Here is a 121,896-nt window from a genome sequence, read left to right as displayed (position 1 = left end):
ATCCCCGCATCCCAAACTACCCAAACAAAATTCTAACAAGCAAAAAACCCGAACAGATAGGTATTAACATTAAAAAGACAAAAAAAAACCCCAACCAACAAACAACCCCCTGCACCCCAACTACTTGTTTGAAAGTCAAGCTCTCTGTGAGTCATTACCTTAGTTCTTTTGGAGACTTTTAGGGTTCCAGAGGGGAAAAAAGATCTTTTCTTACATCCTTGCCATCTGACCAGTCATCACCTACCCACACCATAATCCTTTATGGCTACTTTGTTTGAAGCCTGTCAATAGAAGCGCTACATGGGAAAATATTATGCTATAAAATGTTTTCATATTTGTGGACTGGAAATTTATCAAATTCTTTTCAGTACTGATACCTATTCTAGAAGCTAAGTTTGCTTTTTCTATTGAATATATATTAGCCCCTATACCTTTATTAATAATCTTCCCATAAAATTCCTGTTTTTCAGGATTACAGTATTTTGTGAAACTTATGAAATTATATTATTCTTTAATTCACATAGCTAATTCTGCAAACTACGATAATCTGAACACACCCCCCAAGGCCCTGAGCTAAATTTAGTCTCATGATGAGCAAGTAAAATTCACACGTTCTTTATTTGTCCATATAATACACCATTTTTTTGTTGTTTTGTTTTAAAATTAGATAAAAGCATATTAAATGGCAGGTGTATGAAGTTCTTCAGAAACAATGCCAGAACAAAAAATTGAATTACAAAATGTTAAAAAATATGTAGGTACATTTGAACTTAACATTCCACTAACAGTGTTACAGAAATTGTCTAATGAAAAATAATTGTTCCACTTACCTATTTTTGCTGTTTCTAGGAACTTTTTATTCTGTACATAGGACGATTCTGTACAAAATATGAAGTCTACATTTTTATTACTTATTACCATAAAACAAGGTACAATGTATGTACAATATTAAAATGAAGCCATACTAAAGCCACACTAAAAAGACACTTGTAATATTACTTTTGACATTCCTGATGTACAGGTGTAATTTTGGAGAACAGGAAAAGGTGTCAAACACAGAACTTTATGAAGAACAACAGTCACCAAAATTCTACTTTTTATTTTGCACGTATTAGTTTTAGAATTGTTTAGTAAAGGGTTATAAGTATATAAATATTGATAATAAACACCCTAAACCATTAGTGGTTTTGGAATATGCCTAAACAAATGTCCAGTGGCCCAAACTTCAAATACAAATTTATGGTGAAATTTAAGTCTCTAAACATTTCCCTTTTTGGTGAGTGTTTATCTTCAATAAAGAACAGAAATTAAATCTAGACAGTGAAAGATGTTCTTATAGGTTGAGCATCACACAATCAATCAAACATTGATATACATTTTCTTTTTCCCTTGGGTAACATAAGAATAATTCCTTTCAGCAACCTCTTGCACAAACATACTGAACACCCAAAATCAAAGGTAACTGATAATCTACCAGCTAAAGATGGAAGTTCAAACAATGGTATATCAAAATACATAGACATTGCTTTACACAATTAAAAAAGCACCCTTTTTCCCTCAAAAGGAGAAGGCATCTTTAAACTTCTTTTAATATAGTTTATCCTAATGGTAAAGCATATTCTTTTTCAAGTTTTACAGGAAATGTTTTCAGATGCAGTGGACGTTCCACTTAAAGGTTGGGTTGGTCTTTAAATTTAGTTGTTGTAAGCCAATGTTTACCACCAACAATTTTCTTCCAATAGACAATGTAACAAATATTGGAAATTGTATGTTAAATGCAACCAACAAACAGCAGGCACTACATCTGCACAAGGTTACTATGAATGTCTGCTTTGCGCAATATTTTCATGGATGCAGGAGACGTTATACTTCCTTAAAAAATAAAACAAAACTATTTTTAAAGAAGCCACGTTTTTATCTCTTTATGCATCAAGACATTAAACATAGTTATATCATGTTACTGCCAGAGACAAAAGAAACTAACCACCCACTTAGAATAGCAGAACACATTTCAAACAGCTTGTAAGCAGGATAAGTAAGTCAAAATACTGGCCACCCTGAGAGAAATCAAATATTGAAGACAAAGCACTATATTTTAAAAGATTTTCCTCCCGTGCTTTTCCATCTACAACAAAAAGCTCATTACATGCAAGTAATCTTGTGGAATATATAGCAGCATTTGAAGATCATCAGCAATTCAGATGCATTTTCAGTTCACTTGTGAGGTGTATTTGCAGCAAATATGCTCTTTACAACTACAACAAAAAAATATTTTCACGGTAAAATTATGGTCACTATCCCCTCAGCTCTTAGACTCTTAAAAAAGAAGCAGAATGGAATTCAAGGGTCTGTTCTTTTCCTCATTTTACTTAATTACACAAGCTTGTAATGTTTTGTTTCCTGAAAGGCTATGTTCATCTTTCAGATAAAAACTGATGCAGCTGAAATGACACACAATATCTGCCATGGAATACTGAACTCCTAGAGCCCAAGAAAAATGCTGAGTATTAAAAGCTCAGATAAGGGAGAAAACAGTGAAAAAGTATTTTATTGACTTGAAAAAAATTAAAATGAAATTTTATATTCAGTTTATTCCCAGTCATCATAAACAAAATTTTCATTTTAGGAAAAATTATTCTACCAGTTCACATCTCAAATACTGGTGCCGTATTATATACTAGAGACTGGAAAATATGGCTTTAAATATACATAAAGTATTAGGACATGGAATATATAGATCTATATCTTTGTCCTAAGTAAAGGAGAAAAAAATTTACATAATTCTTATAAAGGAATCATGATTGAGGATTGTCATGAAAGTTACCAGTTTGTAAGCCATGTTTTAAAGTATGAAAGAATAATTGTGTATTTTCAAAACTGCTGGTATATTACAAGACAGCAATAACGTGGAAACAACTATAAAGTTGAGAAATCCTACAAAAAGTTTAATTATTAAATTTGAAATAATTTTGCTTTTGAAAATACACATTTATCATTAGTACCAACTATTGGTCATTCATTTCTTTAGGTGGAAATAGTTTATAGAATGCTCTTCTCAAATATGAAGATAAAAAACTACGTTATCAGCTAGCTGGTACTATGATAACACCTCCAGGAAATTGTGTCCACTTGATTATAGTCAACCCGACATTCTGCATTTGGAATTGGGTAATTTACCATTGTTTGAACTACTAATCTTGAGCTGCATACTCTATTAAGTTATTGCCTACAGAACTGGGTTGAAGAAAGCTTTGACTTTGTGTGTAACTGATTGGTATGGCACAAAAAAGTAAGTTCTACTGTAGAACTGAGTCCAGAAAAAAAAAAACAAAAAACAAAACAACTTTTCCTTCAAAATAATATTTCACTGTGAATAGTTTAATGCCCATCATGTGATATTAATTCATCAGCTCTGCAATGTGATTCCAAGGCTTTCATGGTATAGATATCCTGAGGCAGTTCTGACTTGCGTCGCACAAGAGGACGATCTTTTTTCTGATCTTTCTGTGCCTGAAATCAAAATGGAACAAAGTTAACCAAAAATATTAATTACTGAACAATTACTTTAAAATATTTCTTCCATATCAGTATGTTCAGTTTCCTTTCAGGGACTGAAATAAAATAAGGAAAAAAGTTTTTACTGTCTCCTGTTTATTCCACCAGCTATCCAGTCTCAAGTCTTGAAACAATTTCTTCTTACTAAGAAGAAAATAACATTAAAAAAAAAAAAGGAGAGCTGCTAGCATTTATGATGCTACTACCATGATTGTCCCTTGATTATAACCTTCCTTAAAATAAAAAAACCTCTCCTTTTAACATTTTTCATTTTGTGTTTCTTTACATCCTAGATAAATGATCTTAGTTTCTTTCATGCTTGCACCATTCACATATCTGAAAAATTAAGGTTCTCCTGTGTTAGAGTACTGATGCTCTGTCAAAACCAGACAATATTCCTTTCAAAGTATCATTAAATAATGATGCCTTCATACAGTCCTCACGTCCTTCTCATCTACCCTAATTCAGCTGTTAGATCACTGATGTTAATTGATGTTCTTTAACAAATTATCCTCAAAGTCTTCTGAGTTGTCTGCATGAACACAAACCTAGTAAGATGACTGAGAAGGGTGACTGATTTTCTGCAGATATTCTCATCCCCCTGCATGCCCTCCCTTTCCTATCTGTTACGCTGCCCCATACATACGAGCTCAGTTAGGTCTGCACTTTCTCACCCTGTACAATTTCATTTAACCCACACAACTGCAATCTGTAAGTGGTGTCACCTCACATTTCTCACCCTCCTTCTCAGGTACAGTGAACGTTACATGATAAATCTGGCATGCTGCTGTTTGGTTCTTCTCACACAGAAAAGCAACCATTTATTCTCACTCTTTTTTTCTTCCATTGTTCCCCAACAGCCCTATAATAGGACTCAAATATAAAAAAAAAGGCCCATATAAAAACTGAGCAGCTTTTACTTTGCCTTTGTTTCACTAGCATGTTCACAAAGTTAGTAATACATGGTGGCCAAATTCAGCTTTGCCAGAGTCCAGTATAGAAGAAAAGCTGTAGTCCAGTACAGAAGAAAAGCTGTTCTACTGTCCTCAGCCATTCTAGCAGCACCTCTTCAATACTGACACTCTGCTACATTCCGAACCTCCCACAAAGCCTTACTTTCACTGAAACTGTATAGAACTTGACATAGTTCTCACTTCTCAAGTCTGGTTTTAAGAACACTAGGTTTTGCTTTTGACTTAATTTTTTTTTTAAACTGGTAACTGTTGTAGATTGTTTTAACATCAATTTCTGATAGTACTTAGCAAGGGATACGTAGTTCTCTCTACAGTGTCCACTCAGAAATTTAAGAATCCTACCTGCATTTAGCCTGCTATCTACAGTACCCTAAACCTTAATCAATGTTTTTCCTCTCTAGCAAGCTACTTACCAATCCTCTTGCTTTATACTTCTCAGAGATATCTCTAAGTTTCTGTTAATAGTAACTCCTGCTTCAAAACATCCCATTAGCTCTGCTAAGACAGGATCTTTATCTTTGAAAAATCTCATTTACCTCTTGCACACTTTCTGAACAGAGAAAAGCAGGAAGCATGCACCTGGAGTGACGGTTAAAGAACGCTTCAACAGTTCTAAACTAAGTTTTGGAATTTTATTTATTTTTACAATTTGTTTCTTTTCCATTAGCTTCACTGCAGTCCACTCCAGAAGTGACTGTTTAAAAGCCAGCCATCACAGAGCATAACTTTGGGGCATACATACATATAAATTTTTTAACTTCAACCTACTGGATGCGAAATGACATATTTCTTATAATACATAAAATACAATAATGCAGAAATATAATTTTAATTATTTAATGAATTCTACAAAATTAATGTGGAATGTTATGCTCACCATATGTTTATTTTCATTAAATTCCTTGTCTGATTCTTTTGTTTAACTTAACAGAACTTATCTCCTATCTCAACCCCTCATTGAGATCACTTCTCTGGTCTCAAAAATTGCTGGATATAGACGTATTCATATTACTGACATTCTACCAGACATCTTAGTGATATTGCAGTGCTCCCTGTTACCATCTTCCATTAGCTCCTAGTTCAAATAGTTCTCCAAATGTCTAGTTTTAATGTCAGGACTCTTGTTCCATTTAACTGAATATAAAAAAATCCTGAAGATCACTAAGCATTAGCCAAAGACAAAATGGTTGGAATGGCCTTGAGACTCTGCCTTTTACTAGGTAATGGAACATGACAGATGGTGGATTGAGGAAAACAGCCTACATGTAAGCAAGACAAGTTTAATGGCGGACACTTCATAAATTTTGTCAGGATATAGTAGCTTTAGCCAAAAAGAAGGCTCTGAATAACAGACAAAAGAAATGTCATCATTAGAATCTGACTATTTTAAATGTTTTTTAATAAACAAAACTGGTATGTAGAGAATAGAACACTGGATTTTAGCCATATTTTTAATTATCCTTAAAGCATAGCCTTTGTTTCTGTCATGACTCAGACAGCTATTTCTAAGTTGAAAGGAAACAAAACCTTTGCAGAACTATCTAAAGAGACCCATACAGCAGACCCACAAGCATAACTGTATATAATAATATATTCTTTGCTGCTACAGTATCACTTTAAAGTTGCAGCTCTAATGAAGTTTATTACTTTAGGAGACAACAGTAAGAGATGAAAATGTAACTCAAATTCATTTATAGGATTAACAAAGTAAATAAAATTAAGAGCAACTCTGCCAGATTTATAATTTACTAATTCAATTTGTAATGAGTGCTTTATTATTTTCACATAGTTTTACCTGACAAGCCTCTTCTTTCACTGTCTTTTTCAGCATCTGCAAATCTTCAATTAAAGGCCCATCTGTTTCCATTGCAACAGGACTGTTCATCAAACTCGTGTCACTATATGTTGGGTACTAATAAAATGCAAAGTGTTAAAATTATCATTCTTAGTAGTAATACCTACACACTAAGAGTGATTTAGAGCACCTGAATGTTATAATTGAGATTAGCTTATCTTATGTTTCTAGGTACCAAGTAATAAATTTCCTCCCAAGTGCACATGAAAGATGGAGAAAAATGGAACTCTAATACTTTCATTTTGGCAGAAATGTCCTGTTGAAAAATACAGTCAGAATACAAAAATTATGCTTCATCTGAGACTGAATTTTAAAATATATTCAGATTTTGCCAGTATTGATTTTCTATTCTGGCAACCGAAACCCTATTAATACGTTGTCTATTGTCTATTAATACATTGTCACTGATTTATGATCAGTGTAGCAACCTAAACACAATGATTTAACTTGCTGGTGCAATTTTGTATTTGTAAAGAAAATATACTGTTAAAAAACCAATTTGGTTAATACAGATGTAAAATAATTTCAAAATGAAATACTTGCTTAAGACAGAGAAGTTTAATAAAGCAGCCATTCAAGTATTTTGTGAATTAAAAAAGCTATGAAAACAATTGTATAGTATCTAAAGTTTGCTGTAAACTAAATCAAAATATTGCAATCTTAATGATTTATCAATAGTTTAAATTCTATTTTAACTCAGATGAGATGTGGTCTTTAAACCAAAACTCATTTATGAACACACACAGGCACTTTCTCAACCATTTTTCTTCAAAAATATTTTAGTATCTAAGTGTACCCATAATATAATGCATGTTAGATGACACTGACAGCAAGGATTTAACAAGTTATCAAGATCTAAAAATCTTAAAATGCATTCTTATGCCATGTAGAGTAAGGAATAGCTCTGAACAAGAATTGTCAGTAAATAGACAAAAGTAAACATTAATAGAAATTCAGGGTGGGAAGTGGAACTGCTAAAATCCATTATAGAGTATGCTAGAAGCACCTATACACCTATGTCAGTTCTTTATTCAGTGGAGCATTCTGTGTTCAAATTAATCATATTTTAAATTGCTTGCAATTACCAGCTTTCTTCAAGACTACTGTACAGAATATACTGTATACAGGTTGTGCTTACCAGTTTCAGAAAATGTTATAACAGTTATAAGAGTTATAAAGTTAATTGGGAAGACAAGCAATTTTACTCTGTAGTACTGCATATTTTACTACCACAAGTCTACCCACTTCTTTAGTCAGACATGCATAGTTCACCATTTATTTTAGGAAGTGACCGTGTATATCAAACACTCTTCAACCAGGGCTTTTGTATGGACTATCTGATTAGAGAACGTTCTGTCACTGAAAAATCATTGCTACTTTCATTACACATAGTTCTTTTTAAATTCATTTAACTGATCTATTGTCAATAGTGGTACCAATTGATTTGAACATTTTTTTATTTGAGCACACTAGTAGTTGTTCCCCGAGAAATGCCACAAGAGGAAATAAACATTTATGAAATTCCTTCTCCCTTGAAAAAAAAGATGACCCCATAATTTCTTTTAAAATAGCACTGAGATCATAAAGTGTCCTGCTTCCATTTATAGAGTACCATTACTCAATCTTCCACCACTTAAACTCAGAGTTGCAAAGACACAGTACAGTAAGTTTCTTGCTGCAAAGTAATTGAAACTTTTCTTTTCCCTCATAGCAGCAAGTCAGCATGATTGAGATAAAGAAAAATGACCTTTAATTAAAAAATAAAAATAGCATTTCCCAAGCAATGGGAGGGTGGGTAAGTGGGGGGGAAATCCAGGTTGAACCATCCCATGATCTCAAAATAAGTAGTCTAAAGGAACCTTTCTTTATCAAAGTTTCAATAATATCGAGTTACTTCAACAAGTGCCTGACAGGATGTTTTCCTTTTTAGCAAGAACCTGACATGCAGGTCCATCAGAAGACCAGCCCATTGCAAATATGAAAACAAATGCAGCAGACAAGAATGTACAATATTACTTTAATCCATTTGACACAGAGGAAAACTGACCAGTCATAACTCACAGTTTGCAGAAAGATCTCTTTTGTAATATATTGTTTGCAAAACAGCTTTTCAAGAGAAACCACTTATGGCATCTCTATATTTTCCATAATTTTGCACAATAACTTTTCAAACCGCAATACAGTATATCTCCTATTATAAGAAAAGGAAAAAGTACTTCACATCATATTTTTCAGAAACCTTTTTTGTTCTTTTTAAATAATTACTTGCACAAGAGAAAGGTTACAAATTTTAAAAGTACTTTTATTGTATATCTTTCATAATACAATTAGTGAAATTGCTTTATTTCCATGATCAGTCAGACCTGTTTCCCCCACTGATATTTAACAAAACTAAAGTATTTAAACATGAACATGTTACGTTAATCTTTTCTAAATACCTGGGGATTTGATTTGGCTAGATTTTCTATTTTAACCCATGCTTCTTCCCGTTCCTTCAATTTTAGCTTCTCTCTGAAAAAAAAAGTTTAAAAGCAAAAATAGCAAAAGAAGCTTGGTGAATCTTGTATCACAACTTGTGTACATTTTCTTAAGTATGAAAAATTTCACCAGAACAAATTATTTGTCTATGCTTGTTCCAGCTTACCACCCAAAACACCACCTACTGTTGACAGGACAATTTGCATTGTATCAATACCCCATGATCTAAAAACAACATTAAAAGGAAACAAAAACAAGAACACCAATGCACTTATGAAAGCAACAAACCGACTGATACCAGTTAGTCTTTTGTGACTGTGTTTAAATGGTTACAACTCAAAAGTTTCGATTTTTTTTTTTAAAAAACTTTTTAATATATAAAGGGCAGGGATTCTTATTGTCAGCCCAACTTCTTCAGGTAATAATTTGAAATAAAACACCCAGAGATATTTTGTATTGAACACTAAAAAGAAGCGAAAAGGTTTGATTCTTTATTCAGGAGTTGGACTCGATGATCCATAGGGGTCCCTTCCAACTCGGGATATTCTATGATTCTGTGATTTATGCCTGATGTAACTTAAATTTTAAAAATTGTTTTTCCCCATTCTAATAGATAATCAACTTCATGCACAGACTAGAACAAACACGTTTGCAAGGTGGCAGAGTTTAAAAGGGCTTCTAGCTCAAGAGTGCTTGAAAAAGGCTTTCAGACTTCAAAACACTGAGCAGATGATCCATACTTAAAAACAAGTCTACACACAATTTGTCTCCAACTTTTCATTAAGCTAGGTTTGGAGTGGGGTAGAAGGACACCCACCCCATCTAAGCTGTGGTGCGGTGAGGGATTTTATTTTGCTTTGATGTAACCCTTAGTACTCTGCCTGCCTTAGTTCACATTCAAATGAAACACCACAAAAAGCCCAACACAACCAAACAACCACCAACCAACAACAACAAAAAAACTCCCCAAAACAACCAAAAAAGCCAATAGGCATAAAACAAACAAAGAGAACAAAGGAGAATAGACTGCTTTCTAATTTAAAATGGGTTCTACTTATTCGCTATAAGGGAAGAGAGAGATGTATAGTCTTTGTTCTTTTAAAAACAAAAAAAAAAATTTCACATTATGATATGTATCTTAAAAATTTATGCTATACTACAAGCTTATTTCTACTGAAATTGTTATAACTGCCTTCAAAATTTGGGCAAATTCATCCACATTAGAAATTCATATTGCTTCCAGTATATTGTTTTAATATAGGTGTATAATTTGAAACATTACTTAAGGGAATCCTTGGTCACTTTGAAATTAAAAATGGAATTCAAATTGATGTATTTTCAATACTGCCTTTCTAACTATGCTCCCCAGTTTCTAAAATAAGCACCATATGATTAATACATTTGATTTCTGGGTCTCAAAATTATGTCTAACGGGAAAAAGAGGAACAGAAGATAAGTGACATTATTATCATAAGATTTAGCCACATTTTTGGGCATAAACCAGAAGTGTTCTAGCTTCCAATTCCCTGCTGTTTCACTGGCCTATGCAGGAATGTACTAAACTCATCAGGATTCTTCTGGCAAATAATGTATTACAAAAAAGCGACAACTTTGTCTTGGAGAATTTCAAGGAAAACATGCACATGTGCGCACACAATGCAATGCTGAAAACACACAAAAAGTGTTTTGGGAAGAACCAAGTGGCAACATGAGAGAAAACAACACTGGGTAAATAAAGCATGCTAAAATAAACACAGGATGTAAACTAAGCTGTTCAAGAGATCTTTTACGCTGGGCTCCGCGATTAGCAGCATCTTTCTCCAAAAATTACTTTTCATCAGGAAGATGGTGATCTGCAGCAAAGACTACATGAAGCACCCTATTCTGAAGATTTTAAAGAGTTCATATATGAGAAATTTCACCAAGTGAATTTTGAGACTTGTACTGTAATCAAATGGGCACAACTTCCCAGTAGAGAGACAGTAGTTTTTCAGAGCTAAAGCACTCTGAACAAATTATTCAAGAACAGACAGACACACTAACATAAAAACTTACTTCAGTTTTTCTGCTTTAAATTGCTGTGTGCAGTCATCGAACAGTTTTTGGTTCATCTCCATGAAGAGTTTCAGAGCATTGTATATCAAGCCATGTATTGTCCTATAAGTAAAACTTCTGGTTGAAACTCAGAGTACTTTAAACTTTGAAATCTATTTTTTCCTGGTCAACAGAGGCCAATAGCCTACATAACTGGAAAATTACATCATTTCAGAAAAAAATGGAAACAACACTAGTTAATGGAAGTTTCAGTCCACCCTCAGAAGGGCTAACATGAGTGCTAAAATTACCAGTTTACTTACTCTATGGTACTAGTCACATATACTTTTGAAGCTTTAACTTAATTTTTAATACTATGTGTATCAGAGGACTAGGTTTGAAATTTAGTAGCTGACACTAACCAAGCTAGAGTTATTAGAGAAAATGCAAGATGGTGTTAAAGTTATTGATACAAGTAACTTACTGGGAACTGACAAATCAAAGGAACTACAAGGGGCCTAGAAAAGACACCATTCATTTTGAAAACTGCCACACAGCAACAGCACTTACTTCAACACAATTTTGCCAGGACTCTTTGGAAAAGTGTTAGAAAAGTGATGTGGAAAACAACAGAAAAAAAAAATCAAAAAACCCCATGTGACTTATGAAGCACTTACTTCTACAGCGTAATTTGCAATTCTAGTCTAATCTCTTACTGATTATTACAACCAAAGAAAGAAGCAATCAGTTAAGTGATTACTTTGTATCATGCATGTGAGTCGCAAGTGAGAGTGCAGCTGTACGGGGTAGCATGACTTTGCTCAGAACAAAATGACTGCATGGCCTTGAAAGCCAGAAAAATAACTGACAATCCATATTGACTATGTAGAATTGCATCACTGAATCACAGTTTATTAATAAGTACATTATTTGTTACTGCTTAAAACCAGCGACAGTAATCAATCACTTAAACATCACTTTATCTTCCATTTCTTTTCCTATGTTTAGTGGCAGATTTATTAGGTATTTTTGGCCGAACCCTCATCAGTCCTCAGTTCACGGCCAGCACCAGGCTGTGATACTTTTACCATCCCAGCAGTTGCACAACTGCTCAAACAAAGAGGCCCTTCACAATGGAACAGCTGCAGAAAGGAGCTGACCAGAACTGTTTTCATGTGTAAGTACTATGTTATTGTGGGGAAAAAAAGTTAAAATAGTCAATGGAGAAAGAAAACAGTAAACAAAAAGGGGAAAAAAACACACAAGAAAAGTAAAGGAAAATAAAACTCCTGATCTACAACACATTCCACTAGAATTTAGAAGAAATGCAAATGAGCAAAGGGGTTAGATATCAGAAATCATAGCTTGTCTTTAGAAATATCTAAACTATGGATTAGTGCCAAATTTATATTAATAAAAGTGTCATGGATTAGATGTACTAAAACAGTTTAATTAAGAAAGAAAAAAATGCTATCCTCTTCTTCATTTCTTAATATTTAATATTTTGACTACAGTAATCTCCTCCTTACCCAGTAACTTTAATGTCATAGAATAAACAGCTTAGCACATTTAAAACTATCAACTCAAAGATAAGATCTGAACCACTTTTCAAGCCTAAACTAGACATAAAAGAAGGCACAATTTTATTCGTACAAATGTTTCTTACTTGTTCCAATGTGTCTTTGAATTCCGGTACAAGGATGGAAACATGATGGGTAAAATCTTTGCTGCATTATCACTAATTAAACTCATAATATACTCATTATTCCAGTAGTATAATGCTCGCTCTGCCACCTAAGACAACATGGAAAAAAGGAACACTTCTTCAGACAATCCCTTAAAGAGCATATAATGGAAACATTTGGTAAAAATAATTGAAAGGTTAAAAAAAATTGCAACTGAGATTTGGATTTTTGTATCATGAACTGAAAGCTACTCATGGAAGGACAGAAAAACTACTTTTTCTTCAACAGAAAATTCAAGCAGAGACTTTTTTCTCGCCCAGAGAAAGAGTATCTGTAGAACTCTTATCATAACGAGTGAAATGCAAACAGTACGTACTGAAAAGGTTCAGGTGCTTCTGAAAGATGCTTTTAAAAGTGGTATGCCTAACAGAAGAGCTTAAGTGAATTAGCCAATATGAACTCATGTATTATGCTCTTGGAAAGAAATAATGCTAAAATTTGGATACCCCATTTTTGCCAGAATTGAAGACTTTTTGCAAGAAATAAAATTAAGTATGGTGAACAGCAGCAAATAATACCAAGTTCACTCTATAAAAATTCTCATCGGATTGTACATTCAGGAAGTACAGACCTGAAAGTGCGGACTGGACACACATTTGGCTAGCTGTCTGAAGAGAGGCTCCATAACTTTTACAAATTCAGATGGTTCAATAACATCTAAAATTTCTTCTAGTTCATTTAAAAACATGACTTCTTTTGGACTGTGAGTCTTTGGCCAGTATTTCAGCAGTGCCATTACAACCTGTAGAAGCAAAGTGAACATAGTTTTCATAAGAACTTGGCTTTGCCTTGTACTGATTCTCATGTCATTAAGAAGTGCAATGTTTTAAACAGAACAAAACCCTCAAATTTCTTGTCCCACATGACAGTAGCAATCAGATGTGGCTCAGTCACAGAAATAACAGCTGATAAGGCTAAAAACATTTTCTTAGAAGACAGTTATACCGTTAAAAAACTTCTTCAATCAGAAGACTAGAGGAAGTAACCTGACATCTATCTTAACGTGACCATCAACTCAAAGTGCAAATTTGCTGCTATATGATGGGAAAAATATCTGCCACTTAAGTGACAGCAGTTTTCAAGCTCTTATTTCTTGGAGGAACACTTCAAGGCTCAAGAAATTAAGCTCTATCACTATATTTTCAGGAAAGACGATAAATACCCAGACTGACAGGTGACTGACTACTCCAGGCAGATTACTGTTACACATTAAGTTTTATTTAATTGACTACATTACTATAGTCACAGTCTTAAGGGGATCCATAAAATGTGATACAGAAAAGGAAGCAGTCTCTCAGAGGGCTCACAAGTATTCAGAAAGAATCTACGCATCCATGGGTAAGGCCTCTGAATTGAAAACCAAAGTTTCATCTATTGAATATGTACGTTGAAGAACTTAAGCCTGAAGAGTGATATCAGCTTAGAAGTTAATATATTTAGACATTGTACTTATTAATGGAGTTATCAATTACATCATCATTTATTAAGTAACTTCAAAAATATGCAAAATTATACTGAAGGCATAATGAATACTGTGCTATTAGTAATATTCAAATAAGACTTTTCAAATAATATTTCAAAATGATTGACATATCGCTCCACTTTAGATTTTTTATAAGAAATTAGTATGTTCTTGAAAGCACAAGTTTGTAAATGCTTTTGTTTTGTGGTTAAAGACTAAAAAAACAGGGCTTAGGACTCTAAGTCACTGGAGGGTCAGGACATTTGCATTCCTATGTCAGACAGTAATTTTAACTAGTGTTGTTTTGATAAACTAAACCAATGCAAACCAATTCTTTCCCTCGTTCTGCATTCTGAGTTACTTTCTATGAGTATGCAGGAAACTTTGTATTTCAGTATCTTTTTCTCTGAAATTTAACTTTCATCTGGCAACTGCACTATTAAAATCTTGTATTGTACCTCTTTTTAAATCAATACAATTTAACTATTTCAACAGACTTTTTGAAAACTGTATAGCTTATGATTGTTCTTAGCTTGTCTGATTAATACTAAGTAAAGCATCCCATATTTTAAAAATAATACTCTGGGAATAAGAAACGCAATGGAAGTACTTTTATCTTCATGATGCAATATACTCTTGTGGAGACAAAACCACATCACAGACTGTTTGAAATTAAATTCTTACTCACTGCTCACTGTACATAAAGCAACCTAAAAAGTCACATAAAGAACAAAAATATGACAGTGTTTGTCTAGTTCTAGATGTAGAACTGAAGAAAAAAGGCACAGAATTCTTGGAAAAAAACACACAAGCAAAACCCCCAACAACTCTCTCCTAAAAAGCTTCTATACAGCTTTGATGTAGTTTAAGTTACGACAATCCATTAGCCTTTGTCTTAAGACACCAAACTCTCTCTTATTTAGAAAAAAAGAGCATTCTTTATTTTCTGAAATGGATGATACTTTTACAAAAGTCCAGATTTTTTTAAGCTTAAAAACTACAAGTAAAATTTAACACAATCAATGAAATAATACCTCAATAAGAAATCAGCGTATGTTTACTGTATGTATCCATTTAATTGTTGGAGTAGATACTATGTCATTAATGAAGCCTTGGGAAATTTATGCAGATTTTATTAAATAAGATGTAAAAATGTCTTATCTGACAATTACGAGGGGAAACAAAGGCTTTTATTTTGTAATGACCGGAATTTTGGAAAGGGAACTTAGCACATGCATTACTCACTGTGATTAAAAAATGTTGTAAGCGTTATGTACTAACTTGGGATAAAAAAGGAAAAAGAACTTGGATTTGTATTAATTCAAATTCGTACTAGGAAATATCACAGTATCACAGTATCACAGATTTCTAGGTTGGAAGAGACCTCAAGATCATCGAGTCCAACCTCCGAACTAACACGAAGTACTCCACTAAACCATATCGCTAAGCGCTACATCTAAATGTCTTTTAAAGACCTCCAGGGATGGTGACTCCACCACCTCCCTGGGCAGCCCGTTCCAATTATGTAATATGTAACATCCCGGTTGATATTTGGAAGAAAGGTAAGATTTCATGATCTCATATGGCACAAATGTCAGAATGTACAAGATGTGGTATTTTAAAGACTAGAAGCTCCAAGAAGAAGAGAATTCTTGCTCAGTTGCACACTGCTTTAAGATTCAGTTTCACTTTACAATGGAAACAGTTATAATCTAATTCTAAATCACTTTTGTTATTAGCAATCGTTTACAGATTGCAACTTAGTGATTAAATGTGTTGGCTTAGTGATGCAAAACACTATATACTACGTAGGACAGTGAGTATTCATCTGTTCAGCTATGTGCAGCCAGACCAAAATCTGTTTTTGTTTATGTCCAAGTTGGTATTTGATTCAAAAGTCAGGATCTGACTCAAAAGCCTTGCATCAGTACGTAGCTGTGTGCCAGAAATCTGTGCTCTAGCATATCATCAGCTTCTCAACACAGCACAGTTCAGGCAAGCAAGCATCTGACTAAACTGCTTCTGCATCAACTGTCTCAGATCCAGTCAGCCAGAACAAAATAAGCACAATAAAATCTCTTCTGTTTGTTAAAAGATACAATTTTCAAGTTGCATTAATTCATTTTGAGCATTCCAAACGGTTTCTGAGAAAAAAAATCAACTTGATAAATCAAAATGATTAAATATTTGACTCTTCTGATTAAAAACAATCACCTATCAATACTTTGTTCCTAAAACCTCTTTAAGCAGTCTACAGATGAAAGAGATATTAATATTCTAAAAACATATAATAGCAAGATAAACTTACTGGTTCTGTAAGTGTGCTGTCCTTTTCCAAAAACTGAACTACACAGTACGCCAGCTAAAATAAAAGAGAATATTTTATTAACACTTGTGAAACTGAACACACTTTGAAATCAGTAGAATAACTGGAGAACACTACTGAATCCAGATAAAAACAACAGTTTTTCTGTAATTTTACAAGGTTATTTGGCAGACAATTTAAAAAACAACAAAAGAGTACATATGCTTTAACAATTTTTCCCCAGCTATCTCAAGTCTGTACTCATCTTCTGGGTTGTAACAGAAACAAACTTTCAACTGTTGAAAGACCTGTATACTGTCTCTTGAGAAAGCCAGAATTCACAAGAGGGGGAGAAAGGCTTGAACAGAAATTAACCATATTTACTCTTCTCTCATTATACAGTGGATCAGTGATCAGAATTGATAAATTGTTACCAGAAAACAAGGAGATACAAAAAGATAGGGTTAGTAAGACCGATTCTTTCTAATATGAATTAGGATACTGAAGTGATTTTTAATATACAAAGAGAAGATAGCAAAAGCGGAGAAGAGACTACAAACAAGCAGTTACAAATCTGGGGAAGAAGCCCTCACTGCTAAATGATTCTATCCTCTGATAAAGATACACTATTAAACAGTATGAAATCAACATGAAAACAGATGTTTGGACAAAGGATCACACTGTTTACTCACACCTACTACATCTTTGCTCAAATGCCCTGCTTGTTTTTACATAGTTTTTGCTTTGCTGGTTTTAATTAAAGAAACTTAATTCTAAAGCAAATGAGAAATCCATGTCCTAGAAGTTCTCCTTCATATAAACGTAATTGCTCACTTTAATACAATGAACTCCAGAACTTCCCTGAGGCAAATAGTCAGAAGCCAGCACTGCAAAGGCTGAATCAGCTCCTGTTGGAGAGGCAATAGCCTGCGTATCTGCTGGTGCCTCCTTTGGTTTACAAGAAGGAAGGTTAAAAACCTCTCCTCTTGTTACCAGTAGGGAAACAGTCACTTTCCAAATCATCTCCAAATGAGATTCTTGCATGGGAATGGGAATTTGCACCTATTTTTGGTGATGAAATCAATCCGCAAATTACTGTTCTATTTGAGATTTCATCTTTCTGTTATGAAGAAAAAGTTTACAGATCTCTTGGAAATGAACACGAAGGAATAGACTACGAAACTGAGAAAGCAAATCTATCTTCATAAGGTCCACACACATGTGGAATAGCCTAAGTTAGTCAAAAACTAACTCACCTAAGTTAGTCAAAAAAGCACAAAACAGTTGTAAATCTTAAGATTTGCTATGAGAAAGTGAACTAGTAATAACTATGTGTATTAATTTCAAGCAGATGCAAGATTAGATTGAATTAGCGTTTACCAACTTCACTTCTAAGCATGATACTTTGTGCCTAGACAGTCAACTATTACATCCCTTGCACTTGCCAACAATCCCAAATTAAAATTTTTAAATGGGAGTATCACTGCACATCTCAAACAGCTTAAATGTTTTTTCTAATGTTTTTTCATTTATGGAAGTTAAGCTGGTTAGCCCAATTCCTTTCTTGTTTTTGATGACTACTACCAAGGAATCCGCCCAGGTAATCTGAGGAATGTACAAAGATTACTATAGCTAGTGTTCTCCATTATTCTAAAGTAAATTTAAATTGATTATAGAAATTAGCTTTCATCACATATATCTGGATTTGTCAGTGCAATCTTTCTGAATATCTGCTGCTGTTTCAATGTGAATTTGTGACTTTACTTTGGTGTTTCACACAACTCATTTGAAGTGTCTTATTTCATTCAGTAAGATATGTCATAGAAGACAGGCAACCCTATGTCTACTACTTGCTGATATGAATGCAAGTCAGTAGAAGGTGTAGAAGAATTAGTTTATGAAGTAAGGGGAACAGAAAGACCAATCCATCTCAGGTAGGTTAGAACAGAAGGTGCCAATCATAGCAGACCTTTGCACTTTTTATGTTATTAAGAATAGCACCAGACAAAACTTACCTGTGGATGGTAAACACTGAGTGATTTCACTTTGTGCAGTGGTAACAAAACCTTCAATAAGAATATTTTGTGCTCTTCTTTTAATGGTAAGGCAAATCCATTAATTATGCTGTCAGGGAAGGAAATTAAAAAATAAAAGTCAGCAATTACTCAAAAACTGCACTACTGTACAGCATGTACCAAACCCTTGTTTTCATAGCACATTTGAGAACTCCTGGAAAACACAGTGTAGCAGAAAAATGTACAGATTCCACATGCACCAGAGACCATTTCACTTTTGATCCAGCTCTTTAAAGAACACAAATAAATAGAACAGTCAAATCAACATCTGCCCACAGCTCACCCAAATCTTTCACAGGTCCTAAATTCTTCTTCCAAGCAACACATACGACTATGTTTGCACTTCAGATTCCAATTTTTGTTATGAACTACTCACTACAAACAAAGCTTTGAATACATATTCCTATCAGCATCATCACCGAATTAAAGAATGAACCTGAGACTGAATATCGGAGAGAGCGACCCAGGACAGCAAACAAGGGAAAAAAAAGACATGGACTGCTAAAATACTTGTAGAACCCATCCCCATCAATATCAGCCCATCAGTATAGCATGTTTACAGCACAGAAGCCTTATTTAGACGATACAAATTTTGATTTGGAAACCTGAGGGGAATTTTTTTTTTTTTTTTTCCAAAGTTAACACTTAAAGCCAACCTAAAAAACCTAAAGTGAAAAAGTCAGTGACAGTAAATTTTGCAGATTTAGCTCCATATTTCAGTTTTAGACAGTCTTCAGTATATCTTGATCAGTATTACTTCATTACTTTTATAGCATGTAGATGTAACGATAGATTTGTAACTTCAGTTAATCATTGAATATTTAGTTGAAAATGAAATAATTATTCCAGGCAGGCATGTAGACATAGGGAATTTACAAAACATCTTTTCAATTTAAACAGCATCCTGGGCTGCACTATGAACAGAGCTGTTGGCAGGTTGAGGAAAGTGATCCATCCCCTCTGCTCAGCACTAGTGAGACACATCTGGAGTGGTGGGTTCAGTTCTAGGCTCCCCAGGACTGGAAAGATATGGACATAAAACGGAGAGAGTCCAGCAAAATGCCATGAAGATGACTAAGGGACTGGAGCATCTGACATACCCATAAAGGCTGAGAGAGCTGGGACTGTTTAGCCTTGGGAAGAGAAGAAGCTCTTATCAATGTGTAACAGTATCAGATGAGACTGTGTAAACAGAGTTGCTCTTCTTAATGATGCACAATGAAAAAGCAATAGGCAAGGGGCACAAATTGAAACAGGAAGTTTCACTCAGAAGAAAAATCCCTTTTTAATCTCAGGGTTGTCCAACGCGGAAGAGGGTGCCCAGAGATCTTGTGGTCTCCACCCCTGGTGATATTCAAAGCTTGACTGTCCATGGCCCTGAACAACCCACTCTCACCGACTACATCCTGAGCAGAGGGGTAGGACTAGATGATATCCACAGGTCCCTGCCAACTTGATTCATTATCTGAGCCTGTGAAATTTACATATTTCTAAAATTAAGTGACATTACACTTATTTTTACATGCAAAGATACAAAAAGAATGTAAAGTAAAATTAACTATACTTTTAAAGTGTATTATGTATATAAAAACTTGCACATAGATGAGAGAAATCAGTTGATAAAAACCACACCAGTTTTGACTGGGCTATCAGCTTTATGTTGTACAATTCTAGTTTCAAGGGCTTTCAGATGCATCACTGAAGTTTACTGTAAGGAGATTAACAGAAGGCTTCTGAGAACTTACAACCTATCTGTCCTGCCTGTGTTTACCTGCTACACATTTAGTAAAGTTGGAAGATTTTTTAAACAAATTGCAATTAGTTACACATTAATCACAGCTGCATTACAACTAATCTTAATCACAAGGTTCCTAAGCTAGAAAATAAGACTTAAAAATATGATATAAAAAAATTGTCACACCCCAAAAATGTTGCTGTAACATTGAAGTTTTGACTCCATTTCTGCACTCTTATACAAAATTTATCCTCAGCTACAGCTTTGCCACATGCTAGGAAGCTATTTTCATCTTGTCTCATAACAATTTGCAATCCCCAACTCAATCTTTAAAGCCTCCTCTGAGGATGAAGCAAGTCTAATTAGACAAAACCTACAACTCACCTTCCCAGTATTTCCAGTAATTCTGCTATGCCATTGTGATGTTCTGTTTCATAAATAAACCTAAATAAATGAAAAGTTTTACTCAGTTACTGCCAAACAGAGATGCAAGTCTACCACCAAGATTGCCATCTAACATTAAAGGTAGCCTTCACCTCCCCAGTTTTAGTCACTCAGTAGAAAGAAAACAAGCATACAGTGGAAAAGAAACTTTGCAGAGTTCACCAGAACAATTTAACAGCCTTACAAACTCTTCTGAAGACAGTGACACTTTGTGTTCTTGGAGCCCCTGTTCTGTAGAAAACATGAACACTCCATACAGAAATAAATTGAGAGCACATCAAGCTGCTTTCAACTTTCACGCTTGCTCTTTTCCCCCACATTTAACAATAGTACACTCATTTGAGCCTTTTCCAATCATACTCCATGCCATTTCAATAATGCAGAACTGAACAGAGCAAACAATGCTTTAAATATTAAAATAACACAGAGCAACTGGCATAATCAAACGCCGTGACTCAACCTTCTATAGCACATTCAAGCACAAGGTGTTCAAAGAGTTACTGCTTATGGATCTGAAGAGCTATTTGGCATTACAGATTCCTATGCACACAAAAGGCTCTGTAATAAACCGAGGAAGTCAAATTTTCCTGAATTTTCTTTTGACAGAACACTGTAATTTACCATGCAATCACCTTTCCTGCATTTTTCCCAATTGCCTGAGTGTAAGTTTATTGAAAAACTTCTATGCACAACTTCAGGTATTTTACAAATAATTATCAAAATTTTTACCTAATAGAAGATAGTATCAATTTCATTTATTAGAAAATTGTTTCCTATTTGAAAACTTGTCATAGACCAACATACTAAAAACTACTTTTAATCCAGACTATTTGATATGACTTTTTTCTCCTTAAAATGCTCTCTATATAATTCAGGACAATTTTAAGCAAAACTAAAGACAATGATATGAAAACCTTAAGACTAAATAAGCAGGAACATATTGGCTTAATAATTTTTAAAAAATATATATTTCATAGTAGAAAAAATAAGATTAGCATACCATGGGGACAGAATTTATGTAATTTTGATTAGTGGCTAAAAGACAAAGACCACACACTTCTGTTTCTTACTAGGCTTATGTAAGAAGACTTGCAGGAAAAAGTATAAGAAAATGAAATATTTTGAAAAATTCTACACATGCTTTAAGAGTTTGTCATGTACGATCCCTTAATTCAAGATAGAAGTTGACACAGCTTTCCTCCCTGGTGTTCATATTCATGAGTTTACAATCAAATGCAAAAAGTTTCAACTTACAGCTCAAATATATTACATAAATGAGACTTTTTCTGTTTGATTTTCTCCCCTACAACTTGGTAGAGAAAGGTTATTTCTACAGTGCAAATGACATCATCTCTCATATAAATTTCAGAGTGAAAAAATATGGAAAACTATAATAGTTTGCATTCTCTGTAATGAAGTCAATTTAATGGCTAGAACATTTCTCAGTCTTCTAAAAGCCACACACCAGAACCATCTGTGTTTGAAGACTTTGCTTCTGCTACCCCTGAAAGTAAAGCATCAGAAGTAGCAAGTAAAAAGAAAAGTTCAGAAATGAATTATATACATATATTTTTACCTGAGGACATACTGGCTCTAGACATGGCCAGTCAAGAGCTCTTGTCTGCAGAAGAGTGAAGGCTTCCCAATTATTTTGAAGTAGCTCCTCTCTATCTCTTCTAAAGGCTCACTTGTTACCACATACAGAGAAGATAAGCAGCTGGTACTGCTGGTCCCATTCATGGAATGGTACCCAGTATATGGCAGCTTTTTTGCTAGTTTCTTAAATGGGTAGTGTCATACATTCATTGTGGGTAGAAAACAGAGGCATGATAGAAGGAGTGTAAAACAATCACAGTATAATGACTTGTGGAAAAGCGTACCAAAGCTAGAAGCACCCCCCCCCCCCAAAAGCTATGAAATGCATTACCTATAAAATATATTATTAATTTGTTTCCGAATGTAAGCTCTCAGGCCTAAGAATTTCCCGTATATTCTGTGAAGAGTTGTTTTGAGAAAATCTCTTTCACGAGGATCTTCACTGTCAAAAAGCTCTAAAAGCTGCAAAGAGGAAAAAAGAAAAGATGCACTTTACCTGAACCTAATGCATTGTAAAATAATATGGTTTTGGAGCTTGAAGTTAATTTTTTTTTGTTTAAACCTTACCTGTAATACAAATTTCTGATCAATATATTTCTTAGCTATATTAGGTTGGAAATCTGGAGATTCTAAAAACCTTAAGAAAAATTCATAAACAAGCTGAAAAAAAAGTCCGACAAAAAACAGTATTAGTTTTTTAAACAAGAAACCATTTTATAAGCAGTACATTACCAAAATTACTAATTAGTTGCTCAGAACAGGACTGTTTTTATTTATATTTGTATAGCACACTTTTTTAAAATATATGTTGCACACAATGAAAGCTTTGCTCCTGCCCTCCCAATGCAGTATGTTTTTATCTAGAGCAAGAACTTTAGGTTCTTTAAATTGCATTCAAATTCTGCTGAGCTCCATTGCTAGATTTTCCTCATGGGACCCAGAATAATCTAATATTCATCATGCTCAGAAGTACGTGTTTTTAAAATTCTCTGTTCTCCTCTGTTTGTCATAGTACCTCTCAAAGCCAGAACTGTGCCAGAGTCAGATCAAAGGAATTAGTGACAACCTGAAGCCCATTTAAGTCACAGCAATTGCATCTGTACTGCAAGAAACAGCAAGCCTTTAACCTCCAATACACTAATGTTTTTTTTGGAAAAGATTATGCATAAATTCAAGAAGTATTTTAGGTATAGCAGAGAAATGCAATTGACTTACAGATATAAACACCTAACCTAAGTCATTTTGAGTCAATAAACAATGATTTTAATGCTAAAATTCTGTTAAATTACGAATTCCTAGTCTTCATTAAGTACCTGTAGATGAGGCCACGCAGCTTCTAAAGTTGGTTCATCTTCCTCTGGATCAAATTCTGCTCCCGTTGGATTGGAAGATGGTGGTAATGTTCGAAACATATTAACTGCAAACTGAAATCACACGAGCCTTTAAGAGCTTTGAAACAAATGAATGACTATAAAAGATTTCAAAGACAGTTTTCACTGAGAATTCTTAACATGACCTATTTAGTTAACATTTGCAAAAATGCAAGATATGTAAGCTGGCAATTTAAACAAAAACAAGGTAAATTTATTTTTCTTTAAAGATTTTAAACTTGGAGAACAGTCTTCCATGCAATATTCTTGAAAGCACAAACTTACGGACAGGATGTTTTATGTCATCTCTTTAGACACATATAAACACGCATATTTTAAAAGCCCAAGCAAATATATATATATAAATGTTTAGACAAATATTGTTATATATACACTGTAAAGGGCCTCACAACAACCGTCAATAGTAGAAGTCAGAACCAGAGTTGCAAAACAAATATTACCTGCAACTATTCTGTAAACGATTATCGCTTTCAAATCATACTCTGGGTGTACAAATATGGAAACACTTTAAAAACAAATTGCTCTGTTCCCCTCCTAGTGGTACTTCTCTTAAACCATGCCCATTTATATCATGGGGGCACTGAGAGGGGAGAAATGCACAATCTTGAATCTTTCACTTCATCTGAGCTCTCAAAGCCCTGAAAACAGTTTGGCATCCTCATGGAAGAGGAGCAGACTACAAAGATGAATTGCTTTTCAAGGTTCATATACGCAACCACACATGCACACAAGTACAAAGGTATAAATATATTTTGTGCTGTCAAGTGTTTGTCTAGATGCAGATTTGTAATGTGAGTGAATCAAAGTAGTACTTGCCACAAAGCCCTTTAAAAATTATTAGGGATTTGAAACTCTCTTCAAGACGAAAAAAAGTTTTTTAAAATCTTAAAAGGTAAAAAGCATCAAAGTAAAGGTAAAATTTAAGGAACCTCTGCATATCTCAAGGTCAGAAATATTCTAGGGAAGATGGGTCCTGACTGTGCTCCTGCACATTGTGCATTGATCACCACAGGTACTGTCAGACTGATGATTTTGCAACAAATTTTGACACAGAACACTTTTCTGAGAGGTCCTCTTCTAGGTAAAACCACTTCATCACTGAATGCATGTTGCTTGTATTATTTTTTGAATGTAAATAAAAATACACATAATCAGATATAATCACAATTGCATCAATATATGCAATACGTATAATCATAAATGAAAGTACAACACATCTGTTAGCTGAAAAAAATTTTACACGATTTTTGGGATAAATTTAGCACACATTCTCAAGAGTAATCTTACCTACAATGGCTTAGTACAGATTTAAAAAGTCTGCGGTACCCTCACTTCTCCACCTGAAATGACAGCTGGCTTCTTCATGGACAAGAAAGGACCAACTAGCTAATGACTCAAACGGTTACTGCTCAGGGGTGACAGAACAATGATTAAACCTTTTACTGAGCACGTTGCAGGGAACAGGTTTCCGTGCATGCCAGTAAGAAAACCTGAAAAATCCTTTATCTGTAAACGTAAAGACAGCTACAGCTGTTAATACCAAGAGAGACTAATTCCTCAATTCCACTTGTAATCCAGAGTATTAGGCAGGGCAGATGTTGGTAGGAGACAACATTGATGAGCAAATAGAAAAATGCAATCTATTTAGCCATGTAAGTGCATCCAATAGAGACTTTTTGTTCTGTTTTGTTGCTTGCTTGTTCGTTATCAAACCAGTACCAAGCAGCCTAAACTTATTTTTGAACAACGAAAAATACAGATCAATTTAAGTTATGGTCCTAAACTGCATCCTCTACTTCAAAATGATTCTTTGATATAAATGCTTCAGATTGAACACACTGCAGAAATGAAAAGATTGCCAAAATAAAAGTGGTTTACTATTCTAACCTTCCATAACGATCAAGTATATTAGGCTACATACAGAAACTCTTTAAGGCTTTTCCTACTTATTCGAGCATTGTAACAGATCGAGGAGTCTTTTTGCAAGGATTCAGGGGAAACCTGAAAAATACATTTCCTACGTCTGGCCAAGTAAGATACAACAGATTTCCCAGGAAAAAGAAAATTCTTTGCAAAAGGCTACATCACCAGGAGCAGCAGAACTATTTATTGAGCCTTTTCATGAAAGCCAATCCTTGGCTCAGCAAACATGCCAGTACAGGGCATTTGCACAACTAGCTAGAAAAAAAAAAGATTACTCCACTGGAATTTGCACCAAACTGAATGTTTTATTTGAGGATGCTAAAGAATATTTTATTTAATTCATCAGCTGAGATGCTCCTAAGCTCTCAACAATTAAAGGAAAAATCCTAAACCCTACACGATAGAGTTTACTTATAATGTAGCTGTAGGGCTACTTTAATCACACTTAAAAATCTATTCTTTATGCCATAGTATTAGTCTTTCTAATTTTCAATTGTTTTATGATACACATGCCATACACACATTTTTGTTCTTTTCTCACAGTTTTATTTATTTATATATATATAAATATATTTTTTTAAATAGCATCAGAGCTTAGCTGCTTATAATTTGAAGATAACCCAGAAGCTCTGAAAGAGTGAGCTGTCTAAAGATGTTGTTTTGCAGAGGAATCCACTCCACCCGTCTTCAGTGGGATTCTGGGAAGAGCAACAGAAGGCCATGTTTCCCTGTTCGCATTCTGACTGCTTATCATTAACACCTCCATTCACAGTTTAAAATAATGCTGTACATTACTTATTAACTAGCAGGCTATGGAGCATATGTATGTGCTGTCCTGCCATCTCACGTCTGACAGATGGCAGAGCAGACAGTGGGAGGCAGTATCAAACTGCATCAGCTAAATCTGCAAGAATTACATCATATTCCCATGAAGGAAAAGTCATCCTGACGCTCTGTTTTGCTTCATAATATTCCTTTATTTCAACAACTGAGCCGTAGGGCTGATATCGATTAGGAACGCTGTATCAGAGTAATTACAGTGTCACAGAATTAAAGGTAAAGCTAAAAAGGGGCATATAAATATAAAGATATTTTAACAGCATGGACATCAAGAAACTAATAACCTTGGAGCTTTCTTTTAAAAAGGAGAAAAATTGCAATAAATCAATGGTCTTCCAAGAAAAACTTAGGAAGACTAGACTTGATTCCCACTTGCTAAGATGTTAAGCAAAACGAAGAATAATCAGCCTTTTCTCAATGAGAAAGTCTCAGGCTCTTACTATGAAGAAGAAAGAAAAGCTGGGTTGTATAAGGTGTTAGTAATGGTTCCCCTTTTTTTTTTTTTTTTGAGAATATCAAGTGGAAAAAGTATAAAACCCAAAACAGAATAACTTGTTCCATGAGCAGTGGAGCCAACGAAGCCTGATTTGATCTGTTGTGTGTTTTTTTTTTTTTTTTTTTTTTTTATCTCTGACCAACAGAATGGAGAACTGCTCAAATCAAGATGCAGCATTTCTTAATGAAGACAGATCTGAAATTTGTCTATTAAACCACTGAAGTTTATGAAAATTTACAATGAGTTAGTATTATTGAGACCTTTGCCTTCTTGTCAAATGGCATATCTTTTCCCTAACTACTGTCTTTTTACCAGACAAGATGCAAGCTGCAAAGCCCGATTTCCTTTAAGGTCAAATTCCCACAGAAGTACTAAGTAAACATAGCATAAAGGATTAATTTACACTCCCCCCAAAATCCAACAAAACCCACAAGCACCCCCCCCTACACCCCCCTAATTTTATCATACTTGAGTCTTAACTGGGCTCGTGTGCCAGGATTCTCTCTGCACCTTTAGCACGGGCCTGCTTGACTCCAAAGGATGTAACTCAGAAGGATGGGAGAACAACAAAAGAAAAGGCCAACAAGCTGCATTTTACAGGTATGTTTGCTTGTCTTGGTTGTTATGTACCCTGCTTTTCCGGTGGCCCATTTCGTGTAACACTAGAGAAAATTTTCAAGCAAGTAGGTATCACAGAGGTAACGTTACACACATTTTCTCCTCCCTTCTGCTGAGCAGCCCAAGTGAAGCTTGACAAGAACAGCTCTGAATGATGAGCTTTATAATCTGACAGTCTGCACCCTCCGTATTTTAATAGATAAAGCCATCCTAATAGCTGAATAGAGCCACAAATAGTACACTTCTACTCACAATATCAACTCTTATTCCATATCAAAGGTCAGAGTAAAAAAAAACCTACCCACATAACACCAAAATAACACTTAAAATAATATATATATTCCCATGTGCATAAGTATGTCATTTCATTTTCATAATACATGAACAGTAGCACTGCTTTAGCTGCTGAAATGATCTAGTTATAAAATAAGATCTTAATTCCTTTACATTACCAACTTAAGAAGTAATATTGGTCTTTGTGCTTCACAAAAGCATTGATTTTTTATCCACAAGTACTACATCATCATCAAGGAAATTAATCTGGGGGCTACAGAAGTAAGTCTTATTTGTACAAGCTTTGGATCTACTTGTTTTTCAGAACACTACAACCCCGGTTCTCAAAATTCAGCATTTCCTTAGCTTCCTCTCAGTTCTCCTCAATATCCTCTGACTGGTTAGCTGGGGAAGTGAATATTCATACCGATGTTCACTTTCATAGTCCCTCTTAAAATAGATACAATACAAATATTGCCCATCCCTTCCTGAGATGGAAAGCAGTACTCCTATGGGTCTGTATCCTACATAGCTGACAATCCTCACAAGAATTCTACAAAACTAATATCCTCAAATGTTTATGTTTCTGACAATTCAGTGCACAACAGAACAATCTCATAAAGCCTTGTTTTCTTCAAAACCAAAGCTAAACCAAAGCATATATCCCTTCACTAAACAAGAATCTGCAACAGATGCTTTTCATCCAAACTATTAAGTTATCATTTACACATGTATTTAGACGTTTGTCCACATGTCTTTCAGTTTTGAGACGATGTGAGTTCCTGCTTTGGGGATAGTCAATCCAACCTTACTATAATATACATGAGAAACGGAACTTGTAAAACAAGTCTTTATTAAAAACGTTTCCCTTCCCATCACATTTTTGCTTACAAAGGTAAAGCGAATCTGAAGGACGTCGGAGGGGTCTTTGAGGAAGAAGGGGAAGAAACTCTTGCATTCCCCTCTGGAGAATAACATTACATCCATTTGAGAAACTCATTTCTCTCGTATTGTTTGAAAAGAAGACTCATGGTTAAAGTTAAATAATTATTAAGCAACCAAATCAAAACATAGCTTAAAGACAAGATCTAACTATACATTTGCCAAAGATACTTGAAACACGAATGGGGGTTGGGATGGGGGGCATGAACATGATGTGATCGCTAGAATTATAAAGAATGCTCTTATCAGAGTAAAAGAACAAATAAAGATACTGAAAAGGAAAAATGATTTATTATTATTAAATAGGTCATTTGTGAAATTTATTGCCCTAAGTTTTTGGCCTAAACACTACCGTAGCTATAGCAAACAAAAATCTCTCTCGCTCTCTCACACACACTTATGTATGTATGTAGTCATATATAGATGAGTAACCTCCAAGTTGTGAAGATAAACAGATTGGCACAGTAAAGTCCTAACTCCTATACCAACTACCAACTCAGATAAAGAAAAATCGGATTTAATCTTTTCCAGCAACCTCTGCACTCATCACTGATAAGACTAGGGTGCTGAACTAGATGGATTATTATCCCCAAGTTTGGTGTAATGAGTCCTAATGTAGACAGGTCCCTTAAAGTACATAGAAGACAACCATTCTGCCTTAAAATCCACATAAATCTACTACTAGAATTTAGCAAAAACTACACATCTGTATGTGCACGCCTGAAAGAGGCATATAATAATACTGCAAGAGGAATATGGTTGTTTCATTACAGACAACTGAAAGAAAACTTTTCCATAATAGCAGCCTTAAAAAAATTGCTATCTGAATTTAACCTAAAAATCCTAGTCCAGGTCTGACAATGGTTACTGACAGTGTCTGCCACAATGCTGCACAAGTCTTATACAAGGAAATCCCATATCCTTTAGATTCTTACAAGTAAAAAGCATTTTAAATTCACTGAAAGAATTGTCTAACAGATGCTGTGAGCCCATAACAGAACATTGGTGATTAAGAGTCAAATTCTGCACCAAGATTTATTAGACTGACAGAATTGCAAACTATATTACCGTTAGTTGCATCTGAAAACAAAGGAAGTATATATTTTCCTTGGTTAAATGTATCCTTGCCATTGGTTTTTGATGGAGGAAGATAATGTGGGCTCATAATGCAGAAGTTAAGAATTTATGGACAGTTAAGACTCCTTGCAAAGAGCAAACACCAACGTTTTACACAGATATTCAAGCCATCATCATGAATTCATTTTTTTCTCTAAATGAAATCTCAGAAAGTTTATTCTTTTATAATTCTCTTTCCATGAGTATCAAATATTCTCAAATAAACTATCGATTAGCAGAAAACATATATACAAATAGGCTATCAAAACACAGGAAAAGACACGGTCTACATCTCATTAACCATCCTCAATGTTTTGTGTACATTTGACTTAAAGTTGCACAGAATCCTCATATACTCAGAAGTTCTCATGAAAATAAGTTCTGTATCAGTGAACACTTACAGTGTAAGCATTCTTCAGAGTAACACCTTTAATACTATAAATCTTTGAATCTACTCCAAAGATGCTTCACAGTCTCTGATTTGGAGCAGGACCTCAATATCTGACTGAGTTCACATTAATGTTAAAGAGGTACCATTTTCTTATTCCCCCTGAAAGCTCAACCCAACTGAGTATTTGGGGTGGGGGGGGGGGGGGCGGGGCAGACCACCATGTCACATGTGGTCAACAATTTTTTGTAAGCTTAGTAGTTAGCTACTTGAAAAGATGGTTTTTCTGTTCTCAGCCCAGTTGTTACTCCATGCAACTGGTGTCCAGTCACCGCAATGAGAGCAGAAAGACTCTCCTGTAGTTTCACGGCCTCCTCTGGACTGAACTTACACAGGACAGAAAACAAAGTCGGTCGAATTGGTTTGGATTTAGATAGCAAAAGGGAAGAAAAAACACAGGTCTAAATAGTTCATATAACTTGTTCCAGCAGAATCTTCATCAGTGTAATAAAATAAGGTCTGAGCCTCATTCTCAGCTCCAAATGCAGAAAAAAACAAAATTTCAACCATGGGCACTGAATGTGATTATGTGAGATTAAGTATCAAGACTGCAGAAGTGATCTTAATTCTAACAAACGCTCAAACTTTCAGTTTTGCAATCTACTCGTTCTTTTAAAAACTAGATTTACATCCTTCACCCCCATCACATTTTTATAAATGCCTATTATAAAAAAAGTTGGGGGGGAGGGGATGGATCATCTTTTTTAAATAAAGATTTCATTTTTATCAACTTCATTTCTGCTACAAATATGCATCCAATTTCTCTTACTTGAAGAGTCAACACTTGCAAGAGGACTTAAAAACACTATTATATTACCATTTTGCCAATGTGCAAACATAGTTGATCTTTCTGAAGATTTCAGTAAGATTTCTTAAAACAGATTGACACAGCTGAAGAAGTAATTATGAATTAAAAGAGTTCAGAATGGTTCCATTACTTACCATATGAACTACTTCAGGGTAAATAGGTTCTGTAATCACATTGCGATTGTGTGTGATATATTCTACCATTTCACTTAAAGCTGCTCGTTTTACTTCCTTCCACTTTAGGTCACTTAGTGGATCAGAAACAAAGTCAAAAAGTACACAACATTGTCGTAACTTCTGGATAAAAAGCTTTTCTTGATCAGCAGGAGGAACATCTGAAAAGTGAAAATAATTGGTTGTAAGTTATATTGTAGCAGACTTTACTCTTTCCTCATTTTTATTTCCCCAAGACACAGGTACTGTAGTGTTTAAGACTAAAAGCAAACTTCCCAAATCTTCAAAGAACTTCAGGAATACAGTGGTCCAAAGCAAGAACCCCAGTAAAATACATTGTACGTGACAGGATGAATTAACAAAATTCCAAAAGTGATGCGTGACTGCCTTCACTACAAATAGGTGCCGCACAGAAAAAAAAACACATACTTGAAAAAATGCCTCAAGAATTCCCTAAAGAGCTCAGTTTGTGTACAAAATACTATACCTGCAGAAATATTCCTTTTTGAGTACTGAGAGATAAATCGGTGGATTTTCAGTTTCATCACTATATTTAAGCCAGAGTCACTTTTTAAACTTGTGATGTACCACCTCACAAATTCCATTATTTCCAGCAAGCATGGAAATAGACTGCAGTAACCACATGTAGGCACAGAACAACTATTTATTTTTAAAACTTCATTAACACAAAAAATATTTAAAGAAATTTGAATAGATGCACATAGGATCTTCAACTATTGTTCAATTTATAGCATCACTTTGAATGTTTTACACGTGCAAGAGACAGTCCTGCATCATGTATCTTTTGAAGCATTTTTAGCTCAGTTAATTGTGGCCAGCACTGCAAAATTGAACACTGGCGTTCTGAAAAAGATCAGAATTACCAAATGTAAGCCATGAGTTGATATATACATGTATACATATATATGTATTTATATATATTCAAATAACATGCAATAAAATAACATTGTCAGCTCTCATCAAGGTGAGTAAGACATGGAAAAAAAAAAGACAAGTAAATTTTAAATCAAAATGAGTAAATAGTTGGTTTGATATTTACTGATTGTTTAATCATCACTGAAGTGCAGCTGGTAAGAAAACACAGTAATAGGAACACTAACATTTCTGCCCATCTTCCTTTCAAGTCTCCCAGTGCCCCTTCTGTCCAATTTTTTTCTCCCCTTTCCTCTTTTCTAGAGGACCTTTGATTGACCCGTGAAGCTACTCTATCTATTCATAGTGTTTCTGAACAAGTTTGCTGGTGCTTTGTTTTACTGTTCCTCACATTTAAAGTGACTCTTCTCAAGTGTGTACAAATCCACTTAATTTCTCTCTGTGATACCTTTTCAAAATACTTCTTTTGGTAACTCTCTCTAATTCTGTCCGTAACACTGTTATATCAATTTACACATGCCTATCCTTTATACAGTGCTTTGTGCAGTGCTATTTTTGCTGTTTGACAAGGACACCTAGGTTCTCTGAAAACTTTGAAGGCTTTAATTCCTGTGCTTTTTACACCTTAATCCACCCTGATGATCCTCAAAAATTAATTTAATGCTTGTATGTGAAGTAAAATTAGACTGTCGTCCAGTTCAAACATACAGAGAACCAATAAGCAAGGAAGCCAGCATTACTTTTGCCATCAGTACTTTCCAAAATAACGAACCTTCAAAAATGTAAAAATACACTCGTATCAACACAAACCCACTAGTTATAATCTGAAGCAAGCCTAAATCACTGTGTCCAAATTTAGATGTAGAAGTTTAAATTTAGGTTACTGTTAAGAAAGAACTAACACTAGACTGCTATTTATAAATATTCATATGGTGACAACTTAAAATATCTCTTACAGCTAACGTTTCAACAGTTATGAAACAAAAAGTTATGCCTCTAAAATTCTACAAGGTTTAGCTGTGATGCTGCAAAATTCCCCATGTGCTTTGCTTTTTGCCTAAGTCACCCCATGAGTAATTAAGATGATCAATGTATGTGACATTATAGTTTATTATATACAGCAAAAGCTTTCAGGATTAGGACCTTAACTTCCAGTAAATTGGGAATATTTAAGTAACTGGCCAGATGTAAAGAAAACAGTACCATATTTTGACAGCAGCAAAAAAAAAAATCTATGCCAATTAAAATGGCCACGTAACTACAGCATTAAGTTCCAGACAAGAAATGAGAATATACCACAGAGCGTAAGTTAGCACCATAATGCATTTAATATTTTTGCATGACATTTTTTTTATTGTTGAATATGAACAACTAAGCCATTAATAGCATGATAAAAGACAAAGTAAGTCTAGATTGCCTTTGTAAAAATGCTTGCAGTTTGCTTCGACTTCAGCTGACAGATTGTCTTTTTCTTCAGCGCACCATAAAATGCAAAAACTTTCTTAAACACAAGCAGTAAGAGCCATCACCAGACAAAGGATTTCAAGTGGTACTACTGAATATAAACACACACAGCCTAACAGATGAACGTGTAACCTAGTAAACTGCCTGACATATCAGCCCAGCTGATTAGTTAATATAATGAGTAGCTCTCCTTTAAATGCTTGACAAATATATTGTCAAGATAGCAAACTGGAGTGGCTCCTTCCTCCCCAAAAGAACTTGCTCTCGAAAGTACTTTTGCTGTAATAAACCTGTATGACATATTTGGTCTAAAATACTTTTTTTTTTTTTTAAAGCTACAGACACTAAATTGCTCCACTAATCAACTGCAGAAGAAAAAAACATAGCGGAATACCTCCAAAGAAGATACAGAACGACAAAAAACTGTACACAAAAGAAACCATTATTGGTTACAGACTTCAGTGTCATTAAGGCACCTTGGATAATGAAGAGTTCAAGAATTAGAAAGAAGGTGCTAAATGGCAGATGTGAACAACTAACTTTCCAGCAAATTAAACAAAAATCCTGTCCAGTGTTGTGAATAATTTCAAATACTTCAAGCCACACAAATTGTATCTGAATACATATGCTTTTGTCTATTTAGATTAAAAACTATAGCTAATGAATAATTTCTCCTGGAAAGAGTATTTAATGGAGTCATTTGCATGCTGAAAGTCAGGTAAATTTACGACCTGAATGTAAAAATGTTTGTACAAAGTGGTTACCTTTTCCCAATTAACCGTAAAATGGAAAGTGGTTCAGCCTGAAGCGTAACAACATCATTTCACTTAGGGATACCGTGCTGGAGATATATACTACACAAAATCCAGAGACATTAATCATAGAAGTAATGGACATACAATTACAATGATTTCCAGTACACCAACCTGGAAGGAGAGGAGGCATTACAGCTATAATGAGTACTAATCTCTGAAATTAAAGACTGACAACTAAGAGGGTCCAGGAACACCCTCACAAGGCAAGCCACCTGCATCACCACATTTTGAATTGGTTTAAATATTTTAAGTTTAATATTTATCGCTCAGTGAAGTGAGAGATGGTCTTTCTAGGGACAGAGAAACTCACATATTTGTAAGGAATTGTTTGTCATGTCACCTCCCAGCCTTGTAAGTGTTCATCAACAACTTTCAAGTGTCCGGACCTCAATTCTCTCGTGGTGCTTGCCTGGGGTACTTGCCATCAAGTCAAGATCATCCCTACTCGTAAGGTTTGAAGGAATGATTTCAGGATGACAGAGATTAGTGAAGGTGGCCAAGAAGCAGACTGGATAGACCAGAATTTTTGTACAGAGAATGTACGCACACCTGTTTAATTATGAGATGCCCCAACAAGTCATTTATCCCTAGCCACATGCCAGGGACTATCTGGCTGCGTGCTTTCCATTCACTGCGTGAGAACTTCTACATCATCTTCCACTACAATTAATTGTAACCTCTGACTTCTAATTGCTTAAGTTAACTGACATACTTGAAGACCGTGTTATTAGGTATGAATTTTTTTGTAATTGAGCAGCTCTGGTGCTCCATTCCTCAATGACTGAGGAGGCTGTGGTTATTCAAAAGCTACTCCTTACAATTATCCCCAAATTGACTTTTGGTGCTATTCACTGAGTAATGCTTAAAAACTCTCCCTTTGCTATTTATATCACATATTCAATACTTACAGAATTTGCCTAAGTGTCTTAGCAGAACACAGATGATTTCCTTGCTTTCACAATAGAACAAAGTTTTGCCTCACTTAAGAGAAATAGAAATAGAAAAAGAAACGAAAGCAGAAAACATGAACAAAAGTTCAGTTTCTAAGCGCCCAGACATACCTGCAATACTACATCACACATTTGCATTGCAGGACTGCAGAGAACTTACTGTTCTCTGGGTAACTTTTTCAGTCAAATACAAAAGTTACATTTCAGGTTTTATATTTTGTGTCATCACTGGGTGTCCATGACTGACTCACTCTCTGCCTTTTCCAGAGAAGACCGTTTTTCTATGACAACAGCGTTTACCAGCTGCCGAGGGGAGGACAAAGGCAGGCAGGGTAAGCAGGCGACTCAGCAAGGTCATACAAAACAGCTGTTTTCACGTACAGACTGCAACTGCAATAAAGCTAGAAGTTGAAAACGTTCAGGTTGTGGCCTGACAGGAAGAACAATACAATTGCTACCACAAAATATAATTTGTGGTCAGTAAGACTCACTACGTCATTTTAAAAGCAAAAAACAAATCATGACTGAGAATTTGCAGAAAATACATGTAGGAGATACAATTCCTTGTAGCTGTGTGAGCACTTGCTTGCCTGTTTGTGAAGGCTCAGCAGAGGTATCAGTTTTGCTCAGTTGACCGTTTTCCGCTTTATCAGAAGGAAAAATACTTTTTTCTTTCAAGCTGGCTGATATTAAGAGCTACCAATCAGATTATGGACATGCGTATCAACAAAAAAGAGTTCCTATCATTTTAAATGCACAACTAGGTTCTTCATGCAGAAGCATACCCAGGTTTAAGTAACAGGATACACAGGACCAGCACACTGAGGAAGACTAGCATGTGTAAAAAAATAGGTCATCGTAAAAAAAAAAAAAGGCTAGATAAAAAGCACAGGCTAGAAATAACCGCTTCCTTAAGATACAGGTGTAGAGCAAGAGTCCTAGCACGATGCTTGCTTGCAAGCAGATGATAAATCTTATGAAATGTGTCTCCAAACCTACTGAAGGTTACAGTTTTTAAATAATATGGAAAAACAACATTTAACTGTAAACTAGGGGGCTATCAAGGACATACCATCAAGTATACTGACTGATAACATGGTCCCTTCTGACAACAAAAAGCAAGTATTAGTGTCTTTTAAATTGGCTGTCCATTAGAAAAGCAAGCAAAATTGAAGCATTACTGGAGCTTTGTAATTTGCACTACAGAGTTGTGCTTCAGCATGAGGAGTTCAGTATGTTACAGGCAATCTTTGTTTTTTTCCCAGACACTGAAGTTAATAGTACCATGACGGCGTTTTTTCAAAGAATAGGAGTGTTCAGTATCTAGAGTAAAGGAAATGGAAATTGCCAGCCATGTAGGTAGGGGGACTGCAGAACATGGGAAAATAAGCATAATCCATTGAAACGTAGACTTAACAGAAATATCACTTTTTCCAGAACTAGTGATCAAGTTTTTAAAGAGAAAGAGAAGAAGAATCACAAAAATGGAAAGATTACAAAAAAAAAAAGCTTGTCTAACATTTAATAAAGTTCTATTTAAAATATGTACTTTATTTTGAAATGGTTGAATTCCTATGCTAGTCCTCAGCAAGGAGCACTTCCTTGGGTTACAGAACTTAATTTTTCTTGCATTTCTATTATTTGACCAACTCATCACAGTTGCTGATTTTCTTCAGCAGATTTTATTGCAATTATTTTATTGAAATTATAACAAAAGAAATTAACAGTACTTAGAGACAAAACTCTCCCAGATAACAGTATTCTACCCCAATAGATGATACTGGAAGTAAGGGGGTGGGGAAAAAATCTTCCAGTTCACACATGGAAAGTTTAATTAATGCTATTACGTCTAGCAGTACTTTAAAATACACTTAAGGAATACAAGGAATTACTATAATTACATACAATATGCAATACACTTGATACAATAACTAGCAACCCTGGGAGTGGGAGTTTGGCTGCAGATTACTTGAAACAAGGTATTGTTATGGATACATTGGATGGAAAAAATACATGAAATATTGCTGTTTATATTGTTTTATCTGGAACACTATTGATCCTGTAGAAGCTTTTTTTTTTTCCCCCTCCAAAAGAAATGCTTAAAACAAGAAAAATGCCCATAGTGATCAAAGCCACAGGAACACCCATGGGAAGACACACAGTGCTTGTATTAGACTCTGTTTTTTTATATATCATGCTGTCTTAAGTGGCACAGAAAAGCAAATTCTACTGTCTCACTACTGAAGATAATGGGATTCACAAGTAAGTGAAGTAGTGTCATAAAAGAATGCAGGCTTTTTCCAAAAGAACTGCAGCTGAGTTTCTATCACAGCTCCTTCAAGTTTGAGGTCCTTCTCCATTTACCATTTATTATACTATTATTACTCAAATACATTCCAACTAAGTTCTCAACCTTTTTTTTTTTCTCCTTTCTCTTGAAACAATGCATTTCCTGTCAGAAACAGGATGCTGCAGGTTAGATGAACTTTCAGCCTGGCCTAGAACAAAGCCCACGATTCTCCAAAAATTCCAGGTCAATAGTTAAAAATGCTCTAAAGATACTTACAGCTTCTGCAGGACAGACAATGAAATGTTTTAACAGCCCAAATAGCTAATATCATAGCAAAATTGTGTTGTTCAAGGCCAATTCGATGGTGAGCTGAGACTGGTAGATGGATGCACCCAGCCTCTATTAGTACTTGTACAGCAAACTGCAACTTTAAAGCATGACCCTCTCTTGGATCTGCTTTTATGCAGCACCACTGTTCTCAGCAGCAATCCCATAGAGAAAGGAGAATCAGCTGTAAATACTGGCTATGCCCACTCCTTTGCCTTCAAGGAACTGAGCTGCTGCCAGACATACCTTTTGGCTGTGCTCCAGGTAACAGGCATTTGTAATTGGAAATAAGAGCTTTTGGTTTGGTTTCTCAGTCTTTAGAGAAACCGCACTGCTGCTAACTACTGCTGTTTCACATTCCGTAATGCACCTGAATGAGACCGGCACCCAAAACACGGTAAATATTTCCCTACATATTGATATTAAATAAAGTTTAAAAATGATGCTTGAAATCCTATCCATGTGGCACATTTTCTATCTAAAATTCAAAAGCAAGCTGCATTTGATTTCACTTTCAAGCTGTTCAAATTTCTGCACATTCAAGTACTCCATTTGTGGTTTTACTTAAGTTTTGTTTTCAGAAACCAAAGGTCCCAGCTAGTAGTGAAAATTCAGCTTTATTTTTTTCAGCAAAACAATAGAGCTGACTTTGCTTCTCTGCTGATGTGCAGTCTAGGTCTAACTGAAACTCTGTTTAAGAGAAAAGTTTATTCCACCTCTGACGGGTTGTGTATGAAACTAGTCTTAATCTCACGATACAGAAAGGGGGAGGGGGAAGGCTGGAGGAACAAGATGCTGGAAATCATTACATAGACAGGTACATAGCATATAACATTTTTTTTCTAAATAAAGAAATCATTCAAAAGAAAGACTTCTCATTGGATTTAGATTTTTTTAAAGCAATACAGTCTTGCATTTATTAGAAAAAAATAAACTAAGGGCTGCTGGAATTAAATCAACTACTGTAAGACTAATTAAACAGCAACAGCAAAAAAACCCCACAGCTTACAAGAGGCAGAAAGTCCTGAGAAGCACACGTTTTGTCAGTCCCGGAGTGAAGCTCAAGAGAGGTGCTTCACAACAGTAATCCACTAGGAAAGCTGCAGTCCTGCAGTCTTGGGGGAATCCCACGTGGAAGGCTATTGGTGGTGGCAGCTATCCCCTAGCTACAAGATTAAATTGTGCGATTGATGATAGAGAAGCTTTATGTAATGACATTTTAACTGTCAAAAATAAAAATGGGAGATTAAGGACTTCAACTGGCAAGGAAGTAGAAAAAAGTTTGCTGTCATTCTGCACTGTTTGGCAGTAATTTTTTTTTTTTTTTTTTTTTAACATATTTAAACAAGCTGAGGCACTGTAATGACTTCCACTAACATCTTTTCCAGGTGTACATTGTAACTACTGATGGGAAAAGTGGATCAGAGATGCACGATGACTTACTACATTATGTAATGATTCTTCAAAAGTGGACCAAAACCACCCTGCATCTAAGCTCCTGCATTAAAAAGAATGTTATCAGAAATCAGCTACTTTCTTAGAACCACCCCCCAAAACAGTAAAAAACACCCTGAGATCAGATATATATTTAAATCTAACTGAACTAAGCATTTTTAGACTAGATTAAAACATTGAAAAAAATAAGAGAGTAGAAGTCATAAATGCTTGGAAGGCAATGTGCCATACAGAGGAAAACAGGAATGCTCATACAGGAAATGACAAGTGAAACAAGCAGAAATGGACTTGACCTAATGAAGTAAAAATTCCACCTGAAAATTAGGGAGAAAAATGACAGCGAGTAAAATCAAATAGACAATGGAAGAAAAAACTGTCTTAACAAGGGAAGCAGGAACCAAACAGATACAGATCTCTGAGCTTTTTGGCACGCACACGGTTAACATGACAGGAAAAGCCATTTTTGAACACAAAGCACTTACTAGTAACCATAAGTGAAAAATCCTCTATTTCCTTTTTACTATGTACTTCAAAAGATACAAGTAACCTTGCATCCATTTTCAATGGTACAATAATCTGGAGTTTTACGTAAACAAAAATATGCAACATCAATTGCATTCGAGTTTAAAAGTATTTTTAATATATATAACTGTCTCTCAGAAAATGAAGAACTGCCGTCAAGGTTACTGGTGAGACCAGACTTAAATTACATTACAGAATGTAAGTGCAGTGTGTGGTGTAATTTATATGCTTTATATTAAGAAAATTGAAGAAAACAATGAACAGCTGAATAAAACTCTGCCACTTTTGATGCTTGCTTGAAATAAATCTAAGCTAATCATGCCGAGCCATCTACTACAAGCAGAAATGCAGCTTCCTGAAGCACACCACAACTCCATATACCAACCTGTAACTCTAGCCAGATACCACTCAAGAGTGAGTAACTTGCCAACAGTATTAGCTGTCATACATCTGTGTGAAACGTGATTCAACGCAAAACCAATCACCAAAATATGTATAAAGTATCTTGGTTACTTCCTACAGAGCCTATCAGCATGGTTGTTCCTCTCCTTGCTGTTACATGTGACAAACCCTGTGGGTTACTGCTTGTTTTCTGTTAGACACTTTGGAATTGTAAAATACATAAACTTAATGGTGAGATCTAGAAAAATTATTAACAGATATCATAAGATTTCATTGAAGAACACTGGGTCAAGTGTTGACTTGGAAAGAGATGACGTAATAGATTAGAAAGCATGAAGAAAAGAGAACCACGGTTTTCTATAGTTAAACCATAGAAAGAAACCCTGAGCGTTTCACATCCTAACGCAACCTAAACCAAACGCACAACCCCCAGGCAAGAGTTCTTTAAGTTGTACCACAGGCACAGCTGTATGCACTCACTGAAGCTAACATTTATTTTTAAATTAATCAAACACTTCTAAAATTTTTCCTTGATGATAACACTGAATCAGCTGAATTCTCCATTATTTTCAAAATTAGAAATAAGATCTGGAATAAGTGTTTTCAAAAAGTCTATTCAGAGGGAAGGCTCTACCAGTGAAGGTAACTGAGCCTGGATGCAAACTGAGGTTCTGACTGAACTTTCAACAGACAACAATTACCACCCCACGTGTATTCCTGAAAAAATCCTACTTTCCAGTTCAGTACGTTGCCTTCCCCACTGTTGGCATAAGCAACACTTCAACAGTTACATATGCCTATGAAATTTGGGAACCTTGTGTGATGCAACTTGGGTAAAAGAAGTGGTCGGCATAACAGCAATAATGCCTGGGAGAGGAGAAGTAACCTTAGAGCTAGGTCAGTAACTTGCTTAGCAGCCAATGCTCGCCACGTCAAGTGCTAAGAACCATTACTTCAAATACTAACAACAATTACTAGCAGTTCCCCGCTGGGAAATAAAATTCATGTTTTAGCAAGGGAAGTTTTGACTCATATAACAAGACCATAGTATTGACTTGTATTGAAATACATGCTTTCAACGTTATTTTGCATTAAGATTAAAGATTAAAGACATAGATAGAGATTACAGATAAAATATATACAGGTATGTTATGGCAGGAATGAAGTGCTTCAGAATTTTCCATTTAACTCAATTCACAAATCATCACTGCATATTCCAATGCTATTTTCCCTCGTGTACATGTTTTCAGACAACTACGGTATTTACTTCACACAGATGTCTTTAGGCTCTGGTCGGGCTAGTCTTCAGTCTCACAAAGGGATTCTGGACAGAATGGAGCTTGTACCTACTAGCAACAGCATCCCGAAAGGAGTACATTGCTTCGCTGCCAGAAAGGCTGATGTTCTGCTGGTAACGTGCACTAAATTTCTACCACTCTCCCACAGCAGAACAAGTGGACCATTTCTTTATGTAACACACTCAAATCTGAGCTTCCAACAAAAGGCACAAATAGCTTGGCTTGGCTTTCTTAGCTATGGCTGACCCACTACTGCGTGTCCAAAAATTCTGGTCATGTTTATAAACACCTCACTCCCAGCAATTTCCCTAAGTATGTATTAAGGCTATTTTTAGTTACTATCTTCTTTTTAAACAGAAGATTTAATTGAACAATAAAAGCAGTTGATTATAATTTCTTCTATTTAAAATAAACTTTAGCATTCATTATCCCTTAAGCTACGTTAATGAATACTCACTTTCCAATCAGAGGGAGTGAGAAGAATTAGGCAGTAAAGTCCATGCTCAAAATTTTACTTTGGAGAGCATGTGTTTACTCTGATTCAAAGGTCAGTAAGATATTAATTTCCTACCGGGACAAGAACAAAACCAAACTTTTCATACCATGCAAATAACTTCAATAGGCAGTCCTCAAAAACCAACCAAACAAAAAACCACCCACCTCTGCATCAGATTTGGGATTTCGAGATAGTTTATGTAGAAGGTTATATGCTAACAGATGCAAAGGATAAAATAGAGTGCTGGGAAGAGGTTGGAAGAAACATTCTAGTCTAATTAAAGTTCACTTGGAGTATATCTTTGAAGAAAAACTTATTATACCTCAAAGAACTGGTAACAGTTTTTCCTTAACCTGCTTATGAGATTTCAAGCTTTGATCATTTTGGTCAAGTTTTCTTTCCGATATGTGAACGAAAACAGAACACCTCTGAAACAGCACTGACATTGTTATGCTTTGACTTCAAATACAAAAGCAGCATGAAAATTTGGTTCTAGAGGTTTTGTTAAAAAAACAAAAAAACAGTTGGCAAATCCAAAAATGCAAATTAAAGAACTTCTGTAAAACTGATCCAAAGAGAAAAGTTTTCAAGTAGCAGACTGCTACAAATAACTGGAGAAGTCCAAAATGAATGTTTTTTTTTTTAAACTTACTTTTTACATCTTTTGGTTTCGTATTTCGTCTTTTCTTTAAAGAACTTATAAGGAAAATGTTTACTTCATAAAATTCAGACAAGTATCAGTCACAAGAGCAATTAAGAAAATTGAAGCCTGACATAAAACTGTCACTTCCACCGTTACTGGTAACAGTTCTGAAGCAGTCCCCCATCCCTAATTTAATTGCCTTTGAAAAAGGAAACTTAACTGGCAAATTATAGCAGAAATGGTGTTGCACAACCTGTATGCACATTAAGTGGAATTCGATAAAACACGTGCAGATTTGGCTTTAAAAATATCATGCATTCATTTGCATTCAGAACATCATTTAACTCAGCTGTGTCATTTTTAAACACAAGCAGGTGGACAGAAGCCAAGCACAGGCTCTGTTTCCTGAGAAGATTGCACTTTCACTCATATAGGTGGTTTAGGTCAGGCAGAAAGGTTAGAACATAAAAGCCATTACCAGCAGAGGAACATCTTGTTTGCATAGATGTAAATACTCCTGTACCTATAAATGAAAAATATTACTGGTACCCACTACTACATGCTTTACAATGGTTTCAGTAACTAGCAGTATTTGATGGAGAATCAGCTGACTCTATAGAAGTTACAAGTTAACAATGATGTTGGATTTTAATCTTAAAACGTATGTCATAGCAAAAACTCACCAAACAGAAGAATTTAGATGTATAAGTAAGAATTGAGGACGATATGCATTTATGTTGATACAATTTTGCTTCCTTTGAAGGGAATACCATTACAGTATGACTCAATAAATACAACTTAAAAATTACAGATGACTACCTTCCTCTAATTTAAAGGAACTTTTAGCTCAACAAAAAGTCCCCTCCCAAGACTTTTTACAGTCAAACCCTTTGAGATTTTAAAGGCAGTGTGAACACTTAACATCCTCATTGTTTCCAGGAGCTGAATTTATACATGCACGCTTCATTTGGCTGAAAGATTTAGACAAAGATTAAAAAATACAGAAGGAATGACAGAAGTACAGAATACAGACAGTAAAAGCAGTAACACATTAAACTCAGCAGGTGTGATAAATATGCAGCCTCCTTTAAATGTGCTCTTGGTCAAGTATTAAGAATGTTCCCCATGAGTTGCTTCAGGAAACACCAGTTTAAAGACAAAACCCACAAACATCAGTCTGTGTCTGGCTACGTACTATGGCTACATCTAGATGTCCTTCTAAAAATCCAGCAAAACCATCACAAGAGGCAATAATACTGCAACAGTCATTTGTATGAAATAACAGTGCTGTGATAGTTTAGATAATTATCTAATACTAATTGATGACATTCTTACATACACATCTCACAATCCTACAGATATGAGACCTGGGTTCGTTAAGAACAGAAGTGCTGCTTGTTCCTGGGGAAGATGGTCTTGTTTCTCCCTTTCAAAGCACCAGTTTCAGGAAGAACAGTAGAGGGTTTCAAAGCTAACAATTCCATGTACAAGTGGTTAAGCAAGGCTATAGAGCAGCACTGGCCAAGTATTTGCTACGAGGATACAGGAAAGTTTCAGCAATTTTGGCAAGAGGAGTCAGGCTGAACATCAACAGAGTCTGGGTGGCTCAGTAAGAAGGCACAGGTAAAAACCTTCGAACAAGCAGCCAGTGCTCCCACCTCCAGATTATCAAATTTCAATTTGCTCTGATGGGGAAGAACAAGCATTTTTCATCTCCTTTAAACCCCAGCTAAGATTCATCCATGCAAAACCAAGAACTGCAACCCACAAACAGAACAGAAAATGCGTGCTGATCATGGGAAGTCCCATTAACTGGATTAAAAGTGGGGAAGGAAGTTTTGAAGGCACAGGAATATTTCCACGAACTAAAAGCATGCCTGCAATTTCAGAAGAAGCTGTCAATTTATATTTTAAATAAACTGAAAATGAATTAGCATGGCTCATTAATGTGATGGAAACATCTCTGAAGAAAGCAATTATGGGGTTTACTCTCTGCAACTTCCTTCTCAGGAAGATCCTACTCACCACTGACAAAGACTCACTGTACCTTAAAAGTTTACTACATTTAAATGTGTCGAAAGATTAAAGAAAATTAATAGTCAAGCAAACATGCATGCTCAAACCGGTTAAGTTCATTTATCATCCTTAAAAATACCTACTTGTATGGAAAATGCAAGACGTGTATGGAGGTAAAAATTACCATTGCGCAGGAAGTACAGTGGGAATAAAACACTTTCATTTCCCACAGCAGGATACACTAACACCAGAAAAAATAGCATGAAAGGTGACATTGAGATTTCTATGTATGCTTTCAAAATCAATACAGCTCAGTTTCAGACTAATAAAGCATTAATAAAAAAAGTGATCACACGTAAAGGAAATTACGCTTGAAATTTACCAAGTTCTTGGAAAGGATTATAAAGTAGGTAGGTGACAGTTATCTCAGGAATTAAAAAAAAAAAAACTTTTAACAGTGTTTTTATAATGCAGGAAGATTACCAAAAACATGTTGTGAGGATCTGTGGTAGAAGTTACCCTGTTCAACATTTTCATAAACAATACAGAAGATTAATAGTGAGGTCACACAGTTTGTTAATGGAATATTCATTGTCACTTTAAAGCCTGTTAAAAAGAGCTACAGAAAGATTTCACAGTACTGAGCAAATGAATTCCATTTATTACATATTTTCAAATGCGGATAAATGTGAAGAAATGTGGGTGAACCAGCTGACTGCATATATTTACGAGTTCTAGCTTACTCAAAAGATATTTTAGTTATGGATGCTCCCTAAAAACACATACCTGCCAAACAATTTTTGACTACTGCTGAGCTGCTAAAAGAGCATTAAGAAAGTAACAAAACATTGTTTTTGTGTGCCAATATTTTTAATACTGCATACAGCTCCACTTACCCTATCTTTAACAGTTCACAAAACCAGTGAGAATCATTTAAAAACACCGTAACAGTTTTCATGAAAGTAGTACACAAACTTCAGAGTTACCACAGACGTAAAAGTACTAATAGGCATTTTGGCACTAAACGCATTAAGAAGTCTACTTCAGTAACCAAAGGGGAAAAAACAGCAACCAAAAATACAGAATATTGCTCTTCAAATTTTAAGAAGTACATTAAAATTATTATTTTTTTAAGTGACAGAAAGGGCAGTCTTTTTTGCCCCATATGCAATAAAGAACTGCAGGATCATAGCATAATTTATCAGAAGTGACTGTCTCACTTCTGCTGGTCTAACCCCCGCTCAAAGCAAGGTGAACTACGTAAGCAGAGCTGCTCATGTTGCCCACTCAAGTTTTCAGCGTCTCCAAGCAGAGATTTCACAGCCCCTTTTGGAATCTTGTTCCCATGTTTAAACACTTTCACAGTGAATTTTTTTTTTCTCCTTGCATTCAGTTGCAATTTCTTGCATTGCAGCTTGTATCAGTCATCTCTCTTCAGGCACCGTGCATCTCTGAGAAGCGTCTGGCTCTGTTCTCCATACCCTCCCGTCAGCCGAAGAAAACATCTCTTCTCAGCCTTTCCTTCCTTGGGCCAGCAAACCCAGTTCTCAGCCTCCTTTTGTGCATCGTCAGATTAATGGCTGCTGCTCTGCATGCTGAATTTGGTCTGCATTACTGCTGAAGTGTGAGCTTTGGCCTTCACTTCCATTTAATTAATTACAAAATTGATTTTTTTTAGCTCAGAAAAAAATCCTGTGAAGTAAAAGCCTTCGTGATTTTCAGCAAGTACTATTAAACAGAAATATCTACAAGTCAATTATTTTTCAAGAAAAAGAAACATGCTGGGTTCTTTGGGTTCTTTATAAAATGAAAGCACTGAGTGAACTTTTCTCCTTTAAGGAAAATCACGTACTTCAGGTTTAAATGCATCATGTAGCTCACTTAAAAGCTGCTCCCTCTGTTTACTCATTGTCAAAGGGACTTGACCTTTCATAATCAACTATGAAAATACAAAGTGGAAATGCAGCTTACAATAGCTGGAGAGCACTTGGTTTCTTTAAGAACCTGGCATTAGTTTATGATGATTTGATCTGGAGCTGAAAGGTTATCTAAGGCGGCCCAAGCTCAGAGAAACCAGCATCACGAGGTGCTTGATGCTGTGTTGGTACCCAACCCAACAGAACCATCAGCTTTTACCAAGCTTTTCTAAGAATGTAAATTTCTATCCATATCCTCAGATAAATACATCACAAGAATGTTACCGCTGCCATTTTTAGTCATACCCTGTAGAAGAGCACTATGTGGAGATGGAATATGAACTACCTTCCATGGTCCCTTGCTCAGGATTACAGGGAGCACATGAAAAGAACAGGCAGAGTTAACATTACCTACATCTTCAAACAACCAACCCCACAAACTTTCACAAAATCTAAATTAAGTTAAATAATTACAAAGTTGAGTATCAAAAAATTTTACTGCTCTGGAAGGCAGAGGACAACAGACAATGAGGTATTTGAAACAGGTCACAGCCTACAGGAAGCACTGGTGGGAGCTGACACAGGATCAGGGCGTTCTCATCCTCCCTCCCACACAACTTTCACCACGTCTTGCAAAGTATCTTGAAAATCGTTTTGGAAAAGCGTGAACAGACAATATTACCAATTCCACTAAGCAACTAGGCCGCTAAACTAACTTCTATACTCTGTTAATTCTGGCAATGCAGACCAGAGCAGAGTTCTACCAATATTTTGTTCAAATTTCTGAATATCTGTGTCTTGACTACATGAAAACACTGTTTTTCAGGCTAACAGCAGTCAACTGCACTTCTAATGAAAAGCGTACCCCCCCAAAGGAATAGACATTTATAATCTGCCTACACAAAGAATCAAGATCATTTTCTAACTGCACTCTGTCCTACAGCTACAGCTTCCTGCAAGACAACTCACCACAGTAAACACAAACTGGTAACTGAAGCCTAGTGACAAATGTTAACAGTTTGTTGTAATCTATGCTGCTTTTACAGCATCTTTCTTTGCTTGAAGCACTGAGATGGAAATCAGAAGGTCCTGATTCCTTCCCCCAGGCCTCATCTCAGTTACTTGGATCAGGGCCCTGAGTGCACTCCAGTCACCCTAGGGGTTTCGCTGCCAGAAGGGCTCCATAAGGAGAGAGAAGCATCTTGAAAAACCATCCTGCTCTGCTTCCCTCTTTGCTGTAAAAATCTTACGTTTGCAATACTTAATAATCCTCTTCTCTGCTGTCCTTACGTCACCTTCATAGCTAGTGACCTCCACACAAGGATCCTACAGGAACTCTCCATGCAGATACCCCACAACCAGTTGCTTTACCTTCTCCATCTTCGCTTGTTTCACAGCCAACTGCACACACACAAAGCCTCTACTGAGGACCACAAACCACAACAGCTATTTCGTAGCCGTAACAGCTGCTCAAATTGAAACCGATTCTCTTTAAGCTTGCAAGGTAAGCTTTCAGTTCACTGCAGTCACTAAAGCCAAGTGGCTGAGCCGACCATTATGTGCTCTGTACTCTAGGACGATCGATGCAGCAGCATGACTTGGGCCCCCTGGAAAGCCTGGTGTGGGTGGAATGACCAAGGGCTCACTACCCCAGTAGCCAAACATTCTTCCTGAGCCAGCGCTGTCAGCACAAGCAGATAACACACAGTAATGGCTGCATGCCACTTGCCTTTGCCGTGGACTGGGCTCTTCTGATGCTTGGTGTTTTCCAGCAATGGGTCCAGAGTCATCTTCCGCGGACCCGATTTCTACACATTGGTCTTGGACAACTGCCACCAGTCTATAATTGTGACAAAGGGCAGAGTCTCACTGTATTCAAACCAGAAAAGGAGAGCCGATCTAGTGACAGTGATCAGGGCCAGCCAACAGTCCAGTGGTTGTGGAACATGTCCGCAGTGAAGAGGCAGGTCAAGCCAGGTGGTCGACACATCAGGACCCCGAAAGGCAAGGCACACCACCCAAGATATGGCTGCAGCCTGGATGAGGCAGTGACCAAAGCCAAGGGCCTGAGCCTGAAAACAGCTCCTGAGTGAGGGGGGGAACCCCAACAAGACTTCTCACGGCTCTCTCCATGACAGCCTGACTCAAGAGCTGATTTTGAGCACCAGCTGGGGTATTCAGGGCCCTGACACCTCCTATCCTACAAATCCCCATTGTTCCTCCAGAGACAGCAACAGTAGACAATAAGATGTTGACACCCTTATTTCCTATTCACAAGGCTCTAAACATCACTTTTTAAAAACACCTGCATCTATTTTCCCAACTGTGGTGCTTTGGCAAAGCTACAAGTAACCCAGACAATAAAGCTGTCTGCAGTTCAGAAGGGGGAGGAAGAAGAAGAGCAAGCTTCCACCTCTTGCCAGACCAGACTTCTTTTTAATTCTGCAAACTTTACATATTCCATGTGATCCAGGTATAGAAAGTGTATTAGAATTAATTTTAAAAGCAAGATTGCAATTTTTATTTTCAAGTAATTCCTGATAGTCTGCTCTACAAAAATACCCCCTCCTTTTTCCCCACTCACCCCAAATAACATTAAGGCCAAACAGAGTATTTTACCCTCTAATATATAATGGTAAAACAAGATACACAATCTCAAACTTTTACTTTAAACACCATATGAAATTTGTTCTAAAGCAGATTTACCTTTTAGTGGAGAAGATACTACCAGCCTTTTTTTTTTTTTTTTTAAGTTAAAATTCTAGCATTTGCAGCTACGAAGAGAAGCACTTCTACTAGAAAATTCAACCCATGCTTCAACAGATGATGTAAAAGGACAACTGTAAAAGCTGCATGGATTACAACAAGCAGTAAACCTTTGTCATTAGGCTTCAGAGTTATCAGCTCACTTTAGCTCCTATTTATTTTAAATACATAGTTCTGTAAGGATTCATTTTGGGGGCAAATCAGTACTGGTCAAATTAGAGCAGCTAGTGAGATGAGGTGCATACAAAAGAATGAACTAGTATGGATGGATGGAAGAGATGCATTCTCCTCCCTGCTCCCCCTCACCTCTGAAGAGACTCCTCTGGGCTATAATACCAGACACCCATCTAATTTCCTACCATGTGAAAAATGCAAAGTAATCCCCCAGATCTTCCTTAATTGCTTACAAGAAAGTTGACTTTCTTCATTAATAAAAAAAAAAACAAGAAACACAAACGTAACAACACAACCCTTAACCTCAACCTTATTAGCATATTATCCTGTGTACCAAAAATTTAGTGTTTACAACAGTAAATTTCAGAAGTTTCTTAAAATGCACTTCCACAATTGCTTCCACAATTACGTATTTGATTTGAGCAACAACAGGGATAATAGAATCACTGACGTGAACCCTTTTATCATATTAAGACAAAGGATTATTGCGGTTCATCGTTATAACACTTCATAGTTCTGCCTCCAACCTTTGTTTTTTTCTAAAATTCACTTGCGCCTTTAAAAGATGGGACTTCTACCCTTCCAAAATGAAGCACATATCAGGAAATTAAGGTGATTTGCACAGACGGAAGAGTGAAGGCCTGTCTACAGTTCAGGCAGTCGCATTTATATTCCCTTGACAACAAGCAAAGCCCTTATTCTAACTCAAGGGAATTTTACCACATTCCCCCCCACACACACTCACAGACCAAAATTAGAGTCTTCTAGAATACATCTAGTCTCACTTCAGACAAAGAAGGGTAAGGCTCTCGTAGAGATAAAGAGAAATCATGATCTCTTAATATATGAAGACAACTGCTACTGCTTAGAGAAGCAGGCTTCTGTGCGTTTTGTTTATTAAAAAAAACCACGACACTTTCAAAGCAAAATATTTTTAGTGAATGGAATATTCATTAAAAAAACCTTTTCAGTACTAACAACTAGCCTATGCCATGGAAAGCCGAGAAGGAAAAGGTAATCAAGAACAGTATCAGCTGTGTTTCTTGCATATAAGTGCCATTGTTCAAGCTGTGCTGATCCCATCTAATAAATGCTCTGCTTTCCTAAAAAGTTCTAAAACAAAGCCAGCTTGAGGAAGACGTTAAAAAAATAAATGCTTTGATTGGTTACGAAGCTTGTTTATGGGCATGTAAAAACACAAAGAAACACACGGCAATGCAAAATTCCACTAACCGCAAGAATACAGAACAAGACACACACCTCGATATTATCTAAAAAAAAATGTCAGGAGAAAATGCATTTTCCTAAGGGACTACGTAATGTGTAGGCTTGCAGTGCAGCAATTCTGTAGATCCAAGAGAACACGTTTCTGTGCAGAAAGCTAACAGCGAAGGCTGCGCAAGCCACCAGGCACATAAGAGCTCGCTTGTTAGCGCCGAACCGCATCTCCTCGGCAATGCTTCCCGGCTGCACCAAGGCTGTTCTCCCCCCGAGTGTCACCCCTGCCCCTCCGCAGCCACCAGGCCCGGGGGTCCTTTCCCCGGCAGAGCTGGGGGCGCACACCCAGCTCGGCTCCCCCTGCCCCTCGCGGCACCTTCCTGACTTCGCATCCCTCGGCATCAACCGAAGGGGGCTGAAAAGGGGCGAAGACCCGGCGGTAGCAAAACCCTCGCTGCTCACCTCTGATGTGCAGCAGGGCCAGGGGCTGGAAGGGCCCGTTGGGACCGGCCGCGTCCACCACCACCATCCTGCCGCCGGCCCGGTTACATGTCAACATCGGGGCTGCGCCGGGGGAGGCAGCCCGCTGCTTACGGCGAGAAACCGGCCTCCATTTTAGGTCGTTTTTATTTTTTTTATTATTTTTTTTTATTAAAAAAAAAAAAAGGCAGAAACTGAGGCGCTGTGCAGCTGGAGGGAACTGGCTGCCGGGTGATGTCAGCGGGCGGCAGCGGCCCCATTGGCTGAGGGCCGCAACTTAAAATGACACCGGGCGAGACGCGAATGGGAGGCGGCCGCGGCGGCAGCGCCGGGCCCGCGCCTCAGGCACCGGCCCCGGGGGGCCCCTCGGAGCCCGGCTGGGCCACCGCGCTCCGCTGTTCCTTCCCCCCTGCTAACAGGGGCTAAACGCCTGTTAAGACAGCGTATTGGGTATTTTGCCCCTCCTCCTCCCCCCCTTTTAGGGGAAAAAGTTGAGAGTTTCTGCCAAGAATTGCCACACTGGAGGTCAGCTCCACAGTGGAAAAATACTGCGTCGAGAGCAGTGTCTCCAACGGCTTTGGGTTCCACAAGCCGTCTTAGAAGGTGGTTCCCACTAAGATAAATGCCTTTCACTCGTTATTAGTTGTGCTTTTTTAATATCAGGCTCTACAAGCTTTCCCATCAAGTGCTTCCCAAACGGTTGCTAGCGTGGGCCTGTTACAGACCAATGTCACCAAATTGTTCAGCTCCTGAATGCAGTCGCTCATTGCATGCTCATTTCAGCGTCTCTTTCATTCCAGAGTCTGACCTATCTAAAGTCAAACCTAACACTGTCAAACTTCAATATTGCGAAACCCACGCAAGTTCAATAATAAGTAACTCAAAAAATATTTAAAACTATCACATCACTAAGAACCAGAACACAGTCACACAAAAACAATTTCGCTGCATAATCCTGGAAACACAAGAAAGTAGTACAAAATTTTTAAACCTTTTCCTTAAATTGAGGTATTAGCAACAAAACACTGTAAGCGACATTTTCTTTATCGCTGGGGATTTGAACACGTATTTTCACAAAGTGTTATTTGAAGGACCGTTTTGTCTCCTAGATACTGCACCTCTGGGAGTGACGCTTAGAGACGTAAGCAATATTGTATTTGTACCATCTCCAGACTGGTGCTTCTCCACAAATACTATTTGCACCAGTACACCACCTTTCAGTATTTAAATTACCTGATCTACAACATTTTCCTATCTGATATCTGCTCAAAAGAGAAGTACATCCAAAAGAAGAGACTTTTCAGTTACATAATTTGCTTACGAAAATTTGGAACAAAAATGTTCAGGCATATGCTTACCTGGCTGCAAAAATTGTATTGCCCTACAATAATACACTGTCAAAGGTAAGTTAGAGCTGTACTGAGCATTATTAAATTAGATGAAGGGAAAATACTAATTGGGATATATAAGAGGAATATTACCCATTTGATACATGAAGAAATCAAATGGATTTACTGACTGATGACTGGGCCTGATTTAAAGTGGTAGATTGTGGATCAGTTTAAGAACAATGAAAACCTGGTCTCCTTTAGGCTCTCTCATCAATCTAGAAACTGACTCAATTAAAATATGATGCAAGTGCTCTTTTTTTTTTTTTTGGGGGGGGGGTTGAGGGGTGGAGTTTGTGATGAAGAGGTCTAGACAGAGTATCCAAGTGTTTTAAAAAGTAATTAGGGAGATGGAGAGAATTAGTTTTTCTATAGTCACTGTAGTAAGTAATCTTCCTTGATGTAGGAGGCATTTAAGTTAGACATTAAATGAAAGCCTCTCACAATAAGCGTAGTGAAACAAAATAAGACTGCAAACTTTCTCTCCAATTTAAAAATGGACAAACATAATGAGTGATACAAATGCACTTGATCCTGCTTTTGAGTGCAGCAAAGTGGAATACATGAACTTCTGGTACATTCTTAAACCTTTCTCTAATGCTGCAGAGATTCAGAACACTTATCCTTCTAGTCTAGGCAAAACCAAGGGAGGTGTATTCTCAAAAGAGTCAGTTTTTGTATTTCTATATCCCTTTGGTATACCCTAGATATGAAGCTTTCATCTTATAAAACAAAGGCTACCAGAGAGATATGTCGTTAACAAAACTGGATTTAAAATAAAACCAAGACTGATCTCAAAGTGTTCTGCAAGATCTTGATGGATGAAAGAAGGAAAAAAAAAGCTCAATATTTTCACACACAGAATTTTATGATCAAATTCTGTTTCTCTTTCACATCTAAAGTACAATTAGGCTGTTCTACAATGATAAGCCTCAGTATGATGAAGCAAAAAATTGTGTTTAAAATTCCAGTTTATCTGGTAACCACATCTTTAAAAGAGAGCTGCTGTATCTCCTCCTCTCTACTCACATCTTTGCTTTAATGGTAGCTGCTGCTTCTGTTTGAAACTCCCTGCAAATACAAAAGTGGATACGAAGACTGCTGGTACAATGGTACACAATTTATCTACTGTACTGGAACACAACAGAGCAAAAAGGGAACGTTACCTTAGTTACCATGCCATTTCCTACTTTATCCATAAGCATAGCTTGAATAGTTGGAGATTCATTTGCAAAAATTTCTGTAACAGTTTAGTAAGACAGCCCCCCTACATTGTTCTAAAGAGAGTAAGTGATAAATGTGCAGTGCTAGCAGTAGTACTGGCAGAGCACTAGATCACGTTCAAGTAAGTTTTCTCTTGTGAAATACCCATATCCTGTTCACATTTCTTCCTGTTTGCAGGACTCTTCCATCTAAGGCCAGTACTTAATTATCATGAAATTTGCTCAAGCAGCCACAATGCAGTATATGCCTGGTGTGCTTCTTGCAGGGCACTAGGGGAGCTGGAGAACTTCAACCTTTACAAGACCTTTTGCTCGTTATCAAAATCTGGTATCTTCTCACCAGTGACACAGACTAAGAGGTACATTCTGCTCAGGAGGTTTGTATAGCTGCTCTTTGCTTCAGCCTTACAACATTTGATTTACCACCAAAAGAAAGTATCTATTTAATTTGAATTAATTTGAGCAACTTCATTGGTAAAAAAAAAGAATTGCAAAGAAAACTGAATTAGCAATTGATTTTCTAATGGGAAGGGAAAGAAGGTTAGGACAACTGGAACAGCGTTAATGATTATCAATGGGAGGAAGGGATGATTTGAACATATTTATGAATACACTTTCATTGCAAACGAATCAAAAAACATTAATACTAAAAATGGCAGCTGAAGTTAACAAATTAATGAAAAATATATTGACAGCATAGCAAAACTGTAGCTATTACACATTTCCTCTGAACCTGCTTCTCACTCCAAACCTCCTGACAATAGGAATGAAGAAAAATCCTATCAAGTCCTCAGGGTTTAATTGTTACATTTAGGATCCAGCAGGACAGCTGGTGAATTCTCTTTATACCGAGAGGCTATTCGACATTTCCTTCAAAACAAGCAGTCCATTTAGATTGTGATGTAAAAATAAACAGACAAAACAAAACACCAGAAAAAAACAAATTCACCTGTGCAAAGCTCGCCTTTATTTCTGTTCTGAACTAGTTACTGTTCTAACTACTAGTGACAGAACTAACAACACAGAAGACAGAAATTCATCTAATTTTAGTTATTTCAGTTAAAACACCTTTAACAAAGCTGTTTACCACTCAGAATAAGTGAGGAGTTTGAGCTTCTGAATTGAGGAGGGGGAAATGTTATTTAGCCTGGACTCCAATGGAACTAAAGGCATAATTCCATGAATATTGAAGTTGCAATTCCTCAGCAACCTAAGCCAGTCTAGTTGCAGACTGCTTCAGTCCTCTTTCTGCATTCCCATTAGCTTCAGACCAACAGCTGCAAAGGCTGAGTCCATTAACCCAACAGAAAGCCACTTACTTTACAGTCAGGTTGCTTTTCTGTTAGGTTAGACTTCCACAGGAGTCTAAACTGAACTAAGTCTTCCTGAGCTGCCGCTGCAATCCCGCCTCTCCTGAGCCACGTGCGCCTAACCGTCTGCAGCCCTGTACCTTTGAGCTCGTGCAGCTGCATGGCTGAACCAGATTAGGAAGCAGAGCAGAGTTGAAATGAGAAGGAAACAGGTTGGGATGAGCCAGGTCAGTACCATTACCTGGCTCACCAGACAGCCATGCAGAATAGAGATGGGAATAAACACATCCAGGTTTTACTGGTAGGACCAACTTAATTCCCCACCCACCCTTCCCAGCAATTTTCTTCCCTTTAAGCCAAAAAAAAATTAAAAAATTACCAGTCTCACAAATGACAAAGATACAGAAGAGTCTCATCACTACCATGAACAGTGAGTTCAGAATGTTACTCGAGGACAATAACACTGTTATAGGGGAGGTAAACACATTAGGTACTCCACAGTCTGGAAGAGAAGCCACAGCAATAGGAAGGATGCTGGACTCATACAAGGCTCTGACTCGATTCCAAAGGACAGGCCAGAGGAAATGTTCTTCTCATGGGAACAGGGGCAGTAAAAACCATCTTAATACCCAGCTATCAAAAAAAAAAAAAGCAAATAATTAAAAAAAACACTTGGATAAATAAAACAAGTGTGAATTATCATTTGGCTTCATTAATGAGCTCCTAAGACCGAAGCATGGAGAAATACAGTACTCTACCTTCAATGCTGAAAACCTAAAAATGTTTGCTTACTAGAGTACAGGAAGAAATTGATTAAAAGTGAAATTGGCAAACATCTGCCCATAGCTGAATTTGTCTCTGTCTGGATCTCCTTGTATTTGCATGGTCACTGTAGCGCACACAGACTCAGTGCCAAGTTTTACTTCAGCCAATACCGTACACTCAAAAGATTTTTTTTTAAGAGGGGAAAAAAATACTAGATATCTGAGTTCAGAAAGCTGTACAACACAAATGTTCATTAGTTACCTTAAAAGAACCGTGTTTTAAAAATAGAATCTGGTGCAAAAACATACATCCCAGGGTAGATAACAGAGACTTTTTTCAAGTACTGATACTATTTTAACCGAGCCTTGTGTAAAACCTAACATACCAAACTCACTCCTGTATGTGGTCTTATTACATAGATCACCAGTCATTCTCAAGAAGTGAATGATGCTTCAAAAATTACATTTAAGAGTAAAACCTTGAAAGCATGCTAGTTATTCAGCAGATGCATTTAAATGTATAAATATTGAACACAATGTTTGATTAGTAGAGGTCTTAAGAAATTAGCAGTTTCGTGCAATGAAAAAAACGTTAGGTATCATTACACTGAAAACCTGTGCAACAACACGAAATGCTCTTTTTTTGTAAATACAGGTATAATAAAAGACATTTTAAGAGATCTGAACTGTGAACATACAGGTTAAAATCTAGGATTTAAAATATGGTATTGTCTTATTTTCCATTTTTATGGATGCTATCCAGGCTTCAGTGGAAACAAGTTTGGTAGGAAAAGCTGCCAGTGACAGATGTAGAGCATTCTTCTAACACTTTCAGCTGCTGACTAATGAGTAGGTGTTTGATAGGGCAGTTGAAATGAAAAATGGCTCATTAATCCAAGCCTGTGATTTCATGTAAAGCTAGCTAACGAAAAAAACACAACACTCAAGCAAGTATTTCTCTCTGCTTATAACCCCTTTTTTTGGGTATGTTTAGTCACTCACAAGGTATCATATTTATTCATCTTTAAAATGTTATGAAATAATTAATACTGGATAATTGTTAAATACTTTAAGATTAATGCTTTCATAATCATTAAATATTAAAATATTTACCGATTTGATAGCGTACTTTCCTGTATGAACACTAAACAACTGCCAGCTTTTGCTGCACAAAGTTTCTGTGTTTACCACTCACATTTGTTTCATAATTCTTCTAGACATACAAAGTTACTAAATGAAGGTGGCAAAGAAAGCCTCCACAGTTCTTTCACATGATACAATACACACATTCATTGACAACTAAACACACTGATGTAGGACCTTCTGCAGAACTTTCCTTTACAGGCTTTTTGTTTCAGTAAATTCAATAGAAAATTAGGCTGCCAAAAATACTATAATAGCATGAATATAGCCAGGACCAGAAGAATAGCACTCAGCATACTGAGTTAGCCCAACGTAGTTCATGTACAACAGAGAAAAGCATCATCTGTTTCACAGAACTGTATTCATCGATGTTTTGCATGAGAATGAATTTGTTTGGCCTCACTGTTTTGCCTTTTACATGCATGTCTCAGGGCAAATTATCTTTTATAGTAGCATTATCTTGTTAAATCTACCACCTCACTTTGCATAACATACTTTTAGTTAAACAGCGATGCTACCACCTTGCAGCTGGACAAAATTCTTTATTAACTATGAATACACACAAGAAGTGCAATTAAACCGGAATGGCTGAAATACTGCACCTCCATTCTAGTTTACAACTGGGAGGAGGTTTCTCTGACAGCAGCAGCATTAAACATTGAGACTTTCAGTCTCAACAGCTTCTTAAGAAAAATGCTCCTCAAAACCTTAAAAAGGTCCTTTATCTCTATGGTTCCCATAAACTCAGGTAAATTATGGATACCCAGCCTCTTTTGCGTCAGGGAAACAGATGGCAGTTTTAAACAAGAAATTAACAAACTGAGTTTGAACTTATCCTGATGAGAGTTTGGGGAAGTTACCAACGTATGTGGTTGAATTTCCCTGTAGCACAGAGGTCAATATTTCATTTGCTTTTTAATTTACCTTGATCTCAGTTTTGCTTAGCTATCTGTTCTCCGTGTTGACAGAAACATGCAGTGGTCTTCCATTTCTGACCTATTCAGAAACCCTCACTTCTTCCTTCCTCATGCGTACAACGGTTTGATCAATGAATATTAGGCCAAATTTTTATTTTATTTTTTTAAATATTTAAAGTCTTAGAATCTTAAAATGGAATCACTTCTTCTGCAATCTTGATTCATCAGATTTTAATATTGTATAGAGAATGAAAACAGAGCTATCTCCTAGACATCCACTTATGACTTAAAAGCATTAGGAAAGCTTTAATAACACTTGTCTCTCTATCAGAGTCCTGTATCACAGGCAGACAAGTTGAGACACCATCCTCAAGTTCTCTCCTTGCACAAAACAGGCTCAGAATTTGGCATACCTCTAAAAGTCTCTGGTTGGAGAAAGAAAAAAAAAAAAAAGAGAAACCACATACTCTACGTGAAATGTGCTCAGAAAAAACAGCACCCTTATGACCTGTCATGGTCATTGCTTTCCCCCCTTTATTAAAAAAAAAAAAAGTTTTGACTTATAGCCTGATTTCACCAAACCATTGAATCAGAAAGACATCTTCACCAAAATGTCAAAAACAGCATTAATCAACACACACAGCACGACATTCAACAACAGAATACTAAAAATCTGTTAATCATATCATGTAGTTATGCTACACCAAAGCAGCACAATGTTGCATATTCTACACTGCTCAGCACTCAAGAGTTAGTCTAAACATCCACATCTGTCAACACAGCTCATTTCTTCCTACCTCGATATATATAAATACACACACACACCTTTATAAGAAAATTGTATCCCCGTTTTCCAAGATCAGAAATCCAACCCCAAGAGGAAAGTAGTAATTCTGTAAATAAATTAGGATCTGCATTTGAAAATAAAAGCTGAATTGCAACTGCCATCTATTAGATTACATAAAACAATGTTCACCTTCACGTAAAAAAAGAAAACAACCCCAAACCCACAAATGAATCTATGACACTGGTGTCATGGGAGTCCTCTATGAGGCTATAAAGCAGGTTTCCATCCAGCTTTTTAAAAAAACACAGACATGCTATAAAAATAGCATATTTTTGAATTATTTCCAAATTTACATATGCACGACTAACACATGCTCATTAGGAAATTTTTCAACACTTTGGAATATCCAGGAGCATATATTTTTTTTTAATTTTAGAATTGACAGAGAACATAATATTTTAATGAATACTCCTTGCAGGTTAAAGCTAGATTTGTAACACAACTGTATTTGACAGTGTATAAAGTGTTTTATCCCAATCAGGGCACCTTGAATATTGTATTCAAGAATTCTCTTGCAATATTCTTTTGACTATTGTAAGATTCAAACCAAACAATTAGAAAAAACCTCACCATTTTATACAAGTTTTCTAAACACTGCACGTTTACACAGTTTACTAAAATCAGCACATCCGTACAAAAGTAACATGTACGAATACAAGTATGCTCACCTGTCTGCGCTGTCAAAATCCCTTGTAGCGTATAAACTAAATGTACATAATGTACAAGGGAACATCTTAGAAATAATTAAGTAACAGAACTAGAATGATGAAAAACCTGTCCACCTGTAATGCAAGTATTTCTAAAACTATGAATTCTTATGAGTACTTAATATCGTACATTTTTGAATCATTAACCTTAAATTTTACTTTTCTATATTAATAACCTTGCACAGCAGTGAAAACATAGTAACATGTACGTTACCAGTTAACTGTTTATGAAATGCCACATAGCTGGCTGGCCTGTTTTTCGTTCGTTTTTGTTCTTTGCCAATTACTCAGCAAGTCCATCAGAGCAGCACCTCAATGATGCAGTCCTGCAGATGCTAACAGTGGCACACTACTCATTTAGTGAGGGCCAAATATGATCTCAGTAAAATCAGAGAAGAAAAACACTTTAATTGTAAAAATATGCTTGCAAAATGCTTTGCGTAGAAAATTCAGACAAGATTAAGTCTGACCATCTTCTAATAATTTAGGTAGTAAGCTAAGCCTTACAAACGTTTATCTGAGAATGTTTTCCTAAAGAAAACACTTAAGAGGAAAAAAGCTAGATTTGGAAGTAAATGCAACTACTTCAAAGTCAAAGGTTAAAAAAAAGTAAAAAGTTATCTTTCCCTTCCCTCAGCATTAAACCAGATCACTGTTTAAGATTTTACAAAGACATCTGAATAACGGTCTTTGGATACTAACAATTCCCCATAAGAACTGAAGTGAAAATGTGTTATTACAGCCATTAAGCACGTAAGCAACAAGTATGCAATATAACATATCAAGATTCTATTCAAAAGTTTCTCTTTAATGTCAGTTTTCTTTCAAAACTAAATGAACATAGCTAGATGATTAGCACACATATCACACATGCAAGCTGTAGAGCTTTATTCAGTATAATGTAATTGGGTGTCAGAAGTTCATAGAGGTAACCTACATTACAGAGCTGAAGTGAATGAGACCCACTGACCCATCAACTTCACCAGAAATAAGCATTGTAAATGCCAGCACATGGCAAACTAAATCACAGACACTATAGAATTATTTGGCAATTAGCCATGAAGAAATTGTCCATAGCATAACAACGAATTCCAGGTTCTTCCTTAAAGTTTAAATGGGCAGTTGCAAAGAACACAAACTACTTCAGTGTGTCTGTGGTCAGATACGTGTAAGTACTTGTTCTGTACATTTATTAAACATTCATACTGAACACTTAGGCTGTTTGTCTCTCTCAGAACACATTCTATATTTGTTAACTTCAATACATCCTGAATTACAGAAAGCTGTTTTCTTAAGAGAGCTAAAATAATGGAACCAGTAAGTTTCTAAAAGCTGAAACACCCTTAATTATTTATACTTGATATAACCAAAGCATTAATCAGGAAGTTTTCAAATTATAACACCACAAAAAACCATCTTTAGACCAATAAACAGTTTTTTCCCCAATGAATAGCTGAAAGCAAAATCAACTTTATGTAACAAGTACCTATACTGCAAATCTTAGCTAACAAGGAAAAGCAGATGAGCTCAAAGTAACATAACACAAGGTCACTGGCACAGAGTTTTTCCATTTTCGTGAAAATAGGCAAGACCTTTCCCTAGCATTTGACCCCTTAGATCATAGTCCTGGGGGCAGCTCACCAGGGGTACTTCTGGGGTATCAGTAGGCATAGAAGCTGCCTGTTCTACCTGAACCATGTCAGGCTGCATTGCACTGTGCTGCAGGGAGCTGCGCTGGCTTTCAACTTTGCTAATACATAGATCCCTGTGCTCTGCAATGCAATAGCATCATACAATTCTCAGAATTTGTATGTTTATCTCTATTCTTAGAGCCTCTTAACTCACAATTTATTTCCTATTCTTTTTGCGTTATCGAAGCTATCCAGCTCCTCCATTTCCTGAATAAGCTGAGGTTCACAATGTTAATCGTGATCTGCTCCAATGAATACAAATCACGCTGCACTAATAGCAGCTAACAGGGCAAGCAGGCTGGTATTTCCAGAAGCACTTTCATGCAACACCCAACACAAAGCAGCACAACTGAAGCCTGAGAATCGAGACTATTTCAGATTAACAGGCAAAGTGTTTCCCACATAAGAAATGTTGACAAAAAGCCATTTTGGCACAGAAGAAAGTGGCTACTTCTGGGATACCACAGGCCATTTAGAGCCTACCACTTACCAGCTTTCACAAGTCTAACATAGAATTTTGAGTCCATGAAGATGGCTCCATATGCAGTGTTTAAAATACATCTTGCATGTAGTGCCTCACACCACACAGTACTCAACTCACCATTTATGAAGATGTACATCTCTTGGCCTACTACACATGGAAGAAAGGTTTCCCAGTTTCTGTAGCCACAGGAATAGAGCTACTCCTTAGGAGTAACTAGAGTTTGAAAGCTGGTTAAACACAGCTAAGCCAAAACAATGCTACATTCTTCCCAGCTCATCACTCAAGTCAAACCCACCTTAATCCTCTCAGTCGCTTTAAATTACAGCCTGCCAGCCTGCTTTAACTCCCATCCAGACACAAGCATTAAACAGAGCTGTCCAAAAAGAAACTTTAGGAATCCTAGTCATGAGTGAGCACATGTAGTGGGAACAGCAATTATACAGGCACCTGCTGTGATCCAAGAGACCGGACATAGCTTTATTAGTAAAGGTAGTAATTATTATCTATCACTAGATCAGCCATTGCACTAGTGTTTCATAACAAAGTGTGACTCTCGACAGCCTGAGGACACACATGCAGCATCATGAGACATTCACCAGAGATAAGCTCAAGATCTTTTCTTTCCTTTCACCTGAGAGTACAGGGAAGTCATCGCAGTCTGAAAGACAAATAATATTTCTATCATTTCTTGACATCTAGGTATGTTGCTTCAAAAACATTAGAACACACCTTAGACAGTTCCTAAGATTATTACTATTATTGAATTCCAAGCAGGCACTCTTCTGCCATACATTTATTAGTTTAAACTGCGACAGAGCCAAGGTAGAAACAAATCTAAAACTCCAGTACCAACTCTCCCTGGTACTTGGTGATAATACCAGTGATGAGACATTCCACTAAGTTCTCTCCATTCACCCCACCCTCAGTAAGATGGACTACATTGCCCCTCACCCATCTGCACTCATTTTTCTCATTCCAACTCACAATCCACTCCACTTTTAACTGAATGCTCACTTCTAGTCTCCCTGAACTGGCAGTCCCAGGCACTACCAGAAATACAATGTTTAAAAATGAACAGAATAGAGGTTCTAGAAAAAGTAATGAGTATTTTATTTTGCAGCTGAGTCTTTGTTCAAAGGGTTATGCTACTCACTAAGGCTGTACGCATAACTTTTATGAAAGTATCATTTGCTCATGTCACACCCTGGATGTGACATCCACGTATGTGCATCAACCTGCTACGTTAGTTTAAGAGATGACATACTATTCATAATCTGTCACACATATTATAAATATTCTTATTTAAAAATAACTAGTGAATATAAATGCTATTCCTTAAAGTGGATTGAGGTCTTGAAAAATTTAAAGAAGCCTCACACATCTGTTTGTCATGGTAGTGTGGTAGTCTATGATATTTCATATTCTTTTTGTAAAAACAGCATCTGTATGATGAGAAGAATGTTGCAGCCTAATTTTGTCTGTGTGAAGAGCAGTACAGTTCACAGGGGCTGGGAAACCGGGTTCCTTATTTTCCATGAACACTAATGCATGACAAGCAAGAGAGTAATGACTGGAGGAAAAAAGTCTTATCCCTTGACATTTTCACATTGCCTACAACTGTACTACTCAACATTTCAGAAGTTTATTAGGGTTTCACTGCCAACTTTGAACACTGGAAAGCAATATGCATCACACTTCGAAACAGCATTAAATAAATTTTCAGGGCAAATCAATTGTTCATCCTTGATAGATCAGTACATCTACCAGACCTGGAAAATTCTGCCCTGACACTGCAAGGTACCATAAAAACAATACCCTAACATGTACTAACATAACACAACATGGACAACAGCTAAAACAAAAAGATGATAAATGCCACACTAGTGAAAGAAGAGATCAGTTGTTGTCTTTTCTTCACAAACAGCCATAAATATCATTCTACATGATCACTAAGCCTTAAAACTGGCAAAGGAAAAAAATTTGATTTCATCAACAAGACATGACTCCACTTAACTCTGGAGTTAAGTCTAACTATGCTCTGGAGAACCAAACCAATAAACAGCAATAGACCAGATCTTCTCTCAGTGCCAAGAGCTATCTTAGTACAAGCAAACAAAGTAGGGTTTGAGAATGCCACATTGAGGACAGATGACTAATGTTTTGCAAAAAGCCCAAAATATTCTGCTTTTATGCAAGATGATTGAGTTTACTTTCACATAAACCTTTCTGGGTTGAAAAGACTTGGATATTTCCTATACTGACTGCCAAGAAGACAACAGACTGGATGTCCACATATAAGGAACGAAATGAAAAAAGACCATGTGTTTGCATATGCAAGTGTGTGCAAGTTTGCATATGTTAATATTTAATATATAACATATGTTTTTCAGATAAAAGAAGTATGGTAGTTGAGATGCTTCTCCGTCTCATGCTCAAGATCCCCCACAAGAGTCATTCACATTTAGAAAGACATACCTTTTAAAGCTGGCAGTTTTTGAAGCTCCCTGTTATTGCTAACATTAAACCTTGAAGAACTCTGCCGCTTTTCCTTTTTCAGTACTGTCTGTGGTGCTGGTACTTTGATTTTAGATAGCTGTGCTGGGGGAGGAGTGCTGTTCGATTTTTTGTTTGACACCTGTTTCAAAAGAAATGAAAAAAGTTAACTGTAGTTGAACTTACACAGAATCTTCTAAGATTTTTTTGTTGTTGTTATAGGAATTAAATTAAGCAAAATAACCTTTTAATCAAGATGTTATATTCATCATCCTTTGAGTATATAGTTATTTATTCTTTTGTTCACTTTTCGATGAGTATTTCCATCTGTATGAGTGTTATGGTACAGAAACAGACCATCCTGTTACAAGCACTAACTAGCCCATGTATTCATAGTTACCCACCAACCAAAAAGAAGTTTTCCAACAATGCAGATCCTCAGCTATTCCCACCATTTGCATGTGAAACCCAGATCTTCAACGTATTTGTCTATCTAACCTGAGCTTTGAAGTGATCAGGAACTTGTTTGTTTACAGCAGGTGAACCTCACACTGCCTGTTTGTACTATGCCTCACTGTCAGAGTCCTAACCTTGGCTGGGGCATTCAGGCTTTGATATAATATAGAAGTTAAAGAAATGAGCTGTCTTATTGTAGCAGATTGAGCATTTAGGAAGCTTCAGCAGCTTCTGAAATGTACACGTAGCAGTTTACTGCCTATTCACAGCAGGTTGCTTTTATTGTAATATTCCTTACCAGATTGTCATGGTACTTCTGGATGAATTAAATAACAGAATCAGAAAAATGGTCCCCAGTTCACTCTATTCCCCAGACTACACTCAACAGTGCTCTCACTCAAGCTGAATAAAATGCATCATTAACAAAAGCCTGTCAGAACTTGTGATGCTGTTATTCTCATTCTTTTTTTTTTTTTTGAAGTAGGAAAAGCAGGTTTAAAGTAGGCAATAGTTAACTGTTTTTAAATATGAATAATTTCACAAGGTTCTTTACAAGACTCATAAAACATCTAGGAGTGACCTACACCGAGAATATAAAAACAGTTGAGCGGGAAATGTTCCTGCAAACATTGCAATTCTTTTTACAGGATCTGAAATTGCTGTAGAAGCTTTTCAAATTTGCAAGTTATTTTACACTGAAGCATACATCTGAAAATATACCTTGATGCTTTTCTCTTACATGAGGAGACCACAGCCTCCTTTTCAATAAGTGCCCATATGATAAGAAATAGGAAAAAAATTGGATGGAAATCGGATTCAGGATGGAAATCAGGATGTAATGCTACTATTTCTGCAGTTTGAATGGATTTAATTAGAGTTTTGTTACATATAATAGATATGAAAGCAACAGTTCATTCCTGCATGAGCTAACACCAAAAACATTTTCATAGGGATACAGCTAAAAGAACAGAAATGACTTTTCTTCAAGTTCTAAAGGGGATTTCCAGAATAGCTTATTCAATTAGCAATTTCCATATGGCCTGTGAGTGTACACATTCAGTGCACATGAAAATGTTACCCTACATAACCATTTAGAGCCTCTAAAGGTAGATAAATTTAAGACAGTCATTTTATGCAAAGCTTGTTCTAGCAGCAAATGCTCTAACTGGCAGAGAAGTGTACATACTTCAAGAATAGATTAACAATTCTATTTAATTATACACACAGCACTTAATGTACTGAAAATATGACTGAAAGCAACAGTTAGATTTCATTAAACACATTTAAGATTCCCATTCTGCAAATTTGCTATTAAAAAAGCAAAAATGGTTATAGCCTTACAGAACAAATAAGGGAAGAGACAATACATTGATCCCCACACATTTTAAGTTACCAAAAATACACTAGGTTTTCAGTAAAAGTAGCATACATTGGAGTTAAAAGCATTTACATCCAAGTGATATCTGTTACTTTGCATTTTTGACTATTTCTTTTTGATCTCAAACAACGCTTAAACTTTCTGCTGAAATACAAGTGATCTGTGAGGTAGGTTCTACCCATTAACTCAGTTAAAAAACAAATCGAAATTATGAAGCAACTAAGCAGAAAGAAAAATAGCACTACAAAATTAGGAAGCAATGATTTACCATGCATTAAGTGAGAAAAACTAATTTGATGTATTATAAACACTACTACTAGGTAAGTTCCTATACTTTCAATACGGTGCTGGAGCTTGGTGTTGTTTTTCTGAACTGGCTGTCTTCCACTACCACCTGTTTTTTGTTCATTACTTGAAACAGGAAAAGTCACCTTCCTGTTTCCTCTATTCCCAAGCAAATTCTCAATTTTGAATTAGCAAGTGCTCGTGTGCCTGCACACATGCACATGCTCTGGTATGCCAAGGTAACACGCACCTCAGGGAAACAAGTACTCTGAATTGCAGATACAATCTAAAATTAGCTAAAAGTGGTTATTTAAGAGGACTGGTAACCCTTCTAAATAGAAACTCTGAAAGAAAGCATTTTTTGTTCCTATGGCAACTTCCCACCTAGCAGTGGCGACTCAGCATAACTCTAGCCCTGAATCCCTGGCCAGTTCATCTAGGAGCTGCCCTTTTTTCCGCCACCAGCCCCGACCATCCCTGATTTCAGTCATGGCCCAGCCACCCAGTCCCAGAGAGCTGCCAAAACAGCTTACAGCTCTTGGTTATTTGAATACCACACTGCACAGCTGTAACTGACAACTTCTGTGAGTGGCACGACGAAGCTGTCAGGACAGAACTGGCCCCCAGAAATGGCACGTAGGCAGAGAGAAGGGCACCTGAAGAAGTTAAGTCAGCTTAAAAAACAGCTCAGCGATCTTAGCCACGCCATCTTTGATTGTCTTGTACTCAAAAGCTGCAGTCTAATGAGAAAAACTGAGATTAACAGCTGTGTATTCATTTGCTAGACTTCAAGGTAACATACTTCAATTTTTACAAAGATACAGTCCTTGTAAGCTCAGAATGAAGAGCCAAGCTCTTCTGATAAACTACTTCAGAAAACCACAACTCCTGAGAAAAACCGACTGACATCATGCTATATCAGAGAACTCCGCTTATTTGACAGCAGAATGGTCAAACTACTGACATGCTTTTATCAGTTCTCTTCCAGTGACTAGCATAGGAAATACCTATTCTTACCCTTGTTCTGACAAGCAGCTCCCTCCTACCCAAACGTTTAGATAGTCAGAGACACATTCAGTTCTAGAAGTGGCTGAAAAAGTTAAAAGTGTGTACAAAATACTCCAAAAATATCAGACTGAGGATGCTGCTTTAATCAAAAAACAACCTCCAGACTTTCTGATGAATTTAGTTTTAGTTTTTACCTATTCTGATGAACATCAAGACTACCAGAATCAGAGTGATTCTGACTTTTATGTCCTGCTTTTAACAATTGAAAATACAGAGCTTATGCTCCTTGGTTCCCGTGAACAGGCTTAATGAATCCAAGAGATGCAAATGGAGGGAGACAAGAAAGAAATTTCTTGCCAGTAATGGTAGTTCACAATAGATTGCCCTTGTATCCCTTCTTCCCTTCATTCACAGTCTCAGAATGGCTGAGGTTGGCAGGGCCCTCTGGGGGCCACCTGGCCCAACCCCTGCTCAGGCACAGCCACCCAGAGCAGGCTGCCCAGGACCACGTCCAGGTGGCTTTTGGAGGTCTCCAAGGAGGGAGACTGCACAACCTCTTTGTGCCACTGCTCAGTCAACCACACTGCACAGAAGTGCTTCCCTGTGTTTAGAGAGATCCTCTTGTGCTCTTGTTTGTGCTCGACGGCTCTAGTCCTGGCACTGGGCACCACCTGGCTCCATCCTCTTTACACCCTCCCAGTGTATTTATAGACATGGATGAAGTCCCCCTCGAGCCTCCCCCTCACAGGAGGGGTTCTCCAGCCCCTTTAGCATCTTGGTGGCCTCCTCTTGGGCTCTCTGCAGTGTGCCCAGGTCTCTTGTACTGGAGGCCCAGAACTGGGCACAGCACCCCAAGTGCGGCCTGACCAGTGCTGAGCAGAGGGAAGGGTCACCTCTCTTGACCTGCTGGTGATACTTTGCCTAATGGAGCCAAGAATGCCACACACAGGCACATATAGAACAGAGCACAACACTAAGCTGAGCAAAGACACAAACGAGTAGACAAAGCACTTCCCCAGTTACAGCCAATTTTTCTCTTTAAATTAATTGATCATCGTTGAACAACTCATACAGCAACTTTTACTTGGACAGTCACTTAAGATGAGAAGAGGGAGAGTAGCAGGATTTGCAACATGTATGAGCCCTGTGTCCCATGTCAACAAGTCTCTTCAGAAGACTCAAGAAGCGTTCCCTTTCTGATAGTCCCTTAAACCAAAAAACCTGTCTGACCTTACTTTTCAAAGCACGCTCACTAATAACCAAATTAGACCAGAGCATACAAAGCCTTCTGGCTCCACAGAATCAAAAAGGGTTTCCAAGCCAAGCTTGGAATAAAGCAGCGAGCTTTCATACTTAGTTTTAAGACAAACTAGTCAATGCATGGTAAGAATTTGAAGGCGACAATAAGCACCTGGATGCATCTGCCATTCAAGATTAAAAAAAAAAGGATGATTTATATACTAGTTACAAAAAGAGAGAACCTCCTAAGGGCAGGACAAGAGAGATTCTGTCTCTCTGCCTGAAGATAACACTGTGCCAGGAAGCAACCTGTATGGTATTTCTTGATGAAGATCAGGCTAAAATTAACCTGTGAATTTCTTCCCTCTCTCAAGCATCACAACTGAATTCAAGTTTAAATCAGTATGTACACCAACCCAAGATGGAAGCAGCAAGCCACATACCAGCAAGAACCCTGATGAAAAGTCTGGACTACAAAAATCTGGGTAGGTGAACCTTGTATCGATCAACAAATTAAGACTCCTTGTGAAATGCAGGTATAGGAAGTAAAAAAGAGCAGAATGCTTTTAATGAGAATCATTATTTTGAACCTGAGAATAGAAGAATGCTTAATGCAGAATTAATCCCTTCCTTCTTTTTATTTTGGTATAGCAAGTAGCCTCCGTGGATTTATTCTTCATTAAGATAAACAGAGGCCTGATCTATAGCACCCAGAAGAGCGTGTTTCTTGCCAAGCAAGCCTCAGAAGGGGCTTTAAAAGCATTCTGGATTATATCTGAAATATACTTACACTGGAACTGAAACACAATTTACTAGAACTAAACAAAGGATAGGAGAAAACATAAAAGGAGCATTTACAACTTCATTTTCAAAAACGTGTAAGGGTCCAATATGTAATCAAAATAATTTGGCTAAGAGGTACAGGTCCAATACTTTCTCAATGTAATTAAGCTGAGAGTCTAAATTTAATTTAATCTCTTGAGAAGAGACCTAAAATCAAAGATAAAGGTGTCAAAATGGATAGAAAGCAGTTAAAAATCTAAATACCATTCAGTTTTTCCACTCTGAATAACTTCAAAGCAGTGTGAAAATCTCTCAAGACTCCAAGCATCTCAAACTCTGCCTCAGAGCTGTCTCTTTCGCAGCTCTTCATTTACTGCTCTGCTTTGAGGCTGGGAACACGGTCAGGCCATACCTGACATATGGCCCAGAAGCAATCAACGTGGTAATTAACCCACGGCACACTTTCAAGAAGTGGGCTTGTGGTATTGAATTAGCAGTTGGGACTGAGAAAAGAGTATTGAAATCTGCCCTGTAGTCAAAGTTCCAGATGTTCAAAGATGACCATCCTACAGTCAGGTCTTGCTTGAGCTAGGAGATCTGAAGTCTCCTGAAATCTCTGCATGTTAATTTACCAGCCTTAAAGACAAGCAAAAAACAATAACAAAAAAACAACTGTGAATTGGTATGTTGAAACTCAGAATACTTTAATGTTATTTATTGCAACTGCAGCAGTTTTCGCCCTAAACTTCACACAGAACAACCATGCCCCACCTTCTGATGGCAGTACATTATTTTGAAGTTAAAGCCTATAGGTAAATGTCTGTGCTGTGAATTTTGTTGTAATGCTTTCACTGATCCTTTCTCTGATCAGTGTGGGTAAGGTATGCTGTCTTCGCTCCTTCAGGCTTGTCCACGTAAATTCTTAGGGCACTATATTCCCCTCCACTGGGGAGGAAGAGGATTTGTCACCTTCCTTCTTTTTTCTAAAAACACATCCCTTGAGAGCTTTTTTATTAAGCGGTGACACTGTGATCTTCTCTTGGACGATACCATGCATTCTGAAACTAATGTGAAAGACAGTCCTCCACCACGTTTACAGGCCTCCAACAACAACATGTCTTGAAACGCTTCCGAATGATTAGAGAAAAATGTCCAGGTAAAAGTTCAACATGCTTTCCAACAGGACAATGTCAGAACAAACTTTTATTATTACGGTATTAAAGATACTGCGCAACAGAGCCATTAAGACTATCTACAGTAATTCACATTCACACTGCCCAGTAGTGCCCAATCACTGGTAAGGAGTTTGATGTGGACCAACCTGGTATGACCTTTAACTTCAGTACTTTCAATCTGTAGAGACATTGCAAACTATATGAAACTCAATATGGGTTCTTAACCACGTATCTCATAGCCCAGGATGGAGTTGTATCCCACAAATCTGTCTAATATCTCTTTGATTTAATCTGCATTCTGAGATCTCAAAGACCTTTTGGAAATCAGTTTCACAAATTATTTATTTTTTTTACCTACTAAGCTTATTGAATGCCTTTATTTTGAGGGGGGACCCATAAAAAGGCGCACTGCTCCATTAACAAAACCGTTAAAGAAAAAGCAGAGAAACAACATGCTTGCTGCGTACCATTTTTGATGGCAAATAGTTCTGAGATTTTCACTCTGTTGACGATTCTTGCCACTGTTGCTGACTAGCTTCACAGCCACAGCACTGATGGACAGACAACTTATGGTGAAGCCTCCAGAGATCCTGCTTATGATACTGACAGCTTCAGTCAGTTTCACATAGGCTGTATTTAGATTTCTACTGTTTTTCCCCAAAAAGATCATTTACCAGAATGATACTTAGACTGGCCTGCTAAAACAGTATTTGCAGCTGTCTTTCTACCAAGTACAGTCATCATCATTGACAGTTCTCTCAGTGGCAGAGATGCACAGGATAGTGGTAGTCTCTGCATAACGTATGTTTTTATTTGGCAAAAGCTGCATCTGAAAGCTTTGCGGATTCCTGTTATTATAATAAATGAAAAGAATGGCTTTTCAGCTCAGTTGATAACATTTATATATTTTAGCACACTAATCAGTGCACACCGAGTTACACTTGTTTACCAACTGTGATTTTGCATTTATATATAGCAGTGTTACTGCCAGCTATTCTTGTTGTATACCTATGGAGTTCCATCAGTGTACTGCCAGACACAACCTGCAGTTTGTTGAACCGCAGCAGTGACCGGGAAGTTCCCTGTGAGCAACAGTGGTCATCTCTCAAGCAGTGCACCACAGCAGGTTTTACAGCCACAGACTATTTTAGAAGACTGGCCTACAACTGGCTGAAACTCTTCTGCCTTTCTTGCTAGCATTTACTTATAACAGAAAGCATTGCTTGTACTTCCTGTCAGGTGCTTACACACGCAGCTCAAATTTGATCTTCTAAAGACTTGTATCAACCCAGCCTTGTTGCAATACTCTTGCCTTGCAACACATTAAACCAACCCTGACAATTGCCAAACATCTCAGCTCCGTGTACTGCAGCCTCGAGATTCTTGCATGGCAACTTGACAACATTCACAGTCAAAGTTTTCAAGGAGCAAATGGAAACCAACCCTTATGCTACTGATAAGTATTTTCTTTTAAACTACCTTCCTCCGTGTACAAACTGACATTTGATTCTTTTCAGTCAGTGATCAGATCCAGCAGCCTGAGGTTGCAGAGGAAGTTAGCACTGGCGATCAGGTGCCCGGGCTCAGACTCGATGCAGTCACACAGTGCTGTGTTTGCTGGAACACCACCATCAGCGAGCACCTGGTACTTCACAAGCATGGGTGGCAAGGCAGCATTTGTTCCTTAATGCATTTTCTATAATGAGACTTCAAAGAAACAAATGCCCCCAGAAGAGCCTACTTTGTTACCTGCAACCATCAGTTAAATAATTAAATAGGATTAAAAACAGATAAGGTCCTGGGTATTATTTCAAAACATTTATGTAAATACAGAGATGAAGAATCTAAATAAATGATGGCCTGGCTTAAATTACATTAGTTCTTGATTTTCAATTTTAATTTTTCTCTGAACTGCCTTTTACTTTCAAAAAAAAAATCCAACAAAAACTACCTTCATGTTCCTTTGCTTTCCTTCAAATGTGGGAACAATACACACACACTTCACATGCTTTAAGCCCCAACCCCAAGTCCGCTGTAAATTCTAATTACATAAAGCTACCGATGACCCTAAACTAGCGTATACATTGCTTTACCGGTGATGTTCATATTCTTGTGCTCCCGGATCTATTCCAAACAGTTTCTCACCTCACATACTTGCACTGAAATTGTTTTGCTCCCCCACACCACCCACCAATTGGTTTTTGTATTGCGTGCCATACAAGAGAGTTATGGTACGTGACAAGGTTCCCAGACATTTTAGTAGTATAGCAATAACCTTGATCACTTCTAAAGAACTCTTACACCAAATAATTTAATCTTTAATTTTACAGGTCTCTAGAAAAGTTTACTTTTCGGTACTTCAGACTGCTAAACTGGGCAGTGGTAAGGAACCTTATTAAATTGTAATCACTATAATGTATAGCAAACAATAATATTTGACAGTCATATTTTAGGTTTGTATATTCAAGAATGAAGCAAGGTTTTGTTTCCTAGCTTTACTATTATTGGCTCCCAAAGCCTGTTAACAGCCACACTCAAAATGCTCCTACCATCCCACTTGTATAACTACAAATGTATTCTAACTTCATTTGAAGTTGAGAAAAGACAAAACAAGATTTAATATTTTTAAACTTAAATATTTAAAGTAGATTCAAACTGTATCTGTTATTTGTTACTGTTTGTATTCCACATGGGATAACTACATTGGTAATTCTGTTACACATATACATTACAGAACAATTGATTCCTCTCAAAGTTTAAGGAACAGTACGTCTTTAAAAAGAAAAGAGAAACCAATTGAAACAAAGGGTGAAAAGGATGTTTTCAATTTCCGAACTACTAATGCTCATTTTCGAAGAGCATTTTGTCCCTTTTAATGAGAACAGCCTTTGCTACTCTGTTTTCATTCAGGAGGGATCCAGAGAGCTTAAGAGCATGCTTAGGGAAAGCACAGCAGGTACTAAAACAAACTGCACACTGAAGACCTCACACATCATGTGTGACAAAAGCAGTTGCCATCCTTGTGTGAGAATTTGAAGGGCATAGGATCATGTTTTCAGAAATATCTCATTTCAGGTAACAATATGCTTATAGCAATATCTAGTATAAAATACTGATCATTTATGAATTCAATTGATTTAGAAAGTATAATATAAAAATTACATAGGCTCTGTTAAGGTAAGCTATTTCAGCACTCAGTATTAAGGTATATTTGCTTTGGATACAGAAGGGCATTCCAATTCCCCAAAACAAAAAGACAAGATATCAATAAAAATTGGAAATAGGAAATGAGAGAAGTTTAAAAATAAAAAAACTTCCATGGCTGCTTTAATAGTAACACATAATGCATCTTTCTAATCAGTAAATAGCACCTCATTTAGTGATAAGGCTGTATTTACTTGCAGCACTGAAATATTTTTCAACTCTTAGATTAACCCATTTAAAAATTCTCTACTGAAGAAAATTAGAACTGCAAGCCATGATCAAAAGTTAGTTTTTAAATTAAGGGTGTTTTTTCTTAAAGTAATTGACATACCAGCTTAAAAAGAAACGAGCAAACAACAATAAAAAGAACCCAAAGCCTATAGACTTCATTTACATAGCTGATACATGACAAAAATCCATCCTCATTTTACATGCAGTTTAGGTTTAAAGCCCTATTTTTGCTGTGTTAGAAGTAAAATCCCAAGCGCAGTAGAAAAGCTTTGAAAAACAGGCCTAATACTGTCTGTTTATAGCTGCTCTGCGATTCCAACTTGAAAGGTCTGGTTGTTAAAAAAATATTTCATAATATGAAAACCTTTCTTCTTCCAAATCAAGGAAGACCAGTTGCCAAATAAATTTTAACTGCTGCATGGGACTGACTCCTCAAAGCACGGGCTTTTCTGCATACAAGTCCAACTGGGACACACTGCTGAATACATACTGAAAAAACAGCGAGGGTACAGCCAGGTTTCCTACGTGCTGTACTCACCATACAACCACAGCTTATTCATTTGGCCCACTGAATGCTGGAGGGCTGGGGGATGCTTTATCACAGGCTGTCAGCCATATCTGACTTCCATGGCTCTATGACTCGAATCCAACTGACAGCACTGTAGGAAGTTCCTACTAAAACCCTTGAAACAATTTTGTATTAGAAATAAATCAATACTTAACATCAGGCATTAATTGAATAGTACAGACCTGATCTATGCCAAATATCTCTGCGTAAAAGACATCTGCTTCTATGAAGAACAACAAGTACAGAAGAATCTTATTATACCTCAAATATCCTGATCCCAATGTATCCAAAAGTGCTGTGCCACTGAGTAACAGAGGATGCCCATCTGACAACAGTAAGGGAAAGCCTAAAAGACAGCCACTTTATACTTGACAATGAATATATATGCACTGAATTACACATCAGTTAGTATAGTAAACAATTAAAACAGGATAGTCTCAGCTGGTGTTCTATCACAAAAAGGTATTTCCAAAAGTCATTTAGGAGCAGTCCTAATACACATGAACAACAGGAGAAACTTTTTTGAGAATTATTCCCCATCCAACCTCCAAACCTCATGCTCCTCTGCTGTAGTCCCCAACAGGTTGCCTAATAAACACTCCCCTGTGCTAAGACTTTCAAATATAACTTTACAAATTCTGAAGTAGAAAAACCTCCTGAGAAGCTAGATACTGTGTAAGAGCCTCTATCTACCATCTTCATTTTGTTGCTCAGGGTTACTAATAACTGGTACAACCTCTTAAATAGCATTGCAATGAAAAATCACAAACAGAAAACATGAGGAAAAATAAGGAACTGTATACAGAAAATGTGGAGTCAATTGTCTAAACAACTCTCAATGCAACAGATCATAGGAGCCTGTTAACAAAAAGCGCTGGATTTCATTGCTTATTTATTCCTAGTTCTTGTTTTAACATCAGGCTACTTCTTCAGGTGATGTCTAGTAAGAAATCCACACAAAGCTATCAATGTCACTTCTATTTCTCTCCCTTTTTTTAAAATGGGATTTTTAAGGAAATTGGCAATTGTATGTGTGCATGTAACCAGATATCAGTAAAAGAAGTAATGAGAATATTGATAGCCTTCCCCCACTGTATCCTGGCTAATATAGGAAAGAGAGCCACTTGTCGAGGTTCTTGCAGAGACAGAAATCTTTACTTTTGCCAAAGCATTTTAAAGATTCAACGATTTTTGCATTTTCACTACCAATTCTGAAAAATATTACCACTCTGCTGAATAGCTTAAGAAATTAATTAAAAAAACAACAACTTTACAAAACAAGACCTCTGAAAACAAAGCTTAAAATTGCTGCACTGGAAGTTATTACTTGTATTTAACAAACTTACTGGAAAGAGATTGCTGATAGTGGTAAGACAGAGGCACGGATCAGTACTTAGCATAGCTTTTTCTTAATATTTGAAAATTGGTTTCAACACTGATTATCATCTGACATTTGCAACACATGTTGTCAATAAATCAAGCAGTTTCTTGCACAGCAAGGAAACTGGCCAATGCAGTTTGCATTTTATTACGTTTTGTATCGAAAAAAGAAAACTTTTAAAGCAGAAAACACCCAAGCAGGTCAGTACATGGAAACAATGAGATAATACACACACACACACTACCCAAACCACATCAGTCTTCCGTTCGCTGTTCTGCGTGGCAGAAGAACTTGAAGGGAGAGCTATGATTTCTGTTCTTGTTTGTTGAAAGTCACCAAGCCAATACTTTGTTAAACAACGGCTGTCTTCCCCCACTACAGGCTGCCCAGCATCTACATTCAAAAGTAATGAAGTTCTGAGTTTCGAAGTTTTCATGCCTTCTTAAACCAGCCCTGCTGGATCTAGAAGAGGCATCACCCTGTCACCTGTGCCTGCCTTGCGTAAAGGTCACCAGATACCTCTACCACTTCCACCTCCCAGACAAACCTGAGCTGCCAATTGTCCATGTGTTCCCAGATGATTTCAGTGCAATCACTTCAATTTCAACATCAATACCAAAGCAAGGAGCAAAAATATGAAGTAGTTAGGCATTCACCTGAAGGTCCAACATAGTCCAGCTCAGGGACGGTAAGTTTTTGAACTGTTCTAAGTGCTTGTGCAGCAATAGGTGTCACCAGTGAAAAGCGCAAGTTTTAGCACATACTTTCTCACAATCAAAGCACACAGAAATGAGAGTCTATGGGGTTAAAGTCAACTTCCTTCCCCTGTGGTTGTACCTGAAAACTATTATTAAAGCATTGTAAGAAATGCTTGAATTTTAAAAAACACTAGGTTTTTCCTAGACAGAGCTCTAATAGTGAAAAAAAAAGAGAGGCAAGACCTCATTTTTCTCCCCTTGTGTACACCTGACCATGAGTTACTACTGTTTTAAACCAAAAGAACACCTCTGAACCCCTGGGAGAAAACAGAACCCTGCAATGAAGCTTATCCACAAGGAAAGTATCTTCTGCAAAGGCCAGTTCACTCACAGGGAACATCCACCAACTGCTAAGTGCTGGCATAAAACCCCTCGCACCTGGGCATTTTTCTTCAATCTGTATTTAAGTTCTGATTATAGATTTTGGTCACTGGCCCCAAGTATTTTACCAGAAGAAGGCACTACCCCACACAGAAGAAAACAATACACAACAGACTAAGTTTTTGTTCACAACCTGAAGACTAGAATACACTGGACTAATTACTGAGGTATAAGGCTGTACCTAAAGGAATAGATTCAACTGTTCTGGCAATTATTTAGTTTAATTCATTAGTGTTTACTAACAGGCTACAAGTTAAAGCTAGATGTGAACTTAATCCTATTAGCTCTTTCGTTAAGTGTTCAATAACTGGAAGCTGGAATGCAGTTATTACAGCACAGACACAAGGTGCCCTCACCTCATGCACTGTGTACAGCTCTGGAAGCTCAATCACTGAAAGCGTAATGGAATAGAAGGATAACAGGAACAGGAGGACAGCCAAAGAAATGGAATCCTCTCACCTAGCAAGTATTAAACAGGGGGATTGGAAAAAATCTACAGACGACTATATAGAAAAGTCTGTTAAGTCACTAACAATACGAAAACAACTTTACACAACAGCTCATCTAGAAAGCAACCTTCTAAGCCACACACTGGCTGAAAGAAAGGCATGCCTGAATGGAAAAACCATACATGCACTCCATTACTCAAACTCTTTTCTTCAGTATCAGCTATTAACCACATAGAAAATACCAAACAACACAGACCTCTGGTCTTCTCTAGCCTGGCTCTTTTTGTAATACATCAAGTAACCAAGGCACAGGCAATGCAAGAAGAACCATCTTGTATTTTTTCCTCCCGAACACTGGATACATGAAAACAGGCAAGATGGACCTTGTTTTCAAATACAACTACAATGGGATTCTTTGAGATGTAAGCAAAGAGGTATTTACTTCAGCAAGTCACTTGTGCACTGCAGCTACGCTTTAGAACTTCCATACATACACATTTGTGTGCTTCTGTTGAAATTTACAAAGTGACCCGAGTACCAGCCCAAGTCCCTCTCATCCTCTTTCAGCACGGGCACGCTTGACCAGGCATACCAGGTATCATTTAAATAACTCAGACAAACTTACTGTATAGCTTCACTCAAGCAAAATCTCATTTCCCTGACCGGGAGACAGGAAACACACTTCTTTGTTTCTGCAAATCATTAAGAACTGTTTATATTTTCATCTATGGAAGTCCAAGGCATCATGAATTTAGGTAAGTGTTATAAATGTGTCTATAAATACAGTATTTGTGGGATGCTGCTGCGTGTGTTGTCCCTGCTCTTTGAATAGCAGTCTTTAAAATCTGCCATCTGCATTACATTCATTTACATTAAATGTATGCCCATTAAATTCAGTTTGATGAAAAAAATTACACGAACCGGTATATTTCTAAACCTACTCACAGTCTAGATGAGGATCTTTAAAAAGCCATGTTAAAACACAGGTACAAGGCAACAAGACAACCTTCTTATAAGGAAAAACATCCAAAAAGCGTATTAATAGCATGTTCCAGAGCATTTCTATATTTACTAGTCTTCGCTATGTTAACAAACAGCTGCTCTTCTGCATCTATAAGCACCAGCTAACATACATCTTTGTTACAGTCAGCCACGTTAGAATGCAAACTCCATATTACTATGTGTGCAATTACTCTATTAATTAAGTTAATGAGTCAAGCACTGAGGTGTTCAAAATTGTCTGGAGACTAAACAATGCCCACTGGGAATGGCAATCAAAGTGTATGTGCCAGTCACATTCTCATCAGTTTGCCAGTCCCTTTCCCTTTCTGTCCCTACTCACATATGGCAAAGTATCATCAATAATCTAAGTGAACTGTACTTTGCATTGGGAATTCAACTTGGAAAGACAATAGAAAAAAAAATGCATGAATACTACAACATACTCTTCTATTGAGATTAATCTCTCACACATTTCAAATATCAAAAAAGAAAGAGCTTTTTTTATCTGCACATGCGGAAAGAAAGGAATCTACATATACATTTTCAGTTAATGTTTAAAGCACTCCACTAGTCTACTGTGGGAGCTTTACACTCTACCCTGAAGGACCAAGAAAATTAGTTCTGGTCTCACCAGCTTGCGGTTCAGAAGCATGAGAAAATAAGCATTCAACCGATGAACAGCAAAGATACTAATGATGGCAAGCCTTACAACTGCACAGGAACTAAGATTACAGTCAAGAAGTAATGCTCTTTCAATGCCATAGCAATATACTGTAAAAACAGAATGCATCACAATGAAATACATTCATTATATGCTGGCACTTTTAAAAACATTTACACTCTGATACACTTCTGATTTCATTCTAAGGGCTTTTTTCCTAGTAGCTAGGATATGAGTTCCCTCTGTCGAAATTCAAAATTCTTTTATCTGATTTTGCAAAAATATTTAAATTTAATTCATAAAGTCATTAAATCTTGTAGTGACAGTAGCACTCATCCTTCCGCACAAGGAAGGAATGAAAGCTCATTGAGGTGCATCAGAAAGAATACATGTTCTGTAGGAAAAACATTCTCTCCCTTCCCCCCCGTAATCATTTCGGAGAGAGAAAAAGTGGTAAAGCTGGATGAGTATTTTGTGTCGGTATCAAGACATGTAGTTTACAGGATAAAATATACATAAACTTTTCAGTGTAGCATTTTACGCTTGGGCTGGTACTAAGACTTTTAAGTAAATAAACAGTAATGTTTATTTACTTAATAAAGTAAATAAAAATAAAATGAAGTAGATCTATTAATTGTGGGTTTCCAGATGAATGTGAGAAAGGCAGCCTGTAAGGATTTAACTGACCCCTTTCAAGTCACTGCACCTTGCTGGTGGGTGAAACAGGCAGCAATGCAGAGGTAAGAGAAATGCCGCAGCAACAACATAATAATCAGTCAAAAATGGAACACCCCATTGTATACGTATACACAGAAATTAGACAACAAAAAAACTGGCAGCCTTTGATTAAGCCTAAGGTCTCCTGATAATATAACAGGCTACTTACACTTAACTGACACACTAACATCAAAAGTTTTCGAGAAGAGAGCTTTGGGAATTACAGAGAATGATTAAAAACCACAAAAAGCAGCTAAAAGACAAGCTCAAAACCTCACAATAAAACCAGGAAATAAAATAGATGTACTCCCTGCAACCAGAAAGGAAACAGATGAGTGTTTAAAACTGTAGCAAGCAAGCTAGATCTCTGAAGTTACTCTACATAAAAATAACTTCTTCAAAAGCATCTTCTTTTGAGTCTTAGAAGACTTTATCAAATACCAAGTCAGGAGTTCCAGAAACGCCACCTGTTCCAGGTTCCTCACCTGTCACTTCAAAATTATAACAATCCAGAAGGACTTTTCAAAAGTCATCACAAATTTGCCTGGAAAGACTACACATTCTAGTAGTTTTTACCTCATGTTCTTGGTTTTCTTGTCCATCTTTGCCACTTTTTCCACTTTTGCCTGATTTTGCAGGTTCCTGAAAAAAAAAGTTCACAGTGTAAGTTACTTGGAAAAGGAGATTTAGGGAGATTTTCAAGTCAAGAAATTAGTATTTTAGATGCCTGCTGAGAATATTAAAATTGATAGGAGAAAAATGATACCGTTTTACTAGAAGACCTTAATACTGAACTATCAGTCTCTAGAAAGTTGCTTTAAACATTTTCCATCTTCAGGACAGCTTTGGAATTGTATTAATGCCTCAAAACTCACCCATACAGTATATAGAGCTAAGCTTTCATACAGGTAAGAATGCAAGCGACTTGAACCATGTCTAAAAATTTGGCCTTGCTGCCTGGCTTTTGGCCTCAGGAGGCCTCATTTACACTTAGTTTAGCTTTGAAACAAGCATCATCGCAGGACGCACTGCACATGTCATTATCTCGTCTGCTCCTGGTGTTCTATGCACTAGAAAGTCCAGTTTTAGGAGCAGGCCCACAACTCTGGTATCTCCCTCGCAGCACTGTACTTGGATCTTTCACCCACTGCCTATTTGTGAGATTCGCTAATTCTAAGAAAAGCGATGAGAAGTTTGAACATTTTGGGTCACAGGTGGCTAGGATATCATGAAAAACATTAAAAATGAAACCAAAAGAACACAAATCACAACACCCATCTAATTTCAAAGCAATGTTGAAAAACTGGAAGGCGGGCAGAAGCCAACCAAACAGAGAAGGTCCAGCAGGACAGCGGCTGGATGTGCCAGTCTACTTCGCTGTTCCCAGTTCCCCTCATTCCCTAATAGCTAATTACCTGCCACACAAATAAAGCGCAACACGTGAAGCTGAGCGGGTTGGATTTGGAACTTTTCCTCCAACTTGTGCGTGAGCCCCCTTGGGCGGCTGACACCCAGACCTGCCTGGCAGCAGGAGGAGGAGAGGGACAGGGAGAGGAGATGGGTAGGAGGAGAGGGGCAGCTCCGAGTACCCCCCGGTGCTCACAGAGCTCTGAGGGCGACCCCCGGGCGCACCCCCCGCCCTCCCCCTCCCTCCTCTCCCCCCCTTCCCTTCCCCATCCCCTCCCTCCCCGCACACCCCTCCCTCCCCCGCCGCCCTCCCCCAGCCCCTCCGGGCCGGCTCCCCCCGGGCCGAGGCTGCTCGGGGACCCCCCCCAACCCTCCTCTAACCCCCCCCACCCCCTGGGCTAGGCCCCGCGGGGGGCCGCCCCCTCCTCAGCGCCCGGCCGGAGGCAGGGGAGCGGCGGGGCGAGGCGGGGGGCGAGGCGGGGGGCGCCCCCCTCCCAGCTCCCCCCCTCCCCATGGCGGCACAGGGCTCCCCGCCTTCCTCCTCCTCCTCCTCCTCCTCCTCCTCCTCCTCCTCCTCCCCCTCCTCCTCCCCCCCCCCCCCGCAGGGCCTGCCCCCTGCCTCCCACTCACTTTCTCCTTCTTGTTTTTATTCGGCATGGCCGCCCCGCGGCCGGCCAGGCGCAAAGCCCCCGCTCGGCCCCGTTCCTCCTCCTCTTCTTCCTCCTCCGCCTCCTCCTCCGCCGCCGCCGCCGCTGCCCCCCCCCAGGCTCCGGCCCCGGCTCCGGCTCCAGCGGCGGCGGCCTCAGCCCCTCCCCCCGCCCCCTTCCTCCCTCCTCCGCCGCCCCCCGCCCGCGGAGAGCGGGGCCGCTGCCCGCCCATTGGCTGTCTGCGTCACGTGAGCGGCGCCTCCAGTGGCGTCACCTCGGAGGCGGGGCTTACCGCCTCCCTTCTCTTCCCCCCTCCCCTCCTGTCACGCTTCGGCGGCGGCCGCTGACAGGGCCCGGGCGCGCGGCGAGGGGCTCGGGGCTCTCCCGGCTCCGCCCCGGCTGTGGGGAGGGCCCCGCGCCCCCAGCCCCGCCTCGAGGTGGGCACCGAAGGCTGGGCTGTGCCGCCTCAGGCCCGCTGCTACGTGGGTGTCGCCCTCCGAAGCCAGTCCTTCGCTGAGGGGCAGCGGCTCCGGGGTCGGGCGGGGTGCGGGAGCAGCCAGTGTGTGGGGAAGAAAAAAATAAAAAAATAAAAACAAAACTAAATAAAAACCTTTGGCCGCGTGCCCCTCATACAAGTGTTGTGGTCGTCATTAACTGGGGGACTTCACTGCCTGCCTGCAGTACGTGGATAAGGAAGAAGCGAACTTTGCGTAGTTCCAGCCTGGTTTTTGTAGATGGCATCTTTCAAAGTCAGAATGCAAAAGTCAACAATATTCTTCGACAAAAGAAGAAAGGTGTATATGCTTCTACTGGAAAAGTTACAAATTGTGTTTGTCACGTGGCCTGACTAAGCTCCAAACTACCATTAGCTGAGGAAAAATGACATATTAATCCTCATAATAATGCCAAGATATAAAACATTTAAAATTTAGATTGGGCACGCTTATTAAATACTAATTGTGTTGTGCTGATAAAGGATAGAAAAATTACAGCCTAACAAACACCAGCATGAAAGAGAAATTGATCTCCTTCCTTACTCAGCCTGCGAGTATCAAAGGCAGCACTAGCTAGCAGCCGTGCTCTCGTTTTTAGGAACTGGGATTTCTAATAAGTACTCATATCTGATGTGATGGTATCTAACATCAGTTTATATCCACTATATTTGAACACTTTGCTGTGGTAAAAGAACAAAGAAATTTCCCCTTTTTGAGGCACTACAAGGAATACTACTGAGTAGGGAGAGTTGCTTCCTCTTGCTTCAGGCCCCTTCCTTCCCTGCTTCTTAAGTGCTAGAAAACAAATTATGTCTGCCTCTTATCCTTTCCCTAATCTTCTCTGGTCTGAGGATTTAGAATTGAGGTGCTGTTATCACTGTTGTGCTTCTGTTACGAACCAGTCACAAAGAAATTACTACTACTAAGTAGGACTTCTGACCAACAAAACAACATGGATTTTGGACATAGATAGTAAGAAAAAGAAATCTACTTCCATCTGTAGTCTGCAGTTTGATGAGTGTATGAAAGGGTTTGTACAGCTGAGGATAAACTCCAGAGCTTCCAATTCTTTGTTAAGTTCCAGTTTCACAGAAGCTTAAACTACTCTTAATTCCCAGCTGCCGTATTCCTCTCTCACTCTTCTGCACTGATGCTGGAACTGTGCAGCCCCTTAAACCAGTTCATAGAATTGATCTGGTTGAAAACTCCCCCCCCAAAATGATGTGGGGTTTTGTGTTTTTGTTTATTTTTTTTTTACTCCCCTTGAACTGGCACATCACCACCTGTTTCTGTAAACACAAGTGTTGGCTGAAGGAAGGGGGTGGAAATATGTGGCGGGGGCGGGATGTGACCTCAACAGCCTAGATTTAGATCAGTTTAAGCAGCTTAATGAGTTTCTCGTTGGCTCTTGGCCTCCTTTGTGCTTGCTAGTGCTCATGGTTTTTCCAAATACTGAAAAAACTCAGTCAACATCATTGTTACCCACCTACTCATGAATAGCAGCAGCAAAAATTGTCTGTGCTTATTTTGCTGTTAGCTGGGAAAACCTTGAATCAATACATCAGACTGAATACAGGTTCAAAAGATGGCACCGACTCAGTTTACATTTGGGAGGTTTTCTTTGTGACCACAGATGTAGAAACCCTTGTGAAAACTTGACTCCCCCTCACCTCACTTGCTGGGGAAAGAGTCTCATTCACCAGTAACAGAAAGCAATTGTGTTTTTCAAGGCCTGCTGTATTATACGAAATAATCAGTGGGTGGAGGTGGTTTACAAGAAAAATAGTTCCATGTGTATGCTCTAGTATCTTCATAAAATATGAGAATAAGATAAGTGACTTACATTTTCACACAGCATTGAGATGAAATCTTATTTTTGCTATGGTGTTAGATCACTGTAGGCCTAATTACTTTGTCACTGAGTAGGATAAACTATGTAAATAAAATAATGTAGTATGAGTGTGAGTATGACTATATTAATATCTGCATTAACTTTTGAACACGTTTCATGCAAACTAGATATTTTCAAAAACGAGAACAGATTCAGACTGATTAGTCTATCTCTGTAATTAAAACAGTAAAAAAAACCAAACGTATCACAGCTACCAATTTGCCTTTTTTTTTTTTTACTGTATTGACTGAATTATCCAAACTTGCAAAAGTTAAAACACCAAATAGTTTAATGTCTTGTATAAAATAGCTGTATAATATTTAATAGCGTGAAACTGGGCCATGTGTCCAGAGTGTCAATGAAGGGGGAATATTTACATGGTTAGTCCATTCCAACTATGTTGGTTATTATTTTTTTATAAAGAAGGAGGCCCTTTATAAAGATTAAGCATTCATGCTCTGTCCTGAGTTTATTGAACAGATTGCTGCCACTGTGATGGGGACAACATCGTCCATTCCCAGTTGTATGGTGTTACTGCTTTCCACACCCCATCTCTTGTTTAATTGGGTGCTATGCCAATTCAACTTGCTAAAATAGCAGAAAACTAACTGAGCAGGGAAGACAGGAGACAATGAGACATTTTGCCAGTGAGCTGTTAAGTTGGCTCAGCTGAAGCTATGCAGCCGCACTTGTGGACAAGGTTTGAGAAGCCAGTGAACTGTCATCATTACACATAATTGTCAAACACTGGCAGGCTGTTTCTCAAAATTCTTTATTGACTGAAGCAGATTTATTCTGCTTTCTGGCACCCTGTGTGAGACATAAAGAGAAAAATGAAAACTCAAGCACCACTGGCAGTGAAGAGGCTGGAATAGATGGGTTGAAATTTAAACATTTTTTCTAATCTTGTGTTCAGGCTGAACTACTAGGTAGGATAACTTTCTTGTCAGGAATAGCGAAACTACCAAGTTATGTCTGGGGGAATAAACTACTTCTTCAGCCCTGAGCACCTGCAATAGACTTCTCTTCTGTACAGCCTAACATCAAAAGCTGCAAAGGCAGTATATTCAACTCCACCAAAAAGATGAAGTGTCTTTCAGAAACCTTCACTAGCATGTATTTATTCTGCCTACCCTGAATTACATTAAATAATTCTTGGGCTGTTCTCAAAAGACTAGGTTTTAATTCTCAATTCTGTTAATGTCTGCTAGCATTGGATGCCTAGCAGTCATGTTCTGCTGTCTTGTAAAAGTTACAAAATAATTTATTCAAAACGTATAGAAGTCAGGCTCTTTTGAGATGATGAGTAAGTCAAATTTTAGTCAACTTCATACATGTTTACAACATGATATTTCAGCCTCATTTGTGACCACATAGATACAAATGGCAATTATTGGATAGATAGAACCAGACTTTCACTTTCAGAACCATAATTCATTGATGTAATCATATGTATGTATAGTAATGTCAGTACTGGATACCTTCTAGTTGTAATATTACTTTGTATTTTCGTAAAATTCGGATTGGTCAAAAATGAAAAACATGTTCTTGTGTGGATAATTACACCGTCTAAATCACAAGAATTTTCAGTGACTGCGTATTTCCATTGAAATACAAATTTCTTTGAGTTGTCTGTTCTTAAAACTTTTCATCTTCTTTCTCTCATTCATTTCTCTTTATTTATTTATTTATTTTTAAATGACAAGATTTCATTTTGAATCTAGTGAATAGGATTATAAGTTATTTAGACAATTACAACATTGCAGAAGATTTCTGCTAGGATATTTTCCACTTTTGTTAAAAATCCAGGACTCTTTCAAGTATGGAGTGAAAGCTGATGTTAAGACCTCTTTTCACTAAGCTTCCAGAAGCTTATTGGCAAAACCAGAAGTCGTCTTGCTTGTGACGGGAATAAGGCAAGGCGAGCTAATGAGTCAGGGACCTATCCAAGAAGTCCACTCTGGAACACCAGGAGACAAGGCCAAAGAGAAGGATAGAAAGAAGACTATCTATAATGCTGGTCCAAGCTTACAGGAGACAGACCCAGAGAGAGGACTACTTATGGTATTTGTCTAAAATCCAACCAGATGGGGGCCAGAGACAAGACTAGCTACAAGGCATGCTTGAGGTCCATCTAGTAAGCCCTGTCAATAAATCATGCTGGAAGTAGAGGGCTGGATGCCAGTACAAGAAAGCAGGCCAGGTTTGGCTGCCCAGGACAGAGCTTAAGTGGAGCTTCTGGACCAGTTGGCAATGTTGTCACATTTGGCTGGCAACTGGCTTGGTACCAATGTCAGTAGTAAATAAGATCCATATTCATATACACATTGATTCTGGATTTCTGCTAGGGCCAACTTAATTTTAAAATTAAAATGAAAAACCATAAATAATGATCATGGAGAACTCACTTATGCAGCTTGTTACTGAGACCTCATTACTGATATCCTAATCACAAACTGTGGACAAGGAAGTAGATAACAAAAAATATCTAGCAATATCTAATGATAGTTAAACAAAGCAGATTTTCCTGTTTGTGACCACAGTTTGCAGTGTTTATGCCCATCATTGGTTATTAAGTATTAAAATGAATTTCATCTGGAAAGTCGGATGATGATCACAGTAATTAAGGTGGATGAACCGTTCGTCTTATCCAGAATGGCAATTCCACTTGTGTGTGCTGATACCCAGATTCCATAGAGATGGGAACTAGAAATATAGTAAGATTATAACACTTCAGTCAAATCATTTGATGTTCTTCTGCCTCAGTGAAGCAAAAAAAGATCCTAAGAGCAAGACTTTGCTGCATGTCATGTAGCTGAATCTTTCCAGGAAAAAAAAAAAAAAAAAGAAGTGCAAGAAGTGCAACACTGCTGGTAACATAGATGTTGTTAGGAGGTCTGCTTTCATGTTTCTACTATCTTTAGTGGTTTCATTTTCAGTATTTACAGTGAGCTAAGAGATATGTTTACATATCATATATAATCTGTTTAAAATTTAATGGATGGGCCTAGCATTCAGAATGTATAAAGGATAAATTTATTTTTGCTAGTTCATCTTATTTTCATGTCAGAATTCAGCATCATTGTGGTGTGTTTTGGTGCAATTTTTAGCAGTGTCTTTGTTGATTCCAGGTTTTTAGCTGCAATTAGTGTAATGTTCCTAATCACCTAGTACCGTTCCCTCTTCCCACATGATGTCAAAGGAGAGATTAATTTTGTATCAGATGAGTGAGACTAGTAACATAAAGGTGACTGCAGCTAAAACTCCTACATTTTCTTTTTTATTATGTGTAAGTTGGTATTTATGGAATGAATGAAGAGTTCCAATTAATTGTACCTCCTGTTGATGGCATACAAGATTTTCTCTTTCAACACTTCATACTTTTTTTCTGCCTTTTTGGGATTCGACATAGCTAATATAGCTATATATTTTTATCTCAGCGTGGGAAGAGTTGAAAGACATACTCAGAAGGCATACTCAGGACTTAACCCTGTAACTACCATAAATCTGTAGATGCTTAAGTGTCTACTTCTGAGTATGCTCTGAAGCGTCCAATTTCTCAAAAGATGCATATGCTGCAGTTGTGATCTGCTTCAGGAGCAATCCGTGTTTCCTGCTCAGAAAGCAAAGGGCAGTTTCCATCAACACAGCTTTTGGCTTGCTCCACCTAGAGCAGCCTGCCTGCATCTGCACTGTGCAGCATCCAGAGGGATCCTGTAGTCTTCTGCAGATCGTTCCTCAGCCTTTTTTAAATGCGGGGCACGGAACAAATACCACTTTTCCACTGCACTTACATCCTGTGATCATGCCAGTTCTTACTGTGTAACATGGATAAAGTTTATTTTCAGGGATTACTGCCTGGGGCAATGCTGAGATCCATCAGCATCCCTCAGTGCTAAGCTGCCCTGCCATCTCTCTTTTGGTAGTTGGGGTGATTCCTGCAGCCAAGATTCCCGTGTCTTCAAGGGCTTCAAGGGCTGTGACAGCCTGCAGTTTTCTGCCAGTCAGACCTTCTGTCAGCACCTTGAAGCCTATCTTTGCATATGAGACATTTGAAAAATTTTTAAAGGTTCTTTAATAATTAATTCCCTTTTTTGTTTGTCCAAGATAATGTGAGAAATGCTCACACCATGGCACATAACTACTACTATGGCATGTATCGAGAGAGGTATAATATGGATGCACGCCAGGCAAAAGGCTTGCAAGGATGATGTTGGAGGATTGGAACAAGTGGAAGGAGACTTTAGAGTCAAACCATTTCCTAGAGGTATCTAGCTGCTGACTGGCTCCTAGGTTTTGTCTGTGAGGAAGCCTTGTAATTTTTGTCCAAAGGGTAGATACTAACAAAGACGACTTTGGAACAAAACAGCTAATGATTCAAACTAATAGTATTATGTGCACTCAGAATCTCCTTTTGTGATATGTTGGGAGCCTTGGCCTGTAATTCAGGGCTGTAGATTCTACACGATAGCAGAACACCTAAGTCCTTTCATCCTTCTGGGTAGTTTTTCAACATAACAGTTATAAGAATTTGTTAACTTTGGCAAACCATAATTTTTGCTTAGCCACATTTTAGGATGTGGCAGCTCCATGTTTAAGAAGGTGTAAAACAAATCAGATACTCTGAAAAAAAAATCAGACAGCAATTAAACATTGGCAAAGTTTACAAGCATCTCAAACTCAAACCTTATAACAGGAATGTTAGGCAAACTTAACTACAGATTTCTCTTCCATCTGTATTTATATGATGCTGTGTACTGCCTGTCTGGCATGCCTGTACAGACTATGCCCCAAAGTTACCTTTGTACGCATTTCGTGCGTTCAGTATTTATCCTAAAGATTCTATATAGATGTGAGTTGTATTTACATTTATATCATTATTTCTTATGCATATTAGTATTTATTTTGAACAAAAGTACTGAGAAACAATAATGTGGGAGGTCATTTACTAAGAAGTGAAAAAACAAGGCCTTTGGCAGATTTTTTTTTTTGTTTGCATGCCTTCCTCAAAGTATGGTACATTGTATTTATACTTGATGCATTCCCTTCACAATTAATTTTTTTTTTAGTTTAAACTTTTTATGTTATTTTTTTTTTTGCTGTCCACAGTTGTTTCCTGTCCCTGAAAATAGCATGCATGCGATCAGAGCTGAATAATTGTAACTATTCTTACAGATGATAATTTCCTTAAAGCAGCTCATTTCTCCAGCGTGCTACATATCTCTGCTTTTGTTTTTATTGTTATATTTTATTGTTATGTGTTTCATTCCAATTTCGTCAGAAGACTTCCTGTTCATACTGTTCTTGGCTATTCAGAGAAGTGATCCATATACATGTAATATTGATTCAAGAATCAATTGTTAGAGCTGTTTTCCCCTTCCTTCCACCAGGGCCGCCAAGACAGAGGTTAGGTTGACACTGATGTCTTCATGGGCAGCCCTTTGCCTATTTTTTGTTTTTTAATTTCTAGAATAGATGCCCACATTAGTTCATGGACACCTTTGTTTTTGTCTTGGAGAAAGAACTAGCAGATAAATGAGCTAAAGTTCACTGCTATTCAATATAAATTGAACAGGAAAATTCATGTTATTAGCATATAAAAGAAGCAGATAAGTAACTACCTGTCCATAATTCCCATGGCACTTTAAATTTAATATTTCTTTCATATATGTAAAGAGGATAAAAGTAATAAAGTAAATGAAGTGTAAATAAATGTAAGATGTATAAAAAAGGTTTCTTTATTTACATTTATGTATGAATCCTACTTCACATTAACTGAATTTTTGCAACGTACTTTACTAAGCTGGGTTTGAAGTTTAGTTCTGCCAAAGATGTTAATACATGGCAGTAGCTAATCTTCTAAGAATATAAAAAATTTACTTGCTTTATGGAACCAACCAGCAGTTCTCCCTCAATGCTGAAGTACCGTGCTAGTAAGCAAATGTCCTTTTCACAGAAAGATTTGTTTTTGTTATGACATACGCACTTCCCTAAAGGTAAGCTTAATATATAGTGTTACTTCTTTAAATGCTAAATTAACTATAAGTCTTTGTGTACTTGAAGCTAGAATAAAAGGAATATGATCAAAAGCTGTACAATTCCAAAGAAATTACTATGTAGGCATTACTTATGCAATGGCAGGGAGCCAAAGGCTTAGTAGTGACTCAGATGTACAATTTTGACCTTTGACTGTGTATTTCCACCTGTATACCGGTCCTATGTGATTCGTTCTGAAGAGATAAAGTTGATCAGTTATGATGTTGACCATTTCATATCTTTGCACGCTGCTGGCTGCAGAAGCTGGTACACCACACCCAGCTAGCCCAACTTGCTGTTGCAGGCTTGAGTGAACCGTGAATATATAGAGCAGGTAGACTCAAGAGTCTCTTACCCAGCTTTTGGATAATTCCATAAATGTTACAGAGGAAGTGGGTTTTTGAGAGGCTGTAAGTTCAGTTGCTTTGTGTTTAAAAGGTCTTTTTATGATCTAGCATTAATTGCTACTGGTAAACACTGATGACAAAAAAAAAATATCTTAGAAAAAGCCAGGGGGAATACCCTGTGAGCTCAGAAAAGGTCTGGGGCTTGGAAGACATGGAATCTGTTCTTAATTTGGCCATTGATTTGCTGTATGATTTTTGGCAATTTAATCTCTGTGTTTCTTTTTCACATCTTTATCTCTTGTTTATCTTTACTGCAGTTTGCCTCTATAGTGCCTAGAATAAGGCGAGAGGCTTTCTTGACTGATTCTAGTAAGTGATAGCAAATAGTATTAAATACAAAGTATTTTTCAGTCATTGTATTGAAGAATGATTGTAGTGGGTTTTGTATAGGTATACAACAATACAGATTTAAATTACTTGTTCAGCCATCTTTAACCTAAAGGATTAAATCCTGTCAGAGAGCTGTCTTTGGCATCCATCTTCATGTTTTATACTGAGTAGAGAATAGTTAGACTTGAAGATAATGTCCTCAGATGTCAAGAAGGTAATACGGTTGTATTTTTTACAGCTTTAACAATTCAAACCCATAGCTAAATTTCCGCAGCTTTTTTATACATATAGTTCTCTTTCATGACTGATACAATTTCAAAGATATTCTTATTAAAAACATTTTCATATGATACTGACCTTACTTATGTTTGAATACAACTCATTAAATATTTCTCAAATAGCTATTGCTAAACTTACTCCAAACATACCCTGACAGTATTTTTTGTTTTAAAGAAAAGTGCTTCTAAATTATGACCAATTTTGCTATCAGGTGCCAGGTGATATAGGCAGCCTTTGGGTTTAGCTTGAAACCCTACCAATTTCAGTAGGATTCCATGAAAACATAAGTGCTGTTCTGTTCACTAAACTTGAAAAAAAACTTAATCGATTAAAAGCTCATGGTCTGTATCTACTAGCCCTCCCCAAAATTCCAGCAAAAGGGACTTATAATCTCTTGATTTTTACCAAGTTGTTAATGCTTTTTTTTGACAATATGGATATATTGCATCCATAGTGTGTATATGCATCACTTTTGAAAATTCTTTTGCCTTGAGCATACAAAAGAAGAACACTTCATGTCCTTCATGCCAAGCTTTGTTAAATCAGTGGTCAGTCTCATAAAAATATTTTCACGAGTTTATGTGAGGTGGATTTTCTTCTCCATTTTTTTTTTTTCTATTTAAAAATTAATCTAGTCTTTGAGAAAAATTCTGATTAGACATTGGTGGAAAATAACATCTGAAGAGTAACGTGCTAAATCTGCTGTCCCACTTGCAATTGGGTCTGAAACTTATTTTGAGGGGCTGAACCTTTAGAGATAAAAGGGTAACTGAGTCTTCTGACCTACTCGATACTGGGTTTGAAAACAGCATGCCAACTTTGTTAACCAGATTGTACAGGAAAACTAGACTAAGACCAGTTATTACGTATTGGTTACTGAATACCTGTCAAACAGTAACTTTAGGTTAAAATTAATGTCAGGTTTATCTGAAGTAGTTACTTTGAGATGAAAAGCTGTGTGTCCAATTACCAGCCCCTTGAGCAGCTCAGTGTCCATCTGCTGATTTGAGAAGAAAACATCATTAATAATGTATTCACAGCTTGTGCTCTAGCTTTTACGTTGCTATTAATTCTTTCAGCATGAGCTATCTCAGCATTATTTAGCTTCCTAGCTCTAACATCTACTTACTAGCCATGGCAAGTTGTTTGGTGTTTTCTATTTTAGTGGATAAATGGAATTAAAACACAAGATGTGACATAAAAATTGATCCATGCTTATAAGGTTGCTTAGTTTTTGCATAAGACTCTGTACTACATTAGTATGCTCTATTACTGCTTCAAAATACTTTTGCAAAAGAGGGAGTTTGAACAGAAAAAGAGAACATATGACTTATTACAACTAACACTATCTAGTTTTTAAAAAAATATGTGTCTTAGTGCTATGAAGTGAGTAAGATAATGTTTTGGACTTAAGGAGTTGAATGATGATAAAATTGGTGCAGCTCCACTGAAGTCAATGGAGATGTCAATGCCAGAATAATGGCCAAAATATTTGGAGGATTTTGTTTGTTTTGGACAATATTTTAAGATTTTTAATTAACAGTTCCACCAGGAACAATGAAGTTACTGCATCAGAATTTAAGCCACTCACACCCATGATTTATAGTCTTATTTGGAATAGTTGTTTTGTTTTTAAATTGCTAAACAATATGATTTGAAAATGTCAGAATTAAAGCCTGCAGCCAAACCAAGACAATATTAACTGTCAGCTTCCTAAGGCCTCCAAAAGGCTTGCTCTTTTGAGTTATAGATTTTTTTATTTTATATTTTTATTTTACTTTTCCTTAGAGGGGGCAGCTTGTTTACATTAGGAAACTAATTATTTGCCTGGGAGAAAATGACATGCAAATATAGTCCTTGATCCAAGATATTTGCGAAATAAAAGTTCTTTATAATCTCTCTTTAAAAAAAAAATAAAAAAATCAGATGCCAAATAAATCTCACTGGACAAAATACCCAAAGGCTTGGCTGTGTATCTCTGACACAGATCTCAGCAGTTTTCATGCCTTTTTAGCTTCAAGGTTGCATTTCTGCTGTAGGTAGGGACTGACAAGCTATAGTTTGATGCTCTGACTGACAGCAGAACCTACAGAGGATTGCTGCAGACTGCTCTCCCTGCTGGTCTGGCTGCTCGGGACCAGGCTCAAGGCCTTTTCTGTTTTAGTGTTCATCCTTTTGTAATAAACTAAAGAGTTTGTACAGATAAACTGGTTACAGTTGGATCTTAAACTGGTTTAGAATTTTTTTTTTTCCCAGTCATGGCTTACTTTAATTCTCCAAAGGAGGCAAACTATGTCCCTTTTTTTTTTTTCCCAATAAATTTTTATTTTTTTCCCAGTATCTACTGTAGTGCTTTTACCAATAGAACTGTCTCATTCAGAGGGGTATGATTTTGTAAGTAAGTAAATAAAGTTAAGTAAGTAAGTAAATAAATCCTGAAGTTAAACTCAACCTCAGATAGAGTATTTTTGTTAAAGATGAACTGTGGAATAAGGTAGGTTAATAAATGTTCTTGGTTTTATTCCTTAGGTTATTCAAAGAATGTCTGAATTAGGAAAACAAATTGCAGCTTTGACATTAAAAATCCAGGTCCTCCATAGTCATTGGCAATTGGAGTATACGTTTCATAGCAGTATCGCAGAAGCCAAGAGACTGAAAGACAAAACATAGTAAAAGATAATTTGGTTCTTGCTTTTCTTAATACCTCTGCAACCTGGTAATTCAATTATAAGAAAAATTCAGCTCAGAACCCTGGTTAACATGTGAGGGGTTAAACTGAGTTTAACAGAAACTCAGTTTCTGGTCTTCTTACTCAAGCAGAATCTAAAACAAGACTTAAAGCTGGTTAAAAGTATTTCATAGGTCAGATTTTAATATCTCTGTTGACAATGTATTTGGGCTTCTTTTCATGTACGCTGTTGGTCATTTCTGTAAAGATTATCTACCAGTAGTTATCAACACACAGTTGCCTAATAATGTACTTTTAAAAACAAAACTAGATGTGCCAGGACACTTATGCCTTCAGCCAAGTGTCTAGTTAGTGCAGATATAATAGTATTATGTAATAATAGTAATTACTTAATTGAGCAATCCAAGACACATGTTCTGGCATTGTAACAACTATTTAATTGCATACAAAGGTTTCAGAGAAATTAAATTCATTTGTAAGAAAATCAGAACTACAATTCAAAACAAGTTTCAGCAGTCAGAGGGAAAAAAGAAAAACTTATTTGAATGAAGCACATCATAGTATAGGAGATATGATAGATTATATGATAGATTCTTTAGTATGTGGAGATCACATGCAGAATTTTATTGCTTAAATATCATCAGCAATCAGTAAACTGTAATGTTAGTGTATTAATATACACTGCAACAAGAATCTATTAAAATGGGAGTAAAATACCTTTACAAAAACACACATATTAAGTGTTTTTATTTCTATAACTGTAGGGTGTAAAGAAACAGCTCACAAGGAAAGATCCCTTGTAAAATATTACTGGAGTTTGTCGGATTCAAAATTACTCAGACTTGCTTCATTAAAAAGAACTTTGTAATTATTTTAAATTAAGATGATGTAATGAAATAAAAAAACCATAATTCTAACTGAATTTAAATCACTCTATTTGGAAGACTCATGTAATGCTTCAGTTGAGGAGCAGGAAAGCTGAAGAATTTGCTTTTCTTTTTTTATAGAAACTACTGGTTGCTTTTTCTAGTGCCTACTTACAGTACCGAGAAAAAATCTTTAAGAATAGTTTTAGGAGAGGTCCCAAAATTCAGTGTTGTGTGATGCTAGTGATGAACTGACAGCTGAGAAGAGATAAGAGTTATTTCATTGTGATTTTTGCAGAAGAATGTAGAGAAAGTGTGCTAAGTATATGTGTTTATAAGAAAAAAATACAAAAAGCCCTCTTTTCCTAAAACTGTTGGATTACTATTACTAATAACATGAGTGGAGTAGTCTGATGCAACACCACTTTCCCAGTTTGTGTTGATTTTCGTGAGATTGTAAAACAATATCAATTTTGTCTCACAAATCCAGTATTACTCTTGTCATTTTTTTTTTTTTAACAATCCAGGACAAACACATTTATTTTATTTTTTTTAAACTTTTGTTAAAAAGGCTTTCACTACCTTCTTATGTGGGCCTGTTGCTTGGCTTCACATCCATTGCAGTTTGAATTTTCATAATATATATTCTAATTCTTCTCAATGTAAGATTTAATTATTTTTTTCTTGTGCTTCCTTTTCAGTCAGGAAGGATGGCATCCCATGGGAGGGACCCCACATTGGAACAGGGGTAGAGAGTGACCATGAAGGAGTGATGGAGGCAAAGCCTCATGGACTGACTGCAGCCCCCATTCCCCATTCCCCTGCACTGCTTGGCGGGAAGAGGGAAAAGAAGGTGGATAGGTGGAAGGTGTTTTTAGTTTGTTTTTAGTTTCTCACTGGTCTAGCTTGTTAGGAATAGGCAATAAATTTTATTAATCTCCCTATGCTGAGTCTGTTTTGCCTGTGACAATGATCGTTGAGCTATCTCCCTGTCCTTATCTCAACCTTGAGCCCTTTTCATCGTATTTTCTTCCCCTTTCCCTTTGAGGAGGGGCAGTGAGAGAGTGGTTGTGGTGGAGCTCAGCTGCCCAGCTGGGTAAAACCACCACATTCCTCCAGTTTTCCTTCTAGTGAGTACACTGAGCAGTAGATGATCATCTTTTTATAACCAGCTTTCATGTATCAAGAGGATTATGAAGTCCTACACTTTTTCAGCTCCTTCACCTCTTTTAGGTCTTGTTTTCTAAGCCACTTTTACTGTTTTATTTTCTCCTCTGTATGGAACTCTTCCTTAAATACTACTAACAATTGCTAGACCTTTTAAAATTAATTTTAAATTAAGGCCGTACCAAAATAAGTGAGTAAATACATACATCACAATATTCTGGTATTACTAATATGAATATTGTGAACATAGATGTTAAGGAAAAATGTTCTCTCATTCTGAACAGTATAATGTTAATTGGCAGGCATAGACCTAAATGAATTGACTGTGTTCCACTCTAGATTTCAGTTACTGAAAACAAATGTCTAAAATACGTTCTGCCCTTCTCTTGAAGAAGAAAGTCCTCATCATTACCAGAGTAAATTTAGATTTTGCCTAGCCCTAGCCCAGATGTTAATACTTTAATTCTAGACATGGAGAAAATTCCATCTGTACTGCATCAGGTAGAGCTCCCAGGGACATTTCTTCCCTTTTCTTTTTTTTTGGATGTCATTTTTTGGCTTTTTATTTGATACAGCATATTCCTCAGGCCTGTGCAAGTCTTCTTCTAAGCTGTGTGTACTTGAAGTGAGGTTTGCAGGTGATTTGCCTCTGCTTTGCCTAAGCAAAGGTGTAAGTATGCTTACATGAGTGAGTTTCTTATTCCCTGTTATTCCCATAAGCGAATATACCTGAGCTTGGTCCAAGCTGGCTCCTAGTGCTCAGCAGACTGTCAGTCACTTTTAGGTAAGTTTCTAGTCTGATACCTGTAACTCTCAATAGCGTCATTTTTAATCAAGCAAATACAATTATTTTAATGCTACAATGAAACAGGAACATTCTAAAATAATAAAAGCAAAGACACTTTGATAAATAATTAAAAGAAAGATGCTTTGAATAGTAAGTATTTTAGCAAGATGTACATTGAACCTTCTGGGCAGGTAGGCTTCTTCATGAGCAGTTTGTTATTGAATATGACACCTGTCAAAAGGATCTATACCTGCATTTGGAGACAGTATTTCTGAAATTAATTCTTAAACTTAGTAATTAAAAAATTACTTTCATCTGATTACTCTACTAGTTACAGCAGGAATGTATGGATTTTTAAATGTAGAAGTGTTTTTCTCAAGTCTGATTACAAAGCACTTTAGTTTAATTTGAGGCAGCTTTGGTGCCACACATTCCAGGGCAGTGTATCCCTGCACTTTGTGCTGAGAGCCAAGCTTGATCATGGTGAGACAGTTTAGAGAGCAAAAGAGGCAGAAAACTTGCCACAGCATGTTTTCAAAAAGATGAACATGGAGTTGGGATGTGGCAGCAAGTAGACCAGCTTAGGCTGCCATGATCTGTATTATATTTCACAGGCACTTCAGAAGTAAGTCGCATATTTCAAGCACCACTACAATAAAATTCAATTTTCTGCCATATATGAGACCACTACACAACGGATATATCCTTCCATGAGTTTTTCACATAGCACATTCAGCCTGAGGTAAATTCATTTCACTTATTGAAAACAAATAGCGTGTTAAATATGCTTGCTAAGTGCAGACTAATAACAAAAAAACAAGCCATGTGATTTTTATGTGATTTTTAATTAAAAAAGAGGCTTTAAGCTTTTTCAGGGTAAAAAAATATTTAACTGCCATATAAATGATATTTTTTGTTGGCTTTAGAAAATAAGTGAACTTTACAGGAATTTCATATATTTAATGTGAGTGCATAGTAATATGACAACACTATCCTCTAGTGGCAGTACGTGTTAACACGTCTCAATTTACATCAGTGTGAATTAGTTTACATGTGTTGAAAAGATGGAATGTTATCCACATTAGTATTTTTAAATTCAGAATTTAGTTTTACTTAACATAAAAGGGATAATTAACCAAATGCTGCATACAATGGGATGATAATATATGCATCAACCACCTGCATCAGCTGCACTATGTATGTTTTATACGGCTGTAAAACACAGTATATGATTTCTTGTAATTTGCCAGACCATCAAAATTTTGTAATTCTTTTCAGATGTGGCAGCTTTTTCAAAGGTACATTTTTTTACATGTTAGGATCACTAGTTAGTTTTTAGTCTACTCTTGAACTGTGCCATTAAAATCATGGTGGGAGTGTGTCTAGACATTGGTATCCATGAGCATATAAAGCATCCTTCATTTCTTTTTTTAAGTTTCAAATTTCAAATTTCTAGTGTATAGCTTCAGGGAAAGCAAAGAAAGGAAAAAAAAATGTGCAAAGAATAAACTCAGAGATTTCAAAGCATCAGTTTTTCAAAATTACCCACTAAAAGGGCCAGTGTAGACTGAAATGTACTTATTTACAGTGAAGATAGATGTAACAAAAAATATATGATCTCTCACACATCCTCCTGAAGTTTGGAAATGTATCTATGTTAACATCCTACAACTCAGAGTATTATTTTTTTTTAATATTTCACGCATACTGGAGAATTTTTATCTAATAATGTACTTGGGGAATGAAGAGGTTATGCTTCCTATTCATGTGAGCCTCATGTAAAGCCAAAGCAAAATGAAAGCAGGAAACAGAAAAAACGTGGTTAGACACATCTCTAGCTCTTCACATGGAGTGATCCCTGGAAGCAACAATCAGGACAGGTTGGAACTGATGTGTTTATACTTTTACTGATCTGATTTTTCTTTCAAAGACCACTTGGCTTACAGCCAGCTCCCTTGTGTAGTGATTCCAGGTACTTTAATGGTGCTTTCACTTCTCTTCTCCTTAGCTAGACTGTTATCAAACCTATTTTAGGGTATGGGTTTGTACCTTTTAAATGTCACTGCTTAATATACCATAAAATATAAAATAACAGACACTGTAGGTAGGTTATACTGACGTTGATGTGTTATAGAATTCCTATAAGCTCCTTGTACTTTATAAATACATTTTAATTCACAAGAGTATTTGCTCATGTTGTGTCAAGTTGTTTTTCTGTTAGTCTGTACAAAGCATACGAAGTAAATATTTTTCTTAATTTTATGTGATTTGCCTTTAAAAAACAAAAGCAAAAATAAAAACATAAAAATGCAGTGTTTATTTTCTTAGCATTCAACTAGAGTGTGAAATGTCAGCATTTTTTTTTTTTTCCTGAGGTCTGCACTTGGAGCAAAGGAGATACTTGATCTGTACGGTTCATGTGCACAGAGAGAAGTCATTGTCTTGTCATCTTTGTTCCACAATTCCCTCAAGCAGTGTTTGCTATAATGGTATAAACTGCAGTGGTTTCCAAATGTGAAAGCATAAAATTTGCAACAACATAAATGTAGCTACAGAACAATAATTAATTGACAAATGATCCTTTTGGATGATACAACAGCTATTCTTCAAGTGTCAATAAAACTATTAGTAGCATAAGTAGTGTTCCACTAAGGGTCAGATGTAACCACGCAATGAACAGTGTTACTTTAAAATATTGTGTGAAGAGTTCTGATGTTATTAGGCTTGAAAGATGTTATTCAGCAGCTAGTGGTGAGTTATAAAGCATTCTCCTTCCGATACATTGGTTTACTTTTGGATCACATTGCTAGTGACTAAATATTATATGATGGCGGATCACAGCACTGTGTTTAATGAATTAACTGTATGTGTCCAGTCCCCCCACAATATAGCTAACTATTGAAAACTCCAACCAGTAATTTTGTTGGCAGTGTTTTTCACCAGTGCTTGAATGGCCATGGAGACTATGTTTTTCCTCTAGAAGTTTTTCTCTGAAAGTTGAGCATCATCAATGGAAGATACAGAATAGTCTCAGACTTTCTGACTATGCTTTGTGTATTCTGTGGATAAATAAAGAAATGAAAAACAATATCGGGAAAAAATAATAATGATATGTCATGGCAGAAATGCTTATGTACATCTTTGAAAAGGAACAGTGCTGGAGGAAATGTTTATGCACATTAACAATTAACTGTATGTTAGTAACACGTTGCAACCTATTTGGATGAAGACAGGCCCGACAGTTGATTAAAATGATGCTCTTTCTCTCTTATACTACAAGTAAGCTTGTGATGTTGAAAGAGAAAAGTAACTTGGATCTTAGCTCCCCATTCTCTTCAACAGCTCAGCACCACCAGGTGAATCTGTCTCTTGTTTCTACTTCTGCTTGCCTGATTCTCTTGAATTCTGCGTTTCTGGTTTCTGTGAAAATTGAACTTATAAACTAAGGTCATAAGAAGGTAGGCTTTACTGTTATATGGGTTACTTTATGTTTTAGCATTCTTGTTGACTAAAAATAAATGAACTTGATATTGTGTTACTGAAAAATGGATGCTCATTTGATGACTCAGTATTATTTGGAAAATGTTATGTTTTCTTTGCAGATATTTTGTCTTGAAAACGGACCTCTTCATAGGAAAAATACTTTATTTACATAGCACTACAATAAAACAAATATTAATTAAAATGTGTAGCTTCACATGTTCTTAATTGTAAGAAAATTGCCTTAAATACAAACACAGGATTTTAAGAATTATTTTGAAGCATTTGAAAACATCGTGTTTGGCTATGAGGTATTAGAGTGTAATGGCTTATTATTTAGGATTGCAGTGCAATTTTGTTTAGTGTTTCTCTGAAATGTAGAATAGGTATTAGAAGAGCTCTGTAATAAACATAAAATTTCTTATCTATTATCATATTAGCAAATTAAGCTTGACTGCTAATTGCATTGCAGAAATTATTTAGGAGGAGAAATAACACATGAAAAATTGCCAAAGCTCCTTTGATTGTGTCCTTCTCTGCTGACCTACAACACAGTTCATTTTATGTACTCCTTTAATATCTGGGCTGTTTGCCGAGAAGAAAGAAGAGTACAGTAATGGCAGTGTGTTCCAATAGAAATCTGTGAAGAAATGCTGGAAATAAAATCACCGCACATATTTTACACAGCTTACTGAAGAGCTATGTCATGTGGAGGTAGTCATTGCATACAAATGGTCTTGAGAATGTGAACTTCAACTTGACTTGAATGTCAAGCAGAGGCATACTCTATTTCAATTAATAATGACATGAACCAGCCCCTGATGCTGGGAGTGTAACTGCAGATTATATGCAATGATTGGAACGTTAGATCTTTCATAGATAGTGAATATGACACTTCACAAATGGCTTCACTGAATTCAGGTCATCAGTGCAGGTGCACTTCAGTGTGAATAAGGATGTCATCTTGCCCTGAATAAGGCAAAGAGAAAGAGTCCTATTGCATTGGCAGGGAAACCATACAGGCAAAGCATTTCTGTTTTTCTGGTGGTTGACTAAAAACATAAGACAGAAATTCAATATGTAACAGAGGAAAGAAGAAACAAATACATTGGAGAGATTGATTTTGATTTGTGGAGGCTGCTTTTTCACTGCAATTTCAATTATGCCAATGGGAAGCATGCATTCTCTTTCTTTCTCTCCACTGACACTATCCTGTACATCTGGAAACAATTGGTCTTAAGAAAAGTCCCTGACATCTCAAGTTAGAGAAAGCAGAGCAACAGTATGTGGCAGAGCTATGACAACAAATCTGAAAGTCTGTCTTCACTGATTTCATTTGCTGTCATGTTAGCTTTGATGCAAATTTTCAGTATCAATTCACTCCTATGTGTATTACTGCCAGAGCTAAATACCTGGAAAGCATTAAGCATTACTTTTTAATATAAATTGAATAGACAGACCATACAAGCATGTGATGAGAATTGACTTGAATAGAAGGGGATGCATAATAGCCTTATTATAAATTTTTAATTTAAAAATAAAATAGAATAAAATGTACAGTCTTTATAAGGTAGCTCTACAGAAAGCAGAAATCTCTGCCAAGTCAGATTCCTAGTTAACTGATAAACCTTTCTGGAATAAATGTGCCTTATGATTTCCTGCAATATGAACTAAAGAATATGTGTTACTAAGAAAAGGTAGAGAGAAAAAAGTAGCTAAATCTTGTATTTTATATGATGGCATATTTTTATACCAGTTTGTTTACTTTCATTTTTGAAAACTAAACAGTTTTCATTGTAGAACTTCATGTAATTTGTAAGAAAAAGTACCACATGGTTCTTTCACTTTGCACTCTTTTAAGAGGTGTCTCTTGGTATAAGTCAGAATTTGCATTGTGAAAGGGATAGCTCTTCCTTGGATTCAACACAGACATAGGTTACCATCTGATGTATTCTGATGAAAAGGTTCTCTTTTTGATGAAAAGTCTCAAATGAGGAGAAGGGAATTTTGACTGGTGATATTGAAAAAGAAGCTATGTCCCTACTTCTCTCTTTTTTATTATTATTATTTTTTTTAAACGATACTGCATATTATCAGTAGTAGGAAATAAGAAAACTACTAGTTTATTACCAAGTGGAACTGAAGGCCAGAACTTGGCTCCATATTTCATAAAAAATCAATAGTCCTATTCTCTGAATTGGGAGTATATGGGAATAAGTGCTCAACATTGTGAAAAAGGAAAATCGTTCATAATTGGGCTCTGGGAGCCATTTGCTATTCAATTTCATGCCTTGTGTTTTAAACTGAGAACCTCTAGACGCAAGGAGGGAGTTGGTTCTTCAACTTGTAAATGACACAATTTCTGGGTGCGTATTTCTTTACTGGCTTTTTCTGAAGCTTAATTTGCCAGCTACAGCTGGAAGGACTTTGTACTAAAGTGATCAGTAGATTGGTTTGGCGTGGCATTGGTTTGGCATCCTGTTTTTATATTTTAATGTTACCAAATCAAACAGCTGTGAAATTAAAAAAAAAATCCTAAATAAAGAAAGAGTTATAAATGTTTTGGTCAAAACATCCTGTAACCAAAGTACTCACAGATAGAGGAGCCAAAGAGCTTTTCCAGGAAGTGCTTTTTTCTGTATTTGTGCAGCTCTGTACTGGGAAACAGTTCTACAGGACTAATCATTTCAAGCATAATAAGCAATTCACCTAAATAAAATAGTGGTATAGTGTTATAATAGTCTAAAATAATGCTAATTCTTAAATTTTCTGACTAGTTGTGCCAGTCCCTGTTCTCTTCAGGACAGAATGCCTATTCTTCATTGGCATACCTTTAAAAAAAAATCACTAAATTCTACCTCCTTTTACAGTTTGTGAATACAATCTTGTGTATAGGGGAATTAGCAACGTTAGTCAAATATTGTACTTCCAAAAATATTTTACTACTAATAATCTTATTATACAGTTTTTGTGTGTTTCCTTGTTCAATTAGGTTCTAAAGCAAATTCATTGCTATTTAAAAAACAACTAGATTAAAAAACAAACCAACCAGGATTTTACAGTCTAACCGTTTTTTATTAAATGTCTGTTGATCATAATATCACTATGCTAAGTAATTTGCTATTCAAAAGACATTTTAAGTAAGTAGATAGTTTGAGAAACACGTGATGTAGTGAGTTTGCTATTGATCACATTTCTTTTGACAAATGAAAAACATGACTCTATAATTTCTTTCTGTCTATTAATCACAGCAATTGTCAGTTTCTCTGTTACCTCACAAAATAATTCTCATACCTGGACTCAAGTACTGTGACATTTTTTCACCCTCAAGAAGTGTCTCAGACCTTTTTCCTGCCAAATAAATGTTTTTAGCATCTTACATTCTGTTCTTTAAAAATGCCAAAGAGGGTGAACTACCAAGCCAAATTCCCCTCAGGATTTGAAAATGTGACTCTGTAATCTTGTGTAAAGAGGCATTAACAATGTCAGTCACAGTACTCTACTTTTACCATATTCCTGACCAGTCCCTGATGCGGCAGTCCTCACACAAGCAGAAGTCTCATAGACAGTAAGAAATTCAGTAACTCATTCTAAGAAATGACTGAGATTTGTAGAACAGTGCTAGTTACTTATAGAAGTAGCATCTTTTTTGTTTGTTTGTTTGTTTTGTTTACTAATGCATGGAAGAGTGCAAACAAAGAAACACAGACACATGAAAAACACCCCCAAAACCGAAACTTTGAAATTGTGAAACAGCAATGTTTTATAATATGGGATGCCTGGGTAGGAAACGGGTAGGCTTTGGGGCATTTGAGCTTTATGACTGTAAAAAAACATAATTTATTTGTAAGCACTGCCTTGTAATTGTAAGGATTGTAAGATAAAGCCACTGAAGCAACGATTCACAACACTTAATGATAATGGACTGTTTTTCTTGGCAAAGGACCAGCAGGTCCTGAATGCACTTTTACATCTGCCCTTGCACTGTTACAAAAAGGGGACCACTCAAAGCTCCTTACCTGAGTTATGAGCCAAGGAGAGAGTCCTCCAGCTGCAATTGTTTTGCCCATTTTCTGTTTGCTTCCCAGTTACTAACATAGATTCTAGGAACTGGTTAAACTGGGTTCTTGCCAGCAGGGAGTGATTTTGTGATGAGGGAATTCTAGAGATACATATCCAGTCTCTGAGTTTTTTTTTTTTTTTTTTTTAATGTTCAGGCAAATGTAGTAAAAGCAGACTGAAAACCTGACCCCAAAGGTGTCTTAGAGTAGCTGACTTATTAAAGGAAATATTTAATAAAACCTCTATTCTATTCACTTTTGTCATCAGAAGACAATCATCTGAATAAGTCCAAGACCTCATCCTTACTGTGCTTTCTTTACCATTCATTTTTTGTTTTGTTACCTTTGTGAACTTTAAGCACATAAAACTAGTCAGCAAATGAAGAATCAGGTGCTTTGCAAACTATTAGTTGCAACATCTATTTTCCTTTTTGTAGATATTGATGTTTTCACTTCCCTCAATGTTAATTTTTTTGAGTGCTCAAAATCTTTCTTTCTTTCAATTTTAATATAATTTGAAGATTATGTAAATGCAATAGGCTTTTTTTTTTCAATTACCTCTTTCTTGCTTTAGTTCTAAAGTTGCTAAAGTTCTTTACTGATTTCTGTGAAACACAAAAATTAATTTCATATTACTAGAAGAATTCTGAAAACTGAGTGATATCAGAAATGATGGAAACTATGCATTAAAGATTTAAAAGATTTAAAGCATTTAAAGATTTATTTAATTTAATATTTAAAGCACATATAAACTAACTACCTAATAACCTTACATAATCTGGATACATGTGCCTATGACTTATGTAACACTTGATATTTTTTGTTCCAGATTTAAGTATTTGTATTTTGATTGTTTTTCCTTGTAATTGCTTTGAGATAAATCGGTTTGTTCTTCAGCTAAATATTATTGCAACCCTCTGTTCCATTACTTTTATCCCCAAATGTATTAGGGAAACTGTGGCACACTGTCTGAGATTCTGATACTCAAGATATTTCACCACATTAATGGTCAATTCCTTATTATTTTGAAGACAAATGATTGCCCTTGCAGAGGAGTTACAAACTATTGAGACAGTTTCATGAGAAATAATTGTTAAAGAGAAAAGTCTTTTAGACAGCCCAAGCCTCTGTATAACTCCACTGAAGTCATTAGAGCAATCCTGAGTGTGAAAAGTCTCATTTTTCTGTCGGAAACTGATTATATTAAAATGCTGTAAAATGAGTGACCAATATGTGGCTCATCAATAATATTTCATCTTGTAAAAAGTTAAAAAAAGTCAAAAAAAAAAAGGTTAAAAAATACATTTGTATCAAGGTGGATCAGTTGCTTGTTTTGAAATCAGCAATAGTACAACAATGTCAAATAGAAAAGGAGAGTGCTCAGAATTTTTAGGATTTCTGTTACTGACCTATTGGAAGGAATGAGCTATGGAGTTTGTTAAAATGCAGATCCTACATAGAATAAGGATGTCAACATTAATTACAAAGAATAGTTAGATTATTCAGGTTTACTATTTAGTTCCAAAGTACTCTTGGTTCCAAAAGTCTGTAATGAGCATTGTTACTGTCTTTTAAGTCTGCTAAACCAGATAGTAGAATTTTAGCTCTTAAAATGTACTCAGAAAAGAACACACTGTAATATAAAAGATACACTTTAGGAAGGTACTATTTATGCAGGTCACTGCAAGTCATCTTTTTATTCTAGTTCCTACTCTAGAGTTTATTCCATACTGTGTACTGGAATACTGTAATATCATCCCATTTTTGTAATGTATAATTTGGTGTGCACAGTATAACACTTTTCTGGCAAGCATACAGGATTAATCTGCTATATCTTCCCGATATAAAAATACATCCTGATTTATTAATACTTTAATACTAAAGAAACAGTAAATACAGGTTACAGTGCAAATATCAATGGTGGATGCAGCTGCTGAACAATTGCTAGTAACAATAAATATCTGAAAAAAAAAAGGAGGTATTGAAATGGTCATTTTATGTGTTAGTGTGGGTAACGTACTCGTTTTCTCATTGAGAATCTATTTTCTAAGAAACTATCTCAAGAGACTTGTTAATAAGGAGTCTGCATGTTTTATTTTTGACTTGTTTCATTCCTGTAATCTAAGAAAGTGCCAGTGCTTAACAAACATTAAGAAAGTAAAAATTTAATTGTTCTGATGAGATCAACATACATCTGTTCTATGGATGACTAAAATGAAGCCTGAAAAGGAGATGTGACTGGTCAAATACTACACAGATCTGTTAAAGAAGTTGGGATGTGTTGACATGAATGGCATATAATAATATAGTAGGTGTGCTCCTATCTCTCTTGTTAACTGCTTCCTTCCCATAGCTACTAATTGACTTGTGGAAAGACATAAAAAAAGTCAATTCACTTTTCATTTACTTGGAAACAAAACATAAAGTGAAGATACTCAAGTAGAAATCAGGAAAAAAAAACACAGAAGTTTTAAACAACTAAAGTCTCTGTCAAATGGAGGAAGACTGTTTCCTCCTTTTACTTGGAACCTTGAAGTTATGAATTTTCTGGTTAACAAGACAGTAATGAAAAATCCTTCTGTACTGCTGTTTTCACAATTCAAATTTCAATTGGACAGTCTTCCACCCTGATTCCTCTAAAATTTTGTGGGAAATTTATTGATCAGTTCTTTCATAATGGGAATTTTAAGGAAATAATAAGCAAAATATTTATGTAATTACATGTAATGTGATTTATAAGAGTGAAGGTCAAAACATTTAAGCTAATATTTTCAAAATTAGGTGCTAAAATGGGGTTCCTTGACTTTATAGGTTCATAAATGATCAAATTGCTGACTATCTTCCAAAAAAGTTTGAGTTGCCTTTATTTCAGAATCTCAACATGCATTTGAGAATGCTCCTGGATATAGACATACATCATCAGTGACTATCAGAACAAGATCTAGATGTGTATCATTCCTGTTTCCCCACCCATCCAATGCTCTCATTTGCATTGAAAAGAATCCTAAAGACGCAGGTAGGAGGTCTTCAGTTGGGACAGTTTTCCAATCTGGTCAGGGCAGCTGGATGACATGGTACAGTTCGCTCCACTTTTCAGCATCACAAGACATGAGAATTCAGTCCTATTGTGTTTTTAAAATAAATAGATATCTCCCCACAGAATACAGTAGATTAATATCTCAGGGAAAAAATACAACTATGTTTACTGATGAATTTTCCAATCCTGCAAATTTTAGTGAAAATTTTAGAATTATCAATGCCTGATTTTTCCCTTGTTTTTCAGAATTATCTTAGCTTCTCAAATTGATGAGACAGAATGTAGTGACTGCATTTAGTAACTTGGAGATATAGATTATAAAGTACTTTGAGGAAAGATGACAGTAGACTGCAACACGTACTTATCAGATGAATATTGTGCAGTTTTAAAGTAACTCTTTGTGCTTGAGCATCTTTGGATCTCTTTTAGAACAACATAAGTGAATGGATGTTTTCAGGAGTTTAAAGTGAAGCTGATTGTACTTTTTTCCTTCCCTCATCACCCCCCCCCCCCCCCAGCCCCGAGGAACATTAACAGTAGAACTGGCAAGATCAAGGGGGGCAAATAGGGATAAAGGGCCCCATACCGCAGAGTGTGGAATATGTTTTGAGGTCTTGACTGCCTTTAACTACAGTTGACTCCTGCTCTTCATACAAGGATGATGAACTGAGAGAATGTATATATGTGCATGGTCATGGAATAAAAGAACCTTATTTGAACTTGTCTTTGGGTAATAGCCAAGTGCTTTAAGTCAAGACAACATTCAGATGCTTGGGGTATGAAAGGTGCTTAACACAAAAGAAAAGAAGGAATATAGCTGCTTTGGTTTTGATCTTGCTCATGTGATAAAAGTTCCAATGGCTTAAAATCCTTCTGGCAGGTCCTAATTACATTTATATAAAGTTTACTAAATATTTCAGTATTATTAATGATGGCAAGATCTGAACTCATTAAAGGTGGGAAATTTGTGGGATTACTTTTCCTCCAACTTTTGTTTGCCAAGAGAGCATTTTCCCAGCATTATTCTTTCTCCATATATTTTAACTTTGTAATTGTGGATCAAAGCATACTGATCTTTGGTTGTATTAAGTGAATCTTACTGAAATAGAAACTCAGAAAGGCATTTTCTGCCAAAAAATGTAACCGGAGAAGTCACGATTGAGTTCAGCTTATTAAATCTGTTTACTCAGTGTGCCTAAGTCTTTTTGGAATTTAAAAAAACAAAACACACATGGATATGTTTGGGCAGTGGCATATGACAAGTAGTACATTTTTAAAGAACTATTCCTGGGAAGTAGGTTTGAGAAACATTGTCAATACAAGACAATAAACAAGACCTCCTAAATATGTTGCCTGGAATAATGTGTGGCTTTATCAAATGAAAATTATTCAAAAATTGTGATAAATCAGAACTGCAAAGACTTGTACTTTATGTTCATCTGAATATAAGAATTCCATCTGGCTCTGTATCCTGTCTCTGTAAATTACTGATATATTAGTGCTTTCAAAAAAAGTTGAAGAATTTTACAGGAAACTGCTCTGGCCTGGCCTTGGTCTTTTCCTGATCTCTAATTGTTAAACAGGTTTAAGTTTTCATATCTCTTTCCACAAAATGGGTATAACTAATTATAATAATTGTGAACATTCACTATACTTACCCTACTATCCATATGAATATTTGAATGTAAATTCTGGACTTCATTTACTTAGATTTAGAATCAAAGATCAGTCATATGAAAAAAGACCAAAGGTCTATCCAGCTTTATACTGCTTCTCAGCTGCTATGTGAGAATTCTGTGATGAGTCTTATTATTTGCAAAGTAACAAATAACATTCTCCTATGTTAACCTTCTTAAAATTGTTAATGACATTAGTAATTGCAATATTAACATTAGTAATCTCTTGCTGTCAGAACTGCATAATTTGTAGATCTGGGAACATGATAGGTTTATATTGTCTCAGAATTATTTTCTCTCTTTCTTAATTGTTTATGTTTTTACTCCAAGACCACCTTTCAGTATGAAGATAGTTGAGATCATCTTTTTACATGTTTTTGCCTGATGTATGATGTAGCCTTAATTGATTTTATGTGTCCATTATCCATTTTAAAAACATTGGAATGATTATTTTGGGTTAGACGTAAGGTCATTCTAGCCCAGTTTCCTGTCTCCAACACTGGCAAAAATAAAATGCTGCGAGAAAAAAAAAAACAAACAAACAAACATTAGAACAGGAGAATCATGTATTGTTACTTTGTCAGAACATTCTCTCCAGCTCCAGCATTTTGTAGTTCAGGAAATTCCAGAGTCAGAGATACTGTCTTTGTAGTTAATGAATTTTATTTCCTGTTGCTCAGTATGCTATGATTCTTCTGCAAATGTTAGCAGTAAGTTTTAGATTTGACTGTCTTGACTAATTTTTATCACAAATACTTCTTCCTATTCTATCCATATGCTGTTAGTCTTGACTGAAATAATTACGCCAATTAGTGTTAATCAAACACTTAAGTTCATGTACACACTCAGTTAATTGATCATTCCATTTTATCCCAAACTGTTTAATTTTCTACTTTGGCATATCATTATTATTATTATTATTATTTTCATACAAGGTAGCAAGAACTTATTTGGGGAAGAGATGAATGGAATTTGAGCCATCCTTTGACTTTTTAAGCCAAAGCATGCTGCTGACAAAGCTGTAGAAATTCATGGTTATTCCAAATGCATTCTGTACCAGCTGCAACTGTTTAAGTAATTCACAATTTTTTGAGGAGATATGATATGAAAAGGGATAAAAGCGGGAAGAACTGGTAAGTGTTTTAATTTAAATTTTTTCTGTGTAACCCTTTATTACCTTCACACAGGACTTTTGCAAAAATACTGTCCTTAAGAAAGTGTTGTTTGATTGAAGAACTGCCACAAACTATGACAATCTTCTGTTTAGTGTTACATGCAGGATTAGATCCTACATTATTGAAATTAATCACAGAATCACAGAATCACAGAATCAAAGGGGTTGGAAGGGACCTCGAAAGATCATCGGGTCCAACCCCCCTGCCAAAGCAGGCTCCTTAGAGCAGGAGAAGGCTCCTTAGAGCAGGGAATGGAAATTCCTGCTTCGACCTTGCTTACATGGAGCAGGACCTAGGACACCAGTGTGTAGGTGGATGCATGGAAATATAAAAAATTATTTGGAGTGGTTTTGTGTATGATTAAATACAGAAACAAGAAATCTAGCACTATGAATGTTTTCAGTACTATATATTGAAGTGCTGAATTCCCAATGTGCATTACACATTTTTAAAGGTGATGGTATTTGCAACCAGAAATAAATGTGTGTTGTTATTGTTTTGAACAATTTAATATTTTAGGCATGGCGTGTATTGGCTGTGGCTTATGGAAAGAACAGACCTGTTTTTTTTTTTTTTTTTTTTAACTCAGGGTTCTACACCATTCTGCTAGAAGGAATGTTGAGATAATATGCTTTCATCTCATCATTAAAAGAAGAGCTCATGCTAGAGAGTCTTAACTACCAATGTCAGTACCCAGTGGTTGGTAGGTATGTGTTTTACTCCAAAGGTATTTGCTTCCTGAGGTTGCTTAGGTGGAGCAGCCTCCTTTCTCATTAGTCTGAGTGGATTTGCTTATTTCTCAATGTCATTCCAGTGCTGTTTGCTAAACTATTTGGCTTTGTTTTCTCAACACAGAATCAAACTTCTTGACAAATTTCTTCCTTGCATTCCTGGATCTTAAGACATTCTTTCCTCTTTTAGTGGAGGCCAGATAGTCTTTCACATATCACATCACTCCAGATTGTTCTTGATAAAGCAGACAAGTTCCCATTCTAATGCACTGCCTGTGTAACAACGGTGATTTTCATGGCAACAGAGCACTGGACCCTTTAAAGCATGCTGTACTCTTTAAGAATTACCTGTCGTATCATTCCTCCACTTTCATTTCCACAATTATACTCCACTCCACTATCTTAAGAATTCTTAGGCTGGTTCTGTTTGCTAGGAGTCTTCTGCTGCAATGAGAACAATGTTTTACTGATTACTAGTATTAGATGGTCTGTGCCTCGACAGTCCTCGAAAAGTGTAAGCCCTGGTAGCGTGTTATTAATTTTAAGTCTGATTTATCTTTCCTTACAAACAGGAAACATGCAACAGATCTAGGATCTCCCTATTTCCTATGTTTTGCATTCAGTTTTTGAGAGGAGTATTTGGTTACCAAAGACAATTATTGAAATAACTGGAGAGTTAGGCATTCTGGCTTGGAAATGGCGAGCAATTCAAGTACTCAAGAAAGGACGTCAATCAGTATTTCAGAATGAATCAACTGTCTGTTATCAGTGCTAATTAATTACTAAAAAGGTTAGATGTTAGTGCCTGAAGTTAACATTCTATATGATGGTGTTACTGTTAATTCTTTGGAAACAGTAAGTTCTTCAGGGCACACCTTGATCTTTTCGTCTTGTAAACACAATGGCATTTCTGTTTAATGTCTCCAATCTAGGCAGTGCTAAGTCACACACATAAGTATCCCATCTAAGCTTCCTTAACTTTAGTGCACAACAGCTGATTACATTTTAATTTCATGATAAAGTCTGGCTTTATGCAAACCTTAAATTAAGTAGTTTTGATATGTTTTGTAGATCTAAACATTTTAAGGATATTTTTTCCAGACAATCCTTGTTTATGGAACACTGAAACTGTGGTCTTGATCCAGAGTATTTAGCTAGGATTTAGTAAGGTGTCAGTATGAATTACAGAAGGAGCTTCTATACAAAGCTTTTCTAGTAGCATAATCCTCAGAAGAATTAAAGATTCCAGACTGCTTTGCCAAGGAAATTATAATACGTGTGTGTCTGAAAAAGTGGATCCTTTACCCGGTGTGCAATAAGCCAGTTCTCACACACTCAGGAGAGAACACTTTTATTCAGGCCTGGGTGCTTGGTGGATTTTCCACAAATGAAGCACACCCAATACCAGCTTCTTTGTTACATTTATACATTAAATTCATGCATATTCTATCTATCTATATAATACATGTTCATTCTAATCTACATGAGTTCCATACTTATGTGGTGTCATTCTTCTTGGTTCCTCTTCAGACCCTTCTGCGCATGCCTTCCTTTCTTTGGGGGGTCTTTGGTGGTCTTTTCTGTCCTTCCTTGATGAAGTACCCTAACCCTTTTTATCCATGTATGGTCACATGTCACCTAAAGACAACTTAAGACTTCTTGCCAACTTTCCTTTGTTTCTTCCAGAAGGAGCATTTGTCCTTGATCAAAGGCAACCTAGGTTAAATGTTAAACTTATTTTTTGTCATGTACTACATAAATTATACTTGATTAAAGGAATGCTCAATTAAACACAGACAATACCTCTTCTCTTCCAAAGGAGAGTTTGTTCCGTTACAATTATCTCCCCCCTTTCTTGAGTCTTAATGTGTTTTAACACCTTTTAGTATCAAATCATTCCTTTATATCTCCTTGGGATACAAAGAGAAACACGTTGAATCAGACACCAAGTGACTATAATCAGTGAAATGATCAACAAAATAATTACAAATAGCTGTTTAAGCCACTCTGAATAAGGGAGCCACAAGGTTAACCAAGAAATATCCAGTCCTTCCTTTTCATAAATTTCAGAGGCTAACTTCTTTAGTTGTTGAATGTTTTCTTCTAGTAGCTGTGAATTATCGGAGAGATTGAAACAACACATCCCTTTGAATTCTTTGCACCCATGATTGTGTCTTACTAGCAAGTAATCAAAAGCTGCCCATTTCTCCAAAGTAGCTTCCTGAATTTGCATTTTTTCTATTCCAATAGCTGTCAAAGCCTGTGAGGTAAAATTTATATCCTTCAAGAGTGCACAGGCAATACATTTTAAGGTATGATAATTCATGGCTGTTCCCACTCCAGGGGTTAAAACCATTGTACAATTCATCTGGATTTCTTGTCATAATTTTCTAATCTGTTGCTTAATTTTTGGATTCGTCCTTTCTATTTTCCCACTAGACTGTGGTTTCCACAGAGTGTATAAATCCCATTTAATCTGTAAAAATTTTGAAACTTCTCAAATAATTTCTGCTACAAAATGGGGTCCCCTATCAGATGAGAATCCCTCAGGGACTCTGAATCTAGATACTTCTTTCAATAATACTTTTACTACTTCCTTAGCTTTGTTGGTGTGACATGGGAAAGCTTCTGGCCAGTCTGAAAATATATCAACAATCACAAATAAATATTTATACCACTCACACTTGGGTAATTCTGAAAAATAAATTTGCCAATAGTCCGTTTTTGAGAAAATTGTTTACAATAGGTTTCAGTCCAATAAGAGCCTCCAATTTCATAGGACACTGTTTTCATCTTACTGATTTGACTCCCAGCTTTAACACTATTCTTATTGTTTCGGCCGATTTAGCTTTTCTAGGTTTCTCAGTTGCGCATATGAAAGGGGTTACAACGTCCTCTATCTCAGAGGGAGTATTCCTTGATGTGTTCTTATTCTTGCTTTCCAGTGTCTTAAGGAATTCTTGCACCATATACATTTGTGCCTCCCAGGTATTATTTTGTGGAATGTGAATTCTTACCTTGTTTTCATCAAAAGCTATTTGTGCCCCAAGTTCATTTGGCAAGTCACTTCCTGTCAGAGGCACCGGGCATTCTGGCATATATAGAAACTCACGTAAAAACATTTTGTTACCTATTTTACACTTAATTGGTTGGAAGAAGGGTCTAACTTCCTGCTTTCCTTTTGCACCAACTACAGTTATGGAATACTTACTCATGGGTCCCTTACAGCTGTTCAAAGTTGCTCCTGTATCAACTAGAATTTTGAAATTTCCTCAGTTCAGCTGAGGAAATCATTTCCTCAACCCCCAGTCCCCGCCAATCTGAGTCCTCCTCCACAATCCCAATCAGTTCCCCAGGTACCAGGGTTGTACTGGGGATAAGAACCCAATTAGACTGTCCTTTTGGACATTCATTTTTCCAGTGTCCCCTTTCCTTACAAAGGGCATTCTGGTCCTTTGCCAATGTAATCTTAATGCTGGATCCTATTGCTGTTCCTTGACCTCTTCCTCACCATGGTCATCCTTTAAAACCTCGTCCCCTAGATGGAGCCTGAGCCTTGCAAAGGTGGCTGCCAGTATTGCCACATTTTGTTTCCTGACCTTTAGTTTTTCTTATTCATTTTGCCTTTTCTTTCAACCTCTTTCCTATTATTAAAGACCTTATATGCAATTTCAATCGGCTGGGATAATAATTCCCAATATCAAATCCACTTTCTGCAACTTTCTTTTAATATCAGGTGCTGAGTGCCCTACAAACAGGGTAGTAAAGGCCATTTTTATTAGCCTTGTCTTCTGGGTTCAGATCTGTGCATTTTTGAGCTACCTCACACAGCTGCTTATCAAGGGCATATGGATCCTCTGTCTTACTTTGTAGCACTTTCTACGATTTAGCAAGATTCTTTGGTGGGGTTATCACATTCTTAATTCCATGAGGAATTAACTGTTGATATTGTTTAATCATCAGCCTCCCTGTACCTGTATTCAGATCCCAATCATGTTCCTTAGTCAGCATGTGTTGATCAGGACTATAGCATTCTGCCTTTCATTCTCATCCCTTGACTTTTCTATAAACATTCTCTTTTCTTTTGGTGTAAATAAATTATTTAGCAGCACTTGAATATCCTGCCAATCTGAGTTATGATCCTTGACAATCATCTTAGAAGACTGGTACATTTTGTCTGGATCATCCCGATAGGATCTCACAGATTCCTTCCAATTAATTAAGTTCGATGTTGTAAATGGTACTTTTACATATACCAGTGAACCATCTGGACCTACTGCCTGATGAAGGGAGGGGGCTTGTACTATGGGATGCTGCTGTGCTCAGCTTCTTCCTGCTACTGGACTAAAAGTCTTACTACCCTGTTCTCTACCTCCTATTCCACTCATAACACCTTCCCCATCAGGAGCCACCAACATCTGAATATCTTCCTCCTTGTCCTCTAGCTTCAGACATCTTTTTCATATGCTGCAAGCAGAACAACATATTCTGATTCAACATAACAGGTTCTTCATATCTCCATAATCATCATTACATTAGAATTTGATGTTAATAGTTTACACTTCTTTTGAGTCTCATGATCATTTCTTAAAGGAAAGAATATATCCACATAAGGCACCTCATCCTATTTATATCTAGTTTTCTGCAAAACAACATTAATTGTAAAATGGTATTGTAATTCAAAGTCCCAATCTCTGGCCATTTCTCCTTTCTATCTGGTTTATACATAGGCCACCAATAATTACAATCTTCAATCATTTTTATTTTTGTCAGGGGATCCCCTCCAAACTTGTCTAGTGCCTTAAAACACAACACAAGGGGGAACAAGGAGGTATTGTAGATCCCTGTGTGCCCATATGTTTACTCAAAAAGAAAGTTTTCAACCAAGACTTCATATACGCCAGTCACTGCTGTCAAGTGTCCAATTTCCAATATACACCTTATGCATGCGTATACCATCAAATTGCATGCTCCAGTTGCCACTGTCAAGTGCATATGATTACCAGTCAACCAAAATAGGCAATATCTCTTTTAACAAATGTTGTGCCGTTGCGTTGCTTACTCGCTTCTGCTAGGGAGAATATCTGCAGAGTCCCTGATCAAAAGGCTGGTGTGCACCAAAATCCAGAGAGCAGTCTCTCCTCGCTAGCAGTCGGTAAGTTGATCCGAGCAAGGTGTCACAGCCATGTCACCCGGGTTGCCAAAAACTGTTGTCTGAAAAATCTGATCCTTTACCTGGTGTGCAATAAGCCATTTCTCACACACTCGGGAGGGATAATACTTTTATTCAGACCTGGGTTCCTTGTGGATTTTCCACAAATCAAGCACGCCCAACGCTGTCCTCTTCATTATACTTTTACAATAAATTAATGCATATTCTATCTATCTATCTTACTGTGGTGATTTTACCCTGCTGGGCAGCTAAACTCCACCACAACCACTCTCTCACTCCCACCCTTCAAAAGAAGAAAGTATACTGAACAGAATTAAATACTGGGGGTCCTTGATGGTCTTTGGTGGCCTTCCCTGATGAAGTACCCTAACCACTTTTATCCTTGTATGGTCACATGTCACCTAAGGATAACTTAAGGCTCCTTTCTCTTGCCAACTTTCCTTTGTTTCTTCCAGAAGGAGCATTTGTCCTTGATCAAAGGGAGCCTAGGCTTAATGTTAAATGTAATTTTTGTCATGTACAGCATAAATGATTAAAGGGATGCTCAATTGAACACAGTCAATACCTCTTATTTTCCAAAGGACATTTTGTTCCACTAAATGTGTGTCTTGTAAACAAAAAAAAGACAATAATTGTATGTTTGAGTGCATTATATTTTTCTTTTACTGAATTACAGAATAGCCCTATCTCTTTGTCACTGCACAAGCCTGTGAGTCCTAGTGATAAAGACTTAATGTATTCCAGAATATTTATCAGACCATTGACTATTAGAGATAAACATTGTTCCAAGAGGGAAACAGTGTAGATAATGAAAGGTGATAGTTTAAAGACTAATCAGGAATGTGAAATTTTGGAGGTAAAAAGACCTTCAGGACATATTGATACTCAATTTAAAACTGTGGAATAAAAATCATAATTATCAGTTTTAAGAATTAGTCTCTGATCATGTGCAGAATGAGCTAGGTATATCAAATTGCTAACCATTAAGTACCTTCACATGTGGAAAATACATGAGTATTCACCTCACTGTTTTCCTGAAAAAAAAACATTTTGGTTTCTCTTTATTCATCCAAGGTTTTCTAAGTACTTTTCTATATATAATTTCTATTGTTTAGGCATTTGGTAGAAAAATAATCCAAAATTCATTAATACGGTTTTGTTTGCAGAGTCAGCATTTTCGGGGGGGGTGTGTGTGGAAGGTGAGGGGGGAAAGGTAAGTTTTATTTGATATCTAGTTTCAATTTAAATTTCGCTATAAGTTTTTTTCATTGGAAATGTTAGTACATTTGCATTACAGCTGCAGGCTGACATCCATGCTTGGGGATAAATAGCAGTGAAACTTCTCATAGTCTCTCAGAAGCCCTTTAAATAAACAAACTAGATATTGTGTATAGTAAACAGCATCAACAAGACTGTTGACAATTTTTTTTTTTTTAAAGAAACATTTGGTCTGTCCTTCATGGATCAATAACTCTTTTCCAGATAATGTTTGACAATCACTAAAATATGTCTATCAGTGTCATAGTATGAAGCTCTATGAGAACGAGCTATACAAAGTGATGTTAGAAGTTGCACAGTGTGTCTGTAAGTGTGTAGCTACATAGTACTAGGATTCTGTCTCTGATATTGTAGGCTGGAAAAAAGCCTGTAGCTTAGGAAACATCATCTGAGTAAACAGAGGTAGACCCTGAGCTGCAACTGGGATATATCATGGGGTTGCCTAAGGGAAAGGGAAGAAAGTTCTATTTAATTTCTCTGCTCATAAGAGCACTCTGCATTGGTCTAAGTCCCAAGTATGCTGACTCTCAATGGCCCTATTGAGCTGATTCAACAGCCACTGGAAAACCTCATTTTATGCCTCACCATTTTGGTTATGCCCACTGCCCCATTAGTGGTGGATAAATGAAATAGAGGGCACTGTGCTGGGAAGAAAATTTCTCCACAGGAAGAAAAATTCTTGTTGTGTTTTTCTTAGAGAACTGCAGGTGTCACTAAAAATCATGAAGACAATTCCATTCTCTGGAAGCCAGGAAATTGAGAAAATCTGGGGAAGTGGTGAAGAAGATGAATCCTTCTCCAGTTGTCGAGTGTGATAAATCAATGTAAAATAAACCAGGATTTATTTATTTGTGCATGTATTTATTTGATATTAGATCTATCTCACTGCTTTATGCAACTATGTCCTTAAAAAGTGCTAATTGTGCCTATAATTGGAGTTAGCAAGTTTTCCAAGTAGTCGTTATGGTAAGAACAGTCTAAGAGGTTCAATTTCCATCTGTTACCAGAACCGTGGTTTGAATTGAGAACTGTTTTTTTTTTTTTTCCTTCCTTTTCTGAATGTTGGCTTTATTTCTTTTATTACATTTACACTTTATCACTGTGATCAGTGTGTGGAAGATAAATACATAGCACCATAAAATATTTCTAAAATTTATTTGGAACATTTCTTCCGGAATAATTGTAGTACTTCTGATGCTCACCTTTTCTGGTTCTCTCTCTAGATTCTCTAGTGGTGATCATTGCTTATTTAAGCGTTTTCTTTCCATGACCCTTTCAGCTTATTATTTAGTGGCCAGCTCCTGCTTTCTGAGGCAATCTCATAAGAACGTATCTATTTTGTGAACAGAAAGAGAAAATATCTTGTTAAGCATGTTTTAACTGTTATGATACTGATCACTCTGGAGAATGTAAGACAATCTTGCAATAGCTTTCCATTCACTTTGTATCTTTTAGCTTTCTACCTTTCAATTCTGACAAGAAGTAATGTGTTAAGTTTCATTCTTGTCTGGGAGACAAAAAAATCTGGAATTATTTGCAGTCAGTGATCTGTCACATTGTCAAAAAATCAAGAATTTTTTAAGACAACCTATGGACAGTACTTTTTCTTAAACAATGGGAAATGATTGCTGCAAGCTTTATCTAACAATCAGCAACTTCTCTCCCACCTCTACCCTCTTAAGAGACATTAAAGAAATCATTAAATACCTATTTAGTGGGAAAAACACAATAAGGAAAGAAGGAGATGGACAAGCAGACATCAGCAAGCTGAACCAGAAAGGCTGGTGTCTTTCCTCTTATATAATAGTCTTGCTGGGCGACTCCTTGTTGACTCCTGTCTCCAAATGACAATTAAATGTTGGATTATTTTAGAAAAGCTGTCTTTCCAGAATCAAATTACTGTTGGTTGCCTAAACTTCTGAGTTCAGAACAAATATAATTTGCATGCAGTTGTAAGTGTTCCACTTCCAGAGCAGGAGGAAACACTGATCATCTATGCATGAGAAGAAACAGAGTGAGTTCCTCACTCTGGAACTGAACTGAGGAAGATATGTGATGGCCATGGTACAAAGTGCAATTATGTTTGTCAAAGATCTGTGGCAAATATGAATTAACATGTTGTGAAATGTGTTAAAAATGTTTTGCAAAATTTATTACTTTGCAGTTCTATATCCTGTTGTTGGCAGACCAAGTACAAGGAGTTAATTCCAGAAATATTTCTTATCTCTGTCTTGCTAACCTTTTTATCATGCAGCAACGGTCTCCAGCAGCCTCTTCTCAAAGAACCTATCCTAACTTGTCTAGTATTGAATTTGGAAGGCTAATCCCATGTTGAATTCAGCTTCAGCAGGAAACAGCAGTGAAAACAATATGTGCACTTTTCCAGTTGAATTTCCACTTTTCCAAAGTTCTTTCTACCTTATTCATCTCCAGCAGGTGTATGAAGGACTAATACTTTCTCATTTTGTAATTTTTTCAAAAAGATTTCAATTTTCTCCAATCAAATGACTCCAAACAAAAGACTTGAATTTTCTTCAATCATTTGTATTGTTCCAAAGCAATCTACAAAGTATCATACACGAGTCTCTTTCTACCAGAAAAAGCTCTACTCAGAGCTTTCCCGCTTTCATTTTTCACTTCGTCTTTGTTGGCTGAAAACCAAACTCCTTCTTGTTTAATTTGGCAGGCTGTTGAATGTAATGACTGAGCACCTCCCTCCCCACCCTTGTCTTCCTTTATTATATTTACAGTAGTGATCAGAAACCTGAGGCTTCCTTTATGTGTTTCTTTGCTGAGAATTCTTATCAAAAACCACTGTAGTTAAACATTCTTGGTGTGTGTTGCTAAAATTTCATTAACTGATGCCTTTGTCCTATTATCACATACTCATTTCAGTCTCTTCTTGTAATAAGGTTACACTGTGTCTTTAACCACATTTTCATTGCCTATCTTTGACACTTTTCTCTTTCAGCTAAACATCTTTGCAAGATGAGTTAACATGGTATTCAAAGATTCACTGCATCATCAGTAAACTTTACACAGTTTATGTTGTTCTTTACCTTTTTTCTTTGCTGTACTAGATACTTACCTTCGGGGTAAGTTGCAATACTCATTTTTTTTCCAAAAGGTATCAGTGAGTTTTGCATCACACTCTAACTAGAACATAATTTATATTTCCCAGATTCAATATTTTTATGATATTCATTCATTCATTTATTTATTTTAATATACTTTGCCCTGATAATGAAACTGGACTGTGAGCATTTCTGTATCTGATTCATTTCACTTTTTGGTTCTTTAAGATGTTTGCAGTATTGGGTATCCAGCACAGCAACAGAATGATCAGATTTCATATAGATAGATTTGATGAAATTACTATGTCTTAAGGAAATATTTTATACCACAGTCCATATATGAATGTTTTTCTGATTGACAACTATATTTTGTTCTGTTCATGTAATAGTATTTACAAGTACCACCTTGTTTAAGAATTTGTAGTGCTGCCTGGAATATTGGAAAACGTTATGTATGTACTCATTGTAGTAGTAGTATATGCATGATATACACAAGTGCTTGTTACATTATATTATATTAATATTATATATTATTATGTTATATGAGAAGTATCTATGCATATAGTATCTATATCTAAGTAACTGAGAACAAATAAAGACTTTGAAAGTACCTCTCTGGATACAATGTACTGCTGTATGCAGAAATACCAGCTAGTGTTACCTTTTACAAATCTTTATGGGTGGTAAAAGGATTTTTCTGTTGCATGTGCATTAAAAATTTTGCTGGCAACCGCTTCTCTCCATACGGCACTACAAGATTGGCTATTTGCCTTAAGGGAATACAAGGGAACAAGCAAAGGGGAATGTCACTAAATAATAGAATCAGAACAAGCACAAAATTAAAAAAAAAGAAGAAAATATTCATAATTTCATAATAAGCTGAAAATCATGTGGAAAATAAAACAAAGAAGTTAATAAAACAGAAATGAAAGCACATAATAATGTATGCATGTGCACTACAATATATTCAAAAGCAGAGATAGTGTAAATAGCAATCAAAACTTATAGATTTCTGCCACAAACTCTTATCTGAGATTTTGGCCACCTTCCTATGAGAGGCATCCTTGTAGAAAGCATGGAATTCTCCCAGATGAAGAGACTTTAATGTTGGCACGCAGATGTTTCATTGGCTTCTTAAGTTGTTTATCTAGAAACG

General features: G+C 36.7%; 1 protein-coding gene across 3 annotated transcripts; it reads right to left on the bottom strand.

Annotated features, from left to right (window-relative positions):
- Positions 1-890: 890 nt before the first annotated feature.
- PPP2R5C (protein phosphatase 2 regulatory subunit B'gamma) lies at positions 891-82,291 on the bottom strand. 3 transcript variants are annotated; one of them, XM_080593919.1, is made up of 16 exons: positions 82,093-82,291; positions 80,632-80,697; positions 64,362-64,521; positions 31,248-31,447; positions 23,572-23,682; positions 22,826-22,918; positions 22,590-22,720; positions 20,603-20,662; positions 18,424-18,532; positions 16,412-16,465; positions 13,213-13,383; positions 12,563-12,690; positions 10,918-11,019; positions 8,823-8,895; positions 6,325-6,441; positions 891-3,510 (listed from the first exon to the last, which is right to left on the bottom strand). In XM_080593919.1, the coding sequence occupies exons 1-16, from the start codon at positions 82,117-82,119 to the stop codon at positions 3,379-3,381; spliced, it is 1,734 nt and encodes a 577-aa protein (XP_080450045.1). In that variant the 5' UTR covers positions 82,120-82,291; the 3' UTR covers positions 891-3,378. The 3 variants fall into 3 exon arrangements, with proteins under 3 accessions (XP_080450045.1, XP_080450046.1, XP_080450047.1); XM_080593920.1 differs by lacking the exon at positions 22,826-22,918 and having other exon boundaries at positions 82,093-82,288; XM_080593921.1 differs by lacking the exons at positions 64,362-64,521; positions 80,632-80,697; positions 82,093-82,291 and adding an exon at positions 51,395-51,648.
- Between the last annotated feature and the right edge of the window lie 39,605 nt (positions 82,292-121,896).

The sequence above is a fragment of the Anser brachyrhynchus genome, assembly GCF_964034855.1.
Source record: "Anser brachyrhynchus genome assembly, chromosome: 5".
Classification (NCBI taxonomy): domain Eukaryota; kingdom Metazoa; phylum Chordata; class Aves; order Anseriformes; family Anatidae; genus Anser; species Anser brachyrhynchus.
This window is presented reverse-complemented; position numbering and strand designations above follow the sequence as displayed.

Bases quoted from the DNA above. Each gene is read 5' to 3' on its own strand.
- PPP2R5C (XM_080593919.1), bottom strand. From the start codon at position 82,119: ATGCCGAATAAAAACAAGAAGGAGAAA. The intron at 64,522-80,631 runs GTAAAAACTACT...CTTTTGAAACAG, and splicing joins AAGAAAACCAAGAACATGAG to GTGTCAAACAAAAAATCGAA. The intron at 12,691-13,212 runs GTCTGTACTTCC...ATGTTGTCTTAG, and splicing joins TGTCCAGTCCGCACTTTCAG to GTGGCAGAGCGAGCATTATA.